Below are 143,835 nucleotides of genomic sequence, written 5' to 3'. Positions count from 1 at the left end.
TACTTCAAACCACCTCGCCGTCAACTCGCCGTCAGTGGTCCTCCAGCCAAACGTCCTCCACACAGATTCTTTTCACGCCGCAAGCTATCTAAAAATAGCTGATCTCAACCCAACAATCGTAAGACAAACAACACAAAGATTCAAGGGATCGACTTAGGTTTATGATCTTTTATTTTCCCCTTTTAAGATCTTCGTTTTAAAAGAGAATGGCATAAATCGTAATAAAACACACAACTCAGATATAGAAGTAATTTGCAAACTTTTATGTGTTATTCTAGTAAGGCAGAAATCTCAACGTGTTAGTCTAGTAATAAACCTACTTTTATGCAATATTCTAGGTAATTTCCCTTTTATATAATATAAGAAACATTAAATAATTTATTTTGAAATATTTTAAAATATTAAAACTTGATATTTTGAAGAATATCATAAACATTTAATAGATCAAAAAATTAGAAACTATAAACACTCTAAATTGATTTGTTATAACAATGTCAATAATATGTCACTATAATATGAAAGAATTTCAAGAAACGAAGTATATTAAAACAAAAAGTATAACAATATATTAAGTTACTTATAATATAATAACTCGCTTTTTAAAAACCAAATTTACAAAATTATGTCTTATAATGACAATCAAATCATGATGTATAATATACATTGTTGAAATAACTTCACATACATAAACTAATACAACATATTAAAAATTTCTTTTAAAATATAAAATATACATAATTTGTATAAAGTAAAATTTAACCATTGTTATAGCAGGTGTATTTATCTTGAATCATTAACAATAGAAAATATATAAAATATGTGTCTTTTTTCAATCCATCATATTTAGCATATGATATTATTGCATAATGTTTTATCAAAAAAAAATTTTTAAACAATCATATAAATTAAATTTTATATAAAAATTAGAATATAAATAAAATAAATTAGCATGGGTCTTTAATCTAATAAACTTTATAATATAAGTACAAAAAGCAGGACAAAAACAAAAGTTATACAAAACTTAACTTACTGTACCACTACGATGCAAATTTGGAAACTTAAGTGATTTCTCTAAATTTATAAGGCCCAATTTATAAATATGTAAGAAAAAAGAAAAAACAAGAAACAAAAATTATGTCCTTCATATGAAAATAGTTTAGTTAACCTATAAAAATAAATTATACGACAGAATAGAGATGAATAAAAGGAAATGAAAAAGACCACAGCCGGCTTAAGCGATCACACACGCGCAGCTCTTCCTTTCCTACGCGTGAGAATTGGCTCGACAGAGAGTAGAACACAAGTTAGGTTTTTTCCAATTGTTGTTTTGAGTTGACGATGGAACTTCGTATCGGGAGTAAGTTCCGGCTTGGTAAAAAAATTGGGAGTGGCTCATTCGGAGAGATTTACCTAGGTTTGTTCGTTATCTCTATAATACTACCAAAGTATTTGCTTGATTATGTCACTTTTTGATATAACTATGTCAAAATATTTGCAGGAACTGATGTGCAGACTAATGAAGATGTTGCTATTAAGTTTGTGAGTGTACTAAACTTTTGTTGAAGTACTGAATCGAATCAAAAAGGCTGCTTTTTTAATTTTTATTGTGTCTTGTGTAGGAAAGTGTCAAGACTATGCATCCACAATTGTTATATGAGTCAAGGATCTATAGACTTCTTCAGTGTGGAAGTATGAAAATTGTTTCTCATCCGTTATGTATATATGTATTTGTCGCGGTTGTTCATTTTGTGTGTGTGTGTTTTTTTATTAATGCAGCTGGAATTCCAAACATGAAATGGTGTGGCGTCGACGCGGATCACAATGTCATAGTGATGGATTTGCTTGGTGGAAGCCTTGAAGATTTGTTTAGTTATTGCAATAGGAATTTTACTTTGAAGACAGTTCTCATGCTAGCTGATCAAATGGTAACGTTTTGGATTTCATGCAATGTCACTGCTGTAAATGGTGTTTGTGATATCTAACCAACCTGTTTATATATATACCATCTTGTGCCAGATTAATCGGCTTGAGTTCATCCATTCTAAGTCGTATATTCATCGTGATATAAAGCCGGATAATTTTCTTATGGGTTTGGGACGGCTGGCTAATCAGGTCATCTTTCTTCATACACTCTTTAACGTTGAGTTTGGATCTCACAGTTTTGGTTCTGTTTCTGTAGGTCTACATCATAGACTTTGGCTTGGCTAAGAAATATAGAGATAGCTCAAGCTACCGACATGTCCCATACAGGTTCCAAGGTTTTGGATGTCACAGATTCAGCAATTGGTTTATATTTGTAAGTATATTAACGTGTGTAAATTGTTCAGGGAGAATAAAAGTCTAATTGGTACTCCAGCTTTTGCCAGCTTGAACACTCACCTAGGGATTGGTATACTCCATCGCTAATCGCAGATCAAATTCTATTTTCTTCGCGTACCACTTTTTCTTATTTCAATCTTTCTGTTCATCTGTAACATTCTACACTTGGTAGAGCAAAGCCGGAGGGATGATATAGAATCACTTGGTTATATCCTCATGTACTTCCTCAACGGAAGGTAGAGTCGTTGAGTAACCTTTCTTTATATCCTGTTATTTGTCAGCCAATCCATCTCTTATCCTATCTTCTTGTAGTCTCCCATGGCAGGGACTGAAAGCTGCGAACAAGAAACAGAAATATGACAAGATTAGCGAGAAGAAGGTTTCAACTTCCATAGAAGTAAGTTCTTCATATATGTTACACATGTATAAACTTATATGAGTCCATATACTATAACTTTGCATTAGTGTCTCTGTAGACGTTATGCAGAGGTCATCCAACAGAGTTTGCATCCTACTTCCATTACTGCCGTGCGCTTAGGTTCGAAGATAAGCCAGACTATGCATATTTGAAGAGACTATTCCGCAACCTTTTTACTCGTGAAGGTCATTCATTTTACTCTCTCTCCTTCTTCCTCTTAAGGCTACTATTAAGTTCATACATAAGCTTCTGTTGACACCAAATGATTATTTGTTTATCTCAGGTTTTCAGTTTGATTTTGTGTTCGACTGGACGGTATTAAAGTATCAGCAATCACAATGCACAAACCCTCCACCTCATGCCCATGTACACTCTTGATGCTATTAATTTTGTATTCCCCTTCATGATACATAAATGAACAATGCAAGATTCTGTGATGTTACGTTTGTTAGGAATGGTGGAATACTGAATATTTGAGATCGCGATAATCTTTCCCTTGTTTTGATCGATAAAAGTGAGCATCAAGAACAATATAGCGATTTAAGAATCAGGCTAGCCTTGTCAAATTGTAGTTTAGCATCAAGAACAATATAGCGATTTAAGAAAACTATACCAAAATCGCAACAACTAGTAAGTGGTGTCCTCTTACAGAATAAAGGAATTGTATAACAAAATGTGAACGTTACGTACACTCTTCCCACCAGTAATGTTAATTGCTAGTGAACACAAGGTAACAACACAAACTGAATTGAATTGGATACAAAAAAAAAAACAACAAATATAAAAATGAAATGGCTGGGTAAGTAACCTGGCTGGATCAATTTTAGCATGTATTGATCCCATCTTTGCAATCCGTGGTAAGGTTATAGAACGTCTCAACACGCGTCTTTCCTCTATAAAACACCTCTGTATCAACAGCTACTCTCATGTACCCATCAAACTCTACCGGTTTCCCATTGTTCAAGAGACTTGTCTCATTGTACCACTCACTCTTGTTTCCCCACAAGTAGCTATAGTCATCAAGCAAGTGAACCTTGTACTGAGACCTCAACTTGTCAAAGTAATTGTAGAACGGTTCATTGGTGGCGATGTACAAATTCCTCCACACCTGAACTATTCCTTTAAGTTTGGTTAAAATTGCATCAGGCCACGTATCTGCATCCAAATGTGGCCACAGCTTCTTGTTCTGCGCTTTCTCCCCTCTAACCACATGAACCGCATCAAAGTCCCAGTCCATTTTCCCACTAATCTCAGAGACAATGTTCATCAATCTCTTCGATTTCCACAGTGCGTGCCACGGCCTCTCCACATACTTCGACGCTTGCCCTTCACACACTCTATACCAATAGTTTTCAGGCTCAGGAGAATCAAACTGCCTCCATATAATCGTGCTCTTATCTTTACTAAGCTGCAAAGGCGACACTCTATGCGTCTTAACCTTCCTAACAGGAACTTTACGCTTATGAGACCGATTCCATTTCTTCCAGTCTCTTAAAAACTCACCATCTTCAACAATAGATGCCGTCTCTTTAAGATGCTCGAAATCAAAGTAATACCTAAAATCTTTCCCTTCCTCATCCTTCCCTTTAGAGGAATAACTCGCAGACAAACACAAACTCAAATCCATCACAAACGTCCTGTTCAAGTACATAGCTTCCCCTAACCCACACAAGAAACTCCACATATACTGATTCATCCCTTTGCAATAATCGCCACCCCGCGAGTAATACAAATACTTCCCTCTCCTGAAATTAGTCTGAGAACCAAGAGTCGCGATCGTATCATTAATCTCGGGATCACCACCAACACCGCCACCTCTAGCTCCTCGAGCCGAGCTCGGTCTAACCCTAGGCCTACGAGCATTAACACCAGAGTGCCAACCACTAGTATGAAACACTTTATAAGTACAATTCTCACCAAATCCAAACTTAAACCTCCTGAAATCTCTATATCTCCTCCAAGACTTCTCTTTCTTATTCCTAAACCTCCAAGAAACATCGCATTCGTTCGGATTCGATCCGTTAACCGGAGTTTCGTAATCTAAGAACACAATCGATTTGAAAACCTTCAGATTAAACCTCTCAACAGCGACCAAAACCCTAGGATCAGAACAATTCACAATCTTCAAATCATCATCACAATCCGTAGAGCTCCTCTCCACCGTCATGTTCCCAATCTTCTCCTCGGATTTCTCAATCGTCGCCTCCGTTACCTGCGTCGAGTTCGCCGGACCTGAAACCGGAGATGAAGCGATGTCTTCACCGGTTTTGAGCATGGAACCGTCGATTTTGAAAGTAGCGTCCTCGGTTTGAGTAAGGAGTTTGGTGAGAGCTGGAGCGGATTCGAGCCATGGATCTGGTGGTTGGTAAGTGACGGCGATTACTGTGAATATGAGAACTGTGAAGACGAAGACTGAGAAGCAAACGTTGCTGATTAGCTTGATTAGATTCTGAGCGATTGGTTCGGTGGTTAGATCTGATTCCTTCATGGGTTTCACAAGATCCAGAAGAGGAGAGCAAGATCTGATTCCAAATCGATTTTTAAGCTTTTTTTAGGAGTGATGAAAACAATTGGACTCTCTGCTGAACTTTTTAGTCTTTTTTTTTTTTTTTTTTTAAATTTATTTTAGGAATGAAAAAAATTTTAGTTGGAAGTAAAGTAAAATGGACTGAGACGTTGGAGCTAGTTTTTGATTCGAACATTTTACCTACGGGCTGTGTGTTATAAAAGATTATACAAATTTATGTAGTTTATTATGATTTTGATTTTTGATTTATTATTTGGGATTTCAAAAAACAAAAATTACTTAAGATTTTTTTAAAAAGAAAAATATATATTTTTTCTATGAATTTTCCGAATGATATTTTTTCTGTTTATTTCTTGTCAATTAAGACCTTAAAAGTTTAGAAATGTTTTCAGTGTTAAACATGTGACTTAAAATGGAGATTTACGGAATTGATAAACATGTGATGTTTTTAAATGGGATACTCGAAAAATGTCCCAAATAAATTTTTTATAGAAGAAAAATACATAATACAACTACGACATCAGGTAAAAAAGGAAGACAAACTTCCAACGACCGGAAACAAAAAGTCAGGCGGTTAAGCGGAAGTAGAGCATCAGATTTATTAGCAGTGGCGAATACAAAGCTCACAGCTTTGTGATTATGCTGTCGGATGGATTCTTTAATCAGAGTATTCGGATCCTGTCTGAGAACTATCACCAACAGCAAATCTGACCCGCCACCCAAGTCTTCCGGAATAGATCAATTCTCCGACACTCTGCCACCTCCCCTTCCTAACAAACCGACATACTCAGAACCAAGTTTTTATTCTCTGAATCTTTAAATTGGAAAGTCTTCCCGAGATAAGATAGTCTTTATATCTGGTCTTGTGGAAGCAAAACATGGTGACTAGAGAGAGGAAGAGGCTCAACAAACCTTTCAGAAGCCAAAGTCCTAATAAGCCATCTAAGAACCAGAAGAGAATCTACCGTTAACCACCAAAACCCTCACTGGAAAACCCACCTATCCGTAAATGTCTCATGCCGCTGCTGCAGCCTCCAACCACACAGTTGAGCTGTGAAAGACTTCTCTGCATCTCTAGCGGCGTTTTCAAACCAGGAGGAACTAGAACCAAAGCTTTCCGTCCGTCTGGAAAGGGCCACATCGACAACGCTTACCAGAAAAACCACACCGCTCCAGTGACAGAAAAAACAGTTTACCTCACTTCTGGTGTGGTTTGTAATCCAGACCGACGATGAAAATGTGAGAAGAAAAAAAATCGAGATCTGAAAAAAAACTTTTTCAAGAGAGAAAAAAAGTGAACAACAACGATTGTCCTTTTTTACACTTGTATTTACTTTTTATGATATAATTTGTGTAAATAAATTTAAAAATTGTATGAATTTTGAATATCAGTGTGGTGCTTTAGGAATACATTTACTAAATTATCAAAAGACTTAGAACTCTCCTCATCAAAGAATCTAAACAGAATAAAAAGGAATAAAAAGATCATTGTTGTTCATAGAAGGCTCTTGGTGTATAAGTATATGTTATACAGGAGTTTTAACTAAGTTACTCAACTTTGTTTGATAACTTTCTGGTACATTTATTGACTAATGATCTAGCAATTTCTATTATGCATCACACCTTAATTGAAGCAAGGAACCAAAGTGTTCAACACTTACGAAATCGTCATTCATAGTAATTAACTAATTATTGATCTAATCTAAGATTACAAAGTTTTTCCATTCACACACACATATCTTATATAATAAGAGAAGGTTTTTTCTAACTTTGGCTAACAATGTGACATTTGGCACTCTACTTTTGTGACACATGTCATTTTCATTAATTTTAAATTTAACATTCTATTTTTTTATTTGAATTTATTTTATTTGTATCTTATGTGGTGTATAGTTTGTTAAAAAAAGATGATTGTTGTATAGTTTGCTTTTTGAATTTTTTTTCAACATTGTTACAAAAATATATTTCTTCCTTTATTTAGTTTTAGTATCTAATATATTTCATAATGAAATCATACACCATAGAACCTAAAAAAAAAAATTGATCAACCCAACTAAAAAATATAAACAAATTGAAACCAAATAAAAATAGAAAATGGTTTCATACTTTTAAAGTAAAAACTGAAACCAAATTTATTTATGATAGACTAATTTAAAAGTATAGAAGATTTTCTAATATATATATATATATCATATTATATTCAATAATTATATTTAATCTATTAAAGACACAACTCAAAATTGTACTTAATAGTATTATATAAGTTACAGTTTGACTGTCTTTAAAGCATATGTACTAAAAACAGTGGTATCATAACATAATTGTTTTATCTCCCCCAAGAAAAAAAAACAATAGTTTCAAAATTAATTTATTGTTAATTATACTATTTATTTTAAAATTATTAGAAATAGAGACTATTTATAGAAGAAAAACATATTTATATTAAATTTGACATACTTTTATTTTCATGAATTTTATAAAAAGTTTGTTAGACTTTTTAAGATATTTTTTTGTGAAATCATTTCAATAAATTATTTTAAAATTGACTTATCATATTATAAAATTATTTGTTGTTAACTATTACTTTTATATATGAAAATAAAATTAATATATAAGACAACATAATTTATCCATCAAAGTAAGGTCTTACACTTTTTTTTCTAAGAATACTTGTCAGTTATTTTTCCAAAAAAACCAAACTATAAATTAATTAATTTATCTTAATTATTTAACGAACATACAAAATTTAATTACCTTTGTTGTAAATAATTGTCTTATTACTATAAAATGGTTTCATACATTTCAAAGTAAAAACTGAAACCAAATTAATTTATGATAGACTACTTTAAATATATAAAAGATTTTCTAATATATAAAAAACTCACATTATATTCAATAATCATATATATTGTATTAAAGACACAACTCAAATTTGTATTTAATAGTAATTTATAAGTTACAGTTTGACTGTCTTTAAAACATATGTACTAAAAAAACATAATGGTATCATAACATAATTACTTTATCACCCTATGATATAACAGAAAACAATAACTTCAAAAATTAATTTATTGTTAATTATACTATTTATATTAAAATGATTAGAAATAGAGACAATATATAGAAAATAAAAATATATATTAAATTTAACACACTTTTCTTTTCATGATTTTTTAATAAAAACTGGTTAAACTTATAGTATAAGATATTTATTTGTGATATCGTTTTAATAAATTATTTTAAAATTGACTTATCATATGTAAAACTATTTTTTAACTATTATTTTTAGATGATGACAATAAAATTAATATTTAGGACGACATAAAATTATCTATCAAAATAATTAAGTAAGATCTTATATTTTCCTTTTTAGACTACTTATTAGTTTTTTATTTTCCAAAAAAGAAAAAAATATAATTTGTCTTAACTATTTAACGAAAATCTTATATAATATGAGAAGGTTTTTTTAACTTTTGCTAAGGAGATGACACTTGGCTTACTATATTTCTGACACATGTATTTTTTTGTTTGGACCTAATTAACTATAGTTTGGACATTAACTACAGGTCCGTAAAACCAAAAAAAAAACTATCAACATTTCATTCCTCACTTCTTTAATCAGAAACCATATGCAGCCTCCAAGAATCTAAAGCCATCTTGTATCAATGTGTGGTTGGTTTCATCTCAGAACTAAACCAACATTTAATTGTATAGGTTTGAATTTTTGGGTTTAATTTATGTGTTTGAATCTTATATAATTTTTGCACACACAAGCGGAATCAAATTTAAGTAAGATGGTGGGATGATGTTATTTAAGTAAATTAGTTTATCAAAAAATTGTTTATGTAAAATTAAATTTTTGAGCTTACTTTCTGGAAAATTAAGTAATTTTGTGAGATGTTTTTAATCTAATTCTATAACTATGTTGTTCAATTCACACTTATTATTTCAAGCATCATGGTTGTAACGCCCGCGAACCAATTTGTGTATTTTTGGTGTGAGTGTCGATCGACACCCTTGGTGGCATCGATCGACACCATGTTTTTCCGGTTTGGTCGGGTTTGATTTTAATTGCGGGTTGGTTCGGTTTTGGTTCAATTAAATCCCTAATCGTGTTGTTAAGTGTCTGAGACGAGATTGAGGGTTTTGGAAAAGTTTTTTGTCGCCGTTTTGTGAGAAAGAAAGGGAGAAAAAGAGAGAAAAACGTTTCTGAGTTTTCTGGGTTTGTTCTTGGAGATTTTGGAGAGATCTGAGGCTGTAGGAGGGTTATCTGTTGCTGGAAACGAAGGGGGAGCTTCTGGAGGTGTTGTTTTCCACGTTTCTCAATCCAATCTTCCTGTTCTTGAGGTGAGTGCTTGACCATGGTTGATCTAAGCATGAGATCTCTCTTGTTTGTGTGTTTGCTTTGTTGTTTGTGTTGTTTTGTTGCTTGGGTTTGTTGCTTTTGTGATTCCCAGTGATTTCTGAGGTAATTGGGTGAGATTGGGACGGATTTGGGATGGTTTGGAATCGGGATTCGTCGTTCGTGTTCGCGCAGTTCGCGTCTGCAGGTATGGCATCAATCGACACTCAAGGAGCATCGGTCGACACCGTTTGGTGGAGCATCGGTCGACACCCTACTGGCATCGGTCGACACCTTTGGTTCAGCATCGGTCGACACTTTCTTGTGGCATCGGTCGACACTAGTCTCAACCGAGACTTGTTTTTCCTGGTTTGTTGTATTGCTTGTGTTTGTTTGCTTGCTTGACTTGAGGGTCTCATATGCTTGTGTGTATAACCCAGTAGATGGGAGGACGGCCTCACTAAGTATTTATGATAATACTTACGCATCTCAATTGTTGTTTGTGGTGTGCAGGTAAAGGAAAAGTGTGATCGTGGAATCAAAGGCGATGAGGAGGAGGATGTTCTAGAGGCTTGATTGATTGTGGTCTAGCTGATGTTAGGTTGCTAGATTAAGTCATTGGAACATTGTAGGATGTTAGCTTTTGGTTATTTCTTTGTTTGGATTATGATGTTACTGGATTATTTATGTTGGAATATTATTGGAATTGTTTTATTTGGTTATCCGCTGTTATTGATTGTTGTTAGGATGTTAGTGGGTATGGGACCACTAGTAAATGAGGTATAAAAAAAAAACGGGAAGGGTTGTTTCATTTTGGTGTCAGAGCCCTTACGGTTCTAGGTCTAGGGTTCATTGTGCTTTTGCTGTTGATGTTTAGGATTCCATGCTATGATTGATTGTGTGAGTCGGTCAATTGAGTGTGGCATGAAGTCCTAGAACATCCTCTTCGAGCCTGTGTTGTGATTCCACGGTAAGTTGTGTTTCTTGTGTAATAGAATTATTGTTTGCTTAGCCTTCTGTTCTTGGATGATACAGATGGTTAGGGGTGAGGATGCTGTTGGTCGCGGTCGTGGTCGTGGGCGTGGTCGTGGTCGGGGTCGGGGACGAGGTCAGGTTCCTGAGGCCAGTGTGAGTGTGACCCAGAGCATGGCCAGTGAGGAGGTGGCGGAGTCACAGGTTCATCCTAGTGTGTCTGGAGACCAGGCTGGTTTGGGTGACGGCAGGGCGGATGGGCCCGGTGTCGGTCACTGTGTTGCCCCGGGTGTGGGGGTTGCAGCGGGAGGTGCTCCAGGCAGGGAGGATGTCTTGATGGACTTGCTAGCTCAGGTTTTGCAGCGACTTCAAGCAGTTGTGCCGCCAGTGGTTGGTGGGCAGGATCCAATAGTGCCGCCAGTGGTTGGTGGGCAGGATCCGGTAGTGCCGCCCGTGGGTGGTGGGCAGGGTCCAGCGGTGCAGCCTGTGGTGGGTTTGCAGGCAGGTGTGCAGCCAGGGGCCGAGGTTGTGGATGCTCAGTATGTGCGGATGATGGAGCAGCTGCGGCATGTGGGAGCAGGGTATTTCTCAGGAGGTACCGATCCGAGTGTAGCGGATGAGTGGAGAGAGCGGATGGAGGATATTTTCCTTTCGCTTAGGTGTCCCGACCGGTACAGGGTGGATCTGGCAGTGTTTTACTTGTCAGGAGATGCTCGTGTGTGGTGGAGGTCGGTGACAGCACGGAGGATGCAGAGGGGTATGTCTTGGGGAGATTTTGTGGGGGAGTTTAACTCCAAGTATTTTCCTCAGGAGGCTCTTGATCGTATGGAGGCACGGTTCTTGGGTTTGACTCAGGGGGACCGTACAGTGCGGGAGCTGGATGCAGAGTTCAGTCGGCTTGTGGGGTATCCAGGCAGGGCATGGGAGCCAGAGGCGGCTCAGGTGCGGAGGTTTTTGTTGGCTCTGCGGGATGATTTGAGGACTCGGTGCACAGTGAGGAGCTATGCTACGAGAGTAGAGCTGGTTGAGGTTGCAGCTGGGATAGAGGATGACTTGAGGTCACAGGTGGTTGTGGTCAGTTCTTCGGTGCAGCCACAGCAGTCTCAGCTGCTTTCTGTTCCTAGCAAGGGCGGCAAGCCTGCGCAGGGGCAGAAGAGGAAGTTTGATGCTATGCAGAGATCGAGGCACGGGGTGCGAAATGCTTTGGGTGTGGTAGTAGGGACCACAAGGTGACTAGCTGTCCACAGAGAGGTGAGCAGCAGGGAGTGACAGAGCAGCGGGCGGTGACGGAGCCGCGGACAGATACTCGGGTGTGTTACTACTGCAGAGAGACGGGGCATATCAAGCCTCGTTGTCCCAAGTTGCAGCAGAGGGCGGTAGCAGTGTTGCAGGCTGGAGCTCAGCCAGGGGTGCAGCAGGGTGTGCAGCACGGTGTGCAGCCGGTGGGTTGGATTGAGCCGACGACTCAGGTGTACTCGACTCAGGAGCCCGGTGGCACTAGTGCAGGAGCGATCACAGGTATAACTTCTGAGATTCGAACTTAGTCAATTCAATAGTTCAGATTATATATGTTTTTGTTTGTGGTCAAGTGTTAGGTTCTCAACACATGAGGTTTGTGTAGGGACCTTGTTGGTGGGCGGGTTTAAGTCCCATGTTATGTTTGATTCTGGAGCTTCTCATAGCTTCATTACTCCGGAGTGTGCCGTGAGTGCGGGGATCAGAGGGGATTCTGGAGAGCGTTCAGGAGTTGTCAGAGTTGCTGGAGGCAAGTTCCTGAGGGTTATTGGACGAGCTGGAGGAGTTGATATTCAGATCGCAGGAGAGTCGTGGCCAGTGGATTTGCTTATCAGTCCAGTGGAGTTGTATGACGTCATTCTTGGTATGGATTGGTTGCATCGGTATAAGGTGCATTTGGATTGCTATCGGGGTAGAGTGGAGTTTGAGCGTCCAGTAGGGAAGTTGGTTTTTCAGGGTATTAGACCGACTTCGGGGAGTCTCGTGATCTCAGCCGTTCAGGCAGGGAAGATGATCGAGAAGGGCCGGGAGGCCTATCTGGTTACTATATCTATGCCAGAGTCAGTGGGGAAGTCTACGGTTAGCGGTATTCCGGTTGTGGAGGACTTTGAGGATGTGTTCCAGTCATTGCAGGGATTACCACCATCTCGGTCGGATCCTTTTACCATTGAGCTGGAACCGGGGACGATGCCGTTATCCAAGGCTCCTTACAGGATGGCTCCAGCAGAGATGGCAGAGCTGAAAAAGCAGCTGGAGGATTTGTTGGGCAAGGGTTTTATCCGTCCTAGTTGTTCACCGTGGGGAGCTCCGGTGTTGTTTGTTAAGAAGAAGGATGGGAGTTTTTGGTTGTGTATTGACTATCGGGGTTTGAACTGAGTTACTGTGAAGAACAAGTACCCTCTCCCGAGGATTGATGAGTTGTTGGATCAGTTGAGGGGTGCTACTTGGTTCTCCAAGATCGACTTGGCTTCAGGTTATCATCAAATCCCTATTCATGAGGCAGATGTGAGGAAGACAGCCTTCAGAACGAGATATGGGCACTATGAGTTTGTGGTGATGCCGTTTGGGTTGACAAACGCGCCAGCTGCGTTTATGAGATTGATGAACAACGTGTTCCAGGAGTTTCTGGACGTGTCAGTCATCATTTTCATCGACGACATCCTGGTATATTCTAAGAGTCCTGAGGAGCATGCAGTACATTTGAGAGCAGTGTTGGAGAAGCTGCGGGAGCAGAAGTTGTTTGCTAAGCTGAGTAAGTGCAGTTTCTGGCAGCGTGAGATGGGGTTCTTGGGTCATATTGTTTCAGCTGAGGGAGTTTCAGTGGATCCGGAGAAGATTCAGTCCATCAGGGAGTGGCCGAGGCCGCAGAGTGCCACTGAGATTCGGAGTTTCCTGGGGTTAGCAGGTTACTACAGGAGGTTTGTTCGGGGTTTTGCGAGTATGGCTCAGCCGATGACTAAGCTTACAGGGAAGGATGTCCCGTTTGTGTGGTCACCAGAGTGTGAGGCAAGTTTTGCAAGTCTCAAACAGATGTTGACTACAACGCCGGTGTTAGCACTGCCTGAGCAGGACGAGCCTTATGTTGTGTATACAGATGCTTCTAGAGTGGGGTTGGGTTGTGTACTTATGCAGCAGGGGAAGGTTATAGCCTATGCTTCGCGGCAGTTGCGGAAGCATGAAGCTAATTATCCTACCCATGATTTGGAGATGGCAGCAGTGATCTTTGCTCTTAAGAATTGGAGATCCTATCTGTATGGTGGGAAGGTACAGGTATTTACAGATCACAAGAGTCTGAAGTACATTTTTACTCAGCCTGAGCTGAATTTGAGGCAGAGGCGTTGGATGGAGTTAGTAGCGGATTATGATTTGGACATAGCTTACCATCCTGGTAAAGCTAATCTGGTTGCAGATGCCTTGAGTCGGAAGCGGGTGGCTTCGGCTCAGGAGCAGGATATGGAGGTGTTGGTAGGTGAGATTAGTGCATTGAGTTTGTGTGCTATCTCACAGGAACCTTTGGGTTTGGAGGCAGTTGATAGAGCAGACTTGTTGAGCAGAGTGAGGTTAACTCAGGAGAGTGATGAGGGGCTGGTGAATGCCTCTAAGGCTGCGGGTGCAGAGTATCAGGTTTCTGCTAATGGTACTATCCTTGTGCATGGTCGGATCTGTGTGCCCAAGGGTGAGGATTTGAGGCAGGAGATACTGAGGGAGGCTCATTCGAGCAAGTTCTCTATTCATCCAAGAGCGACCAAGATGTACCGTGACCTCAAGCGGTATTATCACTGGGTCGGGATGAAGAAGGACGTGGCTGACTGGGTGGCAAAGTGTGATACTTGCCAGCTGGTGAAGGCGGAGCATCAGGTTCCGGGTGGTTTGTTATAGAGTTTACCCATTCCAGAGTGGAAGTGGGATTTGATCACGATGGACTTCGTGGTAGGTTTGCCTGTGTCGAGGACGTTTGATGCTATTTGGGTCATTGTGGACCGTTTGACTAAGTCTGCGCATTTTCTGGCCATCAAGAAAACTGATGGAGTAGCGGTTTTGGCCAAGAAGTACGTGAGGGAGATAGTCAGATTGCACGGTGTGCCTGCTAGTATTGTGTCTGATAGAGATTCCAAGTTCACCTCGGTGTTCTGGAAGGCATTTCAGGCGGAGATGGGCACGAAGGTGCATATGAGTACAGCCTATCATCCTCAGACTGACGGTCAGTCAGAGAGGACGATCCAGATTTTGGAGGATTTATTGAGGATGTGTGTGCTGGATTGGGGTGGTCATTGGGCAGATCACTTGAGCTTGGTGGAGTTTGCTTATAACAACAGCTACCAGGCTAGTATTGGGATGGCTCCTTATAAGGCCCTGTATGGGAGGCCGTGTCGTACACCATTATGTTGGACTCAGGTGGGGGAGAGGAGCATATTTGGTGCAGATTTTGTTCAGGAGACCTCAGAGAAGATTCGGGTTTTGAGGCTGAACATGAAGGAGGCTCAGGATCGGCAGAAGAGCTATGCTGATAAGAGGAGAAAGGATCTTGAGTTTCAGGTTGGTGATAGAGTGTACCTCAAGATGGCCATGTTGCGGGGTCCGAATAGGTCATTGACAGAGACTAAGTTGAGTCCGAGGTACATGGGTCCGTTCAGAGTGGTTGAGCGGGTGGGACCAGAGGCATACCGGTTGGAGTTGCCTGAGGTTATGCGTGCGTTCCACAAGGTATTTCATGTGTCGATGCTGAGGAAGTGTCTTCACGAGGGTGATCAGTTGTTGGCTAAGATTCCTGAGGATCTTCAGCCTAACATGACTTTAGAGGCGAGACCAGTGAGGGTGCTCGAGAGGAGAGTCAAGGAACTTCGGAAGAAGAAGATTCCTTTGAGGAGAGTCCTGTGGGACTGTGACGGAGTAGAGGAGCAGACTTGGGAGCCCGAGGCGAGGATGAAGGCAAGGTTTAAGAAGTGGTTTGAGAAGCAGACCGTGACTTGAGCTTGTCTAGCCGGGTCCGAGTTGTGGTCCGTGGCTGGAGCGGGTACGGAGTATTCCAGCCCATCTCTCTTGATATTTGGTTGCTTAGGGGTAGTTGGTTGTGCGACTAAGTATTTTTGGTTTTTCTGATGCGGGTTGTTGGCTCCGGTTGTTGTATTTTTGGTTTTTCTGATGTAATTTCATTGAGATTGTAACGATTATGACATTTTTGAGATTAATAAGATGAGTATTTTTCTTTATGTTTGACTGTTGTTGTCATGGGAAAAGAGAAATAGCTCGGGTGTCTATTTTTAGAAAGTTTCCATAAATAGAAAGTTTCTAAAAAGGGAAAGTTTTGTGGAAATGTTAAGGTAGATCTAGCCGGGAGATACTCGTTGGCATCAGTGTTTGTTTTTGCTCAAGGCCGTGCGGGCCCAACTCACGTGATACCGATAGCTCGATGGACTTTGTGGCCAGAGAGTGGGAGTGGTATGTTGCTTCGGATGACGATCCGAGAGCGCGCTTGAGGGTGACGACCCAAGAGCGGGATATGTGAGACTCCCTGGATACCGTAGCTGTGAGCCGCGGCTCGGCAGTGAGCCGGTATGTCTCGAGGGTTGCGACCCGAGAGCGGGGGGAGTGGGCGTGTGAGACTCCCTGGATACCGTAGCTGCAGGCTGTGGCCTGGCAGTGAGCCGGTATGACTCGAAGGTTGCGACCTGAGAGCGGGGGGAGTGTGTGTGTGTGAGTGACTTCCTGGATGCCGTAGCTTAAGGCGGTTGGCCTGTTAGCGAGCCGGCATGATTCGTTGGTTGCGACCACGGACGGGGGAAGCACTGAGTTGTGAGCAAATAGTGTTTATGATGCGAGTATATTGGCTAGAGGGAGACCTCGAGGGTCAGTCGGAGGTGTGCGGGCTGTTGCGACAGTGGCACGGGAAACCTTGGCTGACGGTGTTTAGTCCGGTCTGGGGACGTGCAGGCCGTGCAGACGGTGGCACGGAGGTCCTTGGCAGATGGACGGTATTGCGGGATTCGGGGACGAATCCATATTGGTGGGGGAGAATTGTAACGCCCGCGAACCAATTTGTGTATTTTTGGTGTGGGTGTCGATCGACACCCTTGGTGGCATCGATCGACACCATGTTTTTCCGGTTTGGTCGGGTTTGATTTTAATTGCGGGTTGGTTCGGTTTTGGTTCAATTAAATCCCTAATCGTGTTGTTAAGTGTCTGAGACGAGATTGAGGGTTTTGGAAAAGTCTTTTTGTCGCCGTTTTGTGAGAAAGAAAGGGAGAAAAAGAGAGAAAAACGTTTCTGAGTTTTCTGGGCTTGTTCTTGGAGATTTTGGAGAGATCTGAGGCTGTAGGAGGGTTATCTGTTGCTGGAAACGAAGGGGGAGCTTCTGGAGGTGTTGTTTTCCACGTTTCTCAATCCAATCTTCCTGTTCTTGAGGTGAGTGCTTGACCATGGTTGATCTAAGCATGAGATCTCTCTTGTTTGTGTGTTTTCTTTGCTGTTTGTGTTGTTTTGTTGCTTGGGTTCGTTGCTTTTGTGATTCCCAGTGATTTCTGAGGTAATTGGGTGAGATTGGGACGGATTTGGGATGGTTTGGAATCGGGATTCGTCGTTCGTGTTCGTGCAGTTCGCGTCTGCAGGTATGACATCGATCGACACTCAAGGAGCATCGGTCGACACCGTTTGGTGGAGCATCGGTCGACACCCTACTGGCATCGGTCGACACCTTTTGTTCAGCATCGGTCGACACTTTCTTGTGGCATCGGTCGACACTAGTCTCAACCGAGACTTGTTTTCCTGGTTTGTTGTATTGCTTGTGTTTGTTTGCTTGCTTGACTTGAGGGTCTCATATGGTTGTGTGTATAACCCAGTAGATGGGAGGACGGCCTCACTAAGTATTTATGATAATACTTACGCATCTCAATTGTTGTTTGTGGTGTGCAGGTAAAGGAAAAGTGTGATCGTGGAATCAAAGGCGATGAGGAGGAGGATATTCTAGAGGCTTGATTGATTGTGGTCTAGCTGATGTTAGGTTGCTAGATTAAGTCATTGGAACATTGTAGGATGTTAGCTTTTGGTTATTTCTTTGTTTGGATTATGATGTTACTGGATTATTTATGTTGGAATATTATTGGAATTGTTTTATTTGGTTATCCGCTGTTATTGATTGTTGTTTGGATGTTAGTGGGTATGGGACCACTAGTAAATGAGGTATAAAAAAAAACCGGAAGGGTTGTTTCAATGGTATTTTTGAATTACATAAAATTTATAAGTTTTCATGTTATGAATTTCAGAATAAATTATGAACATAATCAGTTATGTTTTGATTTGAAATGATACCATCATTTTATGCATTGCCTTATATCTACCTACTATTTTCCTCAATTTTCATTTTTGTTTATATTACTTCTCATTTTTGACTTATTATCTTGAAACACTTGCGAATTTATGATCATTAATTTGATTTCAATTCCTTCTCTCTCTTAAAAGCTCAAACATTCTATAAAGTTTGGTTTTCTAAAAACAACTTATTACCATACAAACGCATCCTCTTTCAGACTATTGTGAAAACTACAACATTTACATTCTATTTTATCCTAGATTCAATCTCCAACAAACAACAAAACACCGGTAAAAATAGTATTGTTGTTCAGATCATCCGTTTTTGGGAAGTTCCTAACTTTAGAAGACATATTATCTTACTAAGCTTTGAGTATTTTTTCCAAAAATGTCAATTATTTTTACGTTGTTCATCTTTTGATGCAATCATTTTAAAACAATTAGAAAATAAAATAAATAATTATAGGTGTATTTGATTTTAAAAGAATTTTAATATATAATGATTCTGGGTGTCAGATTCTCATAGTAAGAGTTAGAAAGAAACCTTACTATATTATATTATCTAATAATAAAGTAAAGTCTTTTTTTGAGCAAGCTCCAAAATATTGTCATTTGATGCTGTCTTCTTTCACAAGTGTCATTTTGTTTCTTTAAATTTTTAGTATAACAAATTTATTCAATTGAATTTAAATAATAAATTTTCTCTTAACAAATAATTTGATTATTAAATAGTTTAAGGATATAAGATTATAATATATATATATATATTTGGTTGTATAGGATAATGTCAAGTAATAATTGGCTGTTTTATTTTCACACTATAATATAAATAATTCACATGATCTTGATATTACATTATTTCATTTCATTTTTAATCCATTTAAAATAAAATAAATTATATTTTAATATATAATTTCTAAATAACTAAATGAGAATTGAATATATTTTTTGTGATAAAGGGATAATTGTATATATTTTTGTTTAAAGAGAGAAGTGAATATATATTAAAATTCATGATTTGATTAGCTAAGATGCCCTTTCATAGATCTATATTTATAATATATAACTCTTGAATATATATTTTAAAATAGACAATTTTAGTTATTAATTCACAATAATGTATTTTTATAAACCGACACATTTTTTATTAACTTTTCTCTTCCATCTCATCAATCCCATATTTTGTACTAACTCTCATGTTTGTAACTTTCATAATATTTATAGTAATGTAATGAATGATTAATAATAACATTTAGAAATATTACATATATAAGAAAATATATTAATATGTAATGATTGCATATCTATAACTCTCACATAGTTTATCTGACTCCTATAACAATGAAATTTCCCTCTGTTTTAATTTAGTTATCGTTTTAGATTTTCAATGAAAATGTTTGGTGAATATTCCAGTTTTATCCGTTCTGTTTTAATGTTCTGACCAATGAAATATTTATAAAATATATTAATAAAACAGACAATTTAATAAATTTTTTTTATTTGTGTGAGAAAACCTTTAACGACAAGTAAAAAACCGGAGGAAGTATAAATTACATTAAACTAATAGATAGAAATTGATATAAAAAATAGTGTGTTTATTATCCAATTAAATAATAAATTTTCCATATGCTCTTAACTACAATTTTTCTTATAAATAAAAGATACATATTTTACTAACCCTCATATCTCAAATCTCAAATAATATTTTTATTTACTTAATATTTTCTTAACTAAAAATCTCCAAAATCATAAAAATAATATCCAATATCAAATGAAACTAAATCCGTGCGTAGCACGGAATGACTATTAATATATATATATATATATATATATATATATATATATGTGTGTATATAGTGTATCTCCTTTATTATATGCATGGTATTATTGTTATCATTTTAGTTATATTTCCCTCACACGTTGATACAAAGTACTAGTAACTTTATTCTGCTATGCCATTGTACCTTGTTTTCTCCCGAGATAGTATAAGAATTTTAGGTTTAAGAGTTTTGAATTTACTATGGTTGCTTGTCTCCGGTATTTGGCAAGCCGTGGTGACACTTGTTTGATTGGCATTTGGCGAGACCACTTGTCTCACTCAAACTTGAAATCTTTTAGTTATAAATACTGATCCAATAATCTTAGTTTTATAAATTTTAATTTTTTGGATTACCTTTAACACGACTTGTTCATGTTGTTGTTAAATTTGAAAGCTGAAAATTATATTATCCCCTCAAATGATAATAAATATTTATAATTATGTCATATATATAGTAAAATTAATTATGCAAAATAGAGTATATCTCTCAACTTTGAGTCGTTCCAAGTCTAAAGTAACTATACAATTACCTATGTAAACCTAATTTAAGCTGAATAAAATGACACCAAAAATCATATTGAGTCATTAAATAGTAACCTTTTGTTACAATTTTTTTGCCTCTGGAGTAAACAACAAATGGCACTGGATTCTAATTCTTAAGCTGACCAGAAAAAAAAATAAAAAAGAAGAAACAAACTTCTACGAAAATAGGAATATATTTTTGAAAATAATAAATTTCGTCTTTGTCTCACTCTCTCTCTCTCTCTCCAACTTTTTTGTAATTTCTTGTTTCTGCAGGAGGTAGGAACAGTGGTACAATAGGAGGAAGCAGCCGTCTCTGTAGTCTGTAGTCATTAGACGACAAATAGAGTCTGTCTCCGTACGTACAAAGAGAGCCACGCTTCCCTCTCCTCCCCATTCCCTGCACCTGACCTGACCTGACCTTTCTCTATAACAATCCCCAAATTCCCAAAATCTCTTGAGAAATTTTTCTTGTAAAACCCCAAAAATCACTTTCTTCTTCTTCTCCTTCTCCTTCTTCTTCTCTCTCTCTCTCTCTCTCTCTCTCTCTTGTTACTTTTTCGTTTTGTCCCTTCTGCTCTGTTCTTCCTTTTTCTCAGAAATCATAAAGGCTTCAACTTTTTCTTTTTTCATGTTTGAAGAGACGAAGAACAAGTTCATGGATTTTGGGTTTTTTCCTAGTGATTTGAGACAACGAGGTTCGTATTCTGATCTGGGTTTTGGTGGGTTTCCTCTACCGTCTTCTGTTTCCAATGGGTTTCACTTTTCCGGCCACCGTACAGCTCCTCCTCCGATCACAAACCCTTTTCTAAACCTCAACACTATGGCTTCAATGGCGGCGGATACTGATCTGGGTTTGTGTCAAAGCCTCCGTAAGCTTAGTATCTCCGATGAAAGGAGCAGTTTTTTAACTCCGGTGTTGAACCAATCTGGTTTTCACGGTTCCAGAAGCAGCTTCCATGGGTGTTCTAAGCTTGACCTGGGTCCTGAGGGTTTAGTACAGAGCTTTCATCATGGTGAAGCTTCTTCTATGCGTGGTTATGGTGATTTTCACAGGCTGGACCAAGATCTGATGAGAGCTCGTCGTGAAGGTTTTGTGCAGAGCTTTCATGGCGAATCTTCTATGAGTCGTCGTTATGTTGGTGTTGATGATGATCACAGACTCAGATTGCTTGGTTTACAAGAAGCTGGTAACCCTAACCCTAGCTTTAACCATCCGAGAGGGTTTACAGAGAACATGTCTCTTCGTAACAGAGATTACATGTTCGAGCATTTCAATCAACAAATCCGACGAGACGTTTCTCTGATTCCACAAAAGTCTCGACTAGATTTTCAAGAAAACGATGTGTTGGACCCATTGATGTACAGTGGAAACAGGACTGTTCCACCATTTTCAGCCATGGGAGGTTCTAGGGAGCTTGAAGGTCTGAAGAACAACACGTCTTTCGAGGAAGAATTACTGGATCTGCCACTAACCCTTGCTTCCATGGTTGATATCTACGGCTCTGTGTACTTAATGGCAAAGGATCAATTGGGTTGTCGATGCTTACAGAAGCTAATCGAAGAAAGAAGATTTCTTGATGTAATGATTATATTCGAGCAAGTGATTAATCATGTCACTGAGCTTGGAATGGATCAGTTTGGTAATTATTTCGTTCAGAAGCTTCTTCAAGTCTGTGATGAAGAACAAAGAACTCAAATCCTCATTAGGTTGACTTCAAAACCTGGACTTCTTGTCAAGATCTCCATCAACAACTATGGGTAAAGCTTCCTTACCCTTTTAACTGATGAGTAGAACACTTTGGAATATCATAGCATTGTGCATTTAATGTTTCAAAATATTGTTTTTATAATGACCTGAAAAAGTAAGAACTAGACACGTTTAGCATTTTTTTCTCAAAAGCAGAACTATTAAGGAGAGAGATGAAGTTTTTTGTTGCATATTTATGGGATTATGGATGAGATCTTTCTTTGTTCGAGAAAGAAGAAAACTAAGCTATTTTAGGAAAGAAAGAAAAAATCAGATCTTTGAGAAATTTGTCAGCTGCGTTCATAGAGAAAAAGGTGAATTGTTTTGACTGATTTAGACAAAACTTAGACCTTTGAAAAAAACATTTCAACTTCATGTGGTTAAACCTTTGACTTAACTTGATGGATCAAGTTTTTGGAAATCTTTGGTTTTGCTATATTGTGATTAAAGATGAAGGCTTTTTTGATTTGATGTTTTCAAAATGGGGCAGGACACGGGTGGTGCAGAAGCTGATTGAGACGGTGAGTACAAAGGAGCAAATCAGTCTGCTTAAGTCAGCTCTTAAACCGGGATTTCTCTCTCTGGTTAGAGAATTAAATGGAAATCATGTGATATTAAGTTGCCTGAGGTTCCTTGACCCTAATGATAAAAAGGTTTGGACATAAACTCTTCTTTATTTAACTCATCTTGTTGGAAATGTTCTTATGTCTTGGTGATATGTAAGTGATAATAATATATACTCTTGTACAGTTCATTTTAGAGGCTGCTACCAAGTTCTGCACAGAGATTGCGACTCATCGCCATGGATGCTGTGTGCTTCAACGCTGCATTTCATACTCGGTTGGGGAGCAACATGAGAAGCTTGTTGGTGAAATATCCAGAAACGCTCTTCGCCTTGCTCAAGACCCTTACGGGTAACAGTACTTATATATGTAGTTCTGCTAGAAGAATTCAATACTGTTATCATATTATGGTTAACCTACAGGTTCGTCTAAAGAACAAATGATAGGCGTTGAGTGTTCAATAAATTAACTTAAATATTATAGATATATATGTTACGTTACATAAATTGTTACTAAAATACTTAAATGGAAACGGGCTGGATATTGCTAGCTAGAACTTGCATTATTATTGTGAATGATGATCATATCTTCAACTTTGGATCTTCCTTTCATGTGTTGAAATTTGATGGCAGGAACAATGCATTATTATGGTGAATGATGCTCAAATCTTTAACTTTGGAGCTTTATAATATTGTTATGTGAAATTTGATGGCAGGAACTATGTGGTGCAATACATAATAGAGAAGAACGTTGGAGGAGTGAATGTAATGTTCCAGTTGAGGGGGAATTACGTGAGATTAGCTACACAGAAGTTTGGTAGCCATGTGGTGGAGAAATGCCTCAGGTATTATCCGGATAGCAGATCCCAGATCGTGCATGAACTCGTCTCTGTTCCAAACTTCGCACAACTTGTTCAAGACCCTTATGCGAATTACGTTATCCAGGCAGCTCTATTCAAAACCAAGGTCAGTTAACTCTTGTGATCACATTTGATGATTCGGACTCGAACAGATTAGTAACCGAACTGATTGGATTGAACAGGGCTTTGTTCGAGCGAGCTTGGTGGAGAAGTTACGAAGATGTGAAAACCTTAAGATGAGTCCATATTGCAAGAGGATATTCTCCAAGAACCTCTGGAAAAAGTGACTTTCAGATGTAACCCCTCACGCAAGAAACCAGATGTTGTTGTTGTTGTTGTTCTCATAGTAGGATTTGACTTGACTGTTTGATCTTTAATTACTAAAAGAAGAGCTCTTTTGTGGTCTCTATCTTTGAACCTTACAAGACGAAGAGCTCCTTTTGTTGTCTCTGGCGTTTGTTTGGTGTTTTAATTTCTTGATGTTGTTTGTTTTTGTAGTCTTGAAACTGTGACCAGACGAGTGATATGTTCTTTACTGGTATAATTTGTTGGTCTTCTGAGTTAAAAATCAAAATTGATTTTAATTTCAATATTTTTTCTTCTTTTAAAATAATTGCCGTTCCGGATTAGACATACATTTCTATTTATGTGAGCACTAAAGCATGAAACTTTATGGCCTAATCCATATGGTTATGAATTTATGATATACCCAAAAAGAAATCCACTAAAGTTCTCTGTCGTTACAAGCTACTACGATCCAAAACTTGTTCATCAAATAACAATACCTCTTCTCTCCTTACTATACCCGTCTGGCACTCTGAATCTTGTCTCCCTGCGTTTCCTTTTATGTCAAAACACAGAGCAACAATATTGTTCTACCTAAGGCAAGCACGTGAGGTCTGCGTGCTGATTCCCACGACTGTAGACTGGGCTGTTCAGTGGGCTTTATCTTTTGACCTTTCTATTAATAAAAATACAACTATTCATTCATACAAAACGTTTTAAGAACAGAGGTTCCATTGTTGTCAATAACATATGAAGAAGCTTAGTCGGTACAGCCAGACATGGTTTATAGCATTCTTTTTTTTTTTATAAAAAAGAAAGTACTATTTTATTTTTAGGTGATGAATGCGGCCGATGTTTATTTTTTATGGTTGTTGGTTTTAAGTGATTTTGGTTTTTAGATTTTGGCTTTTTTTTTATTTTAAACATATTTAAGTTTTAAAACAATTTTGAATGGTGAATTGTATTTCTAGTTCTTTTCTTTACAAACGAAAAAGAGAAGAAAATGATTAGTGAGTTTTTAATACTGAATCTTGAATATAGTGATTTTAGTTTTTATTAACAATTGCAAAGAAAAGCTAAAAACTGGTTTTTCTAACTTTTAGGAAATTTATTAATTCTAAAAGCTTAATGAGAAAAATGGTTTTTAGAAAACAAAATCCAAAAGCTATAGTAGAATCCACCATTATTGTAGCCCTAAAACTTTAACTCAATCACATGTGATATCTTACTGCACTTCCATAAAACCACACGGTAGCTAGTAGCTACTATGACGATCAGTCGATCAACCATCTTAATAACATTAAAAGAGAAGTACAAAACTGAATATGTCCAAAATGTTGGTTTTATTTACTTCAATTGCCACTCAATTAAGCATAATAGAGATAATTAATTGAAATTGACAAGGGTATAATTGAGTTATCGAAAATTCATTAAAAGATCCAATACTCTACTATTATAGGATCCTTAATTGTGAAAGCCAAACTATTTTTATTTTGGTTACGTCTCTATTTGTTCGGCTGACTTTATTTATCCCAACACAAAATATAATATATCTTAGATTTAATCTTATGAATTATCATATAAGTAAGATGGTCATAAGTCATAACATGTAACCGATGTAGGAAATTTTTTTTGGTTGTAGCTAGATCATATTTAATTATTTTACCTTTTAAATTCTAAATTAAACCATATTTAAAGAGTAGCTTTAAAATTAAATTACAATTATTATGACACACAAATTAAATTACAAGTATTATTGGTATATAACAAGTATTATGATTCAATCTTAAACTAAAAATATTAAAAGTGTTGAAATAAAGTAAAAATATACATAATCAAAAATTGTAAACGGATCATGTATTGTTTTTTAAACATGTCGTTTATTTTAAATCTAGATCTTATGTTTAACCGGATTTAGAACAAAATATCTGTTTATTTTTAAACTGGTCATGTAATTTGTGCTTTTTTTTGCAAAGAGCAGTAGAATTTTACATAATTAATAAATTTAATTGTTTATCACTTATCACTTGAAAATATAGTATCCTTACTTTTCAATTATAATAGTTGTCACAATTAAGAACATTAATGACATCAAATATATTAAAAACAAAACATATGATCATCTTTTATTTCTTTGTCCAAAAAAAAAATGATCATCTTTAATTTCTAAAAATATAGTATACATTGAAATAATAAATTATGTTATAAACCGAAAGTGTTATATCGCGTTGTATCACATCTTAATCAGTATCCACATTTAAACCTATCAATTTAACCAAAGTATGTTGGATTGATGCGACTATGAGTCAAAATAGTTCAATCAAAACACATACATTTTGATTTTCTACGTGTCAAAAACACATATATACTAACAGGTAGGATGATTTTCTACGGATTAACAATTTTTAAACATGTTGAAGGATGGGTCTATAGCATGATGGATTTGAACTATTAAACCAACACTAAAACTATTAACTTATTTCAAATATCATATAATTATAAACATATGTTGGAATTAATTAAGTTACAAATTATATCATGCATTGCAAAATATACCAACACATCAAAAAAAAATATATATTGTATTACTTTGACTAACATTTAAAAGTTTTAAATATAAGAAAATAATAAAATTTATTTATAATACAAAATAAAATATTCCACGGTGTACCGCGGGTTCGAACCTAGTATATATGGATTTGATTAGCCACATCTAGTCTTAAGATGTTTTATGATTGTAAAATGAAAATAGAGTATTTAATGATAATTTTTATAAAGATTGAGTAAACAATTAAAGAAAAATAAGCAAAACATACGCTAAATATAAACAAAACATAAGTGAATCGTCAACCCTCTTGTGCTGACGATTAGAAAACTTATGAGTATGTTTAGGGTTAATGGGGTACTAAATTCAATAGTGAAACTAGCAGATTTGATTATTGGGTTTGGTCTTATCTTAAACCATATCAGACGAGACCAAACTGCTTAAAGCAAAAAAACTTAACCGAATGGTTTGTGTGCATGAATCATGATTAAGTTGATTGGTATGTTTAAAATACCCACACCCTTAAACTAACAAATTCAAATTCAAACAAAGAATAAGGACATCTCTTTGTTTTGTATAATTTCACATAAAAACATACTAATCAGACTATTATAATAATTCATCTCTACCGAAAGAGAGAAGTAATCACATAAAAACTAACATTCCACAAAACAAAATATATTGACACATAATCATGGAAACACAAACTAATAACGTATTACTTATATATAAACTATATGTTTGGTAAAAGAAGTTAGAGAAGGGACAAGTTCTAAGAAAAAGCAGTGGAGATAGAGAGCATTGTTGGACGAGAATGTGGATCAGACTGTAAGCACAAAAGTGCAACTTTCAAAATCTCTAGGATCTCGTCTTTGATCTCTGCTGTCGGATCTTGTAGCCGGTGGTCGGAAATTTGTTTCAATGATAGAGTCGTGTCCGGAGGGGAAGATGACAAAGTTGAAACTAGATCTCCCGGATGCTCTCCTTTGATCACTTCTAGTGTTAGCACCCCAAAGCTATATACATCACATTTCTCGGTCACTTTCATTGCGTATGCTAGTTCTGTCACATCCAATTTCACAAACATATTAGATACTATGAATTTGTATATGCTGAATCCAAAACAGGATTTTTAAGCATAGACTCAAATCAAACCAAAAAGAGTAACCAAACAAAATCAGTTAGTATTTGAGAAAAAGAAACCAAAGTAAATTTTATTTCGTAACCAAATTTGTAAATGATTTATGTTACAAAATTTAGATGGTCTAATGTTAGATATCTAACTAATGTGTTCTTTTTGTTTTTGTAAAATTTTCATATATTAAAAAGCTGAACCAAATCAAAACTAAAACAAAAATTTCACCTCTAGAAATTTCATAAACGGATAAACCCTAAACAGACCAAACTACAAAATCTTCGTTTTTATTTGGTTATAAACTTATTCAGTTATTTGCAAATCCTAACTGTTTACTTTAATTTGCAATATTTTTGCATTTTTTCTTGGTTACACCTAAACCAAATTCAACCCATAAGCATAAGTTTCTCGAACCGAAACAAATAATTTTGGATTTTAAAATTTTTACATGGTTTAAACTTTAAACCAAATAAACCAAAAATGTCCACTCTAATAATCTAACGGGTGATTTCGACCCGACCCGAACCTACCCGGGTAAAATCCAGATCCAATTTAATTAACGGGTCAAAAAATGTACCTGGAGCAACGTAGCCGTAGGTACCAGCAACGGCGGACCAATTCGAAGAATCCGGCTTAAGAAGCTTCGCCGTACCGAAATCAGAGATCTTCGCTTCGTAATCATCACCGAGAAGTATGTTCCCACTGGTAATATCACGGTGAACAATCGCCGGAGACCGATCATGATGCATATACGACAACGCATGAGCCACACCTTTCACTACATTGATCCTCTTTCCCCAATCTAGCTTCTTCGCTTCGTCATCGCTCCCCAAAACCTTCCTCAAGCTCCCTCTCTCCATGTACTCGTAAACCAGGAAAGTGTTGCGGCGGTGCGAGCAGAATCCGAAGAGTTTCACGACGTTCCGGTGACGTATCTCGGTTAGTGCTCTGATTTCGTTTAGGAACTCTTGTTTTACCGATGGATTTGAGATGGATGAGTCTGTTTCTTCGTTTAGCTTCTTCACCGCCATGATTGCGTTTGGTAGCTTCGCTTTGTAGACTTTGCCGTGTCCCCCGGTTCCGATTAGGTGTTTTGGATCGAACTCTCCTGTTGCTTTGATGATCTCTTGGTATCTGACTTTGCCGTCGAAGCTGAAGATTGATAGTGTCTCGCCTCCTGATTCTGAATCTGTGTGTTCTTCGATTTGTTTGTTTCGTTTACGGAAACAGATGAAGACTCCGGCGCAGACGGAGAGGATGATGATTGCTCCGATGATTGGAACTAGTATGTAGATGATTAGGTTTCGATCTTTGTTTGATTTTTTCTTCTCTGTGGTTGATGAACATGGCTTCAAGGCTTTGTTATCACCACATAAGTCTCTGTTACCTTCTAATGCGTTTGGAGTTGCGTTTCGAAAGGCTGCGTTGTTTGGAATTGGACCTGAGAGGTTGTTGTTTGATACATCGATGTGTGTTAGTGCTAGCATATCTTTGAAACTTGGTGGGATTTCACCTGAGAGATTGTTGTGTGAGAGGTCGAGTCTTTCGAGGTTTTGCAAGGAGCTGAATTGTGATGAGATCTCTCCGTCGAGCTGATTGTAGCTGAGGTCAAGAGTTTGTAACTGAGAAAGCTTTGTTAAACCTTCCGGGATTGTTTGATCCAACTCGTTTCTGCTCAGGTTCATGTAATAGAGCCTTGGCAAGGAGTTGAGCGTTGCGGGGATTTCGAACCCGAATCTGTTTGAGGATAGATCAAGATACTCAAGATTGGATAAGAGTCTGATTCCTGAAGGGATTTTTCCAGATAGCTGATTCCCGTTTAGTTGGAGTTTTGATATACGGTTGATTTTGCTGATTGATTCTGGGAGCTGGCCGGTGATGCGGTTGGAAGATAGGTCGAGCTGACTTAGCTGTGTCATGTTCCAAATCTCAGGTGGGATGGCTCCAGTGATGCTGTTGTTGGAGAGGATGAATGCAACCAGCTTCTGACTTTGTTCCCACTTGGGTGAAAGTTGCCCATGAAATTTGTTGTTGCTGAGATCAATGAAGTTCAGAGTTGGGTAAACTCCGAAAGACTCAGAGAGATCTCCTGAGAAACTGTTTCCTTTGAATCTCACTCTGATCAAGCTCTTGCAATCTCTCAAGCTCTTAGGAACAGGACCTTCGAAGTGATTATCATCTAGCGTGAGATTCTCAAGCTTGCCACTTCTACAGATGGTATCAGGCAAGAAACCGGTGAAGTTGTTGGTGTCGAGTTGCAGGACGGTGAGCTCTGAAGAGTTCGCAATTCCCGGGGGGATCGGACCAGAAAGCTGGTTATCACGGAGGAATAACCATTCCAAAACGGTTAACTTGCCAAATGTATCAGGAACAGGACCAGTGAGTTGGTTCTCACTTATCTCCAAATCAATCATATTTTCCATGTCGCCTAGTTCCGGCGGAATCGAACCAGTAAGCTTGTTGAGGTAAAGATGAAGAATGGCTAGGTTTTTGAGATTTCCTAAGGTAGAAGGAATAGATCCGGTAAGCTTATTTGTGTGGAGGCTAAGGGTATCTAAAGCGGTCATATTACCAATCTCAGGAGGGATTTCACCAGAGAGCTTATTTTCAAACATGTTGAGAAGGGTTACATTCTTCAAGTTACCAAAAGTGGAAGGGATTTTACCGGTTAGGTTGTTTCTATCTAGACATAGCTCTTTAAGGTTGGGTAGGAAACCTATTTCTGGAGGAATTGAATCAGTAAGAGTATTAATAAAGAGGTAGAGGTTAACTAGTTTGGTAAGGTTTCCAAAAGAAGAAGGTATGGGTCCGGTTAAAAGATTGTCGTACAAGGCAATCTCTGTAACCTTAGTTAACCGACCGATTTCAGAAGGAATCGAACCATTTAACTTGTTCTCAACAAGATGGAGAGTATCAAGATTACTCAAATCACCAAGCTCAGGTGGGATTTCGCCAACTAACTGGTTAATGGACAAATCGAAGTAGACGAGTTTAGAGAACTTTCCCCATAGAGGAGATATAGTCCCAGAGAAACGGTTCATACTGAGATCAACATAAGTGAGGTTGGGGAGAGACGAAAAAGGAAAATCTTCGAAAGTACCTTCGATATCAGTATTCGTAAGATTCAACCGCACGATGCTACCGCGCACGCAGGCTACACCATACCAACTGGTGCAAAAACTGCTTGTGTTTGGATTGACCCAAGAAGATAGCTTTGAAGAACTTGTCTGGTTCGTGAAAGTTGACTTCCATTTCAGAAGAGCATTTGCTTCTTCAACGGTCGCGGAAGCTAAAAGAGAAGAGCTCAAAACTATGGATATAATCAAAAGAAGTTGAAGATCACAACCGCGAAGCATTCTCTATCTCTTGAATGAGATAAGTGAATTGGTAAGTTTTTTTTTTTGTTTTTGGTTCTGGGTTTGTGTTCATTGATACAACTTGCACATTACTGTTATCTTAGGTCCTTTATAAAATTGGGAATTCTGATTTCGTTGACTAGTCCGTGATAATTGACATATGGGTTGTCACTTGTTAATAGAGGACAAAGAAGTCAATAGATTGAATTCTCTCTTTAATTATTGGCCGTTTACTTTGTCAAATCTCTAAATTTATCAATTTCACCATTCACATTTATATCAAAACATATCACTGACCTATATATGTAATTGTAAGCTAATTGTTTTTCTATTTATGTAAAAAGATTAAAATATTAGTTAGTCAAATTCTTTGAATGTTGTATTTAATTAAACACTAAAATGGAAGATCGTGACATACTAACATGGTTGGTGGATTTATCCATTAAAAATAAAATATAAAGATTAGCCGCCATGTTTATTTGAATGATAGTTTTAATTATATTTTCCTTAAACTATAGTCTTGTTTAAAGAACTAAATTTATCTGTTTATCTTTTATAATGAAATCTATTAGACAAAAGTTGCAGAGTTTATTGCGTTATTTTTAACACCTTGTATATGAATCGGAACCTTAAATTGTTGAAGTGTATAAAACATGGACGCCTCTAAATATTTAACTACCATATATCCAGAAAATTTGTTTTATTTTTGTTAAACAGAGATTTTTGAAAACAACATAAAATTTAAAATTATTATGAAGAGATCTACGACAAAACTGGTTGACTTTTGAAAGTCTTGCACAAAACTAACTGGCCTCCCCAATGATATCTAATGGATCTTTCTTATTTTATTGAATGTTTTCAATTTATTTAAAATGTTTGTGTCGAACTTGTTAGTATATTGTTTTCTTAGGTCAGGTATTTTAAATTGTTATTATTAAACTAAACATAGCATTCGTTATTACATCTTGGGGTCTCTTTCACTAGTAATTATTTTGCAGAAAATAATGTGTGAAACCAAGTCGTTTTAGGTACATAAAGAAGTCAGACAAAACTAGAAATATTTTCTTCAGAGAAAATTAGAAACTGGACAAAAACATAATAGGAGACTTTAGACTTATTGATTGAGTAACGTATAGACTTTGCATGATTCTAGCTAATTAAGACTTACGTCGTTTTATCTACGGCATAGCCCGAGATCAATCACTTCAACATTGTGTAAACCGTAAACTAAAATCATCTCGACGATCAATTTGTAATGCATCATGATAATGATCAATCCTTTTGTAAAAGTAATCAAATTTTTAATGTAACTACTTTTAGTTTTTTTTTTCCAGAGATCTTTTTACCAGAATCAGGGCCGACACAAGTTATATAGCTGCCTGAAGCAAATTAATTTTTTTTTCCATAACTAAACAAAGAAAACAAAATATACTTCTAAAAATGCACTAGCTGGGTTCAAACTCGTCACTTTTGAGGGGATACTGCAGATTTTTACCGCTAGATCACACTAGTTTCCGAATATATGATGCTCATAAATCAAATTATAATTATCTGCTGCCTAAAGCCCTTGTTTTACGAGTTTTAGCTCTGGGCCGTGTCTGACTAGAATTGTAGCGGGAAAACAGCCAATTTCTCCATGAACTTAGCTACTTTATCGTATTCATACGCGAAATTTTGAGATGTGCCTGTAACTACCTGAACTTAATTAAAATTTGAATTTATTACACGAACAATGCAAATCCGGCTAAAACCATCAAATCGACAAATGGTGTTACTGTTCCGTTAACAAATGCTGACTGTAATGCCATGTTTGTAATTTTAGATGCCACGTCATTTTCAAAAAGAAAAATCCAAAACAAAGATATGGGGAATTGAACCCACAACCCGTCATATAAATTACCAAGTACATAACCACCTCTGCCAAGACACCTTAAGTTGTAAATGCAATCGAAATGATATATATAGATAATGCCTTTTGTCTTCTCCATTCTTCTTTGTTCGTCTCTGATATACAAAATTACAAATTCAGAAAGCTTTGTCTTTGTATTTCTCAATCAATTAATCTGGGGCTATAATCCTCCCAAGAAACCTGAATTAAAGAGGCAAACCGAGATTAAAGGCAACGTCTCTCTAAATTAACTGTCCATATTCGATTCAACTATTCTAGGAGATGATTCAAACTTTGGAGATGATAAAAAAAAAATGAAAGAAACAGATGAGTTTAAGCAATTAGTGTCAAAATCGATTGATGTAATCTCGTTTGAAGAAACGTTCTTCTTAATTCTTCTCTCTTTGTCTGGTTTCATTTTTGGGTCTTTTCGGTTTATGTGAGTCTGTGACTATGGGAAGTGGGACGACTAAACTTGATTGAGAATAGCTGTAAAATTGTTTTTTGCCTATATATACGACTTCGATTGTAAGTATAACAGAAGTTACCGTTGCTCTAGTGGTTATGTGCTTTGTTATTTGTACTAAAGGTTGCGGGTTCAAATCCCTTTCTTGTTAATATTTTGTTTTAGATTTTTTTTTGAAAATGACGTGGCATCTAAAATTGCAAACATGGCATTACAGTCAGCATTTGTTAACGGAACAGTAACACAGTTTGTCGATTTGTTGGTTTTAGCCGGATTTGCATTGTTCATATAGTAAATTCAAATTTTAATTAAGTTCATGTAGTTACAGACATACCTCAAAGTTTCGTGTATGAATACGATAAAGTAGTTAAGTTCAGGGGAATTGTCGTTTTCCCGTTCTGTGAGGACGAAAATAAATAAATCTTATATATATGCAAGATGGGTAATATGACTCAAGACATTGGGGTTTTAAACAAGTTCAAGAAAGCTAGCTTTAAATAATATATCATAAAGCTAGTCAAGCAAGTGGATATATATAAGAAGAAGATACAGTATATCACAAATCCAAGATTCAGCTAAATAGTCCAATCACATTGAAGACTTTATAGAAGTAAGACTTTTTATAGCAGTTTCACAAATCGAAGATCTCACTACTTACTCTATAGAAGTTAGTTCGCGTAGACAATAAATGCTTCAATATTATCCGTAACTCTTGTTAAACTGCTATAGTGCTTCAATATCATCCGTAACTCTTGTTAAACTGCTATAGACAAATCTAAGCATGAATAACATCAACTCTTCCCAGTAGATTTTCTCTACAGTCACACATTCATTTTTCAGCTGAATTTTATTTTTCCCTTTTTAATTCTTATATGCATTTACCAAAACAGTTTTGGACCTTTTTTTTATATATATATAAAGTATCTCCCGTTTTATATTTTGCAAATGTAAGATTTTTGAATAATGTTGACGGATAAATCGTAGTTGTTGGGGGTGGATCCACACCCCAAACAAAAGGCCCAGCTCAGGAAAAGTCCATAATAAACCCCCAATGGAAGGGAGGGTGTTATGGTCTTTTACATAGACGAACCGACACGACTCTCTATAAATACAGGCGTACGGCCTGCGTAAAAAAGGGGTCAGAGAAAAAGGAAGAAAAGTAATACAGTAAGTACAAGAACCTCAGCTCGTCCAAGCAGAAGTCAACGGTTTTGGAACCAAATCGCTCGGAGAATCGGCGAGATAACAGCTCGTCTATTATCCTTACCTACTTTTGTAACTCGTCTAAGTTGTGTTAAAGCCCGTCTTTTGTGTCTCGACATCAATATAATATAAGAGAACTTCGACCCTCCTTTGACCGAACTAAATATACTAATTGTGACTGACGCCATCATCAACAACTTGGCGCGCCAGGTAGGGGGAGCCAAGTCGAATTTCTCTGAAGCATTGAAGAACGGACCTACACCGACTAGACGAGATGACAATAATTGACAAGGAAAAGAGCAAGGAAGGAAGCTCGTCGGGGGGGACGACTACCCCGGCAATGGAACAAACGGACCAGGCAGTCCTCCCCACGCCAGACGCCCCAAGAAAGGTCGTGACGGTGGAAAGCCCGGAGACCTTTGTCATAGCTACAAACCTGACGACCCCGGCGACCGTAGAACCAACACAGGCCCCAACGCAACTTACTTTGCTCAGCAATCAGCCCGTCTCAAGCATAGACGAACTATTCCGCGGAATCTTAACACGCCTTGACCAGCACGAAGAGCAAACCAACAGCCGATTGGATGCACTCACCACGGCACAGTTTAACTCACAAGATGAAATCAATCATCTCAACAACGCTCGGCTCAACCCAATGAACTTCACCTCGGTAAGAACAACGCCATGGTCGTATGTGCAAACCAGCGGATTAGGACGTAATCCTGCCCAGCGCCCTATCGAGCGAAATAACGACGTGACTGATCTAACGAAGGACGCCGAGCTAAAAGAAATCAAAGAGCAAATGAAAGAAATGGCAGCGATGATTCAAAAAGCAACGAACAAGGCACCCGAAGTCGGACTCATGCTCGAAGCAACACAGCGAACTCCATTCTCTCGAAGACTCGCTACAACAACGGTCAGACGGGCAGTCAAGCCACGGCTGGGTCACTATGATCGACCCGCGAGATTTCTTGCTCACCTTTGGCGTAGCCCTCGGCCCTTTACAGTTCAGCCCGGTGGAATACGACGCTGGAGCTTGTCAAGTTTTCGCCGAGCATCTAACAGGAACCGCATTGAGCTGGTTCTCGAGACTCCCACCCGGATCAATCGATAGTATCAGGGAGCTGATAACTGAACTTTTGAAGCAGTTTTCTGTTTTGATCGAGGATAAGAATTCCCATGCCGACTTATATACCCTAACTGAGCACAAGGGTGAATCGCTTCGGTCCTTTATAGGGCGATTCAAGGAAATCTACGTCAACATTTCAATTCCGGACGCTGCCGCAATTGTCGCACTTCAAAATGCGCTCTGGTATGAATCTCGGTTCAAGGAAGAGCTGTCTTTAACGCATGTCGAGACCGTAGCCGAGGCATTACTCCGAGCTGCGAAACACATTGGGCTCGAGGAAGAGAAAGCTATCAATGCTAAGAAGCATTCTTCGGAGGCAAGTGCGATAACCAAACAGCCTGTAGCCGCAACTCCGAAAGTTGATTACGTCGAGCCTCGACAACACTTCATCAAAAACCAAGATCGAACTCGCCGAACCTTTGCGATCGGCGAAAACAAGTATATCCGGAAAGAGGGAGGTGAAAATAGTGCAACCCCGTATTGCGACTACCATCAGAGTACCACCCACACAACTGACGAATGTCATTACCTCCAGAAAGTCTTGATGGAGCGATACAAGAAAGAGGCGATAGTCGTCGAGCCCGACAGAAGCAAGACAGCCCGACCTGGACGAAGCGACGCCAAGCGTGCCGAAAATATCGCTCGAAAATTCGTCAAGGATTCAAAGGTACTAGCCGACCAAAGCGAAGACGAGATGGAAATTCAAAACCTACTCGCCGAACGACGCGAAGACAGCGGTCACGAAAAACGACCGCATACAGACCGCAAGCCCGACCAACGTCCTCCGACGATAAGACGAATCAACATGATAATGGGCGGGCTAGCCGGATGCAACGATTCGGTCAGAGCGATCAGAGATTATACTAAGAAAGCTGAAATGACGAAATCTTGGCCGTCAAGGTTCGAGGCTGAAGGCATGCCAATCACTTTCGACGAAAAAGATCTAGAAGGTTTGGATTTACCGCATAACGACCCATTGGTCGTCGAGCTCTTGATCGGCGAAAGCGAGGTGACGAGAATATTGATCAACACTGGAAGCTCGGTCAACATCATCTTCAGAGACGTGTTGGCCAAAATGGAAGTCGGCGAACGGGACATTATGCTGGAATGTCACTCTTTAACGGGCTTCGACGGGGATCATCTTATGTCCGTCGGCACCATCACCTTACCAATCTTCGTTGGGGGGATAGCCAGATACTTCCGGTTTGCGGTTATCGACAAGCCGACAATCTACAACGTCATCCTTGGAATCCCATGGCTCCACAAGATGAAAGCCGTCCCGTCAACATATCATCAGTGCGTTAAGTTCCCAACTTCGAAAGGAATATACACACTGCGTGGCAATCAGCAAACCACACGGGCCCGCTTCCTGATCGAGCATAAGCTTCGCACCGGAAAGAAATTATAGCAATCAAAGTAGCGGGTCAGCGACGATAGCGCGTCACCAACAGACGGAAGGCCGACTGCCGTCCAACAGGGCGTTGCCGCGGTCGAGGAGGTGAACTTAGACAAAAACGACAAGAAACAATGCGTGAATATCGATACAGAGATAACAGCCGCCATGCGAAACGAGTTGATACTTTTCCTCAAAACCAATATCTCGACGTTTGCATGGAGCGTGACTGATATGAAGGGGATCGATCCAAGTGTCACAACCCATGAACTCAATGCCGACCCAACGCATAAGCCGATCAAGCAAAAACGGTGTAAGTTAGGTCCCGAACGATCACAAGCAGTGAACGACGAAGTTGACAAACTCCTTGGCGCCGGGTCAATTGTAGAAGTGAAATATCCCGAGTGGTTAGCTAACCCGGTGGTCGTCAAAAAGAAGAATGGAAAGTGGCGAGTTTGCATCGATTTTACCGATCTTAACAAAGCCTGTCCAAAAGATAGTTTCCCATTGCCAAGAATTGATCAACTCGTCGAGGCAACCGCCGGCAACGAACTATTAACTTTTATGGACGCCTTTTCTGGTTACAACCAGATTCTAATGCACAAGGACGACCAGGAAAAAACGTCATTCATCACGGATAGAGGGACCTACTGTTATAAAGTTATGCCCTTTGGCCTGAAAAACGCAGGAGCGACGTACCAACGGCTAGTCAACAAAATGTTCGCCGAGCAACTCGGCCGGACTATGGAGGTTTATATCGACGACATGCTCGTCAAATCTCAACATGCAAAGGATCATATCACTCATCTCCGACAATGTTTCGACACCCTAAACAAGTATGGGATGAAGCTGAACCCAGCCAAATGCACCTTTGCAGTTAAGTCCGGCGAATTCCTTGGGTACCTGGTAACCAGACGAGGCATCGAGGCGAACCCAAAGCAAATTAAGGCAATCATCGATTTGCCACTACCAAAGAATGCCAGAGAAGTTCAACGACTAACCGGACGGATCGCCGCCCTAAATTGTTTTATATCCAGATTCACCGACAAGTGTCTACCATTTTACCAGCTTCTCAAAACCAAGGGCAAGTTCGAGTGGACCGAAGCCTGTCACAGCGCGTTCAACGAGCTAAAGAACTATTTATCGACCCCACCGATCTTAGCGAAGCCGGAGCTCGGCGAAATCTTATTTCTTTATATTGCGGTCTCAGAGTCGGCCGTCAGTGGTGTACTCGTTAAAGACGATCGAGGAGAGCAACGACCCATCTTTTACATAAGCAAATCACTCGATGACGCGGAAACTCGCTACCCAACAGTCGAGAAGGTTGCCCTGGCAGTCGTCACATCCGCAAGAAAGCTCCGACCATATTTCTAGTCGCATACTGTCGCTGTCCTGTCCAACCAACCTTTACGGTCAATACTGCACAGCCCGAATCAATCGGGTCGACTAACGAAATGGGCAATCGAACTTAGCGAGTACGACATCGAGTATCGAACTCGCCCGGCTGCAAAATCCCAAGTACTCGCCGACTTTCTGATCGAGCTACCATTTGGGGAAGCCGAACCAACACCCACTGACCCGTCAGATGACCGGTGGACCCTGCATGTGGATGGAGCATCCTCCCATCTTGGGTCAGGAATAGGGATTCGACTAACTTCGCCGACCGGAGAAATTTTGGAGCAATCTTTCCGTCTCCGATTCCAAGCAACCAACAACGTCGCCGAATATGAAGCACTCATCGCCGGGCTTAAACTCGCCAACGAAATGCATATCAAGCGGATACGAGCTTTTTGCGACTTTCAGCTCGTCGCCAACCAGTTCAGTGGCGAATACGACACCAAAAGTGAACCCATGGCCGCCTACCTTAATGTCGTTAAGATTTTGTCAAAACGCTTTGACGAATTCGAGCTCATCAAAATCTCCAGAGGAGACAACGCTCCGGCCGATTCTTTGGCAGCACTCGCGTCGACATCGGATCCCGATCTTCGACGAATCATCCCGGTAGAAAGCATCGATGCGCCGAGCATAGGTGAAACACATGCCGAGACTTGCCTCGCACTCCACCAGCCCAACGAAATCAGGACCACTTATCGAACGATGAGGTCATGCCGAGGATGCGAACCTGCATCTGACAGCGACGAGACAGATTGGCGAGTCGAGATCCGAGCATACCTAGCCGACGACGACGTGCCAGCAGACAAATGGGCTAAACGGAGATTAAAGGCCAAAGCCGCCCGCTACACCTTGATGAAGGATCATTTGCTTCGATGGACGACATCAGGAGATTAAAGGCCAAAGCCGCTCGTCCTCACTGATTATTTCACCAAATGGGTCGAGGCCGAGTCTTATGCGAATATCAAGGCCAGGGACGTCCAACTCTTTGTCTGGAAATATATAATCTGTCGCCACGGTCTCCCGTATGAAATAGTCACTGACAACGGATCGCAGTTCATTTTCCTGCAATTCGAAATTTTTTGCGCAAGGTGGCGAATAAAACTAAGCAAGTCAACGCCGAGGTATCCACAAGGAAACGGCCAGGCTGAAGCTACCAACAAAACCATACTCGATGGCCTAAAGAAAAGGCTAGACGCCAAAAAAGGTGCCTGTTCCGACGAGCTAGACGGAGTACTTTGGTCCTACCAAACAACACCAAGGACCTCCACCAACCAAACCCCATTCTCCTTAGCCTACGGGATGGAAGCAATGGCACCCGCTGAAGTCGGCAGTTCCAGCCTCCAGCGAACAATGCTCGTCCACAACACCGCGCTCAACAGTCAGATGCAAATGGATAGACTCGACGAGTTGGAAGAAGAACGAGACAAAGCACTCCTACGAATCCAGAACTATCAGCTCGCCGCGGCCAAATACTACAACAAGAAAGTCCACAATCGGCATTTCGACGAAGGTGATCTCGTCCTCCGTAAGGTCTTCGAAAATACTGCTGAGCCAGATGCCGGAAAAATGGGGGCTAATTGGGAAGGTCCATTTATAGTGTCTAAGGTCGTCCATCCCGGCGTGTACGAACTCTTAACAATGGGCGGAAAACCAGTGCCGAGATCTTGGAATTCAATGCACCTCAAGCGCTACTACTACTAAAAATCACCAAGCGAGCCCGGCTATGTCCAGCTCGTCTTTTCTATAGTTTGAATACACATGTAAATGTGAACTACGATCGGCTTGATCCCTCCTGATCGGAGGGTAGTAGGCAGTCCCACTCTACGGGACACAGCCGCCAATAATATAAATTTTTTTTTTTTTCCTCACAAGAGTGAGTTGTCGTTTGCAAGTTATTTTAGTCGTTACCATTGGCCCGGTAATGACCCGACGTTCCGACGTATTACTTTAAGCCGAGTCGCAACTCGCACAAAAGGGTAAGCCGACTATTAACGGTCGCCCCTGGTTATATCAAGCCGAGTCGCAACTCGCACAAAATGATAAGCCGACTATTAACGGTCGCCCCCGGTTATATCAAGCCGAGCCTAGCTCGCATAAAAGAGATAAGCCGACCATCAAAAGTCGCACTTTAAAAAAAAAAAAAAGAGAAAAGAAAAGTAAAGAGTAGAACTCTCAAGATTAGCATAGAATTTGACTTATTAAAAAAAAAAAGAGATACAACAGTCTGATGCGGGTGCCGACCCCATTACGGCACAAACAAAAAACAATAAAGGATAACAAGTCAATCAACTCCAAGGTCGGCACTGGAAGGCTCAATGAACTCTAACCCGCCAATTATGGTTTGCCAATGACGGCACGATTCCTTCATGTCTTTCAGCAGATCCATCAGGACAGCCGCACCTCGTCCAATCATATCCTCGAGGTACGCACGGATCCCTTCGACGCGATTACTCTCACTAAAGTAGTGACTTGTGCTCTCCAGTTGCAAAATGTAACGATGAAGCACGTCGATACGAGCTCGGCAGGCCTCGATTTCCTCCCGATCTTCAAACGGCCTTCGACCCAGGGAATCAAGGTCACCCTGCTCAAGTGTAGGGATCACCACTTCTGCAAAAAGATTCTTGCGCCGGGTACGTTCGTCCAGCAGCCGATCCAAGCGCCACTTTGGAACGAAATATCCTTCGTCAATCAGCGTTTCGAGACATTCCACTGTCCCGTCCACGCTACAGAAATCATAATAGCGTTCGAATGAACGACGGGTGGAGATGATGTAAGCTCTTAGCCGCTGGATGCGAGCATTATAGTAGCCGAGTTCCGATTGTATCACCTCGTCGGACCTAACGCCGAGTCGTTCCCGCGCCCTACGCAACCACGCCACTCTAGTCGTCACTGGCATCAGAATAATTTCCTCCTCCCTACAAAGACAAAGGAAACTCACCAAGACTAAACTGAAGTAAAAAGCAAAGACTATTTATAGAACGAAAAGCGCAAGTCCCAACAAACAAAGGCATTCAATGACCAGTAAGCAACGTTTCGAAAAATAAGGCATTAAATAGAGTAGGAATAAATGCCCCAAGGGCAGGAATAAAGTTTTTTAAGGGAGCCGACCCCTAAACACGGCGCATAAAAGTACGTGGGAGCCAACCCCAAAAATACGGCAAACAAAAGATAGTACGAGGGAGCCGACCCCTTGACACGACGACAACAGAGGAATCACGAAACTAAGCCAACAACCGGCGACTCATGCCCGGGAGTTGACGGACGTGGAAGTCCTTCGGCAGGACGATCCGTAACTTGCTCCTCGACTCCATCAGAAGGGTGGTCGTCGGCTCGCACCTCAGCTCCATCAGAAGGACGATCGTCAACCTTCTCCCGCTCGTCCAGTTCTTCACCCCCAATCTCCCCACTCTCCGACCCATCACTCCCACCCTCGTCATTACAGACCTCGGTATTCCCGCTGATTGGGGAAGCGATCCAAGTCGGAATTGGGGGAAGAGGCCCGGCAAAGATCTGAGACATGTCGAAGTCAGCTTCGGTAATATCCGGCAGATCGACCTCTTCAACCTCGCTCTTCAGTTGGCTCATCACAGCCGTAACTTGGTCCTTAATCCCCTCATCGAGCAAAGAAATCTGACCCTCGGCAACGAGCGTTTCGAGCATCTGGACGTTCCCAACAGCTTGGTTATACTCAAGAAACTTCTCCCGCGACGCTTCAACCGCTTCGGCGTAGCTTTTGTGCTTCGATAAGAGCCTTTGCACGCGACCAGCCACCTCGTGTAAAGCGTTGATTCGCTCGTGGTGCCCATACTCGTCACGTCGATCACTAAGCCTCCTCGTCTCCGAGTTAAGGGTGAGCTTCAGACTGTTATAGGCAACTTCAGACTCCTCAAGCTTCGTCATAAGGGAGTCTCGTTCTGTGATCAACCCGCTCCGGTGATGTTCGAGTTTGGCCACAAGGTCGCTAAGTCTCTGGTTGGACCGCACCGCCTCCCTCAGTTGCGCCTCGAGGCGCTCGATCCTCTCACTCGACGCCCCAGAACGCTCCCCTTCCAAGTTCCGAACACGACGCTCGTAGCGAGAAGCCATACGACTGATACGCGCAATAAACTATCAAAATGAAAGGAAATGACAATCATAAGAAAAACGAGTAAAGGAAGATTAAAAGCAAGTTGGTTTAACCGAAAAACCTCAAAGGACGCTTGAGCAACGTCGGTAACCGCGTCGGCCTCTTTCATCTTCTCAACTGCAGGAAGACGACCTTCACCAAAGTGGATCTTCCGAAATAACTCGGCACAAGATCGCGAGTCATCCGGAAATGGACGAGCCCCAGAGGAATGCGTAAAATTCCAGCTGAAGTCGACTGACTTAGACTTCTTCGATGGGGCAGACTGCTCTTGTTCAGGACCATCCTTCCTTTTCTGCGAATCTTTCACCACCTCGGCGATGCGACCAGGAGTCCCGACCACCTTCTTCCTTGGAAGTGTCTCCTCTAGACCAATGTGACGATTCGGGGGAAGGGATCTTGGACGCATCCTCGAAGGGTCGTCCACAAGTTGACGAGAGGAAGGAGAAACCCTTTTTGACGAGCCGAAGCTTGGAGGATTGGCACCCGGACGAGCATCATGACGGGGAGCGGAACGAGGCAACGGCTCCGGAGCTCGGCGATAACGAGCAGACGCGTTGGGAACACTCAAGTTCATCTTACCCATCGTCCCGGCTACAACACAAAGCAACGAAATTAATTGGAGAACTCAAGGAGCAGCAAAAAAAAAAAAACGGGTTCAACTACGCTAGGATGTACCTGTCTTTCTTCGAGGATCAGATGTCTTCCTTGAACGACCCTTTTTCGACTCGGTACCTGGCCAAACGTAAGGGCAGAAAACTTTGATCGCGTCTATCTTGGCTTGAAACGAAGAAGGGTGTGGGAGCAAACACCTTGGAACAACAACTAAAAAAAAAAAAAAAAGGGGGAAAGGTTAAGCACAACCAGAGAATAGTGCGAATAAAATATACTAGGCAAGAAGGGTCGGCTACCGGGTGAAGGGTTCCACCCAGAAAACCAAGGAATCGATGGATCCTCCAAAACCCCCTCACCGACTTCAAGAAAGAAGTACGAGCCCTTCCAGTTATATGTTTTGCCCTTGGCACCCTCGACGAGCATCGTCTTCCTTCCCGACGCTACATAGTAAATTCCAGGAGTTTTGTCTCGGCTCGACGGGTTCAGACACGTCAACTCTTCCAAATGGTCACAAGTGAGTTTAACCCCCGCAGCTTCGGCCATAATCGAAAGACCAACAGCGTTTCGAAAGGTCGCCGGGGCAAATTGAGAAATGGCCGCCTCACGACGAGCAAAATATGTCATCAGGAAAGACGGTAAAGGGAAGGTAAGCCCGCACTCGGTGAAGTACTTCTCCAAAAGGCAAATAAAGCCGGAAGGAGCATCCCAGGGACGCTGAAATGGTTATGGTATCAGAATTCTCGGTTCGGTGTTTAATTTCCGAATGCGAACTGCATCAGACGCCGCTCCCGGTTTCAACGTGGACGGAGGAAAATGAGAGAAAAGGTTCTCGGTTGGCAAAGGAACGTTGTCCAACTCGGGAAAGGATGGGTCATTGATCAATGGCTCGTCTATCAGGGAAGGAATCCTGCAAGGCAGACCCGACGAGCTTGGAACCGCCGACCCTGGGACGAGACGACGTCTCAACTCTTCAAATCGAGCCATGTCTGAACCCGCCGAAGACGAATCAGAGGGACTCCGAGAACGGCCCTCCCGACGAACGGACCTGTTAGAGCCATCAGATTCGGAAGTCGTCGCTCGTCGAAGGTGGCTCTCGACGGATGGATCGGACGATTGAGATCGAGGGGAGTTCATAGTAAAAGTACGACGCAGTAAAAGCAAAATAACGACGAGATAAGAAGAAGGGAGAATACCTGAACGATGAGCACCGAAAAATGCGAGAAGAAGATAATGAGAGAAATGGAGAAGTGATATTTATAGGAGAAGGACGAAGGATCTGGAAGGGTCATCATTACGACACGCGCCCAATAATGATATGATTTCCGGATCTCACGCGCGTCGATCACCGCACACAACGATTCGACCTCAAAAGTCGGGAACTGTTCCTTCACGCGCGACTTTTCGCTCCTTCACGGTTGTTCTTCGCCTAAAGACTACGAACTAAAGGGCTGGGGGGGACTACTGTTGGGGGTGGATCCACACCCCAAACAAAAGGCCCAGCTCAGGAAAAGCCCATAATAAACCCCCAATGGAAGGGAGGGTGTTATGGTCTTTTACATAGACGAACCGACACGACTTTCTATAAATACAGGCGTACGGCCTGCGTAAAAAAGGGGTCAGAGAAAAAGGAAGAAAAGTAATACAGTAAGTACAAGAACCTCAGCTCGTCCAAGCAGAAGTCAACGGTTTTGGAACCAAATCGCTCGGAGAATCGGCGAGATAACAGCTCGTCTATTATCCTTACCTACTTTTGTAACTCGTCTAAGTTGTGTTAAAGCCCGTCTTTTGTGTCTCAACATCAATATAATATAAGAGAACTTCGACCCTCATTTGACCGAACTAAATATACTAATTGTGACTGATTCCATCATCAACAGTAGTTGTATGTAGGGTTTGGTTTTTTGTGTGTTGAAGATAATGATCCATTTGAATTTTCTGCTTTTGTATGTATAGTTTGTGTTTGAAACAAATAATAATTTTAAAATATAATATCAAAACTTATATAGAAAAGATCCCAAAAAAGTGTCATGAGCAATTTAGCTAGAGGAGAGGAGTATTAATAAGATAGGTATGAATCTCGTATATACGAGATAAGGTCTAGCGAATATTGATGTATACCCAAAGGAATAATACAAGTCAACGAAACACAATTCTATTCTTTAACTTGACATAATATCAGAGTTGAGTTTCTAAAAAAAAAAAAACCTAGACTAGTAGATCTTTTTCTTTGTCTCCTCATTTCTTCTTCGTTTGTTTCTAAGTTCAAAGAAAGATGAGTGCATTTGACGAAAACTCAAATAAACAAGTTACAGTTGCAACTAAAGCCACCAAGGAAATAGCGGCCAGTTCGACTATCTTCATCCCTCTGATAATCCCAGATTAGTGATCTCAGAGTTACAATTAAACGGAGAGAACTATTTAGACTAGGCAACCGGGCTGGAAAACGTCCTACGGCCAAAGCGTAAGAGGTCTTTTATTGACGGCAGCTCACCAACTCCACCTATCACATTTGAAGACTACAATTAATGGAGAACAGTGAACATCATGATAGTGGGATGGATTCAGTCTTCGATCTCACCAAAGATCCATTCTACAGAGATGTTTACACCTGAAGCATACAGTTGTGGGTTGACCTAAAGAAGAGGTTTGCGGTTGGAAACTCTATCTGTGTGTATCAATTAAAGGCATAGCTCATCTCGTGTAGGCAAGAAAGTCTCTCTATTTTGGATTATTATGGAAAGCTTTCTTCCAAGTGGGAAGCACTCAACAATTACAAACCGATTCATGATGCGAGTATACCATGAACCGGAGGAGATTGTGCAAAGGAGGGTGTCCACAAGAACCATAATTCCTAACCGGCAGTACGCCTCTTAACCAGAACATTGCCTCGGTTCGGTTGGTTACATTTCTATTTCAGTTATTTCGATTTCAGTATTGTTAATAAGGGTGGCTAAGTCACCACTTTTCCCATTTCGTTCTTGCACTTTTCCACTTCCGTGTATTAAGGGATCGGATGATCTCCACTTTGTATTTTGGAATTCTATTTAAGAAATGAAAAAGACAAAAAGAGGTAGTCTTAACTACCCAAAGAAATATCGACCTTGTTTGTTCTTGTAACAAATTCTCTTGCTTTGAAGAGGGACCAACAATTGGTATCAGAGCACTTTTTATTTTCTTTTTTCACAAACACAATTGCTCTCAGACGATCCAAACGTAAAGGGAAGCTTACCGCGTCTCCGGAGTTCTCCGTCGAGCCGATGGCAACCCACAAGGAGCGGTTGGAGGAGTTGGAGACAAGCCACGGCATGATGCAGGATGAGATGCAGAAAATGACGGGGGCCGTGGTTGACCTGAAAGGAGATTTGGAGGACCGACATCGTCAGATGGAGGAATCCTTCAGGCAACTGATGGATGCAGTAGGGAAACGTGTGGGTGGTGTATCATCATCTTCACACCAGAGTCGTGGTGCAGAGAGACGACAACAAAAAATGATGGAGAATCGAGGAGAGTGTGACAATCCGTTTGCTTGCGACACAACCAACCTCAACGGCACATTGTAACGACAGGTGAAACTGGATTTTCCACGATTCCATGGCGGCGATCCAACAGAATGGCTGTGTAAGGCAAAACAGTACTTTGACTAACACGAAATACCACCAGAACAGTTTGTTCGTTTCACAAGCTTCCACCTCGACGGTGTGGCCAATGGCTGGTGGCAGGCCACAGCCAGGGCATTTCGCAATGATCGTGTTCTCAACACTTGGAAAGTGTTCGAGGGTGAGTTGTGGGCAAGATTCGTACCGAATGGCAGAGAAAACTTCCACGAAGCACTGAGATTTGCCAAATGGGATCGCTTAACGCATACCAAGAGGAGTTCGAAGAATTACAAAATCGGGGTTATGGCTGGTCTCAGGAGGCGTTGGTCGGAGCTTTCTTGAATGGTCTACATCTTTCCATCGCCACCGGAATCCAAATGTTCCAACCCAAATCACTCCGCGAGGTAATCAATTACGCCATTGATGGATGGCCAATTGCAACGCCAGAGGAAGGAGAACCGGAAACCGCCATTCAATACCAGACCCTTCACTTCATCGGCTCCGACAGTAACTGAGAGCCGCAGCTGTGACTCGACTGCTCAGGCATCAAAGAAATTGTCGTGGGAGGAGTTGCACAAGAAGAGGAGTCTCGGCTTGTGCTTTAGCTGTGACGAGAGGTACACGCCGGGGCACAAATGTTAGAAGTTGCAGCTCTTACTAATGGAGAGAGATGAAGGGGGTGACGACGACGATTTGGTAGTGGCGGACGGGGATGGGGAGCCAGAGATTACACTCAATGCTCTCACTGGCTGGGACTCACCAAAAACACTTCGGGTCCAGGCAACCATCAACCGCCGACACGTGGTTACCCTAATTGATAGTGGATCTACACATAATTTTCTCAGCGAAAAGGAAGCCAATCGTCTGAACCTCAAACTCACGCAAGTCAAGCCATTTCACGTACGCGTTGCTGATAGCAACCCACTCCGGTGTACCGGGAAGTATCAGCAGGTGGCCGTGGATCTCGGCGGTGTCACGTTTCACATCGACCTCTATAGTTTTCCTATAACCGGTCTGGATTGCGTATTGGGTATCCAATGGTTGGAGCTGCTGGGCCCAACTACGTGTGATTGGAAAGCCCAATGGCTTAAGTTTTCTTGGGCTGGTGACGAGCACACACTACATGGGCTTAACCAAGGCGAGATTAAGCAGGCCCGACAAGTCGAAGTTTTTAATGAGGCCCGAAAGGGACAACTCTTGTTCGCTCTTCATGTTGCCGACCAGAACGACGCCGTTCGTGCCATACCAGAGGATCTGCAACCTTTGGTCGACGAGTTCAGCGATGTGTTCAAGGTACCATATGAGCTTCCTCCCTACCGACAGATTGAGCACCATATCGCACTGAAGGAAGGTTCAGACCCCATCAATGTCCATACTATTTTAAATATAAAAATTTAATATTTTATTTGAATACTTGTTTTGTTATTTTATTTATGTATATTATCTTAAAATTATTAAAAATTATTAATATTTTTAGACAAATTAAATTACTATAAACATATTTAATTTTATTAATTAGTTATATTATATAATATATAACATATTTTCAATAATTTAAAAAACATATTATGAATAATAAAATTATAAATACCAATATAGTTAGTTTCATAATATTAATATTTTTTCTTACTCTTATAATTTGTTTAATCATACTAATATTGTTATTGTATCAACTAATATTAATTTGAAATAATAGAAATAACAATTTAAAACTATGCAAATTGGAACTTGTTAAATAGCTAATTTTATTTTATGATTTATAAAAAAATTAAAAATTAAAAATAACAAAAAATAAACTGTTTAATTAAGATTTTATGTTTTAGTAGATTTATTTTATTATAATAAATTATATCAACTTAGGAATTGACATGTGTCACATGATAAGAGGATCACATTAGTTTCTCAAGGTTATACCTTGAGAATCAATTCTCCCTTGTTTTTATTAAAAAATTATTATTCTTTTCTTTTTTATTTATTTTTATTACGAGAAACTCTCTCAGAAACCCCCAATGCACTTAATGCCAAAATTGAGTCAGTTTATTACAACGACGTGGTTAAAGATGATAGATGAAGAGAAGCAATGGCTAAAGAGATAAAAGCCTTAGAAGACAATGAAATTTGGAGTTTAGAAACATTGCCAGCAGGAAAGAAAGCTCTTGGCAATAATCAGATTTACAAGCTAAAATATGATGCTGACGGGTCGCTGGAGCGGTACAAAGGAAGACTTGTAGTTCTTGGGAATCATCAAGTCGAGGGTGAGGATTTCATTGATACTTTTGCACCAGTTGCAAAAATAACGACGGTGCGTGCGCTATTAGAAGTGGCCGTAACAAAGGAATGGACAGTTCATCAAATGGACGTTCAAAACACATCTTTACACGGCCAAACATCTGATCCAGAAAAGGTTTGCAAGTTGAAAAAGTCACTATATGGTCTCAAACAAACACCACAATGTTGGTTTTCAAAGTTGTCATCATCTTTTATTAGTTATGGGTTAAAACAGTTATATTCCGATTACTCACTTTTCACATACATAAGAGGAGAAATAAGTATCCGTGTTCTTGTTTATGGTGATGACTTGGTCGTGTGTGGGAGTTACCGATATTGCTTAAGAAGTTCAAAGATTACTTGAGCAAATGTTTTATTATGAAGAATTTGGGTTCACTTAAATATTTTCTTTTGATTGAGGTGGCTAGAGGACCAGACGGGTTCTTACTTTCCTAAAGAAAATATTCTCTTGATATTATAGCTGAAGTAAGACTGCTTGGGGGTCATACAGTATCATTGACAGTGGAACAGAATCACACGTTACTTGGTAATAACGGACCACCATGTGATGATCCTGCAATGTATAGACATATGGTTGGTCTGTTAGTATATCTACGCATTACACGACCAGAGCTTTGTTATCCCATTTATTTTTTATCTCAGTTTATGCATGACCCGAGACAAGCTCATTGGAAGACGCCAATTTGCGTGACTCAATATCTCAAAGGAAGTCTAGGACAAGGCATTGTTCTTTAAGCGAATGTACAGACTATAGTTACAGCGTATTGTAATGCTGACCTTTCCGGTTTTCCGAAGACTCGACGGTCCCTCAGCGCTTATGGTGTCATGCTTGGAGAATCATCTATCTCATGGAAAGTCATGAAACAGAAAACAGTCTCATTGTCTTCCCCAGAAGCAGAGTATCGAGCAATGGTAGAGGCAGTAAAGGAACTTAAGTGGATTACTATGTTGCTTGGTGATCTTGGGATTCCGCCTATTGCTCATATGCCTCTCTATTGTGACAGTAAATCTACATTGTATATTGTGTCAAATCTAGTGTTTCATGAACGGACCAAACATATTGAACGAGATCGTCACTTTTTAGGGACGGAATCACGGATGGCCTCGTTGCAGCTTCGTATGTTTCTACGCCTGATCATGTTGCGAATTTGTTAACCAAAGCATTGAGTAGTTGATATGATCATGAGACCATCCCAGAAGATCCTTGAGTCTTGTTCAACACGAACAAAGTTGAAGATCATTTCTTCCATCCAAACGACTATTTAGGATACATTCTTACCTCATGTGGAGCATATCTCGAAGTGGATTCAGTCTAATTAGAGTTCGGATGAAGGAGTTATTCAATTTACAAATCAGGTAAACTCATGGCTACGCGACTTCAACCTACAAGCATTCAAAGGAGGATTCCAACCAAGTCAGAAGGATTGAAACTATGAACCAAACTGTTATGAAATCTTGATCCATTCTAAAACCATGGAGAATTGGAATCACATTAAGATTAATTCATATGTAAAAGATATGGATATTTCAATTCAGTGGATCTGTCCTACTCCCAGTTTCGCGTCTGAGCCAAAGTTCGTGTTACACAGACCAATTTAGCAACAATTTAGACACGAAATCAGTTGGAGGATATCAATGTGTCTCTTATGTTTCCAACAATCCCAAGAACACAAGATTTGGCCAACAAACCACAAAGTTACGCATCATTTGCCAAAGAAGGTAAATCTAGTTCTACACTTGAAGAGTTTTAGGTCCAATTGGTTTAGGAGCTTCCAGAATCATGTATGGCAACCAGGATTTGTTTCTACTAAGCCCAAGATGAAGAAATGATACAGTCCATGTTGTTTCTCATCAGCAAATTGGATCAAGGATTCAAAGAGATAAAAGATCAATGATGTACTTAATGGGCTAATTCAAGAGCTTATGGCCAAAGAGAGCATGGGAAAATCTGTTGGGGATGATACCTTTCAATTCCAGCCCACTTTGAGCCTAATTCAAGTTCAAGAAAGCCCAAAATAATCACTTTATTTTGTGGTCAAAGAGGAGTGATAAAATTAGAGTGATTCTCTTCACCTTGGGAAGGGAAACACTAAGAATTGGGTCTTCATTCAACCATCTATCTTAATTGTCTTTTTAGTTTCAAGAATGGTTAATACTTGGCTTTGTTACCAAGTTTTCTTTTCCTATATAAACTCATATAAGAGCAATAAAATAATCAACCAACTTTTTATAAAACCTTTTCTTTTTGAGAGTGATTCTCTTCTGTTCTTTGTGAACAAAACCGATTGCTTGGTGTGATTCCAACAATCAAAACCGACTGCTTCGTGTGATTCTAACAGTCAACAAAACCGATCTCCTTGGTGCGAGGCTGAGAGATCCGATCTTTTTGGTGCGAGGCTGAAAGATCAAACCGGTATATCAAGAGTTTTTCCGCAACTCTTGTGCGACCATTCATTCTACCATCCTTATTCTTGAGGCTTCGTCGTCTTTAGATTCAAGGTTTCTGTATCTACCAACTCGAAAGTGCCTATTCCTTGGGAAAATCATATCAGTAGTTCTATTTTTTAATATTTTTTTCTAAGTAAGGAGTGTCAAATTTACACTTACCAACTTGAGAGGGAGTGTTGCATAGTATATACGAGATAAGGTTTAGTGAATATTGATGTATATCTACTTATGTGTATTGTATATAAGGGCAAGTCACCCAAATGAATAATAATACAAGTCAATTAAACACAATTCTATTCTTAAGTTGATAGTTATGCATCACAAATCATGAAATGATGCAAGAATGTAGAGTTGAAGAACATCCGGTTTTAAGATATATCAAGGCAATAAGGGGATCATTAGATGCAAGAGAACACCACTTAGTTAAGCTCATTAAGTTTGGGCCATTTTTTTTGGTTTTAAAGGTGTAAAAATTACATCATCTATTGGTTTTATCAAATCATTTTTTATAAGAAAATTTAGATTTCATAGATACTGAGATTTACAACGCAGTGTGTCTAATTGGCGATGATAGAGCTCCGGGTCCAGACGGATTAACTGCAAGATTTTACAAAGAATGATGGGACATAGTAAGGACCAGATGTGGTTCGTGAAGTTAAATATTTCTTCTAAACATCTCTGATGCGACCATGTATTAATCATACAAACATATGTATGATTCCAAAGATTGAAAATCCAAATACACTTGCGGATTTCAGACAAATAGCCCTATGCAATGTTTTATACAAGATCATTTCAAAATTTCTTGTGGCACGACTCAAACTCCATCTGGATGCAATAGTCTCTGATTCCCAAGCAGCCTTTATTCCGGGAAGAATGATAACTGACAACATAATGGTGGCTCATGAACTGATGCATGCTCTAAAGGTCAGAAAGAGAGTGTCCAAAACCTACATGGCTATTAAAACTGATGTAAGCAAAGCTTATAACAGAGTGGAGTGAAATATCCTGGAGATGACTCTAAAGCTATTTGGCTTTTGTGATAAGTGGATAAGTTGGATAATGGCTACGGTTCGAACAGTACATTACTCTGTCTTGATTAATGACTCTCCTTTTGGGTCGATCCAACCAGAAAGAGGAATATGGCAAGGAGACCCACTCTCTCCTTACCTCTTCATATTATGTGCAGATATATTGAGTCACCTAATCAAAACAAGGGCTGCATCTGGTGACATTCGCGGAATTCGTGTAGGCAATGGCGTTCCTGCGATCACACATTTACAATTTGCAGATGACTCTCTGTTTTTTTGTCAAGCAAATTTCAGGAACTGCAAAGCATTAAAGAAAGCTTTTGATGTATATGAGTACTACTCTGGTCAGAAAATCAACACATCTAAGTTAGTGATTACTTTTGGTTCAAAATTTTATGGATCCACTCAAAACAGACTAAAAGGAGTTCTGCAAATTCCAAATTATGGAGGTAATGGAAAGTACTTTGGTCTACCAGAACAATTTGGGAGAAAGAAAAAAGAGATGTTTGAATATATCATTGACAGGGTCAAAAAAAGAACTTCTAATTGGACTGCTAAGTTGCTTTCTCCTGCTGGAAAAGAAATTCTTTTGAAAATAGTAGCTGTTTCAATGCTTGTGTTTTCCATGTCTTGCTTTAAACTTCCTCAAGGCGTTATTGATGATATTGAGACTCTGCTAATGAGGTTCTGGTGGGATAAAACTTCTCAACATAAAAGCATCCCATGGGTTGCTTGGAGAAGACTACAGTATTCAAAACGAGAAGGAGGCTTAGGCTTCCGTGATCTAGCAAAATTTAATGATGCTCTTTTATCTAAACAAGCATGGAGGATAATAAGAAATCCAAATTCATTTCTGGCAAGATTGTTAAAGGCAAGATACTTCAAAGACTCTTCCATTTTAGATGCAAAATCTTAAAAATACCAATCCTATGGTTGGTCATCCATACTTGCGGGGATTGATTTGATAAAAAAAGGATCTTATTGGGAGCTAGGAGATGGAGCTGACATTCGAATCGGGAGAGATAACTTATATAGCGATTGATCCTCCAAGACCAATCCAAGTCATATAAGAAGTAGCAGACCACCCAATCAAAGATTACATATATGCAGCAGGTAATAACCGTTTTTGGAACAGCGAACTACTCAATGCTCACGTCTCAGCAGAAGATAATAACAGACTCCAGCAACTGTTTATCCCATCAAAAGTGTGTGAAGATAAGCTTTTTTGGAACTATCACTCATCCGGTGAATACACTGTTAAATCAGGATATTGGTTTGCTACACACGAACAAGAGTACAGACAAGAGTTACCTCCAATTCAACATGGTTCAGTCACAATCAAAAACAGGATATTGAAACTGCCTATTCTTCCGAACGTAAAACATTTCCTATGGCGAGTACTATCCCAAGCTGATGAGACAAAGACTAGACTAAACACTCGGGACATGAACCTAGATCCAACATGTTCACGATGTGAACTACATGATGAAACAATTAATCATATCCTCTTTGAAGGCCCGTTTGCTCAATTTGTATGGCGGTTGGCTAATTTATCAATTATGTCAACCATGCAATCCCAATCCAATATGGAAAACATCCTCACGGACTTCCTGGGCCTTCAGCTGCATAGTACATTATCGACTTATCAAACTTTGATTCCTTTCTGGTTAATGTGGAAAATTTGGAAATCACTATCGACTGACGAAACATGCATGTTTTTGAGAATTACAATGATAGTCTGACGACAATATATATGCAGACAAGGGCTGAAGTTCAAGACTGGATAAGAGCGACAATTAGACAAGGAGAACACTCTACCATACATGATCTTGCATTACACACAACCCGTTGGTGTCCTCCACAATCTCCATTTATAAAATGTAATTTTGATGCTAGATTTAATGAGGTGGATTAACTAGTAACATGAGGATGGATTATACGAGATCATACAGGGGAAAGCTTAGCATGGGGAGCAAGCAAATTATGATCAGTAAGATCTCCTTTAGAAGCGGAAACAAAGGCATTATTAGGAGCAATACAACAAGTATGGAGAAGAGGCTTTACTTCAATCATCTTTGAAGGAGATTGTGCAATTCTTATTAACAACATCAATGGTCGATCGACAAATGTAGCTATTCGGAGTATTTGCATGGACATAGCATTTTGGGCAACAAAGTTCAAGGATACAAGATTTGAATGTGTACGACGCTCTTGTAATCAATCAGCTCATGTACTAGCAAGATATGGATGTACTCATGCAGTTTTTTATTCTAGTTCTGTGAACAAACCTCTTTGGTTAATCCCAACCTTATATCATCCTAACATTGATTAATCTCTTAATATAATACCTTTTGATGGAAAAAAAAAATTTAAATGGTAATTTTAAATACTCATCATTTGGAACATGTTCAGCATATGTTTACTTCCATTAAATTTTAGGGTTTGTTAGTTTTTTAGTACGTTTTAAAAACTTAATTAGAATTGTAGTCACTTTACTATTTACAATTGGAAAAACACTTTGTTTTGCACTGTTACACTAATAGAATGAGTTGTGTAATAGAGTTTTGGGTGTGTTGTGTAAATTACCAGAGAGGGTTTTTGTGTTTCTCTCTCCCATCTATCTCTCGTTTCTCTTTCCATTGGATCTTTGCATCTTCCTTCTCTCTCACCCTCTATCTCTTTTTTTCTCTTATTTGATCTCTCTCCTCTTATTTGATCTCTCTCTGCGCTTTTGCAGCTCTCTGATTCTCTCTCTCTCTATCTCTCTCTCTCGCCATATCTCTCACTCTATCTCGCCATATCTTTCTCTCTCTCTCGACAGTAGTCCCAAACAGATTCGGAGCTCCACCGTCTCACCCATTTAGGCGCTGAGGAAGCGCTAGATGAAGGTGGTGGTCTAATGGTCTGTCACGATTTGGCTATAAACGGCAAAGAAAATCGAGAAATTGAAACCACTAAAACCTTGTTTTGGTTATTGTTATGAATCCATTGGTTAACGGTAGATTTATGTTATTTTGTTAAATTACACAAAAAAATGATAGAAAAGTGGAAGCAAAAGGGAAAATCTGAATTTAGAAAACGCAGATCGTGGTGGCTGTTAGGTTTGGGGAAGAAGATGACTTAAGGAGTTAATTACTATTTTACCCCTCCGTTTAGTTAATTAAAAAAAAAGAATACATTGGCAGAATCGGACCCTAGACAATTTAAAGTTAAACAGGTCCATCTGACCATTGGGCTAAAGTAACTTTACGTCATAATTCGTTAAAAATAGTATATATCGTAATTAATGAAAAAAGTAGGTAATATTGTTTGAACCCAAGTGGATAGAGAGTAAACCAAACTGTATTTACCATTGAGCTATAATACTTTTCATGAAATCTTAACGATTATGACTTTATATAACTTATTTACTGAAAATATGAATTTATCTTTTAACGCTTAGTTCCCGATTTAATGTAATGAGAAATAAGATGTATAATCATAATTAAGATAATTTGCAACAAAATTTAATTAACTATTTTATTTTCTGTCTAGTAATTTTTGTGTACGGTTTAAATCATCCAACATATTATATAGATTCAAACCATCCAACAATATTTGTGTACGGTTTAAACCATCCAGCATATTAGATAGATTCAACCGTCCAACAATATTTGTGTACGGTTTAAATATCTAACATGTTGGATAGATTCACACCTTCCAACAATATTTGTGTACGGTTTAAATATCCAGCATGTTGGATAGATTCACACCATCCAGCAATATTCTTGTACGGTTTAAACCATCCAGTATGTTGGATAGATTCACACCTACCAGCAATATTTGTGTACGGTTTAAATCTTCCAGCATATTGGATATATTCAAGCCTTCCACTAATATTGTGTACGGTTTAAACCATCCAGCAATTTGGATATACTTTTTCCCATCCAACAATATTTGTGTATGGTTTAAACAATCCAGCATATTGGAAAGACTCAAACCGTCCAACAATATTTATGTACGGTTTAAGATCATCAAGCTACATATTAGTAAATAATAAATTTCTGTAACGGCAGATTTTAATCATACAAATTTTTGGTTGGACGAATATGTTTATAATGAATTCTTTCTTTCAAGTTCAATAAATTCATGATTTTCTTATCCGTTACTAGGTTATATAAGATCATAATCGTTATAAATAGATAAAATCTATAGTAGTACAATGGTTAATGAGGTTGGTTTTAATACATGCACCTGTGGTTCAAACTACATTCAGCTCCCTTTTGAAAAATACTTAGGTTCATCCCTAGGGGTGAACCTCTCCATTCACCCCCTCTTCTCTTAGCCAATCAGAATCTTCCATCTAATATTTTATTTCAAAAATAAATTAAAATTAAATTAAAAAGCAAACCAAATTAAGGAAACAAATTATGTATACTTTTAATTAAGGAAAATTAAATATTGGCTTGGTTTAGATTTTTAAACTTAGAATAAAATTATGTCGGTTTGGGTTTACAAATGAAGTGGTTAGGGTTTAGATTTTTAAACTTAGAATAAAATTATGTCGGTTTGGGTTTACAAATGAAGTGGTTAGGGTTTAGATTTTACAATTAGAACGAAATTATATGTCGGTTTGGGTTCACAAATGAGATAGTTAGGGTTTAGATTTTACAAGTAGAACAAAATAATATGTCGGTTTGGGTTCACAAATGAGATGTTAGGGTTTAGATTTCACAATTAGAACGAAATTATATGTCGGTTTGGGTTCACAAATAAGATGGTTAGGGTTTAGATTTTATTAGTAGAACGAAATTATATACGGTTTGGATTCACAAATGAGATGGTTAGGGTTTAGATTTTATATATGTCCGTTTGGGTTTATTAAAGTACGGTTTAAGTTTTTTAATTTTATAATAATGTATACAGATTTTATTGCCTTATTTTATTAGGGGGTGAATGGAGAGGTTCATCCCTAGAGGTGAACCCAAGTATTATTCCTCTCTTTTTACCCCTTTTAATACCTTTTAATTAAAGAGGGATAAAATCGTAATTAAGCTATTGGTTTCTTCTTCTCCATCAAAAACCCTAGCGTCGTTTCTCTGAAGTTTTTCTGTTATTTTTATTTTTTATTTTCTTGCTTACAGTTTTGTTAAGTTCTCACAAAAAACCATAGATCTATCACTAACAAAGAGATTTATGAACATAAATCGAAGTTTTAAGTGATTTATCTGTCGGACCAATTTTTCCACAGCCGACGGTCATATCGCGGCGGCTCATCTTCCTTCACCGCCTGTTCAGCGCCTAGCCAGGCGAACACTCTGATTTTTACAAAACTGAATCAAATTTAGGAGAATAAGATAGAGAGATTTTAGAAATTAGTAAAGTTTGATTATAGATTGAAATGAGATTCATGAGAGATGGCAGTGAGAGTTATTCTCTGTGAATTTGAAGAGTCACCAAATCTAAAAAAAAACTTTATGGCAATGGAATCGAAGAAGGTAGAGAATTCTTTTTTTCTTTTTAGAAAAAAGACAATGGCACGATATGGTAAATATCCAATTCTTTGATGGCATATGGGTCAGGACAAAAGTAGCTACAATCTCCAATTATAAATAATGAACGTACTAGTTTTTTAATTATGTTTTGAAAAGGTACTAAACAGGCGTGCCACGTAGCTAAAGCTCGTAAATCAATAAGCAGCAGATAATTATAATTTGATTTAGAGGCATCATATATTCGGAAACTAGTGTGGTCTAGCGGTAAAAGTCTGCAGTATCCAGAGCCGTGACAACGATAATAAAGGCCGGAGGCACAACAGATGAATTGTAAAAATCAACTTAAAATTTAATTGTGTATGCTATATGCATGTTTTCTCAAAAGTGGATAAAAAATAGAATTTAGGATGCCCGTGAATATCATTTTAGCAAGTATACAACATCTAAAACAATTCAATGAACAATAAAATGAAAAGTCCATATTACTTAACCTCATTTTTAATTTCAAAGCTTAAGTTTAGTTTGTGTGAGTAGTTTTATTTAAGAGTAAATTAGAATTGTACTTGATTATATATGTAAAATCACGTTTACATACATAGTATGGGCTAAACTTACAATAGTATTATTTTAAAATTGGCACTTTAATGTTTCTAGGAAAAGAGAGGCCGTAGGCGAATGTTTAAAAACTTATAACTAACGCACGGCTCTGGCAGTATCCCCTTAAGAGTGACGAGTTTGAACCCAGCTAGTGCATTTCTAGAAGTATATTTTGTTTTCTTTGTTTGGTTATGGAAAAAAAATTTCTTTTGCTTCAGGCAGCTATATATCTTGCGCCGGGCCTGGTACTAAATTTTCTATTATCTCTAAATTTTAAAACAACCGGTGTATGTGTTTTGCGTTAGAGACATTACATGGCATTACAAAAAAATAGTCTGAACGTAGGTATTACAAAAAAATTCAGAAAAACTAAATAAATAATCTTGTTATCCAAATGACCATGACTAAACTTTTTAATTTCTAATCAATAATTGACCATCGTTGTCGATCCATATAAATATAATACACCAACTCTAGTCGTCAGTCACAAACTTTAATTATAGGTTTTATAATATAGCAGTCAAAGAGTTTGACTAAATCATATTTTGTCATTTTACACAAATAGAAAAGAATGGCTTTGATAAGATGTAAAATGCCATGCATCACCGGTTGTATGTGTTTTCAGACTATTTTTTTGTAATACCTACGATCCATGCAGCACTCCATCGATCCGACTATTTTTATTATGGGCTTAGGGCCAGGCTGGGCCTATAAATTTTCTTCTGCAAATTTTAATTGAAAGCCTTTTTAGCGAAAAAAAACAAAAAAAAAATATTGCAACGATTACTTAAAAGGTTTAATTTCATTTTCGTTGCTTACTCAATATTTTTAATAGGATTCGGGCAGTATAAGAATAATTAGGTTCGGATCCGTACGTATGTACAGGGTTATTTTTACATAATTTTTTAAAAACTTCGAAATTTTTTATGTAAACCTCTATTCAGACCTGCATAAATTATATATATAAGAAAAAATTAAGATATAATTTAGATACGTGATATTATGTGTATATTATTCTAAATGTAATCCAAACATTTCCAACTGTTTGTTTAAAGGTGTCAAATCAAATTTGGATTCGGTTTTAGTGTCATTTATTTCAGTATTTAACCTAGATGTATATATTTTGGAATGAGATACTCGTCTTGTTCTGTCTACATCTCGCTAAATATATTTTAATTGAATTTAACTGAAACCATCTTGCTAAATATATGGGACCACTAAATGTTGTTACTACTGGATACTCGTCTTGTTCTGAATATGAGATACTCGTCTTGTTTTGAATTTAACCATAACCAATAGTTAATAAACCGTAATCGTACCCGTGTTCATGCCTACTTGTTCATACCCATCCCGTTGCATATCATAGAATTTCCAGAAGACCTAAATATAATTGCCAAGCGATTAAACCCGTCTAATATTGCTGATTCACACGAGATTCCACGTGCCCCATGCTACTTGGGTCAGAGCATAAGCTAGTGATGCTTTCGGCTACTGGACTATCGCCATCATTTGCAACGTTTCATTTTTTTTTGACCTGAAAAAATTCATTCCTCGTAATTCACATGAGTAGTATGTCCGCATAAGTTCTGCTTGAATTCTTGTTCCCAAATTCTCGTCCCGTAATTTGCTATACATGAATATATAATATATCATGGTTTTTAGATGTTTTTAGCCATGATATAAGTCTTATTTATAGAGTCTTTTTGATATTTTTAGAGTCTTTTGAGTGTGTATATGATTTAACATAGATGAAAGCATAATGGAGCTAAATAGGAAGATTTGGAGCTTAATAAAGCATTGAGGCTGAGCAGTGAAGTTGGGAGACGTGTTGAGAAGGATGCATCGATCGACACAACATCAGCATCGATCGATGCAGAGTCTACAGGCCAAATTGGAAGTTTTCCCACAAGTTCTGAAGATTTACAAAGCTGCCCCAAAGTTTTCCATATTTGCATCATTAGTCCCTGGACGTGTTTAGGAATATAAATAGGATTTTTATGGTCATTGTTAAGACCTAAGCTTTATTTTTGGGTTTTGTGCAAAAAAACCCTTCAATTAATATTTTTTTGCAAGAAAACCCTTCATTTCAAATAAATACAAGTCAATACCATAATCTCAAAAGTCAGACGCAATATAGCCATTCTCTATATTGATGACGTGGCAGTTAAAAATCATGTTGTTTTCAGGACAAAAAAATGGCAAGACATTCTAATATTTGTTTTTGTTTTTCTAATAAACAATTTTTTTTAAAGTCAATTGTTTGTCTTCTTCCTTCGTTTGTTCGGAGGATAATCAATTGGTTATTTTCCCCAGTTTCTCCGATGAATCATATGAAACTTAAAAAAGAACACAATACACAAACCCAATTTGACTAAACCTAAAAATCACAAACACTTGGATTGATGCTGAAAAACTTAGAGAACTAGAATAAATTACAGAAGAAGATAAGAAGCTTGAGTTACACACCATTGGCACTAACGTAGCAGAAACCGCCATGGGAGAAGCTTGCTCGATCTCTTCTCCTCCACGAGACTCTCAATCTCCCTCATAATTCCGGTGATACAGAAGACGACGATGGAGACAGAGAAACCAGCATTCGACAAAACTTAAAACTCATACAAGAAATCAAAAACCCGATCGAGATCCGAGAAGAAGAACACGAGTAATTCGAAAACCCCCTTGCTCTACTTCGTTCCAACACAAGAATAGATCTTAGACACTTATCGATTAGCCACAGTCAGATCTAGGTATGGATTTGTACCCAACACCATTGCTCTCTCACATCATCTTCTCATTCCTGCCGCGGGAATCAAAATAGCATGAGCAACGAGTGTCTCTGTTCTTCAATCTCCGTTCACCGTCGATGAATTCTCCTGCTGCGATTCACCAGCCACAGCAGCGGTCGTAGTAAAGGAAGAGCCTTCGATGATGACGGTATCAAAATCTTTCTCGGAATTTTAGGCGCCGCTGTTCTCAGATGATGACATGTTCGATTTCTGGATCTCGGTGGTTCCAGACGATGCCTCGGCGGCAGAGATTTGTTCGGAGATGAGTTGTTGGGGGAAGAGAAGACAAACAATTGTTTTTTTTAATTGTTTATTAGAAAAACAAATATTAGAATGTCTTGCCATTTTTTTGTCTTGAAAACAACATGATTTTTAAATTGCCACGTCATCAATATAGAGAAGGGTTGTATTGCGGGTGACTTTTGAGATTGTGGTATTGACCTGCATTTATTTGAAGTGAAGGGTTTTCTTGCAAAAATATATTATTTGGAGGGTTTTTTTGCACAAAACCCTTTATTTTTCCCTGCAACTTTTGAGAGCAGAACCTGAGAGAATTTTAGAGAGCTTTTGGAGAGAAGAATCAAGACTCCTTCAGAGAAGATTCAGAACTCCATTTCTTCTCCCTTTAATCTCTTAATGCTATCTATTTTATTCATGATCTGTGTTCTTACAATTATGTCTGAGTAGATCTGCTTGTTAGGTTTAGAGTTTCTCATTAGGGATTTCAAGGATTATTAGATTTGTTAATTTAGGATTCATTATCTTTCTTGTTCTTCACCATAGGCTGTTTTTAATGCTAGATCTTTGATTAGTCATCTGGATTTATATCTTAGGATTATTGATTGATATGAGAATATAATTGATTTTCCTGATAAAAACCTTGGGTGAGCAAAATTACTTTTTACAAAGAGATTTGAATTAGTGATTTTGTGAACTTATCTAAACCTGATTTTATTGATGATTTTTAACCTAGAATTTTACAAAGAGATTTGAATTTTCTGGTTTTAAATTTAGATAATATTTGCAGTGAGAACTGATTTATTTTATAATTGTGTTTAGAGTTCAAGAACGGTGCTTAATTATTGAATCCTACTTGTTTAATTAATTGATCTGATTTTCCATGATTTCCTGAGAATTTCCCTAGGCCTAGCGTTTAATCCTTCTGATTTTTACAACTCTTTTATTTTCTGTTTTGCATTGCTATTTAAATTACAATTTCTGTTTAGCATAATTAAAAGATTATTAAATCTATTGTGTGAATCTAGAGTTCTTGTGGATTCGATCCCTAAGTACTACAATTGATCTCTTAATTTGAGAGAGTAGCTATAGGGTAAATTTGAGCATATCAAATTTTGGCGCCGTTGCCGAGGACTCTTTTGATTCACCATTAGATTAAAATCTTTGATTTTGTCTAAATTTTTCTTTTTCTGTTTTACTCACACGCTTTTGTTTCTTTTCTCTTGTGTGTTTTAGGTACATGCCTAAGCCTAGCACGAGGAAAAATCCTACTGGTCCAGTTGTTAAGCTTACACACCAAGAGTTAGGACAACTAGAGCGTGATAACATGAAAGCAGCCAAATCAGCAAAGATGGTCAACCCAATCATATTGAGATCAGATGCGGCTGGAGTTTTGAGGGATCAAGAAGGTCATGTGCGCAACAAACTAGGCCAAAAACTTGATGCTGAAGGACACGTTATTCAGGAAGATCTCGTCGTCGGCATCGATCGACGCAGCCAAGAAGGCATCGATCGATGCAACCTTGGCATCGATCGACGCAATGTCGGAGCTGGTGCGAATGGAGCCAATTTGGACCTTCAGCCTGGACGAGATAACAATGGAGAGCTTGTCAAGACTCTTGCGGACTTCAACAGACCAGACTTATTCTATGAGAACCGCTCCACAATTGTCCCTCCTCCATTCCCAAGGAATGATTTTGAGCTGAAGCCTGCCTACTTTGCTCTTGTTGGACAAAGGCCATTCCAAAACCTGCCACATGAGAAGCCTCTATACCACATTGAACACTTTCAGGACATAGTCACAAGCATCAAGGCTAATGGAGTCACATAGGACTATCTCTACTGCAAGCTTTTCCCCTACTCTCTTGCTGGGGAATCTTCTCATTGGGTAAGGCAGCTGAAACCAGGATCTCTGACGACCTGGCATGACATCAAGGTGGCATTCTTGAACTACTTCTATGATGATGCCATGTCTGATGAGCTGAGGATTAAGCTCTCCACCTTTAGACAAGGACCAGCTGAATCTTACAAAGATGCTTGGGTAAGATTCAAAGCATACCAGAGGGACTGTCCACAACATGGTTTCTCAGAGGTGCAGTTGATTAGTATCTTCTACAGTGGTATTGATTGGAGGTATCAGATGGCTTTGGATGCTGCTAGTGATGGGAACTTCAAGACAAGGTACCCAGATGATGCTGAAAAGTTGACAGAAAGGCTAGCATCAAGCAACAGTACCAAGAATGCAAACTTAGAGCGGAAAAGAGCACATGAAGGCAATGGTTCAAATCAGTTTGCTGCGGTGAATGCTAAGTTGGATACAGTGCACAATCTTCTTGTGGGAAAGAAGTCTGTCCATTTTGCTGAAGATGTTGAGACTTTTGAGCCAAAGACAGAGATTTGCAAAGAAGGTGTCAACTATGTGTATGGAGCTGGGTATCAAAATCAGAGATTTGGTCAAAAGAATTCCTTCACAAGAAATCCAAACAACAACTTCACTAGGAACTATGGTTCTTCTTCTTACCAACCCCTCCCTCCACCCAATTCAGAGAGCAAGATGGAATCAATGATTGGACAGATTTTGGAAGGTCAACAGAAGTTAACAATAGATTTCAATGGGAAGATTGATTCTGTATACACTGAGCTGACTGGGAAGTTTGATGCATTAAATACTCATGTCAAGAAGCTGGAGAATCAAGTGATTCAGACTGCTGGGTCTGTTAAAAGACAAGAGGAACTTCTTTCTAGAAGAACTGAGAACCCCAACCATGCTTGTAATGCGATTTTAGTGAAGGAAGGAGATGAAGATACGTTAGTGGACCCAGCATCGATCGATGCCATCACAATGCATCGATTGATGCAGTCAGCATTCGTCGAGGCAACCTCAATCAAGAACAAAAGCATTAATCGATGCTCCATCAGTATCGATCGACAACCCCCATAGACAGCTACGGTTTCTGTTCCAGTTCCACCATCCAATTCACAACAAGCCTACAAGCCTAAGGTTCCTTTCCCTAAGCCTAGGAGGTCTAAGCAGGAGATTGAAGAAGCTAGTTGCAAAGCTATGATGGATAAGGTGATGATAGAAATGCCTTTGATTGATGCAGTCAAGTTTTCTCCTGGTATTAAGAGATATGTGAAGAGGATGGTAACTAATGGTTTGAGTCCTAAGGAAGGAGCTTTGCTTACCAAGGATGTCAGCTCAATTTTGTTGAACCAGCCTGCTCAAAGGAAGAAAGAGAGGAAAGAGAAGGTGGTTGTCTCTGAGAAAGTGAGTGCAGTGATTCAGAGTAGGATTGCAGAGAAGTTACCAGATCCTGGAAGTTTTGTGTTAGATTGCTCTATCTCCATAGGAAGGTTTTCTCACTCACTTTGTGATCTTGGTTCTAGTATTAACTTGATGCCCCATTCTGTTGCTGTGAGACTTGGAATGACAGATTTCGAGCCAACTAAGATCTCTCTTATCTTAGCAGATCAATCCCGCAGAATTCCTAAAGGTGTCTTAGAGGATATTCCAATTCAGATTGGGGATTGCATGATTCCCACTGACTTTGTGGTGTTGAAGTATGACAAAGAGCCAAGTGATCCTCTCATCTTAGGACGATCTTTCTTGGCTACAGCTGGTGCTACATAGATGTGAAGAAGGGACACATATCTCTGAATGTGGATGATTTGGTCATGAACTTTGAGATGGACAAGCTAAGAAGAGCTCCCACTATTGATGGTCAGATATTTTCTGTGGGAATTGCTTCTGATGATGATCCACTCATAGAGCCTCATGAAGCCATTACTGCTGGGTATGTCAAAGAATTGGAGACTGTTGAGAAAGTGAGTAAGCAAGCTGTTAAGCTTGAGGATTGGAGTGGAGATCATCTAATCATTACTAGAGACCATGATGAGGTTCTGATCCATGACAAGTCGCTGGTAGATGATGTTTTTGTAATGGAAACACGGATTACTGAGGAAAGCTGCAGAAACGTTGAAGAAACACGAGTTGCAGGCCAAACATCGATTGATGCAGCTGTTGCATCGATCGACACACCTTCCAGAATCGACTCGGACTTGTCCAAAACCAAAGATTCTCGAGTTGATTCCTTAGCTGCAAGTCCTAGACCAGTTGTAAGGCTGAAATCTCACCATTCCACAGTCCAGAACCCACAGGTAAGGCCAAGGTATGCATCTCCTTCTCCCAAACCTTCTCCATTCATCAATAAGAATTTGAAAGGTACAAAAACTGTTGTGCAGTTAACCAAGCCACGAGATTATCGTAGAGCGCTTGTTTCTTCTGTTGATGATTTTGCAGGACATAAAAGAAAGCCACCCATACCTAAGTCCCGCCCTAGTTCTGTTCCTCACATCTTTGGCAGACCTCATGCACCTAGAGCTTACACACCCCCTTGGATGAAGAGGACATACTCTCAGAAGCATTCATTGCCATGTTCCGATCCACCGGATGCCTGAGATCTGACACAGTCAAGCTAATGACTGAAAACAAGCGCTTAGTGGGAGGCAACCCACTAGTAGGTTTTTCTTTTTCCTTTTTCTTTTGATTTTTATTTATTTTTATTTTATTCGTCAATCTCATACTTGATAACACTGGGGACAGTGTTGTTTAAGTCTGGGGGAGGCAGTTACTAACTACGTTTTTGTTTTTGAGCGTCAGTCCAGAAAAAAAAAAAAAACTGTTTTATTGAGTCAAAATTTTGTTGGGAACTATGATTTTTCTTTTTGTAGTGTACTGCCTTGGTTGATTAATGCTGCAGATTGAATCCATGAATCCGACTAATGAAAAATCCAATGGCTGACCAGTGAACCAGAGACATCCGAATTTCCAACAGAATCCATAAAAGCTTGAGGTAATTTCTGTACTTTTCTTTTTACCTCATCAAGGAGATTGATGTTCATAGAGCTTGACTCCTTGTTCATACCTGACAAGTAAGGCTACAAAAGAAAATGGTACTCCTCTCCCTTATTTCAAGTTTTTTTTTTAAAAAAAACCTGAGAGCTTTGTTAAGAAAAAAAAGAAAAAAAGAGAGAATAAAAGATGAGATGATTTTGATCAGTTTAGAGAGGTAGATAAATTACCTGTGACCTCATTATTCTATTCTTGAGTCAAATGGTCATACAAAGTTTGGAAGCGAGGGGTAGGTAAATTATCGATGACCCCATTATTCGCCTACAACTTTGAGAAAAAAAAAAAAGAAAACAAAAAAAAGCTCAAAGGAAGAATAAATAGAATAAGTCTGGGAGAGAGAAAGAGTACCACATGTGGTAAAAGATATGTCTTGCTTGTAATGGTATTATACGGGAATGAGTCTAGAAGGTTCTTGATATTAATCAAATTGATGAGACCCACCGATGAAGGCTTAATGGAGGAAGTAGTGGAATTTGGTTTGAATTTGGGAGGCTATGAAAGTCAATGGAGAAGTACATGGTGGTTCGATTTGGATTTATCAGCTAAGCATGTGGATTAAGGTTTGGATGATAATGGCATTACTTTAAAAAGAAAATGAGTTCCTGCGTTTTCAAACCTCTTTCACATGGCTAAGTTTATGTTTTGCTTGAGGGCAAGCAAAGGCTAAGTCTGGGGGAGTTGATATATCATGGTTTTTAGGTGTTTTTAGCCATGATATAAGTCTTATTTATAGAGTATTTTTGGTATTTTTAGAGTCTTTTGAGTCTTTACAGGATTTAGCATGGGTGGGAGCATAATAGAGCTAAATAGGAAGATTTAGAGCTTAATCAAGCATTGAGGCTGAGCAGTGAAGTTGGGAGACGTGTTGAGAAAGATGCATCGATCGACACAACATCAGCATCGATCGATGCAGAGTCTACAAGCCAAATTGGAAGTTTTCCCACAAGTTTTGAAGATTTACAAAGCTGCCCCAAAGTTTTTCATATTTGCATCATTAGTCCCTGGACGTGTTTAGGAATATATATAAGATTTTTATGGTCATTGTTAAGACCTCAGCTTTATTTTTCCCTGCAACTTTTGAGAGCAGAACCCTGAGAGATTTTTAGAGAGCTTTTGGAGAGAAGAATCAAGACTCCTTTAGAGAAGATTCATAACTCCTTTTCTTCTCTCGTTAATCTCTTAATGCTATCTATTTTATTCATGATTTGTGTTCTTACAATTATGTCTGAGTAGATCTGCTTGTTAGGTTTAGGGTTTCTCATTAGGGATTTCATGGATTATTAAATCTGTTAATTTAGGATTCATTATCTTTCTTGTTCTTCACCATAGGTTGTTTTTAATGCTAGATCTTTGATTAGTCATCTGGATTTAGATCTTAGGATTATTGATTGATATGAGAATAAATTTGAGAATATAACCTTTGGTGAGCAAAATTACTTTTTGCAAAGAGATTTGAATTAGTGATTTTGTGAACTTATCTAAACCTGATTTTATTGATGATTTTTAACCTAGAATTTTACAAAGATATTTGGATTTTCTGGTTTTAAATTTAGATAATATTTGCAGTGAGAACTGATTTATTTTATAATTGTGTTTAGAGTTCAAGAATGATGCTTAATTATTGAATCCTGCTTGTTTAATTAATTGATCTGATTTTCCATGATTTCCTGAGAATTTCCCTAGGCCTAGCGTTTAATCCTTCTGAATTTTACAACTCTTTTATTTTCTGTTTTGCATTGCTATTTAAATTACAATTTCTGTTTAGCATAATTTAAAGATTATTAAATCTATTGTCTGAATCTAGAGTTCTTTTGGATCGATCCCTAAGTACTACAATTGATCTCTTAAGTTGAGAGAGTAGATCTAGGATAATATACCCACACAAAATTCTCATAACCTGATTATTATGGAACTAATTTGAACTATTTCCTAAAATATAATAAATCTGTTGTTTAATCTTCTTCTTAATATGTAAATTGTGTCATTTTGGCAACATGGATATTTGATATGATTTTTTTTGTTTAACCCTTAAGTGTATTCTCCAATTAATATAGTATAGACTTCCTTCAATTATTGAATGAAATATTTCTTAGTTATACTAATGACAATTTAATGTAAATCCCCTATATATTTAATGATCTTCAATTCTTTCACCATTAGAGCTTTAGAAAATTATTAGAAATGTAACATTGAATGATATATATTTTTTTACATCTCATAATATAGTTATATTATTATATTACAATACATAATAAAATTAATTTAATATTGAAAATATGTAGAGGATAATATTTATCAATTTTTGAATAATATTTACCAATTTATAGGAGAAATATATTGTGTATATTGAAAAAATAAATATTGTGTATATAAATAAACTAAATATCAGTGGCAGTTGACAAAAAATATATATAACAGTGTCAGTTTTATGTAATTTTATGGAATACTAAGAGTGAATAATAAATTGCCTACGGAACTCTATGGCGATGACACGTCAGCTTTTTCTCCATAATGTTTCTCTTTTAATATATAGGGGATCTATCAAAAGAGAAAAATATCTAGACATATTCTCAAATGATTGGCGGTACCTATCACATAGTATTAAAAGAATTTTATATTATGTATTTTATTGTTCTGTTAATTTTTTTTTGGTGTGTTTTTATTTACTTAAGTTGAATTGTCCGGTTATGTTAATCTTGATAAGCAAGTTGTGAAAATAAGGATTTTTATTATACAGTTATATAGACCACATTACCTCTCTAATGTATCCTAAGAAGTTATTTAAAAGAAGAAGATACTAGAGAACAAGTTTTATTGTGTTGTAAAAACAAACATGATGAATTTTCTGGACCCCTAGTTCTTAAACGGCTGTTTGGTAGGTCTTATTTTGGTTTACGTCTTCTGTAAATTATATCGTTGTTGTACCCGAACACAAGATGAACCTAATTAGTGTGTAATCTTTATCAACTATTATTTTGTTTATTTTTAATGAACTATTTTATAATTATAATCAGTAGTTATTGTTATTTCACTTTTTCTTTCTCTATAATAGATTCAATGAAAGTGTAACTCTATTTTATATTATTATAGTGTAATGATATGTTAATCATCTTGTTGAAATCTTCGTTTCAGTATCAATTTGCCATATAAAGTCGTATCTATCAAGTATATGAGTGTGTCATGTGTGTGTACGCCTAAACCATGTCGAGATCTAAATTAGTCCGTAAACAAACTACTTAAGCAATCTCCAAAACTCTTTTTTTTTTTTTTTTTGGCTTTCGTCAACTAACGAACTGTATATAAGATACCAAATAAGATATTGTATTGTTCTGATATGTCTAAACTAATTTTGACACAGATCGCAGTATGTCAAATATCAATTTTTACAACGTGTTACAAAATATTTTATTTAATAAGATAGTTTATCTATTCTCAAAAAAGAAAAGAAAATATAGTTTATCTAAACTGTATTGATAATTTGATATTTCTTTCAGCTTATAAGGGCCAATTCATATTAATTTTGTTCGATGAAACACATTCAAACACATTTAAACACATATTAATTCATACCTATCCAGCCACACTTTATTGCATATTACAAGCTTACACGATGAAACACATGAAGCATAAAACAAACCAAAAACTCCAAAATACGGTTCAGATTCATTTAGACATTTTTGCCGCTAGCTCTCTAACAAACTTAGCAGCTACCATTGCCGTCATGTCGTCTGCGGTATCGCGCTGCGGGTTGTACTCAACAACATCTGCCCCGACCAAATCTCCCTGAAGGTTGTGTAAAATGTTAAGGACGTCTCGGAAAGAAAGGCCTCCTGGTTCGTAATGGGATACTCCGTGTGCAAATCCCGGATCAAGACAGTCAACATCAATCGAGATATACACGCCCTTCACTCCTTCCCCTAGTTTCTGTACAAACCACATTCAATTTATAACTTAATAATATGTACAAAAAACTCTATAAGGAGTGTATATAATTAAAGACCGAACCAAATTCCTAAAATTAAAGCTGAACCAAACTTTATTTCGAAACCGAACCAAACTGAACTCTAATTTACAACCACAACAACTTTATTATGTCTTATCTAAACTTAGAAATAAATTGATAGATAGATACCAGATTTTCCAACATTTGGCGATCTTTTGAGAAGGTTCGCATCTCATACTGTTCTACTCCAAACCGCTTGCCTTGTTCTCGTCCTTCCTTGTTTATCGATCTGATCCCAACCTACAATAACAGTTTGGGTTCTCCTTAGGATTATGTTTTTTTTATAGATTGCCCACGTATAGACAAAAAAATGATATTAGACACCAACCTGTAAAAGTCTCCGGGCATAGCCACCTTCCATGATACGAGCAAAAGAAGATGCATGAGAGTAATAATTGCCTTCGAAACGGTCATATATATCTGGATGCGCATCAAGATGAAGAATGTCCACAGGTCCTCCAAGCTTCTCGGAAACGGCTCTCACAACAGGATAAGATATAGAATGGTCTCCACCTATGACCAGCGGGCGCAATGGTTCCTGACACAATAATAAACAAAGTCTCAGTTACTTCATTTGCCTTAAACAACACTAAAGGACTTCTCCAAAGATGGCATAAGATTAGATCTAATGGTCAAAAAGCTTACCTCTTCCATCACCAGCTTCACAGATTGGCTTACTACATTCATCAGTCTTTCATCATCAACACCCATTTCTCTAATCTCTTGTACTGGAATATCCCCAACATCATTTAGAATCCGTGGATCCTTTAGCTCCATCCCTATAAACAGAGTATTGAGTAATTATCTGTATATAAAATACCATATAGACTATTGTGGCTATAAAAAACATGTGAGTGTGCAACATTTAAAATACAAGTTGGTAACTATACATAGAAACTCATGTTACCTTCTTCAGTGGTGGAGTTTGTGCTACCACACCAAATAGCCTCCCTTACATGAGGAGGAGCCAAGGCTGGGCCTTCAAGGAAAGAAGAGTTGTGACCAAGTGGTACTCCAAGAAGAGCTGTTGTAGCTTTCGCTCCTCCAATGAGTCGCACTAACTCTCCCTACACAATATATACAATACTCTATTTATTTCGTACAACCTAAAGAAAATTAATGATGAATTATAAACGATAACCTATAAGTGTATCCAAAAACAGAAAAGAAAGAAGAAACATTATATACTTTGAGTTTTGCTCTTTCACGGATGAGAGTTAAAGAAGCATCAATGACACGATTCTGCCCTGTTTCAACCAAAGAAGTAGGTAAGGACGGCAAGGTCGTGAACGGCGCAGAAACGAGTCTCTTGACATAGGGGTTTCCTCTCTGCCCAATCTTCCACATATTTGAAATTGTTAAGTCCAGTGGCCGTAATAGTAAGGGAACAAGTGATGATAGCTTTGCGATACCAGTGAGGAGTCATTCCGATTTTATGTCCTTATATACTAAAAGAAAATGAGAACATACATGTTTATTATCACATGTTGAAAATGTTTATGAATTATATGTATACTAGATAATGGCCCGCGCTGGTAGCGCGGAGAAAATTTTATTTTATTTTGTTATTTGTTAATATTATATTTATGTTATATCATTTATTTACATTTTATATAATATAGTACTATATGGTGAGTTTTGATTCATATTAACCTACTAATAGGTAGGCCTGAAACTACTACCAATACCCGTATTCGACCCGTTTTTCGGTTTGTATCCGTCCCGAAAAAAGGTACCCGCAACTTTAGAGTCGAGTGAAAGATATAATAATTATATTATCCGTGAATAATGATCGAGTACCGGATATTAATTTAATTTTTGAGCGTCCCGTTACCCGTCTCATTACCCGTTTTATCACCCGACTCATAAATTTACGTTAATATTTTGTAGAATAATGTTACCAGTGTGACGAAATATCTATGTAAATTTGGATTTGTTTGTTACAAAATAATAGTAGAAAATTTATTAATTCTATACATTTTATAAAATCATATATTTAATTACTTAAGGTCATACTCTGATTTTGACCCGTAGTTGGTACTACTATTTTGGTTTGGTGCAATATCAAATTCGTTAATTATACATTCGGTAAAGCTAAAAAACTCAACAAAATATGTATTGACTCGTGATTTGGTATTACAAATTGATGTGATCGTGTTTAGAGATCTTAATATACCAAATTTACAAATTGAAGTTATTGGTATAACATGTTATATATTAATTTTATAGGTGAAAATTACAATTAGGTTATGTATATTATCAACATTATACACTTAGTATTGTTTATATAGTGAATATTGTGTATAAACAATTAAGTTTTAGCCAATTAAATAGTTTGTTATTATTTCCAAAGATTTATGAAACAATAAATAGAGTTTTATTATTTTGTAAACAAATCTAAACTTTTCTTTTGTTAGTTATTAGAATAATTAAAATATTATAGCATTTTCATAGTATGTCACATCAGAACTGATTAAATTTTTAACAATATAGCTTAAATAAGTATATAGATATATTTCAAAAATATAAACAATGTTGTATCCTAATTTTAATATATATTTGTTATTATTAAATGATTTCGATATGTAAGTGTTTAATCTTAGTCTTATAAATAAATTTAAGTTTTATAATTTTCTAAATAGTTTGTTGTTGTTTCCTAAGATTTCTGAAACAATAAATAGAATCTGTTTAGTTATTTTATTACATAATTTTGAAATAATTTTATTATTATTTTAATAAATAATTTCGAATTTTTTTAATTAATGATATCTTGTAATCTAATAAATTAATAATTACTATTTTTTTGGATAATCATTTTCGGGTTACAACAAATTAATATTAAGATTCTGTTATTATATTTTGTATTAAAATACAGTGGCATTTTGTGTAATATTTTATATGAAATAGGGTTATTTGTTTAAAGGGTTGCTTAAATAAGTATATAGATACATTTATTTAAAATATTTGTGATATTCAAACCTTATCTATCCAAAATAAAATTTTCTATAAATAATAAAATATTTGCTGGTTAGATATATCTTTTACATGATGGTGAAGATATATCGCATTGTTCAAAACTGAAATAATGTTTTGTATTGGGGAATGATTGGCATATAGGACCACCGGCCGGGTATGGTTACCGGATACGTTGTGCGCTTGTTGTGATTGGATTATAAGTCTTGTTGTGTTGCGTGAAGAGCTTAGTGGCATGTGAACTTGCTTGAGCAGAGGACAAATTGGTGTTCGAACAACGTGATTGATTGATTTAAGTTTGTTACAATTTTGCTATTTATCATTTTTGTAAATTACTGACCAATAAATGGAGACAACAACAACTCGATTCTTGTTATAAGAACGAAAGGCCATAAAAAAATCTAGGAATTTTCCAAATTAGCGATGATGCTAAAAACACACATAATAAACGAGTGTCGAATTGTAGCTGGTCCCAAATAGTTATGTTTAATCGATTTGGAAAATGACAGAAAGTAATACGTGTCAATGGGTTGCTGTGCAGAGGTCAAAACAACAAAAACGTGCCCACTTTTCTACTCACTTCTCTAAATAAAATCAAAAACAATAACGTAGCACTCTTTTCTTCTTTTAGATATCGGTGTACGCTCATAAATTGATCAAGAAAATGGATTTTAAAGACTAACTAGATAATGATCCGCGCTGGTAACGCGGAGAATTTTTTTTTTTTTTTATTTGTTAATAATATGTTTATGTTGTATTATTCAGTTACATACTATATAATATAGTACTAAATAGTGAGTATTCATATTAAACTACTAATAAGTAGTCCTGAAAACTACTACCAATACTCGTATTCGACCCGTTTTTCGGTTTGTATCCTCAGCTTTAGGGTCGAGTGAAAGGTATGATAATAAAATGTATAATAATTTTATTATCCGTGAATAATGATCGAGTATTGGATATTAATTTAATTTTTAAGCGTTCCGTTACCCGTATTATTACCCGTTTTATTACCCGACTCATAAATACAAGTTAATATTTTGTAGAATAATGTTACCAGCGTGAGGAAATATTTATGTAAATTTAGATTTGTTTGTTACAAAATAATAGTAGAAAAATTATTAATTCTATACATTTTATAAAATCATATATTTTATTTTGCTGAAGGTCATACTCTACTATTTTGGTTTGGTGCAATACCAAATCCGTTAATTATACATTTGGTAAAGCTAAAAAAACCCAACAAAATATGTATTGACCCGTGATTTGGTATTACAAACTAATATGATCGTGTTAAGAGATCTTAATATACCAAATTTACAAATTGAAGTTATTGGTATAACATGTTATATATTAAATTTATAGGTAAAAGTTACAATTATGTTATGAATATTATCAACATTATACACTTAGTAGTGTTTATATAGTTAATATTGTGTATAAACAATTAATTTTCAGCCAGTTAAATAGTTTGTTATTATTTCCTAAGATTTATGAAATAATAAGTAGAGTTTTATTATTTTGTAAACAAATCTAAACTTTTCTTTTGTTTATTAGAATAATTAAAATATAATAGCATTTTCGTAATATGTCACATCAGAACTAGTTAAATTTTTAACAACATAGCTTAAATAAGTATATAGATATATTTTAAAAATAGAAACAATATTGTATCTTAATTTTAATATATATTTGTTATTATTAAATGATTTAGATATGTAAATATTTAATGTTAGTTTTATAAATAAATTTAAGTTTTATATTTTTTCTAAATAGTTTGTTATTGTTTCCTAAAATTTCTAAAACAATAAATAGAATATGTTTAATTATTTTATTACATAATTTCGAGATTATTTTATTATTATTTTATTAAATAATTCTGAAATTATTTTATTAATGATTTCTTGTAATCTAATAAATTAATAATTGCTATTTTTTAGGTAATTATTTTCTGGTTACAACAAATTAATATTAAGATTTTGTTATTATATTTTTGTATTGAAAATACAGTGGCATTTTATGTAATATCTTACATAAAGTAGGGTTATTTGTTTATAGGGTTGCTTAAATAATATAATAGAGATTCGGTGATAACCAATTTATTAACCTAGTTGTGTTTTGACAATGATATAAAATGTTTTTTTTTTTGCATATGTGGTATTGTGGACCTTGATCGGTTAAACTACTAGCATTGGTCATGGGGGTTCGAAATTTAACATGATTTCTCTCGGCTCCAGGAAATTAGTCTTTGGGCCTAAGAAGTCTTTAGGATCACTCTTGAGTTATCAAAAAAAAAAAAAAAACTACTAGCGATCAACTTAGAAAGATGGGGTTTCAGGTACCGTCCAATTATTTACTCATATATATATATATATATTTTCATGTTCTTATATGGGTTGAAAATTTAATTAAGATATTATTGTAAAAATTTGATTATATATTTGGTTTAATATATATTTTACATTGTTTTTAATTTTATTTTTTAATTTTTTAATTTAATTCTTCATGTTTTCTTTGTTTTATTATCTTTATATAAATATATATATATATTTTAAAAAATTAAAATACATATGTATACTAAAATTTTGAAGGCTATAAAACATTTAATTTATCGATACCAAAATTCATATATCCTTGACATAGACACCAATTTGGAATCTCTTCGAGTAACAAAAAAAAAACAATAGTCAACACAATAAAGAGCATAGGCAAAGAATAATAAGACAAGGTGTAGAATAAATTTGTTTAAGGGAAGAAACAAAGTCACTTAACAAATTACTTTTAAAAACTGGATCAAAACTGGAATTAAAGAAGAATTGAGAACTCTTAAAGAAGAAGTTTGGTTTTCTCTCAAAAATAATGTAGAACTAGGACTTTTGTATTGATTGCTGGATACTCTACATGGAGGGGAAATCTCCTTATTTATATGATTCCCTAAATTACAAGATAAGTCTATTTTTCTTAAATCTTAGATTGAATATAAGTTAAATTTTCCCTTTTGATAATCAGATTGGACTCGGAGGTGGTCTTGGATGTCGGTCGGTATACTTTGGCGGGCTTCCGCTTATATGTCCATTTAGCTGGCCCAAAAGGAAGATCCCCCAATTTAACTGATCTTCAGAATTATTCGGTTTACTTTCGGTTTAGGTCGGTATGACATTGGTACTAAACCCCACACCAACACAAGGTAACAGAAAAATGTATATTCAATTGTACAAGTACGCCTGTTAGGCATGTACAAAAGAGCGAGTTTGCTTCTCTAAGACCGGTATCAAAATATCTATTTATTGACATTATTGTCTTATCTAGGGCAAACAAAAGGGTTTGTTCTCTACATTATCAATGGAAGATTTTTTTTTTTTTTTTTTTTTATGAATGTACAATCAACACGGATTTCAAAAATGTCATGGGATGCTCACTTAAACTTTTATCGTGCATGATAAATGGGTACTGATATATCATGGTTTTTAGGTGTTTTTAGCCATGATATAAATCTTATTTATATAGTATTTTTGGTGTTTTTAGAGTCTTTTTGAGTCTTTATAAGATTTAGCATGGATGTGAGCATAATGGAGCTAAATAGGAGGATTTGGAGCACATTCAAGCATTGAGGCTAAACTGTGAAGTAGGGAGACAAGTTCTGAGACTTGCATCGGTTGATGCAAGTGATGGTGTCGATCGATGCATCATCCAGCAAAAGAATCGGAAGTTTTCCCACATGTTTTGAAGATTTACAAAGTTGCCCCAAAGTTTTCCATATTTGCATCATTAGTCCCTGGACGTTTTTAGGAATATAGAAAGGATTTTTGGGTCATTGTTTTAGACCTAAGCTTTATTTTTCCCTGCAACTTTTGAGAGCAAAACCCTGAGAGATTTTTAGAGAGCTTTTGGAGAGAAGAATCAAGACTCCTTCAGAGAAGATTCAGAACTCCTTTACTTCTTCTTTAATCTCTTTCTTAATGCAATTTATTCAGAAGATGTTTTGTGTTTCATTGATTATGTCTGAGTAGATCTGCTTGTTAGGTTTAGGGTTTCTCATTAGGGATTTCATGGATTGTTAGATCTGTTAATTTAGGATTCATTATCTTTCTTGTTCTTAACCATAGGTTGTTCCTAATGCTAGATCTTTGATTAGTCATCTGGATTTAGATCTTAGGATAATTGATTGATATGAGAATATAATTGATTTTCCTGACAAAAACCTTTGGTGAGCAAAATTACTTCTTGCAAAGAGATTTGATTTAATAACTTTGTGAACTTATCTAAACTTGATTTTATTGCTGGTTTTTTTTAACTTGAATTTTGCAAAAAGATTTAGATTTTTGGGTTTTAAAACTTAGATAATATTTGCAGTGAGAACTGATTTAATTTACAATTGTGTTTAGACTTCAAGAACGGTGCTTAATTATTGAATCCTGCTTCTTAATTAATTGATCTGATTTTCCATGATTTCCTGAGAATTTCTCTAAGCCTAGCGTTTATTCCTATTGATTTACAACTCTTTTATTTTCTGTTTTTGCATTGCTATTTAAATTACAATTTTGGTTTAGCATAATGAAAAGATTATTAAATCTATTGTGTGAATCTAGAGTTCTTGTGGATTTGATCCCTAAATACTACATTGACATCTTAATTTGAGAGAATAGATCTAGGGTAAATTTGAGCATATCAAATTTTGGCGCCGTTGCCGGGGACTCTTTTGATTCACATAGGATTTTGTCTATATTTTTATTTTTCTATTTTACTCACACGCTTTTATTTCTTTTCTGTTGTGTGTTTCAGGTACATGCCTAAGCCTAGCACCAGGAAAAATCCTACTGGTCCAGTTGTGAAGCTTACAAACCAAGAGTTAGGACAACTAGAGTGTGAGAACACAAAAGCAGCCAAATCAACAAAGATGGTCAACCCAATCATATTGAGACCAGATGCGGCTGGAGTATTGAGGGATCAAGAGGGTTATGTGCGCAACGAACAAGGCCAAAAACTTGATGCTGATGGAAGAGTCATTCAGGAAGAACTCGTCGTCATTGATGAGAATGCAGATGGCATCGATCGACGCAATGTCGGCATCGATCGACGCAACCAAGAAGGCATCGATCGAAGCAACCTTGGCATCGATCGAAGCAACCTTGGCATCGATCGACGCAATGTCAGAGCTGGTGCGAATGGAGCCAATTTGGACCTTCAGCCTAGATGGGACAACAATGGAGAGCTTGTCAAGACTCTTGCGGACTTCAACAGGCCAGACTTATTCTATGAGAACCGTTCCGCAATTGTTCCTCCTCCATTCCCAAGGAATGATTTTGAGCTGAAGCCTACCTACTTCTCTCTTGTTGGCCAAAGACCATTCCAGAACTTGCCACATGAGAAGCCTCTAGACCACATTGAGCACTTTGAGGACATAGTTACAAGCATCAAGGCTAATGGAGTCACTGAGGACTATCTCTACTGCAAGCTTTTCCCCTATTCTCTTGTTGGGGAAGCTTCTCATTGGCTAAGGCAACTCAAGCCAGGATCTCTGATAACCTGACATGACATCAAGGTGGCATTCTTGAACTACTTCTATGATGATGCCATGTCTGATGAGCTGAGGATTAAGCTCTCCACCTTTAGACAAGGACCTGCTGAATCTTACAAAGCTGCTTGGATAAGGTTCAAAGCATACCAGAGGGATTGTCCACATCATGGTTTCTCAGAGGTGCAGTTGATCAGTATCTTTTTTAGTGGTATTGATTGGAGGTATCAGATGGCTTTGGATGCTGCTAGTGATGGGAACTTCAAGACAAGGTACCCAGATGACGCTGAAAAGTTGATAGAAAGGCTAGCATCAAGCAACAACACCAAGAATGCGGACTTAGAGCGGAAAAGAGCACATGAGGGTTATGATTCAAATCAGCTAGCTTCAGTTAATGCCAAACTGGATTCAGTGCACAATCTTCTTGTGGGAAAGAAGTCTGTCCATTTTGCGGAAGATGTTGAGATTTTTGAGCTAAAGCCAGAGAATACAGAAGATGTCAACTATGTGTATGGAGCTGGGTATCAGGGTCAGAAGTTTGGAAATCAGGTGAGTAACAGAAGCAGCAACAAAACAACGGTTTTACAAGAACATATCGGAATTCTTCTTATCAGTCTCCACCACCACAGACTTCTGAGAGTCGAATGGAGGCTATGCTTGAGCAGATTCTTCAGGGTCAAGAGCAGTTGACAATGACATTCAATGGGAAGATTGACAATGTCTACACTGAGCTGAATGGGAAGATCGATGCATTAAACATTCATGTCAAGAAGCTAGAGAATCAAGTTATTTAGACTGCTGGGTCTGTTAAACGACAAGAAGGTTTTCCCCCTGGAAGAACTGAGTCGAACCCCAAACATGTTTGTAATGCAACAATTTTAGTGAATGAAGAAGACAACCATCCGGCAGCTGATGTTGCATCGACCGATACACAGGAGCATCGATCGATGCAAACTCATTCAAGTGTCGATCGACACAACATTAACATCGATCAACACACCCCACAAACAGCTCCGGTTTCTCTCCGAGTTCCACCATCTGATTCAGAGCAAGCCTAAGGTTCCTTTTCCTAAGCCTAGGAGGTCCAAGCAGGAGATTGAAGAAGCTAGATGCAAGGCTATGATGGATAAGGTGATGATAGAGATGCCTTTGATTGATGCTGTCACGTTTTCTCCTGGGATTAAGCGATATGTGAAGAGGATGGTCACTAATGGTTTGAGCCCTGAGGAAGGAGCATTGCTAACCAAGGATGTCAATGCAATTCTGTTGAACCAGCCTGCACAGAGGAAGAAGGTGAGGAAGCAGAAAGTGGCTGTCTCTGAGAAAGTGAGTGCAATGATTCATAGTAGGATTACAGAGAAGTTACCAGATCCAGGAAGTTTTGTGTAGGATTGCTCTATCTCCACAGGAAGGTTTCGTCACTCTCTTTGCGATCTTGGCTCTAGTATCAATTTAATGCCACATTTTGTTGCTGTGAGACTTGGCATGACAGATTTCAAGCCAACTAAGATCTCTCTTATCTTAGCTGATCGATCCAGACGGATTCCTGAAGGTGTCTTAGAAGATGTTCCGATTAAGATTGGAGATTGCATGATTCCCACTGACTTTGTGGTGCTGAAATATGACAAAGAGCCTAGTGATCCTCTCATCTTAGGACGCTCATTCTTGGCTACAGCTGGTGCCAACATTGATGTTAAGAAGGGACACATAGCCTTGAATGTGGATGATTTGGTTATGAACTTTGAGATGGACAAGCTAAGGAGAGCCCCCACTATTGATGGTCAGACATTTTCTGTGGAGATTTTTTCTATGATGATATGATCAGAAAGCTCCATGAAGACATCACTGCTGGGTTTGTTAAGGAGTTTGAGACAGTTGAGAAGAGTGATGAGATAAGCCGCAAAGAAGACGCTGAAACACGAGTTACAGGCTCAACATCGATCGATGCAGCTATTGCATCGATCAACACACCTTCCAAAATCGGCTCGGACTTGTCCAAAACCGAAGATTCTCGAGTTGATTCGTTGGCTGCAAGTCCTAGACCAGTTATAAAGCTGAAATCTCACCATTCCACAGTCCAGAACCCAGAGGTAAGGCAAGGGTATGCATCTTCTTCACCTAAATCTTCTCCATTCATCAATAAGAATTTCAAAGGTACAAAAACTGTTGTGCAGTTAACCAAGCCACGAGATTATCGTAGAGCGCTTGTTTCTTCTATTGATGATTTTGCAGGACACCCACCCGTCCCTAAATCCCGCCCTGGTCCTGTTCCTCATATCCTTCGAAAACCTCATGCACCTAAAGCTTATACACCACCTTGGATGATGAGATATTCCTCTCAGAAGCATTCAATGCCACGTTCTGATCCACTGGATGCCTGAGATCCGACACAGTCAAGCTAATGACTGAAAACAAGCGCTTAGTGGGAGGCAACCCACTCTTAGGTTTTTCTTTTCCACTTTGAGTCATTTTTATTATTGCTTTGAGTCAGTTTGAATTAATATTGAATTGTGAACTTCTATCTATCATGTTGCGTTTAGTCTTGTGTTTGAGTGCTTTTTAGCAGAGCTAACATCCTGGAAGGAGAGAAACACAACTTAATCGCCGCTAACTCATGAGTAATGTTCAAACTCTCTGCATCTGCAGAGTGCATCGACCGACACACCATCAGCATTGGTCGACACAGAACATCCGGACTGGTAACACATTTTTGTTCACAATTTCAATACTTATTCGTTTTTGTTTATTTTTCTTCCCCAATCTCTTACTTGATAACACTGGGGACAGTGTTGTTTAAGTCTGGGGGAGGCAGTTACTAACTACGTTTTTGTTTTTGAGAGTCAGTCGAAAAAAAAAATTGTTTTATTGAGTAAAAAATTTTGTTGGGAACTATGATTTTTCTTTTTAGTGTACTGCCTTGGTAGATTAATGCTGCAGATTGAGTTCAAATCCGACTAATGAAAAATCCAAAGGCTGACCAGAGAACCAGAGACACCAAATTTCCAACAGAATCCACAAAAGTCTGAGGTAATTTGTGTACTTTACTTTTTATACTCATCAAGGAGATTGATGTTCATAGAGCTTGACTCCTTGTTCATACATGACAAGTAAGATTTCAGTAAAGAAAAAAATTGGTACTCCTCTCCCTTATTTAAGTTTAAAAGATTTTTCCTGAGAGCTTTGTCTTAAAAAAAAAAAAAAAGAAAAAAAAAAAAGATGAGATGATTTTGATCAGTTTAGAGGGATAGGTGAATTACCTGTGACCCCATTATTCTACTCTTGAGTCAAATGATCACACAAAGCTTGGAAGCGAAGGGTAGGTAAATTACTAATGACCCTGGTATTCGCTTACACCCTTGATTAAAAAAAATACTAATAAAAAAAAACCAAAGCTCAAAGGAAAATTAAATAGAATAAGTCTGGGGGAGAGAAAGAGTACCACATTAGTTAAAAAAAATGTACTGCTTGTTATGGTATTGTACGGGAATGAGTCTAGAAGGTTCTTGACATTGATCAAATTGATGAGTCCCATCGATGAAGGCTTAATGGAGGATGTTGTGGAATTTGGGATGAAACAAATGCCAATGGAGAAGTACATGGTGGTTCGTTTTGGATTAGTCTGCTAAGCATATGGATTATGGTTTGGATTATCATGGCATTACTTTAAAAAGAAAAGGAGTTTCCGCGTTTTCAAACCTTTTCCACAGATGAAGTTCTTGATTTGCTTGAGGATAAGCAAAAGCTAAGTCTGGGGGAATTGATATATCATGGTTTTTAGGTATTTTTAGCCATGATATAAGTCTTATTTATAGTCTTTTTGAGTCTTTATAAGATTTAGCATGGATGGGAGCATAATGGAGCTAAATAGGAGGATTTGGAGCACATTCAAGCATTGAGGCTAAGCAGTGAAGTAGGGAGACAAGTTCTGAGACTTGCATCGGTTGATGCAAGTGTTGGTGTCGATCGATGCATCATCCAACAGAAGAATCAGAAGTTTTCCCACAAGTTTTGAAGATTTACAAAGTTGCCCCAAAGTTTTCCATATTTGCATCATTAGTCCCTGGACGTTTTTAGGAATATAAATAGGATTTTTGGGTCATTGCTTTAGACCTAAGCTTTATTTTTCCCTGCAAATTTTGAGAGCAAAACCCTGAGAGATTTTTAGAGAGCTTTTGGAGAGAAGAATCAAGACTCCTTCAGAGAAGATTCAGAACTCCTTTACTTCTTCTTTAATCTCTTTCTTAATGCAATTTATTCAGAAGATGTTTTGTGTTTCATTGATTATGTTTGGGTAGATCTGCTTGTTAGGTTTAGGGTTTCTCATTAGGGATTTCATGGATTGTTAGATTTGTTAATTTAGGATTCATTATCTTTCTTGTTCTTCATCATAGGTTGTTCCTAATGCTAGATCTTTGATTAGTCATCTGGATTTAGATCTTAGGATAATTGATTGATATGAGAATATCATTCATTTTCCTGACAAAAACCTTTGGTGGGCAAAATTACTTTTTGCAAAGAGATTTGATTTTGTAATTTTGTGAACTTATCTAAACTTGATTTTATTGCTGGTTTTTTTAACTTGAATTTTGCGAAAAGATTTGAATTTTTGGGTTTTAAAACTTAGATATATTTGCAGTGAGAACTGATTTATTTTACAATTGTGTTTAGAGTTCAAGAACGATGCTTAATTATTGAATCCTGCTTCTTAATTAATTGATCTGATTTTCCATGATTTCCTGAGAATTTCTCTAAGCCTAGCGTTTATTCCTATTGATTTACAACTCTATTATTTTCTGTTTTTGCATTGCTATTTAAATTACAATTTTGGTTTAGCATAATGAAAAGATTATTAAATCTATTGTGTGAATCTAGAGTTCTTGTGGATTCGATCCCTAAATACTACATTGACCTCTTAATTTGAGAGAGTAGCTCTAGGGTAAATTTGAGCATATCAGGTACGGTCCCATTTATGTAAATCATGAATAGGCATACATATATTACCTATAAGGCCTACTTGAAATCGCTAAATTTTTTCATGTAAAAAAAACTTTGAACACGAGCTATTTATATTTTTTGGAAACATTTCTCTGTCCGATTAGCTTTCTCTATATATAGGCTAGCAGGTTCCCTATATATTCAAAGATATTCAACTAATTGTATATATGATAAAAAAAAAATAGAATTTGTAATATATTTGTGAGTTTGTGTAAAAAAAATCAAAATAATTAGAGAATTTGTGTACATTTAATCAAAGACATATCATGTATATAAGGGAAACCCATTGTTGGGATATGAATCCTCCTATTATTAGTTTTGAAGTACATTTGGAAAAGTAACATTTTATTTGTCAGATTTATATAAATAAACCCTTTCCATTTGAAGAAATATAAAAACTTGAAGTTATTATTTGTAATATCCAAAATATATACTTAAAAGAAATCTAAAATAAATTAGTATCCAAAATTTAAATATTCTAGATAGTTTTAACTTGCTAAAAAATTTAAATTTTTGCGGATCATGCATGTTTTGGATCGGGTTAGAAATTACAAAATATCATTATATATGTTTTTACGGTTTAGTCTACTATAATAAACAAAATATTTTAGTCTAATATCAAATGAATTAGCGAGAGGTGTTACATGCATGATCTACAACACAATCCATCTAAAATTATAGAATTTATATATTAATCAAAATATATTAAAATATACACAAAAATACAACATATAATTTTTCTTAATAATTATTAAATAAAATTGTCCTCGCATCTTTCATTTTTATTTTTCGTCCAAAATCTTTGGAAACTCTGATTATGACTTGAGAGATTCTCAAAAATAGTACTAAATTAAGTTTTTGTTCCAAATGTAGCACACACTATCTTATTTTCCAATTTTAGCACCAACTTATTATAATAAAAAATATTAATAAAATTAAACAAAAGAAAAACAAAAAAATTGTCGAAATTGTGAGAATTGGAGACTCCGTGTTCCACCGACGAGAGATAACACAGTGAGAGAGAATGGGAGAAATGTGAATAGGTATTCTATCGGAGAACCCAATCGGATCTCCATTGGAGGTGAATCCTCAAGTTGAAGTAAGTGGAACCAGTAATCGTGTTTGCGACATCACAGAGGAGCCAAATCAAGGACCGGAGAGATCTTCTAGCTTTAGTTCAGAAAAACAAGCTAGCCAAAGCTTCGCAACTCCTACTCTCTATCTCCAATTTGAATTTGGATTGTCTTCATCTCTTGTTGTTACCTATTGTTGATGACTGTATTTAGATTTTCATTCATTGCTGTAGGAGAATTATTTTACAATTTAAGCTTAGTCGCAACGACTTTAGAAAACGGTAGTGATGATTTGGATTCAGGAAAATGATTTTTGGTTTATTTCGTGGTTGATCGAGCTGCTCTATAGCTTTTCGTTATCTAATTTGTTATGTAAGGTCATATCCTTCAGTTGACCAATAGAATAACTGGTTAAATTTGTGGAGGAAGCTTAGATTTTCAATATGGTGCTCTTTGTTTTTAACAATGAGGTTATTGACATGTTGATGAAACTGATATTGTAATGGGGATAAACTTGTCTTTGATATTTGCAGGACGAGCAATCCATGAATAGTGATGCAGAATTGTCTAAACATTTACGAGAGCTAGGTTCTTGTCTTCTGTGAATGAACCCTCATCAGATGTGACTGACAAAGACATTAATGATTTTGTAAGTTAACAACACATGTCATTCTGAGTGCAAACACTATTGTTTTCCTTTGTAATTTTAATGTGACCAATGGTGTGGTTAAAAAATACTTAGGAGTCTTGGTTGGGTGGATCATATGTTGCTGGCTCTGCTGTACTATTATCTGGATTGTTGAGTATCTCCCTTGCTAGGGGTGCTAATGTGGAGTTCAATTTAGAAAAGGTAAATATTCTTAATTCCATAAAATTGTAGCATTTGACATTGGAGAGGTTCCTACATTGCCAATAGATATTGTGATATCCATATATAGAAGACATATATCATTTTTTAGGTTTTTAGTTTTTCTGTTCCTGGTTTTCTCACTGTCTTAGTTTTGAAATAAGTAAATGTATCTTCCTTAAATCTCTGAAAAACTTATGACATTTCTTTTGGCCCGTAATGGTTGTTGGTTGTGCACTCTTCCCTGGCTACTCATGCCTAGCTATTTTAGGAATAATAGAGAATTTGAAGGTAAATCATGATAAGATTTCAGGGAATTGGAATTTTTTTGAGTTAGTTGTATGTTTGTTTATTCTATCTTTCTATTTGTTGTAAAAAAGTATAACAAGACTATTAAGGACCTCGTAGTGGGTTTATATCTTTAGCTGTCTTCTCAATGATCTTTTTACATTTTTACATGATTAAAGCATCAATAAACGTGACAGGTTGTAGAATTTGCTGCTACTGTAAGTTTATTAACATTGAAATATTCAACCATCTTGTTTTTGTACGTGTCTTTTGTGTTTACTGCAAAGCTTGTCAGTGTCTAATATCAATTATTCTCTCTGTGGAAATTACAGTCTTTAGAACAAGAGCATTGACAAGGTATGGCTAAGAAAGGGACCGGAGAGATTTACGAGCTCTGGTTCAAAAAAGACAAGCTAACCAAAGCTTCGCAACTCCCAATCTCTATATCGTGTACCTTTGATCTGCACATGTTTCTGTTTTGACACATGGATTCATGACTTTTAAAATAAAATATTCATGAAGTACTATTTGTAATTCATGATGGTTTTCATGAAATATTTTTTAAAAAAACTCAGGAGAACCTTCATGAAAAGGTTTAAAATGATAGAAAACATAAAAAACGGGCTGTTAAAACTGTTAATTGGAATTGTGCTATTATTCTAGTCATTCTTTATGATTTGCTTTGAGCTTCAACCTTTGACATGTGATCATCTTACTTTTGTTGCCTTGAAATTCCAGTAATGGGTTCATTGAGATTTGCATAAAGTTGGAACATTTATCTGTCATAGAATCCCTAAAACATCTCACTTTCACTCTATTTCGCTTGAACTAAAACTCTTGACAACAAGAATTGCTATGGTTTTCTTATTGTGTTTGATCACTATTGTACTATCTTTTTAGGAGTAAAAGAGTCTATAAAATTCATGCGTTTGTCAATAAATCGAGGCCATATCCTATGCATGTGTCATGAAACATTATGTTCGGTCTATAGATGATCAAAAAAATTGTCACTATGTGTCGATCAAATTGAGAATAATTTAATTCAGGAAGGATTCCACGAAAACCAGAAAAGATTTCTTGAACTTTAGGATAACCTTCATAAAATGTTTTGGCACTAAGAGAGTGTAACAAATAAGTCAAACTGGTTAACAATAAACATTAATATAGGTAAAACAAGGCTAGATGCAAACAAAATTATTCAGGAATGATTGAATGATGTTTAGGAAGGATCATTTAACATTCAGGTTGACTTTCATAAAAAAAAAAATCTCTATTTTAAGTTGTGGTGTTTCACTGTTAACTCCACTTTTACCTCATCAGTAACTTCAATTAAAGGACGTTTGTTATGACAATTATTCTCCACAATCGCTCGTTCCTCTAAAACCACTACAAGTTATAAATCTTGGAAGAGCTAAGCAGTAGAAGCCTAGAAGGTGATTATCACTCAAATCCCACTTTTCTCTTACCATTTTTTCAGAATCTAAATCTAGTTTAAGTCTTGTTACTAGCTTAAGAATCTTAGTTGACTGATATGGAATTTTAATACTGACATCATTATTTTTGAGAAACAAAGCAAGTTTCGTTGATAAGTAAACTATACTAAACAAGATGATCCAATTCTACATCAAGACTCTAGCTACATGTCGTATTCGTTAACTCCACCTCGTTTTACTGAGTTAATCGGTTGCTTCTCTATCCTTCTACCGTTTACTTGAGACCCATGGTTGAAGTTTCAAAAGCTGAATCTTCTAGTCTTCTAGTTTCTCTTCCTGTACCACCAAAAACGTTTTACAGAGGTGAGAGAGAGAATGATCAGTTTTACATAGGTATGTTTTATAAGCTTAACCATGCTCTCATAGTTCCTAGAAGTACGACTTGGTTCTATTTCAATGGAACATACCTGGAATGAAGGATGTTAGAAATTAGGATCTATGAACTCTATAACTTCTTTTTGTACTCGACGTGGTTATTCTCACTCCCATTTCATAAAAAAATTCAACAACGCCTCATATTTGCTATTGAATCTCACCTTCATTGATTCTAATCCAGATCTGATAAGCTCCCCATCCATCACTTGATATGATCAACAGTGGCTCAAAATTGTGAAACGACCGACCCTTTTTTTTTTCTTTTTAATAATAAATACAACATATAATTAAGCATCCCATACTACTTAATTGAACCACCCAAACCACCATTTCCTCATTAAACCAATAACAACCAATATGCACAGCGGAAACATACCAATAATACAGAAACGATACATCATCAATACAATAACATTCCTATCCAATCTATCCAGCAACCTAACACAACTCTAACCAAGGTTCCAACATAAATAATATAACCAACACCACACAAACGAGACCCTAGATCATCCTCCTCCTCATCGCCATGATTCCACGCTACACAATTTGCCTTTACCTGCACCACAAACACAAATTGAGATGCATGAGTATTTGATAAACACTCAGTGAGGCAATCCTCCCATCTACTGGGCTATACACACAAGCAATAAGATCTCTACATGCCACAAACAACAATCAATAAAACAAACCAGGCAATATACATAGCATGCAACATCCATCGTAACTGAACAAGGGGTGTCGACCGACACTAGATGGTGTCGATCGACACTGACTATCTGGTGTCGACCGACACCAAACTGGTGTCGACCGACACCCTGCCCGACACTCCCGAAAACCCTAGTTTGTGTCGACCGACACCTCCACATGGCATCGATCGACACTCGCCAAAGTCTCGAGCCGTCCTCGCGTTGGTGTCGACCGACACCCCAACTGGTGTCGACCGACACCGATGCCGAGCAGCGATTTCCCTCGATCAGAAACTCCAAATCTCGCCTCCAATCTTCTCCAATCCGCTCCTTGCACTCCCAGAAGCCAAACCCAGCCACAACAGCGACGAAAATACCATAGGGAACTCAAAGAAACAACCACATAAGCACCAAATCACATAGAATCTAGAGATCTTAGCTTAGATAAGCCATGGTCATGCACTCACCTCTTTCAAGAAGATTCTGACCAACAAGGACGAATTCCCTCACTCCTAGCAAGCTTCTAACACCTTCCCAGCCTTAGATCTCCCAAGAACAGCAAGGAATCTCTCAATCTCTTCCCAAAAGCTCAAGAACACTTTTCTCTCTTTCTTTTTCTCTAAAAGCGGCCAAATCACCCCCAAAACACGACCCTAGGTCGTTTCCCCTCTTTTACACTCGATTTAGGGATTCCCTAAACCAACCACGCAAACCGGACAGTTAAAATTGAACCGACCAAACCGGCCATAACTGGTGTCGATCGATGCCTCACTAGAAGGTGTCGATCGACACCCTTACCAAAATACCAAAAATTGGTTTGCGGGTGTTACAATTCTCCCCCACTAACAGAAGATTCGTCCTCGAATCTGAAAACACCGCCACTCATCCGCAAACTCACCAAAACACCATCGCAACGGTTCGTACCATCCACCCATTTGGTCTGCCACCACAAGGACACCACTGGTCCAAACCACCCTGAACCCACTGGTCATCACCACTCTGGTCCCCCCGACCAGCATACACCTGACCCTCCCGGTCAACACATAGAAAACCTCGAGACTGAACCCCCATCAATCCCGGGATCCGCTTCCGATCTCAACCGTAACCCTGAGATTGAACCCCCATCAGTCTCATAAATCCACATCCGGTTACCATTCTTATTTCCACGCCCTTGACACTTTTGCCACCAACTCATCTGCTCTTAGGTCGCAACCTTCAAGCCATACCGATCACACTCTCAGACCCCCCGTCTTTGAGCCATACCGTCTCACCCTCGGGTCGTCACCCTTAAGCTCACGGTACCAGGAGAACCCCCATCTCCTCAGGAGAACCCCCATCTCCTCTGCCACCCTCAGGACCACAGTCCCTCGAGCTATCGGTATCTAGGGGACCCCCGTCCCCTCAGGAGAACCCCCATCTCCTCATGAGTTGTTCAGGACCCCCCGTCCCTCTAGCAAACGGTCATAACGTCTATAAGCATTTCCCAACCTGGACCACCCCCGTGATCCACGTAGAACATCTCAATGTCCTACCAACCCCATATCCTCTCTAAGAATATCACCACAGCCATGGCCACCCCCAGGTCTCACTACTAACATCTGAACTCCTCTGTGTTTATAAACACCCTCCCCACTAAAAACAAGTTCTAACTATTCATAGAACTTTATGTTTTTAGAAACTTTCTATGCATTGCAACTTTCCATTTATAGAATTCCCGAGCGATTTTCTTTTCCACAAGATCCACAAATTCCAAAAACCAAATAACTGCATTTTATTAAAACCTCAAGTGCAATAAACGTTTACAACTCCAAACGAAAATACGTAGCTGAAATAAAGAAAAGAACAGAAGCCAAACTAATCTCCGAGTTGAGCACCCGGTCCTCCCTTCGGTTGTGCCGCACCCCCCATCATCTGTCTCAACTTAGGACAGAAAGGCCTGATGTGCCCCTCCTCTCCACAATGGTAACACGATCGACGATATTCTTGTGAATCACCTTTCTTGGGACAGTCTGCCAACCTGTGGTTCTTGCTCCCACATCCGAAGCACCCTCGCCCACCTTGCTGCATACCTGACGTGTCTTCCCGCTTCCTCTTATGCCTTTGCTCCGACTTGTTGCCCTTGTTTGGATTGTTCTGCTCCGAAGTCTCCTCTGTCTGAACCGCTGGACTGACCACCCCTGACTGTGCCCGGATATCCTGCTCAATCTCTGCTGCAGTCTCAACCAGTTCTGCACGCGTAGCATAACTACGTCCCCTACAATGTACCCTTAAGTCATCACGAAGAGCCCTCATAAACCTCCTGATCTGGGCCTCCTCAGGCTCCATAGCCCGACCCCCATAACAAAGAAGTCGACTGAACTCCAAGTCCAGCTCCCGCACTGACCGTGTCCCCTGTGACAACTGAAGGAACTGCACCTCCAACCGATCCAATGCCTCTCTAGGAAAATACTTGCGGTTGAACTCCAAGACGAAGTCAGCCCAAGTCATCTCCCTCTGCACTCTCCTAGCAGCCACCGATCTCCACCACACCTCAGCATCACCACTCAAATGGTGGACCCCTATGTCCACCCAAAACTCCTCAGGACATCTCAGAGTATGGAAGTTACGTTCCACACTCGTCCTCCACGCATCCGCAACAGTAGGGTCTGTACCACCCGAAAACCTCTCAGTATAAAGTTTATGCATCTCCTTCAGCATAGACAAATAACGAGCATGAGCTCTCACATCCGCAGCCACTAGCTGCTGCTCCTCCACCACCACTGGTAGCACTACCTGAGCCTGAGCCGGGCCCAAACCTGGTACCCGCTCCAACAGCTGTGTCAACAAGCCCGCCAGGTCCACACCTCCCACAGGAGCCCCACCTGCTGGGATTCCCACACCCGGAACCCTAGCACCACCGGCCACTCGAGCACCGACACCGCCCGCACCGACCCCCTCAGCGCCTACGGTCCTATCAGTACCACCATCGGCCACACTCATGGACCCCTCCTGGAAATCCTGCGACTCGCCGACACCCTCAGCTGTCACACTCTGCTCAACAGACTCACTCACTGCTGGGACTCTGCTCCTACCACGACCACGACCACGACCACGACCGCGACCCCCACCACGTCCGCGTCCACGACCAGCAACAGCTCCACCCTTAACCATCTGCACTACCCAGAACAGAAAGCTAGGTACACAAATCAAAACCGCACACAAACACACATCTTACCGTGGAATCTCATTGAAGGCTCGAAGAGGATGATACTAGGACTCCATACCATATGCAAATTGACTAACTACTCATAATCAATTCCATCACACAACATCATGCATCAAGCAAAAAGAAAATAGTTCACCCAATTAAATTCCTAACCGCTCTAACCATCCACTTAACCATCCTAGAACCGTAAAGGCTCTGATACCAAAATGAAATGACCGACCCTTTTTTTTTTTCTTTTTAATAATAAATACAACATATAATTAAGCATCCCATACTACTTAATTGAACCACCCAAACTACCATTTCCTCATTAAACCAATAACAACCAATATGCACAGCGGAAACATACCAATAATACAGAAACGATACATCATCAATACAATAACATTCCTATCCAATCTATCCAGCAACCTAACACAACTCTAACCAAGGTTCCAACATAAATAATATAACCAACACCACACAAACGAGACCCTAGATCATCCTCCTCCTCATCGCCATGATTCCACGCTACACAATTTGCCTTTACCTGCACCACAAACACAAATTGAGATGCATGAGTATTTGATAAACACTCAGTGAGGCAATCCTCCCATCTACTGGGCTATACACACAAGCAATAAGATCTCTACATGCCACAAACAACAATCAATAAAACAAACCAGGCAATATACATAGCATGCAACATCCATCGTAACTGCACAAGGGGTGTCGACCGACACCAGATGGTGTCGATCGACACTGACTATCTGGTGTCGACCGACACCAAACTGGTGTCGACCGACACCCTGCCCGACACTCCCGAAAACCCTAGTTTGTGTCGTCGACACCTCCACATGGCATCGATCGACACTCGCCAAAGTCCCGAGCCGTCCTCGCGTTGGTGTCGACCGACACCCCAACTGGTGTCGACCGACACCGTTGCCGAGCAGCGATTTCCCTCGATCAGAAACTCCAAATCTCGCCTCCAATCTTCTCCAATCCGCTCCTTGCACTCCCAGAAGCCAAACCCAGCCACAACAGCGACGAAAATACCATAGGGAACTCAAAGAAACAACCACATAAGCACCAAATCACATAGAATCTAGAGATCTTAGCTTAGATAAGCCATGGTCATGCACTCACCTCTTTCAAGAAGATTCTGACCAACAAGGACGAATTCCCTCACTCCTAGCAAGCTTCTAACACCTTCCCAGCCTTAGATCTCCCAAGAACAGCAAGGAATCTCTCAATCTCTTCCCAAAAGCTCAAGAACACTTTTCTCTCTTTCTTTTTCTCTAAAAGCGGCCAAATCACCCCCAAAACACGACCCTAGGTCGTTTCCCCTCTTTTACACTCGATTTAGGGATTCCCTAAACCAACCACGCAAACCGGACAGTTAAAATTGAACCGACCAAACCGGCCATAACTGGTGTTGATCGATGCCTCACTAGAAGGTGTCGATCGACACCCTTACCAAAATACCAAAAATTGGTTTGCGGGTGTTACAAATTGTTATCTCCGTCTTCAAAATCATCATGATCTATCGATCCAGAATGCTCACCATACACCATTTGATTACAGAGGAGATCGAGAGAGAATGAGCTTATCAAATTCATTATCGTTGTGAAAACCCTAGCTCCAAACACATGCTCTTCCCTCAAAAACAGAGCTTTTGGATTCGTCGGAGATTTTGTCAATTTAACACAAGCCTAAGCATCTTTGAGAAGAAGAAGAAGAGATTGGAATTAAAGATCTGAGATTGAAAGCTTCACATCAATCAAAATTGTAAGATTCTTGTGATTATAATTTGTTCTTCTTTCTATCATAAATTTAATAATTAATTTTAGAGAAATATTATTAATATACTCTAGTTTTCGAAGTTTTGAGCGCGTGTGCTAATTGTGTCCTTAAAACTTAAAATGATGCTAGTATAGGGTATTTCTCTTATGACTTTGGTATTTTTGAAAGGTATGAATATATTTAGTCATATATAAAAAGTAAGAGGTTATTCTTTGAAATTCGTGAGTATCACCTGCCCAATCGGCATCAGAGAAGGCTTGGAGAGTGATATTATTTTTGGCCGAGAAGAAGATCCCATGAATGGTTTTGCCGGCGAGGTAACGCAAGATTCTTTTGGCAGCTTACCAGTGTTCCTGGGTAGGTCGATGCATGAACTGAGACAAGCGGTTCACCGCAAAACTGATATCAAGTCGAGTGAAGCTAAGATATTGCAACCTGCCAACGAGTTGGCGATACTCCTTTCCATCAGAAAGAGGAGTGCCGGATTGAAGAGTAAGTTTGGGAGAGGACGCCATGGGCGTAGCAACAGGTTTGACATTAAGCATATTGTGACGATGAAGGATGTCAAGGATGTACTTGCGTTGCGAGAGATGGAGACCTTTATCTGTGCGATGAGCTTCGATGCCCAAGAAGTAGTTAAGGTCCTGTGGATCCTTAACGGAGAAGCGGTCAGCAAGGAGCTTAAGGATGTGACGAATGCTGGATTGATCATTGCCTGTAACAAGTATATCATCAACGTACACTAGGAGATAGATATAAATGGTTCCACTATGCAGGATAAACAGATAAGTATCAGCGAGAGAGTTGATGAATCTGACATTGAGGAGATACGTTTTTAATTCAGTGTACCAGGCACGGGGAGCCTGTTTCAAACCATATATGGCCTTAACCATATATGGCCTTGCGGAGACGACATACATACGACGGGTGATCAGAGTCAACAAACCCCGGTGGTTGCTCCATGTACACCTCCTCCTTTAGTGTTCCTTGAAGGAACATATTGTTAACATCCAATTGAAGAATCGGCCAAGAGCGACTTACCGCGACATCGAGAACCAAGCATAGGGTGGTTGCTTTGATCAGCGGACTAAAAGTCTTGGTGTAGTCATGACCATATTCCTGATTGTAGCCTTTGGCTACAAGTCTCGCTTTACACCTGCCAAGAGTGCCGTTTGGTAAAAATTTGGTTTTGTAAACCCACTTACATCCAACAATGTTATGATTCAGTGGCTGAGGAACAAGATCCATTGTCTGATTGTGCACAAAAGCATCAATCTCGACCGACATTGCATCTCGCCAGACCTTCTCCTTGATAGCTATGAGAACTGAAATGTTAACCTTAGTCCCAGAGTGAATTCTGAGCGGAGGTATTACCACCGTTCTAGTTCCGAACTGAAGCAAAGATTAATTGAAACTTGCGAAGTGGGTTTTGTATTCTTATTGCCAAACGTTAAAATTCTTTCCGATCCCCTTTACATTCCTCCCCCTCTTACTTTTATACTATTGAATTACAATTAATTCCCTATCAATTTAGTCCATAAATCCCGTCTTCTAATTAATGACTTCAAGGGAACCTTTGACCGCTGTCCCTAGCTCTGAAGTGGATTCTTTTCCCATTTAACTTCTCTTCCTTAGTCTAGGAAGCAATGGGCCGTCCTGGGTGCATCCTTGGCCCTTAACATCTTGTTGGGCCTCGGCCCAAGCCCGTATCTTGAGGTGACAGATTGCGGTACCAACAATAGCCTGGTTCACGGTTAAAGGTTCGGTCGGGATGTTTGTAGATAAGGCAGCAGAGATATTTATTTTCTGTTTAGGTTTAACAATATTGTTCTTGCGGCGGGTTTGCATAGACTGATTTTGCAAATGGAGGTGGAGGAGCATTGGGAGGTTGAGAGGAGGAAATGGAAAAGGAGGTATCGGAGGTTGAAGGGGAAGGTTGTGGCGAAGGTGGATGAAAAGATGGGTTTGGTGAAGGGGATGATAATGGGCTTTGATTATTATGGGCCGGAGAATCGGTTGGGTTTAATATATGGGAATTTGGGCTTGGTGTAACTGGGCTTGTGGATCGAGAAGGAGAAAGAGAGGAAGCATCTGATCACGATTTAGGGAAGAATCACTTACCGGTGTTGCTGAATGAGTCTCCGGCGACACAGTCTGGTGAGAAGCTGAGCGCGGGTGTCCATGCGACGGAGGCAACGGCGAGGCGAGTGGCGACAGCAGAAGAGGCGGTGGTGTGGAAGGAAGAATTGTAACTGACGGATAGAAAGAAGGTGAGGATGATGGAGTAGATTCTGATGGCATAGGACGAAGAGTGGAAAAAGGAAATGTTGTTTTGTCAAACTTGACATGTCGGGATACGTAGACACGACCTATGTTCGGTTGATGACAGAGGTATGCACTTTGAGTGAGGGAGTATCCCAAGAAGACACATAGAGTCGATTGTTGCTCAAGCTTGTGAGCCGCATAAGGACGCAACCAGGGGAAGCAGAGATAACCAAAGATTCGAAGTTTAAAGTAGTTGGGCTGAGTGCCAAAGAGCTTCAGGAAGGAAGACTCCATGGCAATGACTGGTGTTGGTAAACGATTGATGAGATAGGTAGCGGTTGCAAAGGCATACGTCCAATATGTGGTAGGAAGACCTCCTTTTGTGAGAAGAGACAAGCCAGTTTCAACAATGTATTCTTTCGGAGACACCATTATTCTCCGGCGTGTGAGGCGGTGAAGTGAAGTGTGATATACCAGCGGTGGAGAGAAAGGACTTAAGAGCAATGAATTTTCCTCCATTGTCCGAGAACAAGGTGCCAATGTGAGTGCCAAATTTGTTTTCCACAAGGGCTTTGAAGGCAACAAATATGTCATGAACATGAGATTTAGCTTTGAGAGGACATAGCCAAGTGTAATGAGAGTAGTGATCAACTAGGACCAAGTAGTATTTGTAGTTGTCAACAGATAGTACCGGTGTTATCCAGATATCTGTAAAAAGTATATTCAAGAGGATGGGTGGAGGTAATGGACGTTTGTGAAATGGGAGCTTATGGCTATTATTAATAGAACAATCAGAACAAAACAAAGATTGAGAAGAGGATTGAGAATAAGGAAGAGAGTATTTTGAAAGTAGAGTCTTAAGGATAGTAGAATTAGGGTGGCCTAAGCAATGATGCCAGTTCAATAAGGTTGGTGTTGATGATGATGAAGCAAAGAAGGCAGATACAGTTGACACCGGCCACTCATAAACCTCGTCTTTAGGTCGGCCTTAGAGTAGCGGGATACCCGAGCTCAAATCCTTCACCTGAAAGGCAGCATGAGCAAATTCAATAGACACCTTGTTATCATTGCACAATCGATAAACATATATTAGGTTTTTGTGAATATTAGGAACACAGAGGACATGATTTAGAGTGAGGTTACGAGAAGAAGAGGGTAGAGATAGTGAAGCAGTATGAGTAATGGAGAGACCAGAGCCATCACCAATGAAAACAGAGTCATCACCGTGATATGGTCGAGGCGAGGTGAGGTTGTGGAGATCACTGGTCATGTGATGAGTAACTCCACTATCCAAAAGCCACGGGTTTGCAGAAGACGAAGCATTGAGAGCTAGATTAGCATGCAGCTGCCATGGACGGACGGGTGTTGGGAGCAGACCACCGTGTGGAGAGGCGGGAGACTGGTAGAGTTGGGAACAACATTTTGCACTGTGACCAAAAACACCACACAACTGATACTTGCCTTGATAGCCGTGAGTGTCTTGGCACAGAGAGTTGTAGGTATTGTTGTTCCTGTTGTTCCACTGTTGTTGAGGACGCTGGGTGTGTCGCTGTTGATGTGGACGAGAGCGAGACAGGAGTAGAAAAAGACACCACAAGTGCATTGATAAACTATGATACACTATTCAATAGCTCAATATTCTCTTATCATTAACATCGTCATCTTTTTCTCTCTAACTCGAGGGGATATTTTATTTTCTCTAACATCGATTTAAGAATTAAAGAAATTTAAAACATTCAAGACGTTGTCTCTTTCTTATATATAACATGGAATCCTGATAAGCATTGTTGTCTCTCTCAAATATTTGTGAAATTTTTTTTAGAACATAATTATTTGATTCACAAAGATACAGTAAAAGTATGCATTTTCTTTTAGTCATCGATTATATCATCATTAGACATAGTTGATAGAATTATATTCAAAGATATCCAACTACTTGTAGATATGATCAAAAATTAGAATTTGTAATTTATTCGTGAGTTTGTGTAAAAAAAATAAAGATCAAAAGAATTAGAGAATTTGCGTACATTGAAGACATATCATGTATAAAAAAGCTTCCCATAACAGAAACCCTTTTGTGGATATGCATTACCTGTTTATTACACTAAACCCACATTTAAATATGGCATCTCTCTATTGTTTTGTTTTTCCGTCCAAAATCTTTGGAAACTCTTATGTGACTTTGGTATTTTTGAAAAGTATGGATATATTTAGTCATATATAACCCACTAAGTAAGAGGTTATGGTTAGAAAGCCTTTTCTAATGTTAAAACAAAAAAATGGATAGAAGCCTACGTAACCCACAAGAGTCAAGAAGGTTAGTTTATATACAATCATCATGAGTCATGCAATGCTACTTTCATAAACAGCATGTCTCAAGCTAGTTATAGTGTTCAAATTTAGAGTCTAGACTTATACAGGATCAACAATGTTCGGACGAGCTAACTGACCTCTTAAAGCATAAAGTTGACATTTTAGATTGCAGAATCATAATAATAAAGTAAAAACAGAAAAAATAAACAAAAGTTCTCATAACAGAAATAGTTGAAGGAAAGTTTTACAACTTATTATCAAACGAAAGTTCTCATAACAGAAATAGTTGAAGGAAAGTTCTACAACTTATTATTAAACGAAAGTTCACATAACATAAATATAAAAGTTCCAAACAAATAAATAAGACAACGATAGAGAAACACTACTCACTTGCCTCATCCACAGTCTACGATGCATTTGCACTTGCATCTGCATCAGTCGCAGCTACAGTTTGCGCTGCATCGACCGCAGCAACAGTTTCCGCTGCATCGATCTCAGGTACACCTTCCGCTGCATTGGTCTCAGCTACAGTTTCCGCTGCATGGGTCTCAGCTACAGTTTCCGCTGCACAAGAATTCATTGAAGCTTTGGGGTGTAACTTGGCTCTCTTATTCATGCGTTTTCGTGTTCTAGGAGCAGCTTGAGGAGTGGGGTAAAGCACTCCTTTGAACACTTCTGAGCCCTTCTTCACGGTTACCAGGTAACCGCTTTCAAACTTCCCATCGATGATCCCAGTAAGCTTGGCGCCAGATTTCAGTTCTTGAGGATCTGAATGAAATTCATAACGCAAATCTCAACACTCCAAAATAAGATAAAGTAAGAGAACCTAAAAAACATATTGAACTATATATGGATACAAATTCAACATGCAATGATGCAAACATATCCAAAAACATTGAATATTTTAAGTACCCATGCCACGCTTTGCAGATCTTCGGACAGGGCGCTTCAGTGCTTTCTCTGCAATAAAAGGACGAATATGTGTATATTAATCTTGGAGATCAATTAGATATAAGAAAACATATATATGATTGGTATTTTTTCAGACCAATTCCCTTAAATGTAGAACGCGGAGCTCGGAAGTAATACACATGCTCAAACTCAAGGAGCGTTCTTTCATAATTAGCCCTTAAAACAGATGTTGCATTTGTTACAACTGTCTTAAAGTTGAATAAGCCAATCACTTCTTTGCATCGGCGATCCTTGATCACCTAGAATCAAATATGATATAATTATTAAACATATAATTATATATATATATATATATATATTTAATGCATGAAACAAAGATAGCTTCCAAACTTCATGTTCAATGGACAATGGCATCCACGAATTACTTGTTACCTTTTGAAGACCACCACGATATGTGACCTCGATGAACAGCCGATGCAGATCGAGACTGTTTCCATCCATAACAGGGATCCTTTACAAAAGGCAAAAAAAATCATAAATAGTCCATGAAATGAAATCTTATTTAAGATAATAGATCAACTGAAGCACAAACAATGAAAATATCAAAAGAGGATAAAAGCAATATCCAGTTCCAAACACTTTACTTTTAAAACATTTTGGCACTAACGGGTAACCCAAAAAAAAACAAAATATATATATCCGTAACCTATTCATGGTTTAGCATTTCAAATTTTTTTAAAAGCAAATAAAAAAAAATGATTTTGGACTAACAGATTTAAGAACAAAATAGATTCAATTCAATAAGCCACACACACTTCCGTGCCTTAACGATTCTCAAACCTAATGATATTTGGATTCTCCTCCCCAAATAAATTTCATGAAGACCTTAAATTTCTTACAACACGAGTAATTGACCAAGAAAAAAAGCAATAAGAGTTAATTTTTTTCAGAAATAAGTTTTGGGCCAAGGCCCATGTATAGTTTGTCTTAACAGGACTATCGTTTTCTAGATTTTTCTATAGAAAAAATTACCATTCTACAAGTGTTTTTTGAACATAGGGAATCACGTCTTCCTATTCTTTTTGAAGGACCATGCCTTCGCCACTCGACCACACAAGGGATTGCAAAAAAATTGCTTGAATCTCTAATAAAATCATCAAGCTAATGTAGACTAGGCTTTTTTTACATCCACAACTATAATGCGTAAACCAATTGTTTCATCAAGAAAATGCATAATGAAAACAAAAAAAGTTATATAAGGAAAATAAAACTCAGTTAAATGTTGCCCAGAAGATTCGAGAAAATCTCGAAGCGTATCCCAAAAAAGTTGAGGATTTTGGACAAGATCCTCATACATAGATGTACGAGAGGAATCACATTTGTCTAAAGCAGAAAAGCCATTAGCGGAAACCACTTCAATTTGTGATTTACCTGTCGCCATCAGTTCTTTTCGGGTGTTTTCTGTCGAAAGATAAAAAAAGTGTTCAACCTTTAGAGATAAAATGAACTTTAAAGCATGATATTTTATTAACCTTTTTCTTATCTGAAAGTAGGGGATATACAATTTTCTTTCTCTCTCCACCACATAAAAATACATTACATATTTCTTTCCTTTTCTACATAGTCCACACGTTAATTAATTTTAATTAACAACTTGTAGCATAATATTAAATTAATTTTAATTTTTTGGTAAATGTTTTAAATGTAATAAGAGAATAAGATTTAAGAGTATTAAAATTTTAAGTAAAGTGCATATTTTTTGCTTTAGTATTTAAATAATAGAAATTGGCCATCATAATCTTTGGTTATATTGTATCTTATTTGTGGAAAAAGCAATTGCAATGAAGAGTTTGTAACTGAAATTGTTTTTTAACTAAATAAATCAATTATTATTATTTAAAATTGTAAAATACTTTTTGGTCAAACCTTTTTCATTGTAAAAATAATCAAAAAGTTTTAAATTTAGATATGTTACCAACAAAGAGGTTTTGTTCTAATGTCCTATATCTAAAAGACATTTCTTTTATTGTTGAAAACACAATTGCATTTTTTTTATAATAGTGTATTTGCGTCGTTGCTATAGATCCATCTTTACAAAATGGGTGTTATGACAAAAAAAAAATTAAATTTGTTTAGTGGATCAAAAATATAACGAAATCATATGTTATAGAATCAAAAGTCATGTATTTCTGAATAAACTGTTAGTAACTAATTAGTAATTTTCCAAAGGAAAGAAAAAGGTCAATTTGACCGAGACTTACAATCATGAAAAATTTCCAAGACATTTACAGTATTTTACTATCGAACATACTTCAGTTCATCCTTAATTAGGGGTGAATTTTTTTTTTTTTGTCACTTTTCTTGTTTTAGCCAATTTTCTTGTTTTAGTCAATCAAATTATCTCATGTCAAATTAAATTAAAAAAAAATACATATTTAAAATTATTAACAAAAATATAATTTAATTAAACCCAAACTGACTTATAATCTCGTTTAATTATAAAATCTAAATCTTAATTCTCTTTTATAAATTCAAATCGACATATAATTTTATTTAATTATAAAATCTAAACTCTAATTTTATTTTATAAATTCAAACTGTAAAATCTAAACCCTAACTCTTGTTTATAAACTCAACTGATATATAGTCTTGCTAAGTTATAAATTTTTAATCCTAATTCTCTTTTATAATCCTAAAATGACATATTATTCGTTTAATTATAAAATATAAATCTTATTTAGAAACTCATATCGACATATAGCTTTGTAAAATCAAAGCTCAATAATATTTTATTAATTATCATAAAAGTATAGATAGTATTAAATTTTTATTTTTTTTTCCCATTTATAAAGTGGTATATTCGACTGATAAAAAAAAGAGGGATGAAAATAATTTTTTCTTTACTGTTTTTTCTTTTGGCGGCAAAAAAAAAAAGAAGAAGATCTTAATGCTTGTTACAAAAACAGATAATTACACAAAAAGTTTAGCGGCGGCGATGGTTTTTGCGATTAGGTTTTGAGTTCCATGCCTTTCTTCTGACAAGGTTTTGATTTTGTTTCAGGGGTGTGGGTTTGGTTAGCGTGGTGGGTTGAGAAAGGAGATGGTTCCTTTTCTGGTTGGTTGGAGGTTTAATTCTTTTGGGTGAGAGAGATCTACTCTCAATGGGATGTCCTGGATCTGTTTCAGATTTGTTGGGATTTTTGTTTACCTTTGGGAGCTTTTGCTTTGGTGTGGTGTTGGTTCAATGCGATTGATCAAAGTTGGGAGTATAGGATCCGACTGATTCTAATCCTTCCTAATCAATGGTGGTCGGCTATTTTGGCGATCTTCGATTTGGGAGATCTTCACAGTTGGCTCAGAGTTAATTCACTATCTAGATTTAGTATGTCTTCGTGTGAGGTTGGGGAGTGTATATTTCCTCTTTCTCTCTTTTGTCTGTTTTATATCCAATCGCTAGGAAAGGTTAATTCTTACTTACGAACCATTTTTTCCTGTGGTCTTTGCAGTGCTTCTCTCTCTGTTTTGGCGTTTCAGTTTGTTTTACTTTCGATGGCACAACTGGCAATGAACAAACGCAAGAAGGTCTTGGTCCGGACATAAACGGTGAAGATCTCCGAATCAACTTTGGCTCAGAGGATTCAGAAATTCTCCCTCACGCTCATTGGTAGATTGATGAACCCATCTATTCAGCGAATGGATTCTCTGGTGGCTAATATGCCAAAGATTTGGAAGTTAGAGAAGAAGGTGGTGGGAGATAACTTAGGGCAGGGGACTTTTCAGTTCAATTTTCAGTCTGAAGAGGATCTACAAGGCGTGCTTCAGAATGTTCTTTATCATTTTGATGGGTGGATGATTTCTCTGGTACGATGGGAACCAATAATCTCTAGTAGCTATCCTTCTGCAATCAATTTTTGGGTTAAAATCTCTGGAATCCCTATGCATTTGTGGGAAGAAGGAACGTTGAAAGCAATTGGGAAACAGATAGGTCTGATTCGAGAGATCGATGAAGAGAGTGGGAGTCTATATGTCACTGTCAATGGTTTCAATCCCTTGATGTTTTGAAATGGCGGTTCCCTTTGATACATGTGATGAGGTTGTCGTGACTTTAGATTATGAGAAGCTGACCGGTTTTTGCGAGCATTGCTCTAGATTAACTCATGCGTCTGAGCTTTGTCCAGAGATGAGACAAGATTCTGGTCCTAGGGGTTTTGAGGATCAGTCTAATAAAAGGGGTAGTATGCGTCAACAGGTCCTCCAGGGTAATGAGGGAGGCTGGGAAAAGCCTAAGAAGTCTATTGCAAAAAGAGCATTGGATTTATCTGTGGAGGAGAGGATGGTCAACTCACAGCCTTCGATGGGAATGAGAGGCAATGGGAGAACTACTTCTCGTAATTAAGAGAAGTCCCAAGGATCTGTTTAGGGGAACAAAAGAGGTGGATATGCAGGGAATTGGGCTGACCGTGGCGAGGGTTTTGGAGTTGCAAATGTTAGGGTTACATGAGAGATTTCAAGGACTCAAGCTCACAGTTTTCAAGTTGGCAGAAAGGGTGCTGGTCCGGTGTGGCCACAGCCTCTTTATCAGGCTAGAGCTACCCAGCCGGCTAAGCAACCAAGTCACATGACCAAGGAGGTGAGGTTGGCCACTGCTCCGAATGAGGCTTCGATGGAGGATGTTCCGGAGGTTCAAGAGAAAGGCTTGGCTTCAAATCTCATGTTTAACGAGGAAACTGATGATCTTTTGGAGGATGGTGAGTTTCAGGATGATGTGTCACACACTTTAGTGGATGGTGTTGAAGCGGATGTGGAGGAAAATTTGTCTTCGGGGACTGACTCTGCCAAACAAGGTATTTTGCAAGGTTCTCACCCTTTATTATCTGAATTAGGAAAGGTTGATGAAAATTTTAAGAAGGTTGCTTTGGGTAGTTGTAAAAACAGAAACTCAAAAGCTGTTGGGAGGAACAGTTCTAGGGGTTCTTATAATTATATGAGGAATGTATTACCTATGGCTTCTCTTGGGAAAATATTATTGGCTAAGGCGCTCTCTCTTAAATCTGTAGGTGATGGCAGCAAACAGAAAATGGGTGGGAAGGCGGAGCACAAGGCAAAGATGAAGCCATTCTCAGGTGGAGAGAATCGGATGTCGAAGAAAGGGACAATGGCGTTCCCGAAACCACCGGCTCAAACGTGAAAATTCTAAGTTGGAACTGTCAGGGCATTGGGGCTGACCTGACAGAGGAATATTTGAGTGATTTGTGGAAGAAGCATATGCCAGATATTTTATTTTTATCAGAAACAAAAAAAATGTTATTCTTATTTACAAAATTTCAGAATAAGTTTGGTTATAATAATTTGTATACTGTTGATCCCCGCGGTTCTAGTGGTGGTTTAACTTTATTTTTCATGGATGAAATAAAACTTTCAATTCTATATGATAGCGATCGTATTATTGATGCACAAACGTTCTTTGGTCAACATTTGTTTTTTTTTTTGTCTTTTGTTTACGGGGACCTTTCCCTCAATTTCGCGTTGATCCTCTCTTATTTCTTCCCTAAAGGCGACTTTGCAGGAGGCAAAGATGGATGACTCGATTTCTCAAGAAGAAATCCGGGGTATCGAGAACAAAGTAAAAGAGGCATATTGGAATGAGGAATTGTATTGGCAACAAAAAAGTAGAAAATTTTGATTACTGGTTGGAGATAAAAATACAAAAATTTTCCATGCTTCTACCAAGCAGCGGCGGGTGAGGAATAGGATTATTGGTCTATTTGGTCCAAATAATGTTTGGGATGAATCGTTCTCGGGAATGGAGAATATTGCCTTCAAATACTTTGAGGATCTTTTAAAATAATCAGATGTAAGTGGCATCTCAGAGATCATTCAGGAGATTTCCCCACTTATTACGGAGAACATGAACAGAAATCTGACTAGAAATCTGATATAGTTTAGTATTTAGAGTGTATGATTTAATTAGATGGTACACCAAACTTGGATGGTAAACTAAACCCAAATGATATACTAAACCCAGATGATAAACCAAATCTAGATAGTATACTAGATCCAGATGGTACACCATATTCATATAGTACACCAGATTCAGACGGTACACCAGACCCAAATGGTACACCATACCCAAATGGTACACTAGACTCATATGGTACACCAGAGGCACATGATACACTAGACCTATATGGTACACCAAACTTATATGGTACACTAGACCCAGATGGTACACCGTACACCATAGTCACACCGTACACTAGAACCAGATGGTACACCATACATAGATGGTATGCTAGACTCAGATGGCACATCCGACTCATATGGTACACTAGATGCATATAGTACACCAAACCTAGATTGTACACTAAAACCAGATGGTACATTAATTTCTAATTGTAAACTAAACCCAGATTGTACACTTAACCCAGATAGTACACCAAACCTAAATGGTACATCAAAATAGCATTATTTGACACATTACTATATTTTAAAAAAAAATTTGAAATATTTTTTTATGTTTGGTTCTCTATTTTACACTTAATCTATAATATTGAGGGGGTAGGGTTTTAGTATTTAGAGTTTAGGGTTTAATTTTAAAACTAAAATTTTAAAATTAGACCATGTTTTTAGAATTTTAGAGTGCTAAATTTGAAAATAAAAGTTATTTGGTGTTATTTGAGAGAATTTTCTTAATTTTAGTGGAACATAAAACATTAATTTTTGATCCAATACCTCAAAATCGGTTCCCACACACTCGAAATTTTCATTGGAAGATATATATGATATATTTGATTTTTTTTTTTGTCATATTCTATCTCTCATTTCTTCTAAAACTGGGACAACAAATAAAACTTATCTTTATATAACACATAGTCATGGGTATATTGGTCTTTTTATTTTATTTTGTCTTATACTCTCTCACAAACTCTCTATCTCATAAAAGCTAAAAAGTGCCTCTTCTTCAAATTTCTAACAAAAACTGCCTATTTTTCTAATTACTTTTCAAAAAAGTCACTAATACACTAATTGACACTTTTTGTAATTACGTTTTTTCCTGTAACATAAAACAAGGGTACCCGAAATATCATAGTAATAAAAAAAAGTTTTGTTAGTTATGATAATATTACCTAAAATGTATATCATCTGAGTAAATCTTCCAAAAAAAACATATAACCAAGAAAAGTTTCTCAATACGGTATTTATCGAATGTATATATTTTAAATTAAAAAATCGTAAGAAATAATTAATCACAAAACAAAAAATTAATTACTTTTTTTTTCACTCGTACGATAATTATACAATAATTATTTTCCTATTCCTAAAAGAATATGCTATTGTGCTCTCATCTATATGGGTATATATATATAAAGCTATATCCCCCAACAATCTAATCTTCAACAGTCGTCATCAACTAAACAAACCTAGTGTGTTTTCAGATATAATTGCTTGTTGGTAAACACTTCATGTCCTTATATTCAATTTCTAAACACACTACTAATACATATATTTCTTTGCCAATGTTATTTTGATCTTTCAATGTTGTTAGACCTTATTGAACTAGAATCGTTTATTTTTTCGTGACACCAACTTCTATATATATTGTAACAATTATTTTCACTTCTCTGGTTTTCAGAGTGAAGATATCAGAAAAATTGAGATGGCGGCTAACGAGGAAGAAGGAAGCATCTTGAAAGCTCTTGACAGTGCAAAGACTCAACTGTACCACTGCAAGGCGGTTGTAGTCTCCGGTATGGGTTTTTTCACAGACTCATACGATCTCTTCGTGATATCTCTCATCACGAAGCTACTTGGCCGGATCTACTATCAAGTTCCTGGCTCCTCCTCTCCTGGAAGCCTCCCTGACGGAATCTCTGCCGCCGTGAGCGGTGTGGCCTTTGCTGGAACGTTTCTTGGACAGATTTTCTTCGGGTGCCTTGGTGACAAGCTTGGACGTAAGGGAGTCTATGGTTTGACACTCTTAATCATGACCATATGCTCCATTGGTTCTGGTCTTTCCCTTGGTCATGACCCCAAAACCGTCATGGTAACTCTCTGCTTCTTCCGCTTCTGGCTCGGGTTTGGCATTGGTGGTGACTATCCACTCTCGGCTACGATCATGTCCGAATATGCTAACAAACGTACTCGTGGTGCGTTCATAGCAGCGGTTTTTGCTATGCAAGGAGTTGGGATCCTTGCCGCAGGAAGTGTTTCTTTACTTGTCTCGTATATTTTCGAGAGTACGTTCCCATCTCGGGCCTATGTATTGGACGGTGCGGCCTCAACCGTCCCACAGGCGGATTACGTATGGAGGATCATCCTCATGTTGGGCGCCTTACCAGCTCTCTTGACATACTATTGGCGTATGAAGATGCCTGAAACTGCTCGTTACACCGCTCTAGTTGCCAAGAACGCTGACCAAGCGGCTTCGGATATGTCTAGAGTTCTTAACGTAGATGTTGAAGCCTCTTCAGCGAAACATGATCAAGCTAGGGTTTCCACTGACGAGTTTGGCTTGTTCTCTAAGAAATTCCTTCACCGTCACGGACTTCACCTATTCGGAACAGCCACCACATGGTTCCTCCTCGACATTGCTTTCTACAGCCAAAACTTGTTCCAGAAGGATATCTTCACAACCATCGGATGGTTACCTCCGGCTAAAACCATGAACGCACTCCAAGAGCTCTTCATGATTGCCAGGGCTCAAACCCTAATCGCTCTTTTCAGCACGGTTCCGGGTTACATTGCCACTGTTGCTTTGATCGACAGAATCGGACGATACTGGATTCAGATCATTGGATTCACTATGATGACTGTGTTCATGTTGGTTTTAGCCATACCGTACCACCATTGGACTTTACCAGCTAACCGAATTGGTTTTGTGGTTTTCTACTCTCTCACTTTTTTCTTCTCCAATTTCGGACCTAACGCAACTACGTTCATTGTCCCGGCTGAGATTTTTCCGACGAGGCTTAGGTCTACTTGTCACGGTATCTCGGCGGCGTCAGGTAAAGCCGGTGCGATGGTTGGTGCATTCGGGTTTGCTGCTTTGGTTAAAGCTGTAGGTATGAGCACGACGCTATACATCATGGCAGGAATCAATTTTGTTGGCTTGGCGATCACGGTACTTGTAATTCCGGAGTCTAAGGGGATGTCACTGGAGGAGCTTTCCGGAGAAACTGAACCGGAGAAGATCGAGAAGAAGATTGTTGTTTAGATTTTTTATTTTTGGTTTTATTTTTTTTTCCATTTTTTTTTTAGAGTTTTGCTAGGATTTTGTGGTGTTTTGTCAGATATTTAGATCCTAATTAAAAGATTATATTATACTGGTTCTTGCTGAGTTTCCCACTATATATATATACTTGGTTCAGACCCGCACGTACATGCGGGGTTATGTTTATAAACAAAATTAATTTTGTATATATAATCAAACTTATACTAATTGAAATTTTTGTTTGATATTTGGTTTGGTTTATTAATGTTTGAAAATTTAAAATAATAATGATTTCACCAGTATCTTAAAATTTGGAACAACATAACGGTTGGACCGGTAACAAACTAAATCAAATAAATGATTGGTTAGATTCTATTAAATTTGTGAACTATCAAATTGGATATATAACCGCTAACAGCGATGAAAACCCGTTTGAAACATATGCAAATATTTAGGATGGCCGTAACTCTCTTTTTGTTTTGTCAAGTTCCATTACATCCTACACGCGTTCTCAAATTTTTGTTGCATAACAGAAAGCATTCCCAATATGGGATATTCCGGATATGGGAAAAATTTGTATTTCCGATTGAAAACGGGAGGAGATCAGACGAAAACATAAATTCTAGAACTCCCGTATGAAATATATATAAATATAATTCATAGTATATTTGTATATCATATTTTTTAATAAAAATATTACAAAATTAATTGACTTTTTTATTATTACTATTTTATATATGTTTCACCTATATTAAATTATGTTTTTTTAAATACTTTTAACTGTTATAGAGCATATTTTATGTATTTTTTATTTTTGTTTTATTTTGAACTTATGCTAGTTCAATTGAAAATAGTAAAATTTATTTGAAAAAATAAAATGTATTTTAATCTTTAATAGAATATGTCAAGAATAAAAATTATTTATTTTGTATGTGTAAACATATTTATATAGTATAACGTCATTAACCCAAAATTTTGTCATTTTGGTTTGTGAATATTTGGGTGTTTGAGTGTTAATCAGTACTTTAAGATTTGGATTAGAAATTTTTATACTATGAATTATACTATGAGTCATCGTTACCTTGAATATTTCATTAGAGATTCAAGGTAACCATGACTTAAAAGTCTATAAAAATTTAAAAAGTATTGAGATTAACACTCAAACACTCAAATTTCAAAGAAAATTTTAATAGACTTTTAAAAGATAACATGACTTAAAAACAAATTTCAAGGTGCTCATGTTATAAAATTTTACTGCCATGTGTGGTTTTTTGTTTTCTTTTCCAAATATATACCAAATTATAGTGCCATTTTAATAAAGACTGTTAACATCATATATTTGGAAAAATAAAAAATAATAAAATTTAATACATAAAGCGGATTACAATATAGTCATGGAAGATTAATTGTACTTATACAGTTTATGTATACGTACCCCTTAATGTATTTGCTGGTTTCAAAAGTTAATTAATGTTAATGCAAAGCTCAAATACATACTCTAATAAGAATTTCCTACAGAGGTTTCTTAAATAAATCTATATAAAAACTGATGAAAACAAACACTAATATAGTATTTTGTGACTTACCGGGTTCATATAAAAAATGTGGACTTCTTTTAAGCAATCAAATGTAATTTTCTTGTTTTCCAGATGCTATGTCAATTGGATGAACACCCGTTCATACCACAATCTTCCCTTCTGTACAATCTCTAGGTAGAAAAATGTGTGCTTTCAAAAAATATATTGATTTATATATGCTTATATACACGACAGAAAATTATAAATTTAACAAATCATAAGAATCATAAATCATAAACTGGACATAGAACATAGTATTGGCAAACTAAAAAAAGAATATAGTAGATGCTAGTAATGTATATTATACAAACTCAATACAGAGACACTTTTTTTTTTTTTTTTTGCAGAAACAAATGGATAAAAAATAGTGCTAGAGTGGTGTATAACTGTATATGATATGTGAATGTTAGGTCGATTTCTCTATTTATAAGCTGGAAAGAGTAAACCTTTTTACTTTTTACGTTTAAAACTAAAAAATCTATATAAAATTTTCTAAAAACTTATTTAGTTTTCAGTTAATGCATATACAATATGTTTGAGTCTATATGGATGATTAGATTTGGATTTTGAATTAATTGTCTAGATTTTCCTATTATACCGATGAGAGTAATATATAAGGTTAGTTTTAAAAATAATCACTAAATTTTAGAAATTTGGTAAATAATTACTGATTTTATTTCAAGATTTCTTAAAATAAATAATCTATTTAAATTTAAGTTAAGTTATTTTCATAAATGCTATTCGAAATTAATTAGATTCATTTGTTATGTAAATCTTATTAAATAATAAGTTACATTTTTGGTATGTTATTAATTAGATTCATTTTTGTTATGTAAATCTTATTAACTCATCGGATCGTGACACGTGTCAATTTTAACGATCAGAAATCACATATCAAAGTTAGTAACTGAAACGACCGACCCTTTTTTGGTTTTTTAAAAAAAAAAAATAATAAATATAATATAATAAACTATAGCTAGTGGTCCCATATCCACTAGCCACCTAACCTCAAACACATTCAACAGCGGAATAACATAATCAATATCCAATAAATAACCAATAATAACCAATAACAAACCAATATTTTAGCAAAGACAATATCCAAATACCAAACAACAAGAAACAAGGAACCAGCAACCTAGCAATGTTTCTAATAACCCAACTCTAGCAACCTAGCAATGCCAGACAACACCCAATCGAGTCCCTAGAACATCCTCCTCTTCATTGCCTTGATTCCACGATCACACTTTGCCTTTACCTGCACCACAAACACAAATTGAGATGCATGAGTATTTGATAAACACTCAGTGAGGCAATCCTCCCATCTACTGGGCTATACACACAAGCAACAATAATTCCAAAGTTCCAAAACAAGCAACAAACAAACACACAAACCAGGAAATCAAACATCGTCTCGCTGGAAGGGAGGTGTCGACCGACACCAGCCTAGTGTCGACCGACACCAGCCTAGTGTCGACCGACACTGGCTAAATGGTGTCGACCGACACTACCCCACAGTGTCGATCGATGCCTGACTTGCTGGTGTCGACCGACACCAAGTGGTGTCGATCGACACTCCCTCTGCAACTGCGATCCGCGCGAAGTCGAGAGTCGAATCTCGCTCCCAATCTCCTCCAAATCGCCCAATACTCAAAACCCAAGCCTTATACCTCCGTAGGAACCTGTATCAACCAATTCCCAGCAAGAAAAACACACAAACAAGAACCAACAAGCAAGAACAAGGGAATCAAAGGCTTAGATCAGCCATGGTCATGCACTCACCTCTTTCAAGAAGATTCTGACCAACAAGAACGAATTCCCTCACTCCTAGCAAGCTTCTAACACCTGTCCAGCCTTAGATCTCCCAAGAACAGCAAGGAATCTCTCAATCTCTTCCCAAAAGCTCAAGAACACTCTCTCTTTGTGTTTTCTCTCAAAAACGGCGAATAACCCAAAACAACACGACCCTAGGTCGTTTTCTTCCTCTAAAACTCGATTAGGGATTCCCTAAACCAACCACGCAAACCGGTCAATTAAAATTGAACCGACCAAACCGGCCACAATTGGTGTCGATCGATGCCTCACTAGAAGGTGTCGATCGACACCCTTACCAAAATACCAAAAATTGGTTTGCGGGTGTTACAATTCTCCCCCACCAATCTAGATTCGTCCTCAAATCTCGAACAACCATCAGCCAAGGACTCCCGTGCAACCGTCTCCACAGCCCGCACTCCTTCGACCGATCTACAGAAGGTCACCTCTAGGCGATAGACTCACGCTCCAGGCGTCATTTGCTCTTGACTTTTTGGACTTTCCTTTACTCATAGGCCTAAACCTTGAGTTTTTATTGGCTCCTCATCAGACCTAAGTCTGCATGCCAAATGTTGGCTCCTCATCAGGCCGAAGCCCGCATGCCATAATATATAAGGAAAAGTCCAAACTCGTCTCTCGGGTTGCCACCCTACAGCGCGCCCCCGGATCGTCATCCGAAGTCGATATACCAACCATACTCCCGAGCCACAAAGTCTCTGAATATAGCAGTACTAGGAGAACCTAAGTCCCCAAGAGTTGCGAGCAAACGATTCTGAACACGTCTGAGTCCTATCCCTATCCAGGTTTCCTTCCCGTGGCTCGCGTAAAAACATCTCAATGCCCTACCAACCACATATTCCCTCACCGGAATACCTCATGACCACAAGAGGATCATATACACGCCACAAGGGCCGTCACAAAGGCCAAACAAAATGTCCTAAAAAGGACCGCCACCAAGGCCAAACAAATGTCCTAAAGAGGACCGCCACCAAGGCCAAACAAATGTCCTAAAGAGGACCGCCACCAAGGCACTCTGGCTAAAAAGCCCGCCACAAAGGCCATCTATCCCGAAGGACCGTCACAAAGACCATATGTCCCGAAGGACCGTCACAAAGACACTCTGGCTAAACATCCCGCCACAAAGGCCATCTGTCCCGAAGGACCGTCACAAAGACACTCTGGCTAAACAGCCCGCCACAAAGGCCAAACAAATGTCCTAAAAAGGACCGCCACCAAGGCCACACAAATGTCCTAAAGAGGACCGTCACAAAGACACTCTGGCTAAAAAGCCCGTCACAAAGACCACACATTGTCTAGAAAGACCGCCGCACACGGTACACTGACTCAAAAGTCCGCCACTAAGGCCACACACAAGCCCCCTTTAAGGCTCTCCACCGCTAAAATGGACAAATTCTAACTCCCATAAAACTTTCCATATTTAGCACTTTCCATTTTTGGAAACATTCCACTTTTGGAAACTTCTCCTTCAAAAAACTTTCCTTCACAACCCCGCCTCACGGAAACTTTGTACCCCAACACCACCTCATCTTGTTACTGAGTCGCACAACCAACCACCCCAAGCGACCGAGTAACAAGAGAGATGGGCTGGAATACTCCATTCCCGCTCCAGCCACGGATTACAGATGGGACCAGGCTAAACAAGCTCAAGTCGCGGCTTGCTTCTCATACCAATTCTTGAACCTTGCCTTCATCTTTGCCTCAGGCTCCCAAGTCTGCTCCTCAACACCATCACAGTCCCACAGGACTCTCATCAAAGGAATCTTCTTCTTCCGAAGTTCCTTGATCCTCCTCTCGAGAACCCTCACTGGTCTCGCCTCCAAAGTCATGTTAGGCTGAAGATCCTCAGGAATCTTAGCCAACACCTGCTCACCCTCACGGAGACACTTCCGCAACATAGACACATGGAAAACCTTATGGAATGCACGCATAACCTCAGGTAACTCCAATGTATATGCCACTGGTCCAACCCGCTCAATCACTCTGAATGGACCCATATACCTCAGACTCAACTTAGTCTCTGACAATGACCTGTTCGGACCTTGCAACATGGCCATCTTGAGGTACACTCTGTCTCCTACCTAAAACTCAAGATCTCTCCTCCTCCTATCTGCATAACTCCTCTGCCTATCCTGAGCCTCCTTCATGTTCAGCTTGAGAACCCGAATCTTCTCTGAGGTCTCCTGAACAAAACTAGCACCAAACATGCTCCTCTCCCCCACCTGAGTCCAGCATAATGGTGTACGACATGGCCTCCCATACAAAGCCTCATAAGGAGCCATCTTAATACTCGCCTGATAACTGTTGTTGTAAGCAAACTTTACCAGGTTAAGGTGATCTGCCCAATGGCCACCCCAATCCAACACACACATCCTCAGCAAATCCTCCAGTGTCTGGATCGTTCTCTCAGACTGTCCATCTGTCTGGGGATGATAAGCTGTACTCATATGCACCTTAGTGCCCATCTCCGCCTGAAATGCCTTCCAGAACACCGAAGTGAACTTAGAATCCCTATCAGACACAATGCTCGCTGGCACCCCATGCAATCTGACTATCTCTCTCACATACTTCTTGGCCAAGACCGCTGCTCCATCAGTCTTCTTAATGGCCAGAAAATGTGGTGACTTAGTCAACCGGTCCACAATGACCCAAATAGCATCAAAAGTCCGTGACACTGGCAATCCTACCACAAAATCCATGGTGATCATATCCCACTTCCACTCAGGAATGGGTAAACTCTTCAGTAACCCGCCAGGAACCTGATGCTCAGCCTTCACTAGCTGACACACATCACACCTCGAAACCCAACTAGCCACATCCTTCTTCATCCCGACCAAATGATAGTACCTCTTGAGGTCACGGTACATCTTAGTCGCTCCTGGATGAATGGATAACTTGCTCGCATGAGCCTCTCTCAAAATCTCCTGTCTCAACTCCTCATCCTTGGGCACACAAACCCGACCGTGCACCAAGATAGTACCATTATCCGAGACCTGATACTCTGAATCCACATCCTTAGAGGCATTCACCAGCCCCAAATCCTTCTCCTGAGCCAACCGCACTCTACTCAGAAGATCTGCTCTATCTACTGCTTCCAAACCCAACGGTTCCTGTGAAACAACACACAAGCTCAAAGCACTGATCTCCCCTACCAGAGACTCCATCTCCTGCTCCTGAGCCGAAGCTACCCTCTTCCGACTCAGAGCATCTGCAACCGTGTTAGCCTTACCAGGATGATAGGCTATCTCCAAATCATAATCTGCCACAAGCTCCATCCACCACCTCTGTCTCAAATTCAGCTCATGCTGAGTGAATATATACTTCAGGCTCTTATGATCTGTAAACACCTGTACCTTTGCACCATAAAGATAAGATCTCCAAATCTTCAGGGCAAAAACTACACCACCCATCTCCAAATCATGAGTAGGATAGTTGCCTTCATGCACCCGCAACTGCCGCGAAGCATAAGCAATCACCTTCCCATGCTGCATCAGAACACAACCCAACCCAACTCTAGATGCATCTGTATAAACCACATAGGGTTCTCCCTGCTCAGGCAAAGCCAACACTGGCGCAGTAGTCAACATCTCCTTCAGGCTTGCAAAGCCTTCCTCACACTCTTCTGACCAGACAAAAGGAACATCCTTCCCTGTCAACTTAGTCATAGGACGTGCTCTGCTAGCAAACCTCTGCACAAATCTCCTGTAGTACCCTGCCAATCCAAGGAAACTCCTGATCTCTGTGGCATTCTGCGGTCTAGGCCAATCTCTGATAGCCTGAATCTTCTCTGGATCTACAGAAACCCCCTCTACAGAAACAATGTGACCCAGAAAGCCCATCTCACGCTGCCAAAAACTACACTTGCTCAACTTGGCAAACAACTTCTGCTCCCGCAGCTTCTCCATAACTGCCCTCAAATGCACTGCATGCTCCTCAGGACTCTTAGAATAGACCAGGATATCGTCGATGAAAATGATGACAGATACATCCAGAAACTCCTGAAACACACTGTTCATCAATCTCATAAACGCTGCTGGTGTGTTAGTCAACCCGAAAGGCATTACCACAAACTCATAGTGCCCATACCTTGTCCTGAAAGCAGTCTTCCTCACATCTGCCTCATCTATCGGTATCTGATGATAACCCGATGCCAGATCCACCTTGGAGAACCAAGTAGCACCCCTCAACTGATCCAACAACTCGTCAATCCTCGGGAGAGGGTACTTGTTCTTCACAGTGACCCGGTTCAAACCCCTGTAATCAATACACAACCGGAAAATCCCATCCTTTTTCTTGACAAACAACACCGGCGCTCCCCACGGTGACACACTTGGACGGATGAATCCCTTACTCAACAAATCCTCTAGCTGCTTCTTCAGCTCTGCCATCTCTGCTGGAGCCATTCTGTAAGGAGCCTTGGATAACGGTGTCGTCCCCAGTTCTAGTTCAATGGTAAAAGGATCCGACCGAGATGGTGGTAATCCCTGCAAAGACTGAAACACATCCTCAAACTCCTCCACTACCGGAATACCGCTAACCGTAGACTTCCCCACTGACTCTGGCATAGATATAGTAACCAAATAAGCCTCACGGCCCTTCTCGATCATCTTCCCAGCCTGAATGGCTGAGATCACGAGACTCCCTGAAGTCGGTCTAATACCCTGAAAAACCAACTTCCCTCCTGGACGCTCAAACTCCACTCTACCCCGATAGCAATCCAAATGCACCCTATGCCGATGCATCCAATCCATCCCGAGAATAACATCATACAGCTCCACTGGACTGATAAGCAAATCCGCTGGCCACGAATCTCCTGCGATCTGAATATCAATTCCTCTAGCTCGTCCAATAACTCTCAGGAACTTGCCCCCCGCAACTCTAACAACTCCGGTACGCTCTCCAGGATCCCCGCCGATCCCCGCACACTTTGCACACTCTGGAGTAATGAAGCTATGCGAAGCTCCAGAATCAAACATAACGTGGGACTTAAACCCGCCCACCAACAAGGTCCCTACACAAACCTCATGTGTTGAGAACCTAACACTTTATCACATGAAACATATACACTCTGAACCTACTAAAATTCACAAAGTTAAAGTACCAGAAAATATACCTGTGATCACCCCGGTACTGGTTCCACCAGTCTCAGCTGTCGTGTAAACTCGTGGCGCCTGCTCAATCCGTGCCACCTGCTGACCCCCAGGCTGCACCTGCTGCAACGCTGCCACTGCTCCCGGCTGCAACTTGGGACAGAAAGGCCTGATGTGCCCTGTCTCCCTACAGTGATAACATACCCGAGGTCCTGCCGTCGGAACACTCCTCTTGGGACAACTAGCAACCCTGTGATCCCTGCTCCCACAACCGAAGCAACCCGCACCACTCGGCTTCTTCGTAGCCTCCCACTTCCTCTTGGTCCCCTGAGCATGCCTACCGCCCCTGCTAGAACCACCCTGCTGCTGAGCCTTACTAGGCTGAACTGCTGGAGCTACCGCCACTGACTGGGCCCGAATATCGTCCTCAATCTCTGCTGCAGTCTCAACCAGCTCTGCACGCGTAGCATAACTCCTCCCTCTACAGTGAACTCTCAAGTCATCACGTAGAGCCCTCAAGAACCTCCTGATCTGAGCCTCCTCAGGCTCCATAGCCCGACCTCCATAACAAAGAAGTCGACTGAACTCCAAGTCCAGCTCCCGCACTGACCGTGTCCCCTGAGACAACTGAAGGAACTGCACCTCCAAACGATCCAATGCCTCTCTAGGAAAATACTTGCGGTTGAACTCCAAAACGAAGTCAGCCCAAGTCATCTCCCGCTGCACCCTCCTAGCAGCCACAGATCTCCACTACAACTCAGCATCACCACTCAAAAAGTAGACCCCTATGTCCACCCAAAACTCCTCAGGACATCTCAGAGTATGGAAGTTACGTTCCACTCTCGTCCTCCACGCATCCGCAGCAGTAGGATCTACACCTCCCGAAAACTGCTCAGTACGCAACCGACCCATCTCTGTCAACATGCTGAGATAACGAGCATGGACCCCCCGCATCCGCAGCCACTGGCTGCCGCTCCTCCGCCACCACTGGTGGCACTACCTGAGCCCGAGCCGGTACCACTGGTGGTAATCGCACCAACACCTGTGCTAGCAAAGCCGCAACGTCAACACCAGGGACTCCACCCGCTGGGACCCCCACACCCAGGACCCTAGCATCACTGGCCACTGGAGCATCAACACCGCCCCCTCCTGCCACACTCACGGAATCCCCCGGAACACCCTGCGACTCGCCAACACCCTCCGCTGTCACACTCTGGTCCTCGGTCTCACTAACCACTGGGGCTCTGCCCCTACCACGACCACGTCCGCGGCCACGTCCGCGTCCACGACCTCGACCAGCCACAGCATCTTCTCTAACCATCTGCACTACCATGAATAGAAGGCTAAGCAAACAATTCCTATTATAACACAGAAACATAAACTCACCGTGGAATCACACACTCGGCTCGAAGAGGATGTTCTAGGACTCCATGCCACACACAATTGACTAACTCACATAATCAATCAAGCATGCAAATCCCAAACATCTACAACAGAAACCTAGTGAACCCAAACCTAGTATGAAACGACCGACCTTTTTTTTTTTTCTTAAAAAAATAATAAATATAATATAATAAACTATAGCTAGTGGTCCCATACCCACTAGCCACCTAACCTCAAACACATTCAACAGCGGAATAACATAATCAATATCCAATAAATAACCAATAATAACCAATAACAAACCAATATTTTAGCAAAGACAATATCCCAATACCAAACAACAAGAAACAAGGAACCAGCAACCTAGCAATGTTTCTAATAACCCAACTCTAGCAACCTAGCAATGCCAGACAACATCCAATCGAGTCCCTAGAACATTCTCCTCTTCATTGCCTTGATTCCACGATCACACTTTGCCTTTACCTGCACCACAAACACAAATTGAGATGCATGAGTATTTGATAAACACACAGTGAGGCAATCCTCCCATCTACTGGGCTATACACACAAGCAACAATGATTCCAAAGTTCCAAAACAAGCAACAAACAAACACACAAACCAGGAAATCAAACATCGTCTCGCTGGAAGGGAGGTGTCGACCGACACCAGCCTAGTGTCGACCGACACTAGCTAAATGGTGTCGACCGACACTACCCCACAGTGTCGATCGATGCCTGACTTGCTGGTGTCGACCGACACCAAGTGGTGTCGATCGACACTCCCTCTGCAACTGCGATCCGCGCGAAGTCGAGAGTCGAATCTCGCTCCCAATCTCCTCCAAATCGCCCAATACTCAAAACCCAAGCCTTATACCTCCGTAGGAACCTGTATCAACCAATTCCCAGCAAGAAAAACACACAAACAAGCAACAACAAATAAGAACAAGGGAATCACAGGCTTAGATCAGCCATGGTCATGCACTCACCTCTTTCAAGAAGATTCTGACCAACAAGAACGAATTCCCTCACTCCTAGCAAGCTTCTAACACCTTCCCAGCCTTAGATCTCCCAAGAACAGCAAGGAATCTCTCAATCTCTTCCCAAAAGCTCAAGAACACTCTCTCTTTGTGTTTTCTCTCAAAAACGGCGAATAACCCAAAACAACACGACCCTAGGTCGTTTTCTTCCTCTAAAACTCAATTTTAGGGATTCCCTAAACCAACCACGCAAACCGGACAATTAAAATTGAACCGACCAAACCGGCCACAATTGGTGTCGATCGATGCCTCACTAGAAGGTGTCGATCGACACCCTTACCAAAATACCAAAAATTGGTTTGCGGGTGTTACAGTAACTCATCATATCGTGACATGTGTCAATTTTAACGATCAAAACAAAATAATTTCTATGATCATAAGATTATCTATTTGCTTCTATAAAGGGATTTTGACATTTGTCAAGTTACTAATCTGAGATCTTGACATGTGTAAAAGTTAATATTTAATAAAGAATTTAAGATTACGACAAAAACAAATACAATTGTTTTAAACAATATTAATAATATAAAAATATAATTATCAAAAAATTAGAAAAATTAAGCAGTTTTTTAAATATATATAATTCATAAAATTCGAAATTATAATTTTCTTTTACTTATTAATTATACAAAAAATAGTAAAGGGATTAAGGAAAATATACAGAAAATTATTAATTCTAAAAAATGTAAATATTGACTTCTATATAAACATAGATCGTCTCATATTATTCATCTAACAAAATAATTTATTCAAAAAAATTGCTTTCAACTTTGTTCTATTGGTGAAGCTTTTTTAATGTGAAGGCAAATTTTTCTTATTTTTTAAAACCAAAATATACTCATACTTTCTACTTTTTCAGTTTAGAATATGTAAGATTAATATGTTTACCCAAAAAAATATGGAAGATTAATATATGCATCTTCATTTTCTAATACTGTAATTTAAAATTTTATTGTAGTAGTTTTAGATTGTTTTATTTAATTTTTATATTCATCTTTGAATTATTTGAGGTTCATATATTACCGTGCTTATAATTTTCTATATTTTCTTAATTATGTCAAATTAATTTTCTTCTAATTTCTCAACCTTGATTAGTTGGTCATAGACCTTTTTGTTATGCAAACACAATTGTTACCATTCGTTCAATCTTAAAAAGAGATAAAAAGGAGAAGGTAGTCAACCTAATGGTTGGATAAAATAGGCTAATCAAATACAAGCCTACAACAAACATATATAGATTGAAAAAACATAAATCGTTGTTGACAGATTTATAGGAGCTTGGAGACAGAGGCTACATCATGGTGTGTCAAAGAAACTTCCATGATTACATTGGAAAATTTAACATTAGTTACTATCAAAAGATTTTGTGACGTTAAATAAGAGTCTTTAGATTCATTGCTTGCTGGAGCAAACCACTTTGAGATAGCTAAAATACTCGAACATGTTCTCTCCACACAGAAGGAGTGCAGAGCCAAAGTTCTCTCTATGGTGGAGGAGGTTGGACGCAAGGTTATCTCTCCAAGAGACGAAGGCGGAGCGAAAGTTCTCTCCATGGTAGAGGAGGTTGGACGTAGGGTTCTCTCCATTGTTAGTCATACACTATTGTAATGTAATTTATTTTTTATTCAAAAATTTTTTTGAACCAACAATTTTAGTGATTAAAGAAACTTTGCAAAAGTGAAAGTAAAGAGACATATAATAGTTGGCTTAATTTTTTCATATAGATATTTTTTAAGTGGTGGTAAATAATATATTTGTAACATACAATATACCTAGGTGTAAAAAATACACTTTTAATGGTAACGTACATAAAAAATTTGTATATAGATAATCAGTGTATTATAGTAAAAAGAAAATTTATAAATAAAATATAATATATTTTAATATATTTTTATTAAATTTAATTATATTTACAAACTTTAAACCCACCTATCGGGCGGGTTTTTATCTAGATATATATATTTATCTTTCTATATTGTGTTTTCATTAAAAAAAAAAATCGTTAGAACCTTATATCCAATGTAAAACAAGAAAGCAAATCAAAAACACTAAGGGTCTGAATGGTAACGGTGGATTTGGTAGTGCGGAACTAACGATTTGATAGTGCGGTACGGTTCAACTGCGGTACGTGCGGGACACATGTATTTACGGGACAAGTGCGGTTTTTCCAAAATAAGCGGTACAAAATAATGTTTGATTGGTGAAATATAATTTGCGGTACGTATTTCATTTTGATTTATTAATAAGTAGTATAATTATCTATTTTAATTTGTTTTCTATTAATAAATAATTTTTTTTTTTTTTTTGTAAAAATAGTGATATATTACATTTTCTGTGTTTATAAGAAATTAATATTAAAATAAAATTTTCTTATAATAATACTACGTATACTAACTAGATTTATCTATTTACAAACAAATATTTACCCTATTATTATAATAAATTTTGAATTACGAAAATATAGATTAATTAAACTATTAATAGTTTAATACATGAGAAAATAGTTTAGACTTTTTATGATTTATTTGTATATGTGATTTTTGAAAGATAAGTGTAGTCTATACCTACCAAATATAAGTGAATTAAAAATAAATAAAAATGGAAATTTTAATTTAACCTAAGTTCTTGCTTTTCTTTTAAATCTTTTTTTGTTCATAAAGCTCATTATTTTATAATTTATAAACAAATATGAAATAATTTTTATCATTAAAAAGACACATTTAAGAAGTAAATTATCAATGAGAATTATTATTTATTAACAACTTCAAAAACATTTTGTTGATTATTAACTATTTTTATTAGTTATAAATTAAACAGAAAATAATAAAGTAGCATATACATTTATCCAGTGCGTAATTGGAAACAAAACCGCTGTATAATTGCTAATGACATAAATAGGTGCGGTCCATGGGTTAATAACCTTCCTTCAAAAACGCAAACATACTTTTCTCACTTTTTACAAAAACGCCAATGACAACTTTGTTTTGTTGAATGGTGTATAAAAGTGTTTTTTAGAAAACGCATTTTGAAATCCGCAAATGTAATGTTACCATTCAAGGCATAAGAACCCACCTTAGCTAATCTAGAATTCATATTTTTCTTCTTTAAATTAATTAGAAGTTTTCCAAAAAAAAAAAAAATACAAATCAACAAATTAAAATTTAACATCTAAACGTTAACCCATTGGTTCCAACAAAGTGTCAATCTCTAGAGTCTCAAGTTCCATCCAGAGACTTATGGATTCCGTTTACAAGACAAATAGTTTCAAGGACATTCATTGATATGATCGTGGCAAGCACGGAGCCAGAGGCTGCAGAGAAACCGGAGATGGTGGGAAGGATCACTCGTTCAAGAGCTAAGGAGATGGCCAAGGAAGCTCACTCACTCATAGTTGACGGGTCATTCAACCTACCGAGGATCCAAGTCTTCAACATATCCACCTTGAAGACTTCACCCGGTAATGACAACTAGATAACTTCGGTGTGAAGTTTGTACTCTTTTTCCCATAGCTGAGTTTTGTCCCAATGGATTTTCTCAGTATGGTTTTTAATGAGGCAAATGGATCACTACGTCGAGTTATCTAGAAGTCATTACCAATGGGGAATAATGTACTTCTGTACTAATACAAGTGACTTATGTACTACTACAGGTCACCTAGACGTTTCGCTGTTTTCTTATTTCCTTTAAACGTCTTGTTGTTTTATTTTGAACTTCCCGCTGTTTGGAGTGTCGAGCCCTAGGGTTAATTATAAAACCCCAAAGCTAAGCCTATTTGTTCTTTAGCGAAGAAGTATGTTGAACAAGTATTGTTAAACTTTTTCTCTCAACTCGAATTCTTGAATGCGTTCTTGATTTCTGGGTTTCTATACACTTTGTGATTCAGAAACTCTTCACTTTTGTTTCAATCCATACAATCACCTAAACCTCTATCTCCATAGAATCACTGTTCTATCACTCGATCATCACTACCTCCATCGTATTTGTCACTTCCACACCATCACCATCGGATCTCATCACCAGTCACTAGTCTATAGCCTTTCATCGGAGTTCTATCCTAGGGAGATCGTATTATGTGGTATCAGAGCCAACTCTGTGCCAAAGGCTAAGCGATTCTAAACCCTAATCTCTTGTGTTTTTGCTTAATTTCGTTTGTGTTAATTTGATTTAATTCGTTTGTTAGTTTAGGGTTTGTTTTGTTCATCATTGGTGCTTAGATCGAGTTTTGAGAGTCTAGGATTTAGTTTTTGTGTTGTATTCGAAATTTGATTACCTTAGGGTTTATTTCTGTCGAAGTTTGTTAGTTTATAGGGTTGGGTGTCGATCGATTCTCTTGTGGTGACGCTCGACACTAGGTCTGCAGTCGTGTGTTTCTTGTCCAGATTACGAGTCTTAGAGTTTATTTTGTTTCTTTCACTCATGGAACGTTTTACTTCGAGTTTTTCTTCTTTATTTTGCAGGTACAATGGAGCTTTCCCCAGAAGCTATGGAAGCTTTGAACCAAGCCATGGCTAAGCAAATAACAGAAGCAAACAAGACAATGTCTACTCAGTTTCAGCAACAGATGGAGCAGCTCAGTATTAAGTTTGAGAAGCAGATCAAAGATATAGCTCAAGCAACTAGCTCTTCAGATCAGAGTTCTTCAGAACCGCCTAGTCCTAATGAGGCTCTCCGTTTAGCTAAAGGAAAGGCACACGTGGGAGTCTCTTCCAAACATACACGGATCAGAACAGCTAAGTCACCTACTGGGGGAAGAGAGACTTGTTTCAATCAGAGAAGAAACACTCAAGGCACAGAAAGAGAGCATCGCAGAACTGGTAGAGGCCCTACACGCCCACGACGAGCTGAACAAGTAGCTGGGCATCGAATATACATTGAGTCAGATAGAGGTTATTCTGAAGAAGAAGAAGTTTCAGATCATAGTCAAGAAACAATGAGGAGAAACAGAAACAGAGATCATGGTAAGGATTATGATCCTTTGAGGCAGCAGCTGAAGCACCTCAAGATTCAATATCGTTCTTTTCATGGAACCAATGATCCAGAGAGACTTATCTAGACTGGGAAAGGAAGATGGAATCTAATTTTCAGGTTCAAGGTACTTATGAGTGGAACAAGGTGAAGATAGCCATATCCGAATTCAATGGCTATGCTTTGTTGTGGTGGGAGCAGCTGGGACTTACTAGACATCGACAGAGAGAACCTGCTATCACTACATGGGAACAGCTAGTCACGCAGATGAGAAAGAAGTTTGTGCTTACACACTACCAGAGAGAGATTCTCAACAAGCTTAGGCGTCTCATTCAAGGTACTAAGTCTGTTAGAGACTACTATCAAGAGCTAGAAACGCTTATGATCAGGGCTGATTTAAGAGAAAGTGAAGACATAGTTATGTCGAGGTTCCTTGGAGGATTGAACAGAGAGATTCAAGACAAGGTAGAGTTGCAGAACTATGAAGATGTGCAAGAAATGGTACATAAGGCAGAGTTGATTGAGTCGCAGATCAAGAGAAAGGGAGTGAGGTCTACGTTTACGCCTAACTTGTCCAAGCCGAGAGAGTTCAGTAAACCCTCCTTCACCAAGGACAGCAAACCCGTGACAGCCACAGTCAAAGAGGAAGTTAAGATCGATTACAAGTCCAAGAGTAGCACCTCTACAAGTCATATCAGGTGTTTCAAATGCCAAGGAATGGGGCATTATTCCAGAGACTGTCCTAACAAGAAGATGTTTCTTCTTCAAGAAGGAGGAGAGATTGTGCCAGCAGATAGTTCAGAGAGTGCACCAGAGTCTAAATTCGGTGAAGAAGGTGAACCAGCAGTCATGGGAGAGATGTTGGTAGCACGCAGAGCTTTAAGTGTTCAGATTCATCCAGATGATAGAGGACAGCGTGAGAACCTATTTCACACCAGGTGTATGGTTCAAGACAAGGTCTGCACCTTGATCGTTGATGGTGGAAGCTGTACTAATGCAGCTAGTGAAGAGATGGTACAGAAGCTTAACCTCAAGAGCACTTCACATCCAAGACCTTACCAGCTGCAGTGGTTGAACAACAAGGGAGCTTTGACAGTTTCGCAGCAAGTGATGGGGAAACTAGCAATTGAGAAGTATGAGGATGAGCTGCTATGTGATGTGATTCCAATAAAATCCAGTCATATTCTGTTGGGAAGACCATGGCAGTTCGACAGAAGAGTATTTCATGATGGCTACACCAACAAGCAATCGTTTGAGTTCAAGGGACGTAAGGTTACTCTTCTACCACTTACACCCAGCGAAATCTACCAGGACCAGCTTCACATGAACCGCAAAGATACAGAGAAAGTGTCACACAGCTTGTACATCAACCACAGCGAGTTCAACAAGCTATTTGATCTAGAGATGACCACATTCATGTTTGTGTATAAGGAGACACTCACCAGTACTAAGTCAGCAGAAGAGCTTCCACGCGAGATGATAGAGATTATAGAGGAATACAAGGATGTATTTCCAGAAGAGATACCTCCAGGTTTGCTGCCAATACGTGGGATAGAGCATCAGATCGATTTGGTACCAGGTTCAGCACTACCGAACAGACCCGCTTACAGAACTAATCCAGTAGAGACCAAAGAGCTTCAGAAGCAAGTAGAAGAGCTGATGAGCAAGGGACATATCCGAGAGAGTCTCAGTCCATGTGCAGTACCAGTTTTGCTTGTACCAAAGAAAGATGGTTCATGGAGGTTGTGTGTTGATTGTAGAGCTATTAATAACATTACAGTGAAGTACAGACATCCGATTCCGAGATTAGATGACATGCTGGACGAGTTATGTGGTTCAACAGTATTCTCAAAGATAGATTTGAAGAGTGGGTATCATCAGATCAGAATGAAGGAAGGAGATGAATGGAAAACAGCTTTCAAGACCAAGCAAGGGCTCTACGAATGGCTAGTCATGCCGTTTGGTCTCACCAATGCTCCTAGCACCTTCATGCGTTTAATGAATCATGCTCTCAGACCTTTCATAGGCATCTTCGTGGCTGTGTACTTCGGCGACATACTCATCTATAGAAAAGGTCTAGAAGAACACTTAGAACACATCCGCCAAGTTCTAAATGTTCTTCGTTCTCAATCCCTCTTTGCTAATTTTTCTAAATGTTCATTCTGTACTACTGAGGTTGTTTTTCTAGGCTTTGTTGTTAGTGCAGAAGGAGTTAGAGTGGACGATGAGAAGGTCAAGGCTATTAAGGAGTGGCCAATACCCAAAAACGTGGCAGAAGTCAGGAGCTTTCATGGACTAGCAGGGTTCTACAGGCGATTTGTCCAAGACTTCAGTACTATTGCAGCGCCACTTACAGAAGTTGTCAAGAAGGATGTAGGATTCAGATGGGAGGAAGCACAAGAGAAGGCGTTTTCAACCTTAAAAAGAGAAGCTTATCACTGCCCCTATTCTTTTACTTCCTGACTTTATGAAAACTTTTGAGATTGAATGTGATGCCTCCGGAGTGGGTATAGGTGCTGTTTTGATGCAGGATAGGAAGCCAATAGCTTACTTCAGTGAGAAGCTAGGAGGATCGACGTTGAACTATCCTACATATGACAAGGAGCTGTACGCCTTGGTTCGGGTTCTTCAAACGTGGCAGCATTACCTGTGGCCCAAGGAGTTCGTTATTCACACTGATCATGAGTCCTTGAAGCATCTCAAAGGACAACAGAAGCTCAACAAGAGACATGCCAGATGGATGGAGTTCATTGAGACTTTTCCCTACACGGTTAAGTACAAGAAAGGTAAGGATAATGTAGTGGCAGATGCATTATCCAGGAGGTACACTCTCATTTCTACTTTGTCCTCTAAGCTAGTAGGTTTTGATGAGATAGTAGAGCTTTATGAGACTGACATAGATTTTGCTGAGAGCTATGGCAAATGCCATAAGTTTGCTTTTGAAAACTATTATAGGCAGGATGGATATTTGTTCTTTAAGGATCGATTGTGCATACCCAGAGGATCCATGAGAGAGCTGCTGATTAGAAAAGCTCACGGAGGTGGACTAGCTGGACATTTCGGAGTGTCAAAGACTCTACTTGGACTGCAAGAACACTTCTATTGGCCTCAATTGAAGAAATACGTTGAGAAGATTTGTTCTAGGTGCCATATCTGCAAAATGGCGAAGGGTAAGGTACAGCCCCACGGCTTGTACACTCCTCTCCCTATCCCTTCTCAACCTTGGACTCATATTTCTATGGATTTTGTTCTTGGCTTACCTCAAACCAAAAATGGTAGAGATTCGATTTTTGTTGTGGTTAGGTTTAGCAAGATGGCTCACTTCATTGCAAGTCACAAGACGGACGATGCTGTTATTGTAGCTAACTTGTTTTTCAGGGAAGTAGTACGTCTACATGGAATGCCTCAAGTAATCGTCTCAGACCGAGATACAAAGTTTCTAGGACACTTCTGGAGGACGTTATGGGCTAAGCTAGGAACCAAGCTATCATTCTCAACCACATGTCACCCGCAAACAGATGGGCAAACCGAATTGGTGAACAGGACGCTATCTACACTCCTAAGAACCTTAGTGAGAAGCAATCTCAAGTCATGGGAAGAATGTCTACCACATGTTGAGTTTGCATATAATCACGCTAAGCATTCTGCTACTCTATTCTCTCCTTTTGAAATTGTTTATGGCTTTAATCCACAATCACCTCTAGACTTGATTCCTTTACCTTTAAGTGTGAAGTGTAGCTTTGATGGCAAAGTAAAGGCTGAACAGGTGAGGAGGATACATGCTAAAGCTAAGGAGAACAAAGAGAAAAGGACCAAGCAATACGAGAAGCATGCGAACAAGGGCAGAAAGGAGCTCGTTTTCGAAGAGGGAGACTTAGTGTGGATTCACTTACGCAAGGATAGGTTCCCAGAAGAGAGGAAAAGCAAGCTTCTACCACGAGCTGAGGGTCCATTTGAAGTCATCAAGAGGATCAATGACAACGCATACCAGATTGATCTTCAAGGTAAGTATACCATATCATCAACATTCAATGTTTCTGACTTGCTCCCTTACTATGCAGATTCCGATTTAAGGACAAATCCTTTTGAAGAGGGGGAGGATGATATGATCGTGGCAAGCACGGAGCCAGAGGCTGCAGAGAAATCGGAGATGGTGGGAAGGATCACTCGTTCAAGAGCTAAGGAGATGGCCAAGGAAGCTCACTCACTCATAGTTGACGGGTCATTCAACCTACCGAGGATCCAAGTCTTCAACATATCCACCTTGAAGACTTCACCCGGTAATGATAACTAGATAACTTAGGTGTGAAGTTTGTACTCTTTTTCCCATATCTGAGTTATGTCCCAATGGGTTTTCTTAGTATGGTTTTTAATGAGGCAAATGGATCACTATGTCAAGTTATCTAGAAGTCATTACCAATGGGGAATAATGTACTTCTGTACTAATACAAGTGACTTATGTACTACTACAGGTCACCTAGACGTTTTGCTGTTTTCTTATTTCCTTTAAACGTCTTGTTGTTTTATTTTGAACTTCCTGCTGTTTGGAGTGTCGAGCCCTAGGGTTAATTATAAAACCCCAAAGCTAAGCCTATTTGTTCTTTAGCGAAGAAGTATGTTGAACAAGTATTGTTAAACTTTTTCTCTCAACTCGAATTCTTGAATGCGTTCTTGATTTCTGGGTTTCTATACACTTTGTGATTCAGAAACTCTTCACTTTTGTTTCAATCCATACAATCACCTAAACCTCTATCTCCATCGAATCACTGTTCTATCACTCGATCATCACTACCTCCATCATATTTGTCACTTCCGCACCATCACCATCGGATCTCATCACCAGTCACTAGTCTATAGCCTTTCATCGGAGTTCTATCCTAGGGAGATCGTATTATGTGGTATCAGAGCAAACTCTGTGCCAAAGGCTAAGCGATTTTAAACCCTAATCTCTTGTGTTTTTGCTTAATTTCGTTTGTGTTAATTTGATTTAATTCGTTTGTTAGTTGAGGGTTTTTTTTGTTGATCATTGGTGTTTAGATCAAGTTTTGAGAGTCTAGGATTTAGTTTTTGTGTTGTATTCGAAATTTGATTACCTTAGGGTTTATTTCTGTCGAAGTTTGTTAGTTTATAGGGTTGGGTGTCAATTGATTGTCTTGTGGTGACGCTCGACACTAGTTCTGCAGTCGTGTGTTTCTTGTCCAGATTACGAGTCTTAGAGTTTATTTTGTTTCTTTCACTCAAGGAACGTTTTACTTCGAGTTTTTCTTCTTTATTTTGCAGGTACAATGGAGCTTTCCCCAGAAGCTATGGAAGCTTTGAACCAAGCCATGGCTAAGCAAATAACAGAAGCAAACAAGACAATGTCTACTCAGTTTCAGCAATAGATGGAGCAGCTTAGTAATAAGTTTGAGAAGTAGATCAAAGATACAGCTCAAGCAACTAGCTCTTCAGATCAGAGTTCTTCAGAACTGCCTAGTCCTAATGAGGCTCTCCGTTTAGCTAAAGGAAAAGCACACGTGGGAGTCTCTTCCAAACATACACGGATCAGAACAGCTAAGTCACCTACTGGGGGAAGAGAGACTTGTTTCAATCAGAGAAGAAACACTCAGGGCACAGAAAGAGAGCATCGCAGAACTGGTAGAGACCCTACACGCCCACGACGAGCTTCTGTATCATTCAAGTTATGTGACATCAACGCTAATGCTGGAAATATACAAAGGTAATCAAAATAACATTTTGTCTAGAAGATAGTTCATAGGGAGATTTTCAAAAATAGCACCAAAATAAGTTTTTTTTTTTCCAAACTTAGCACAACATCTCTAAAATTTCAAAAATAGCACCAATGAATCTTTCAAAATTAAATCCTAAATTCAAAATACTAAAACCTACCCCTCAAAACTATACCCTAAATGTGAAATTGGGAACCCAAACCTAAAAAAAAAATTCTAAAAATTAATTTTAAATATTTTAATGTGTTAAATAGTGTTATTTTTGGAAATTTATAGAATGTGTGCTATAGTTGTCCATAAAACTTGTTTTAGTGCTATTTTAAGGTATTTCTCTAGTTGTTTATACGGTTAATTATAACCTTAACGTACATATTAAACCAGCTTTTACATCAGAAAGCTTATGTCTAAAACATGTAATTTATATAATTAACTTGCTATACGCTTGACTATACTACAGCAGCCAAAAAATAATGTCAACTAAAAGAAAAATGTTGAAGTTGAGTGTGTTGTTATATAAGTGGAAGTGTCGAATTTTACAAAAGGTCATATGATATAACAAAGGGAAGCAACTCAGATCAAGTTCTATGATGCGCGAAGCGAAGCTTCTAACTTATCTTGCTAGTAGGCGATTCATCATCCGTAACTATGTTTGAACTTTGTTTCCTGAATTGAAACGAATCAAAGTTACTCTTAATATTGACCAATGACTTTTTGGTTGCTGGGATGGCAGTTTCCTCCACCTAGTCGAAGGGAGAGTTTGTTGGGTTTTCCTCCTAGTGTGGAAACCAATTGGGTTTGGTTAACAAAACCTAGATTTGGGCCATTATATTAGTCCATGAGATTAATGTTGAGCTTTGGGTTATGAGACACTATATAAACAGTCTTAACCTAATTATTGGCATAAGGAAGAATAGAGAGAAGAGAATTGATTTTTGGATCTAGAGGAGGAGAGAAAAATAGAACTGTTAGGGTTTGGTGTTTTGCATGTTTGGACATTCAAACGAGCTCCAATTTGGCTGATTTTTGAAGGGTAGCTTTGTGATTCCGTGGTTTACATATTTGACGGTGGAGATCTTGTTTCAAAGAACGAGCTCCGATTTGGCTGATTTTTGGAGGGTAGCTTTGTGACTTAGTTTTCTACATATTTGACGGTGGAGATCTTGTTTCAACGGTTGGTTTGTGAGAAATCTGAGTTTTAGCGTGGTTGGTCGTGTCTGGAATTTTCAGATCTTTCTGCAGTATCTATCTTGAGTGTTTGTAAGATCTAACGGTGAGATTTTCTCGGTTTGAGCTGAAATTTTGCAAAGTTGTTCCTGACTTGTTTATCTAAGATTTATACGGTGGAGATCTGAATAGGTTGCTGGAATCTTAGTGAATCTAGGGTCGTTTGGAACTGCATAATTTTAGGCTTTTGTGTTCTCTCTCTTATGTTGTTTTCTTATTGTCGGTGATTGCTACTTGTAACCTTAGTCTCTAGGTAGGATGTGGTTGTACCTAAATACATTGGTGATAGTGGAATTTTGAGTGGACTATGGTCTCTGTGGTTTTTACTCCTCACATTGGGGAGGTTTTCCACATATAATTATGTGTCTCGTTTATTTTATGTTTTGAAGGTTTTGCTACCAAGATTATTATATTTTCCTCACAGGTTCACATAAGTTAGGGTGAAACTTTATTCTGCTGCGCAATTGTGCGTTATTTCCTCAACAAAGTGGTATCAGAACAATGTTTAATAACTTTGGTTATTGGTTGCTTTTGTGAACGATGGAAAATATGGGTAGAATGATAAGCTTGAATGGTTCTAATTATCATCTATGGAAAGGCAAGATGGAAGATTTGCTTTTCGTGAAGGAATTTCATGTTCCTGTCTTTGAGGAGAAGAAACCTGAAGATAAGACTGATGATTAGTGGAAATTGCAGCATCGCCAAGTGTGTGGTTTGATAAGGCAATGGGTAGATGATAATGTGTTGAATCATATTGAAAATGAGACTAATGCTCGTTCTTTGTGGTTGAAGCTGGAGCAACTATTTGCTCGAAAGACCGGGAATAATAAGATGTACATGGTCAAGAAGTTGATTGAGTTGAGGTATCAGGAGGGAACTCTGATGACTGATCACTTAAATGTGTTTCAGGGGCTGTTTAATACACTTTTTGATATGGGAGTCAAGTTTGATGATGAGATTCTCGGGTTGTGGCTTCTTGGTACATTACCAGATTCTTGGGAGGTGTTTAGGATATCTCTTACTAACTCCACGTCTAATGGTGTTATTTCGATGGATGTAGTGAAGAACAGTGTCTTGAAATAGGAAACTAGAAGATAGTCTAATGCTAGTTCCTCGAGTTCAAATGTGTTGGTTACTGAGTCAAGGGGGAGGAGTACATTTGGAGAGCCCAAGAATGATAAGATCAGGAGCAGAAGCAAATCTAATAAATTTGCGAATATGGAGTGTCATACTGTCACAAGAAAGGACACTTGAAGAAAGATTGCTGGAAGTTGAAAAGAGATAACAAACAGCAAGGGAAGCAAGAAGAAGTAGAACGAGTGACAATCCCTGACGATCAATTTCTCATTCTTCTTGAGAATGATGTCATTAATGTATGCCAAGACACCAGTTGGCTGGTTGATAATGGAGCTACTACTCATGCTACATCCCAACGGGATTTGTATTCTACCTATACTTCGGGTAGTTATGGTTCTGTGAAGATGGGGAATGATGGTTTGGCTCAGGTTGTTGGCATTGGTGATATTTGCTTGGAGACTAATCTTGGGACTAGACTTGTGCTTAGGGATGTTAAGCATGTCCCAGATCTTTAGATGAATTTGATATCTACGGGAAGACTTCATAATGAAGGTTTCTACAGTTTACATGGTGGTGGTAAATGGAAGCTTTCATGTGGTTCTATGGTTGTGGTTCAAGGTGAGAAGCTTTCATCTTTCTATTTGATGCAGGCTAAGGTTTCCAAAGACAGTGTTAATGCTTTGGACGATGATGCCATGGAGTTGTGGCATAAGAGACTCGGTCTGAGAGACAGCTTTCACCCACTTATTAAGCAGGCTAAGGTTCCTTCTTTGTTGAGAATCCACCTATTGTTAGAAGATTTGAGAGAGGTATTATACCGTCGACTAGGTATAATCCTGGTGAGTATGTGTTACTTATTGATGGGGGAGAACCTGAAAGCTATATTAAATCTTTGGAGGATGAACACAAGGATAAATGGCATGATGCCATGGGTGACGAGATGGATTCTTTTGAAGAGAACCATACTCTTTAGTTGGTAAAGTTGCCTTAGGGTAAAAAGGCATTGCTTAATAAGTGGGTGTATAAGATTAAGCATGATGAGACCAGTTTGTCACCTCGATACAAGGCTAGGTTGGTTGTGAAAGGATATGACTAAAAGAAAGGAGTTGATTTTGATGAAATATTTTCTCCTGTTGTGAGATGTCATCCATTCGGGTTGTACTTGGATTGGCAGCAAGTCTTGATCTAGAGGTTGAGCAAATGGATGTAAAAACTGCTTTTCTTCATGGTGATTTGGAGGAAGAGATTTACATGGTACAACCGGAAGGCTTTGTGAAAAAGGGTGAAGAGGATTTAGTTTGCCGTTTGAAGAAAAGCCTTTATGGATTGAAGTAGGCCCCGAGGCAGTGGTACATGAAGTTCAAGTCTGTTATGGGGGAGTTGTGCTATAAGGAGACTACTTCTGATCATTGTGTGTTTGTGCAGAGGTTTGGTGATGATGATTTTATCATCTTGGTTTTGTATGTTGATGACATGTTGATTGTGGGAAAGAACTTGAGCATAATTGAGGAGCTGAAAAGCAGCTTAGCAAGTCCTTTGCCATGAAAAATTTGGGTCCAGTAAAACAGATTCTTGGTATGAGATTTGATAGAGACAAAGGTGAGAAGCTGATTCACTTGTCTCAAGAGAAGTACATTGAGAAAGTACTTAAAAGGTTTCACATGGATAAGTCTAAGGCTGTTAGTACTCTTCTTCCCACAGGCTTTAGATTGAGCAAACAACATAGCCCAAAAACAAAGTTGGAGAAAGAAGATATGGTAAGGGTTCCATATGCTTCTGCAGTTGGTAGTTTGATGTATGCCATGGTCTGTACAAGACCAGATGTAGCTCACGCTATTGGTGTTGTTAGCCGTTTTCTCTTCCTTAGCTGAATTAAACCCACCACATATTTTTTTGCATTTATTCAATATACGTATAAGTGTATTTAAAATTTTTTTAATCCATTGAAATATATAGAATTGTATTTCATAATATATATATATATATATATATATATATATATATATATATATATATCTTATTATATAAAGTTGGATTTTAAAAGTTAGCCATTAACAAGATTTTCACATGTGTCAAGTTATCAATCTCAGATTTTGACATATGTTAAAGTTAATATTTATTAGGAGGAATTTGATTACAACAAAAATAAAATATTTTTTTCAGAAAATATTAATAATATAAAGGGATAATTATCAAAAATTACAGAATTTATAAAAAAATACAAAGTTTTTTTAAAAAAATATAAGGAGATTATATATATATATATATATATATTTCATAAAATTTGAAATTATAATATTATTTACTTATTTTTAATTTTAAGTTATTAAATCTACAAAAAATATAGAAAAAGGGATTCAAGAAAATATAGAGTTAATTATTAATTCTAAATTTTGTAAATACTCACTTTTATATAAAAATAGATCGTCTCATATTTAAATAATTTATTGAAAAACACGGTATTCAACTTTTTTAATTGAGAAATCTTTTTTAATGGGAAGGTAAATTTTTCTTATTTTTTTTAAACCAGATTTTTCTCCTACTTTCTTCTTTTTCAGTCGGGAATAGGTAAGATTTATATGTTGACCCAAAAAAAATTAAAATATGCGTTTTCTTTTCCTAAAACTATATTTTAAATTTTATTGTTGTAATTTTAGATTGTTTAATTTAATTTATATTTCCATCTTTGAATTATTTGGGATTCATATATTACCATGCTTATAGTTTTCTATTGTTTCTTTAATTATACCAAATTATTTTTCTTTTAATTTCTCAACCTTGATTGGTTGGTCATAAACCCTTTTTTTTTGCAAACATAATTGTTACCATTATTCATTCAATCCCAAAGGAAGATAACGAGTAGAAGCTCACCAACCTAATGGATGGATAAAATAGACTAATCAAACACAAGCTTACAACAAACATAGATAGATATATTAGAAAAACATAAATCCATAGGAGCTCAAAGACTCGGACACCCTGGTTTGTGGAAAGGTTTGAAAGAATTGATTTGGCCACATATATCACCAAAATGCACTTATTTTTTGGTCAAAAGTCCTGAGAGAACTTCATGATGGGTGATCTTCCTGTAAGTGATTGTCGGAACTGTGCGAGTGAGGACAAAACACAGGAAAAAATTATTTGTTAATTTGTAGGGTCGGTAAACAAGTTTTTAAAGCCTCCCAGACATAACAAACCGGCCATCGAATATGGGTAGATCCACGGGCCGAGAATAGATGTAGAGCCCACTTAGGAAGGTGGGCCCATGGACTGAAAGTGGACATGGTCTCTTTGTAACATCCGTGAACCAAAATGTGAGTTTTGGGGAGGAGTGTCGGTCGACACCAATAATTTATGGTTTGACCAGATTGACTTAATTGTCGATTTGAGACTGTTTGGTTTGAGGAAACCCATAGAACCGGGTTACTTAAGTGGAAATCGACGAAAAAGGGTTTTGGCAAGTTTTGTTTGTCGCCGTTCCATAGTTCTGAGAGAGAAAAGAGAGAAAAGAGTGTTCTTGAGGTTTTGGTGATTTTTGGGAAGAAGAATGGCTATTCTTGGGATATCTGAGGCTAGGAGGGTGATAGAAGCTTGCTAGGAGTGTGGGATTCGTCGTTGTTGGTCAGAAAATTCCTGAAAAAGAGGTGAGTGCATGACCATGGATGATCTAAGCCTGAGATTTCCTTTGTCTTGGTTGTTTGGTGTTGTTTGTGGTGTGATATGCTCAAATTAAATCCTAGAGCTACTCTCTCAAATTAAGAGATCACTGCAGTACTTAGGGGTCGAATTCCACAAGGACTCAAGATAACACAATAAATTATAGAGTTTTTCAATTATGCTAAACATATTAAATTGAATTAAAATAAACAATGCAAAATATTAAATAAAAGCTGTTGTAAATTAAGAAAATCAAAAAGCTAGGCCTAGGAATTTCTCAGGAAATTATGAAATATTAAATCAAGAAATAAATAGGATTCAAGCAATTAAGAACAGATCTGGAATTCTAAACACTTTTGGAAATTAAATCAGTTCTCACTGCAAATAATATCTAAATTTAAAACCAGAAAATCCAAATCTCTTTGTAAAATTCTAGGTTAAAAATCAGCAATAAAATAAGGTTTAGATTGTTCACAAAATTATTAAATCAAATCTCTTTGCAAGAAATAAGTTTGCTCATCAAAAGGTTTTATCAGGAAAATCAATTATATTCTCATATCAATTTATTTTCCTAGGTTATTAATTCTAGATGGCCAATCAAGGATTAATATGAAGAACAACCTAAGATGAAGATCTAGATAGATAAAAAATCCTAAATAAACAGATCTAATAATTATAAAAACCCTATAAAAAACCATAAACCTAACAAGCAAACTACTCAGACATGTTTAATGAAGAACAAATCATAATTCTGAATAACATGCAATTGAAATTAAAAGAGTAAGGAAGGAGTTTATGAATTCTTCTCTCAAAGCAGTTCAGATCTCTCTCCCAAAAGCTCTCAAAATCTCACAGGGTTGCAGAAAAATAAAACTCTCTAGAAAAAGACTTAGGGGTTTCAAAAATCTAAAAACACTATTTATATGTCCTAAAACACGTCAGAGGCTAATCTTGCAAATATGGAAAACTTTAGGGCAGATTTGTAAAACTTCCAAATTTGGCTTCTCTTGTAGACAAACAAGGGTGTCGATCGATGCTAAGGCAGTGTCGATCGACACCAACTTCTCTTCCTTGATGAATTGCTCCAAAATCTCTCTAATTGCTCCATTTTGCTCCTTTCATGCCAAAATTCTAGAAAACCTGTAAAGACTCAAAACATCCTAGAAACAAATCAAAATACTCTAAAAGACTCTTTATATCATGGTTAAAAACCACAAAAACCATGATATATCAATTCCCCCAGACTTAGCCTTTGCTTGCCCTCAAGCAAAACTTAAGGTTAGACATGTGAAAGAGGTTTGAAAACAGGGAACTCACTCAACTGCATGATGATTCTTATTCGCACTCTTCATGTACCTGACTCAAGAACTTACTACTTATACTTAACCATGATAAGCATCAACATTCCTTACTCAAATCCCACAATCCTCTGGAATCTCTGAAATCTCCATTGTCATCTCATTACATAAATTAAAGCAAGTATAGGTGAGTTCTTACCTTGGTGTATTCATTAGTGGCATATGGATTCTCTTCAGGCCAAGACATTCTTCTTACATCTCTTTTCCTCTCCCTTTTCTCACTTCCAATTTTTTTTTCTTTTCTCTCTTTTCTTAATCAAAGGTGTAAGCGAATACCGGGGTCATCGGTAATTTACCTACCCTTCGCTTCCAAGCTTTGTGTGATCATTTGACTCAAGAGTAGAATAATGAGTTCACAAGTAATTTACCTACCTCTCTAAACTGATCAAATTCATCTCATCTTTTATTCTCTTTTTTTTTTCTAAAGCACTGAAGGGAAGAGAGAGGGGAGACATACTTTGATAAATTGCACTGTCTTGTATGGCCCGAAGAAGAAGTCTGTCTAGTCCACTGATTTCCAACCCCAAAGTAAGCGATTAAGTCCGGTTGAAATCCTGATAAAGGTTGAGACAACGTTAGATCAATCAGATATCCATTGAATAAGGGCTTTCAGGATTGTTGATAAGGCTCATAGTCTTTCTAAGCTTCAGTTCTGAGATCAAGCATAAACAAATAATCATTAGAGTGTTAGCCAAATAAGAGAAATCATTAGTCAAGATCATAATTCCCAAAGACAAAAAGAAAAATTTTGAAAAATTTGACTCAAACTTTATGGTTTTGACTGTCACAACTGAAACTCAAAAACAAAAACATAGTTAGTAGACAACCTTCTCAAGACTTAAACAACACTGTCCCCAGTGTTATCAAGTAAGAGGAAAGCAAAAAGAAACAAAAATATGTTGAAAATTGTAATGAAAAGATGAACATTGTAACACCCGCAAACCTTTTCTTGGTATTTTGGTGAGGGCGTCGATCGACACTTCCTTGTGGGGGCATCGATCGACACCAGCTGTAGCCGGTTTGGTCGGTTCGTTTTTAATTGTCCGGTTTGCGTGGTTGGTTTAGGGAATCCCTAAATCGAGTGTAAAAGAGGGGAAACGACTCAAGGTCGTGTTTTTGGTCTGTAGTCGCTGTTTTTGAGAGAAAAACAAAAGAGAGAGTGTTCTTGAGCTTTTGAGAGAGATTGGTGAGATTCCTTGCTGTTCTTGGGAGATCTAAGGCTGGGAAGGAGCCAGAAGCTTGCTAGGAGTGAGGATTTCGTCTCCTTTGGTCTAAATCTTCCTGGGAAAGAGGTGAGTGCTTGACCATGGTTGATCTAAGCATGAGATCTCTTGTATTTGAGTGATTTGTTTGTTGTTATTGTTGTTTGCTTGCTTGGGTGGGTTGTTCTTGAGTTTCCCACAGATTTGCGTATCATTTGGGCGAGTTGCGGGACGAAATCGGAGTGAGTAGTTTCGGATTCCATGTTTTCGCGTCGTGCAGTTCGTGGTTGCAGAAGGAGCATCGATCGACACCTTGTGGCATCGGTCGACACCTTCTCGTGAGGCATCGATCGGCGCCATATCGTGGCATCGATCGGCACCAGGTCAAGGAGCATCGATCGGCACCGATGTAGCATCGGTCGACACTAGCTTAAATCCGTGACTCGTTTTTCCTGGTTTGATGTATTGTTATGTGTTTGCTTGTTGATTGAATATGAGGTTCTCAAATGCTTGTGTATATAACCCAGTAGATGGGAGGATTGCCTCACTAAGTATTTATGATAATACTTACGCATCTCAATTGTTGTTTGTGGTGTGCAGGTAAAGGCAAAGTATGATCGTGGAATCAAAGGCAATGAAGAGGAGGATGTTCTAGGGACTCGATTGGTTGTTGTCTGGCATTTCTAGGTTGCTAGAGTTGAGTCATTAGAAACATTGCTAGGTTGCTGGTTCCTTGTTTCTTGTTGTTTGGTATTTGATTATTGTTGATGTTATGGTTATTGGTTATTATTGGAGTATTATTGGATATTTAATTGGTGTTGTTATTTCCGCTTATGATTGTAATTGTGGTTAGGTGGCTAGTGGGTATGGCACCACTAGTTGTAGTTTTATTTATTATATTATTATATTATTTATTATTTTAAGAAAAAAAAAGGGGTCGGTCGTTTTATTTTGGTATCAGAGCCCTTACGGTTCTAGGTTTGGGTTCACTAGGTTTCTGTTGTAGATGTTTGGGGATTTGCATGCTTTGATTGATTAAGTGAGTTAGTCAATTGTGTGTGGCATGGAGTCCTAGAACATCCTCTTCGAGCCGAGTGTGTGATTCCACGGTGAGTTTATGTTTCTGTGTTATAATAGAAATTGTTTGCTTAGCCTTCTGTTCATGGTAGTGCAGATGGTTAGAGAGGATGTTGTGGCTGGTCAAGGTCATGGTCGCGAACGTGGTCGTGGTAGGGGCAGAGCCCCAGTGGTTAGTGAGACCGAGGACCAGAGTGTGACAGCTGAGGGTGTTGGCGAGTCGCAGGGTGTTCCAGGGGATTCCGTGAGTGTGGCAGGAGGGGGCGTTGTTGATGCTCCAGTGGCCGGTGATGCTAGGGTCCCGGGTGTGGGGGTCCCAGCGGGTGGAGTCCCTGGTGTTGACGTTGCGGCTTTGCTAGAACAGGTGTTAGAGCGGTTACCACCAGTGGTACCGGCTCAGGCTCAGGTAGTGCCACCAGTGGTGGCGGAGGAGCGGCAGCCAGTGGCTGCGGATGCGGGGGTCCATGCTCGTTATCTCAGCATGTTGACAGAGATGGGTCGGTTGCGTACTGAGTAGTTTTCGGGAGGTGTAGATCCTACTGCTGCGGATGCGTGGAGGACGAGAGTGGAACGTAACTTCCATACTCTGAGATGTCCTGAGGAGTTCTGGGTGGACATAGGGGTCTACTTTTTGAATGGTGATGCTGAGTTGTGGTGGAGGTCTGTGGCTGCTAGGAGGGCGCAGCGGGAGATGACTTGGGCTGACTTCGTTTTGGAGTTCAACCGCAAGTATTTTCCTAGAGAGGCATTGGATCGTTTGGAGGTGCAGTTCCTTCAGTTGTCCCAGGGGACACGGTCAGTGCGAGAGCTGGACTTGGAGTTCAGTCGACTTCTGTGTTATGGGGGTCGGGCTATGGAGCCTGAGGAGGCTCAGGTCAGGAGGTTTATGAGGGCTCTACGTGATGATTTGAGAGTTCATTGTAGAGGGAGGTATTATGCTACGCGTGCAGAGCTGGTTGAGACAGCAGCATAGATTGAGGAGGATATCCGGGCACAGTCAGTGTCGGTTACTCCAGCAGTTCAGCCTGGTAGGGCTCAGCAGCAGGGTGGTTCGAGCAGGGGCGGTAGGCCTGCACAGGGAACCAAGAGGAAGTGGGAGGCTACGCAGAGGCCGAGTGGTGCGAGTTGCTTCGGTTGTGGGAGCTAGGATCACAAGGTTGCTAGTTGTCCCAAGAGGAGTGCTCTGACGGTACGGCTTGTGTGTGCTATCATTGTAGGGAGACAGGGCACATCAGGCCTTTTTGTCCCAAGTTGCAGCCGGCAGCAGTGGCAGCGTTGCAGCAGGTGCAGCCTGGAGGTCAGCAGGTGGCACGGATTGAGCAGGCGCCACGGGCTTACACGACAGTGGAGACTGGTGGAACCAGTGTCGGGGCGATCAAAGGTATAATTTCTGGTACTTAAATTTTGTGAATTTTTAGTAGGTTCAGATTTTATGTTTTTCCAGTGATAAAGTGTTAGGTTCTCAACACATGAGGTTTGTGTAGGGACCTTGTTGGTGGGCGGGTTTAAGTCCCACGTTATGTTTGATTCTGGAGCTTCTCACAGCTTCATTACTCCGGAGTGTGCAGAGAGTGCGGGGATCAGTGGGGATCCTGGAGAGCGTACAGGAGGTGTTAGAGTTGCGGGAGGCAAGTTCATTGAGAGATATTGGACGGGTTAGAGGAATTGATATTCAGATCGCAGGAGAGTCATGGCCAGCGGATTTGCTTATCAGTCTAGTGGAGCTGTATGATGTTATTCTCGGGATGGATTGGATGCATCGGCATATGGTGCATTTGGATTGCTATCGGGGTAGAGTGGAGTTTGAGCGTCCAGAAGGGAAGTTGGTTTTTCAGGGTATTAGACCAACTTCAGGGAGTCTCGTTATCTCAGCCATTCAGGCTGGGAAGATGATCGAGAAGGGTCGTGAGGCTTATTTGGTTACTATATCTATGCCAGAGTCAGTGGAAAAGTCTACGGTTAGCGGTATTCCGGTAGTGGAGGAGTTTGAGGATGTGTTCCAGTCTTTGCAGGGATTACCACCATCTCGGTCGGATCCTTTTACCATTGAACTGGAACCGGGGACGACACCGTTATCCAAGGCTCCTTACAGAATGGCTCCAGCGGAGATGGCAGAGCTGAAGAAGCAGCTAGAAGATCTGTTGAGTAAGGGATTCATCCGTCCTAGTGTATCACCGTGGGGAGCGCCGGTGTTGTTTGTGAAGAAGAAGGATGGAAGTTTCAGGTTGTGTATTGATTATCGGGGTTTGAACCGGGTCACAGTGAAGAACAAGTATCCTCTTCCTAGGATCGATGAGTTGTTGGATCAGTTGACGGGTGCTACTTGGTTCTCTAAGGTGGATCTGGCGTCGGGTTATTATCAGATACCGATAGATGAGGCAGATGTGAGGAAGACTGCTTTCAGGACGAGGTATGGGCACTATGAGTTTGTGGTGATGCCTTTCAGGTTGACTAACGCACTAGCAGACTTAATGAGATTGATGAACAGTATGTTTCAGGAGTTTCTGGATGTATCTGTCATCATTTTCATCGACGATATCCTGGTTTATTCTAAGAGTCCTGAGGAGCATGCAGTGCATTTGAGGGCAGTTATGGAGAAGCTGCGGGAGCAGAAGTTGTTTGCCAAGTTGAGCAAGTGTAGTTTTTGGCAGCGTGAGATGTGCTTTCTGGGTCACATTGTTTCTGCAGAGAGGGTTTCTGTAGATCCAGAGAAGATTCAGGCTATCAGAGATTGGCCTAGACCACTGAATGCCACAGAGATCAGAAGTTTCCTTGGATTGGCTGGTTACTACAGGAGATTTGTGCAGGGGTTTGCAAGCAGAACACGTCCTATGACTAAGTTGACAGGGAAGGATGTTCCTTTTGTCTGGTCTGAAGAGTGTGAGGAAGGCTTTGCAAGCCTGAAGGAGATGTTGACTACTGCGCCAGTGTTGGCTTTACCTGAGCAGGGAGAACCCTATGTGGTTTATACGGATGCATCTAGAGTTGGTTTGGGGTGTGTTCTGATGCAGCATGGGAAGGTGATTGCCTATGCATCGCGGCAGTTGCGGGTGCATGAAGGCAACTATCCTACTCATGATTTGGAGATGGGTGCTGTAGTTTTTGCCCTGAAGATTTGGAGATCTTATCTTTATGGTGCGAAGGTACAGGTATTTACAGATCATAAGAGTCTGAAGTATATATTCACTCAGCCTGAGTTGAATTTGAGACAGAGGCGATGGATGGAGGTTGTGGCAGATTATGATTTGGAGATAGCCTATCATCCTGGTAAGGCTAACACGGTTGCAGATGCTCTGAGTCGGAAGAGGGTAGCTTCGGCTCAGGAGCATGAGATGGAGTCTCTGGTAGGGGAGATCAGTGCTTTGAGTTTGTGTGCTGTTTCACAGGAACCATTGGGTTTGGAAGCAGTAGATAGAGCAGATCTTCTGATTAGGGTGCGGTTGGTTCAGGAGAAGGATTTGGGGCTGGTGAATGCCTCTAAGGATGTGGATTCCGAGTATCAGGTCTCAGATAATGGTACTATCTTGGTGCACGGTCGGGTTTGTGTGCCCAAGGATGAGGAGTTGAGACAGAAGATTCTGAGAGAGGCTCATGCGAGCAAGTTGTCCATTCATCCAGGAGCGACTAAGATGTACCGTGATCTCAAGAGGTACTATCATTGGGTCGGGATGAAGAAGGATGTAGTGGGTTGGGTTTCGAGGTGTGATGTGTGTCAGCTAGTGAAGGCTGAGCATCAGGTTCCTGGCGGGTTACTGAAGAGTTTACCCATTCCTGGGTGGAAGTGGGATATGATCACCATGGATTTCGTGGTAGGATTGCCAGTGTCACGGACTTTTGATGCTATTTGGGTCATTGTGGACCGGTTGACTAAGTCAGCGCATTTTCTGGCCATTAAGAAGACTGATGGAGCAGCGGTCTTGGCTAAGAAGTATGTGAGGGAGATAGTCAGATTGCATGGGGTGCCAGCGAGCATTGTGTCTGATAGGGATTCTAAGTTCACTTCGGTGTTCTGGAAGGCATTTCAGGCAGAGATGGGCACTAAGGTGCATATGAGTACAGCTTATCATCCCCAGACTGATGGACAGTCAGAGAGGACGATCCAGACGCTGGAGGATTTGCTGAGGATGTGTGTGTTGGATTGGGGTGGCCATTGGGCAGATCACCTGAACCTGGTAGAGTTTGCTTACAACAACAGTTATCAGGCGAGTATTAAGATGGCTCCTTATGAGGCTTTGTATGGGAGGCCATGTCGTACACCATTATGCTGGACTCAGGTGGGAGAGAGGAGCATGTTTGGTGCTAGTTTTGTTCAGGAGACCTCAGAGAAGATTCGGGTTCTCAAGCTGAACATGAAGGAGACTCAGGATAGACAGAGGAGT

General features: G+C 38.6%; 11 protein-coding genes, 1 long non-coding RNA gene, 2 other non-coding genes and 1 pseudogene across 17 annotated transcripts; 9 read left to right on the top strand and 6 right to left on the bottom strand.

Moving 5' to 3' along the window:
* Nucleotides 1–1,232: 1,232 nt before the first annotated feature.
* On the top strand, nucleotides 1,233–3,216 carry LOC104749600 (casein kinase 1-like protein 5). Its single transcript, XM_010471269.2, has 11 exons — nucleotides 1,233–1,414; nucleotides 1,499–1,539; nucleotides 1,620–1,689; nucleotides 1,777–1,925; nucleotides 2,017–2,112; nucleotides 2,180–2,250; nucleotides 2,328–2,389; nucleotides 2,492–2,555; nucleotides 2,632–2,716; nucleotides 2,796–2,922; nucleotides 3,021–3,216. Exons 1-11 carry the CDS (start codon nucleotides 1,339–1,341, stop codon nucleotides 3,113–3,115), a joined length of 936 nt encoding a protein of 311 aa, XP_010469571.1. The 5' UTR covers nucleotides 1,233–1,338; the 3' UTR covers nucleotides 3,116–3,216.
* Nucleotides 3,217–3,382: 166 nt separating this feature from the next.
* Nucleotides 3,383–5,440, bottom strand: LOC104720030 (uncharacterized). The gene has a single exon (XM_010438006.2). The coding sequence runs from the start codon at nucleotides 5,223–5,225 to the stop codon at nucleotides 3,561–3,563; it is 1,665 nt and encodes a 554-aa protein (XP_010436308.1). The 5' UTR covers nucleotides 5,226–5,440; the 3' UTR covers nucleotides 3,383–3,560.
* Nucleotides 5,441–20,462: 15,022 nt separating this feature from the next.
* On the top strand, nucleotides 20,463–24,001 carry LOC104720022 (pumilio homolog 11-like). Its single transcript, XM_010437999.2, has 5 exons — nucleotides 20,463–22,000; nucleotides 22,480–22,642; nucleotides 22,740–22,903; nucleotides 23,268–23,517; nucleotides 23,594–24,001. The coding sequence occupies exons 1-5, from the start codon at nucleotides 20,871–20,873 to the stop codon at nucleotides 23,696–23,698; spliced, it is 1,812 nt and encodes a 603-aa protein (XP_010436301.2). The 5' UTR covers nucleotides 20,463–20,870; the 3' UTR covers nucleotides 23,699–24,001.
* Nucleotides 24,002–26,850: 2,849 nt separating this feature from the next.
* Nucleotides 26,851–31,077, bottom strand: LOC104720007 (MDIS1-interacting receptor like kinase 2). The gene is made up of 2 exons (XM_087482661.1): nucleotides 27,954–31,077; nucleotides 26,851–27,303 (listed from the first exon to the last, which is right to left on the bottom strand). The coding sequence occupies exons 1-2, from the start codon at nucleotides 30,730–30,732 to the stop codon at nucleotides 27,014–27,016; spliced, it is 3,069 nt and encodes a 1,022-aa protein (XP_087338787.1). The 5' UTR covers nucleotides 30,733–31,077; the 3' UTR covers nucleotides 26,851–27,013.
* An 8,428-nt stretch (nucleotides 31,078–39,505) lies between these two features.
* Nucleotides 39,506–39,907, top strand: LOC147948532 (uncharacterized). Its single transcript, XM_087467429.1, has one exon. It carries the CDS (start codon nucleotides 39,506–39,508, stop codon nucleotides 39,905–39,907), a length of 402 nt encoding a protein of 133 aa, XP_087323555.1.
* Nucleotides 39,908–47,200: 7,293 nt separating this feature from the next.
* LOC147948531 (uncharacterized) lies at nucleotides 47,201–47,938 on the top strand. Its single transcript, XM_087467425.1, has one exon. The coding sequence runs from the start codon at nucleotides 47,201–47,203 to the stop codon at nucleotides 47,936–47,938; it is 738 nt and encodes a 245-aa protein (XP_087323551.1).
* Nucleotides 47,939–63,380: 15,442 nt separating this feature from the next.
* Nucleotides 63,381–63,487, bottom strand: LOC147948530 (small nucleolar RNA R71). Its single transcript, XR_015586236.1, has one exon. It is a non-coding gene; the product is annotated as a small nucleolar RNA R71 (small nucleolar RNA).
* Nucleotides 63,488–69,798: 6,311 nt separating this feature from the next.
* LOC104719999 (arginase 2, chloroplastic/mitochondrial) lies at nucleotides 69,799–71,831 on the bottom strand. The gene is made up of 6 exons (XM_010437977.2): nucleotides 71,506–71,831; nucleotides 71,225–71,384; nucleotides 70,963–71,096; nucleotides 70,646–70,855; nucleotides 70,447–70,557; nucleotides 69,799–70,238 (listed from the first exon to the last, which is right to left on the bottom strand). Exons 1-6 carry the CDS (start codon nucleotides 71,662–71,664, stop codon nucleotides 69,978–69,980), a joined length of 1,035 nt encoding a protein of 344 aa, XP_010436279.2. The 5' UTR covers nucleotides 71,665–71,831; the 3' UTR covers nucleotides 69,799–69,977.
* A 7,043-nt stretch (nucleotides 71,832–78,874) lies between these two features.
* LOC147948529 (small nucleolar RNA R71) lies at nucleotides 78,875–78,981 on the bottom strand. The gene has a single exon (XR_015586250.1). It is a non-coding gene; the product is annotated as a small nucleolar RNA R71 (small nucleolar RNA).
* A 5,588-nt stretch (nucleotides 78,982–84,569) lies between these two features.
* On the top strand, nucleotides 84,570–86,701 carry LOC104719992 (uncharacterized). Its single transcript, XR_756726.3, has 3 exons — nucleotides 84,570–85,522; nucleotides 85,616–85,723; nucleotides 86,341–86,701. It is a non-coding gene; the product is annotated as an uncharacterized LOC104719992 (long non-coding RNA).
* Nucleotides 86,702–98,343: 11,642 nt separating this feature from the next.
* On the bottom strand, nucleotides 98,344–100,532 carry LOC104749580 (putative high mobility group B protein 11). Of its 2 annotated transcripts, none has more exons than XM_010471235.3 (5): nucleotides 100,311–100,532; nucleotides 99,472–99,550; nucleotides 99,176–99,338; nucleotides 99,040–99,087; nucleotides 98,344–98,895 (listed from the first exon to the last, which is right to left on the bottom strand). In XM_010471235.3, the coding sequence occupies exons 1-5, from the start codon at nucleotides 100,478–100,480 to the stop codon at nucleotides 98,534–98,536; spliced, it is 822 nt and encodes a 273-aa protein (XP_010469537.1). In that variant the 5' UTR covers nucleotides 100,481–100,532; the 3' UTR covers nucleotides 98,344–98,533. The 2 variants fall into 2 exon arrangements, with proteins under 2 accessions (XP_010469537.1, XP_087333113.1); XM_087476987.1 differs by lacking the exon at nucleotides 100,311–100,532 and adding an exon at nucleotides 99,811–99,943.
* A 1,409-nt stretch (nucleotides 100,533–101,941) lies between these two features.
* Nucleotides 101,942–104,468, top strand: LOC104719982 (uncharacterized). 2 transcript variants are annotated; one of them, XM_010437962.3, is made up of 3 exons: nucleotides 101,942–102,438; nucleotides 102,546–103,883; nucleotides 104,097–104,468. In XM_010437962.3, the coding sequence occupies exons 2-3, from the start codon at nucleotides 103,658–103,660 to the stop codon at nucleotides 104,225–104,227; spliced, it is 357 nt and encodes a 118-aa protein (XP_010436264.1). In that variant the 5' UTR covers nucleotides 101,942–102,438; nucleotides 102,546–103,657; the 3' UTR covers nucleotides 104,228–104,468. The 2 variants fall into 2 exon arrangements, with proteins under 2 accessions (XP_010436264.1, XP_087338775.1); XM_087482649.1 differs by having other exon boundaries at nucleotides 101,980–102,421.
* LOC147948528 (uncharacterized) lies at nucleotides 102,733–103,101 on the top strand. The gene has a single exon (XM_087467420.1). The coding sequence runs from the start codon at nucleotides 102,733–102,735 to the stop codon at nucleotides 103,099–103,101; it is 369 nt and encodes a 122-aa protein (XP_087323546.1).
* A 2,228-nt stretch (nucleotides 104,469–106,696) lies between the features above and the next one.
* Nucleotides 106,697–108,253, top strand: LOC104749571 (putative inorganic phosphate transporter 1-6). 2 transcript variants are annotated; one of them, XM_087476980.1, is made up of 4 exons: nucleotides 107,368–107,576; nucleotides 107,660–107,774; nucleotides 107,871–108,088; nucleotides 108,185–108,253. In XM_087476980.1, the coding sequence occupies exons 1-4, from the start codon at nucleotides 107,493–107,495 to the stop codon at nucleotides 108,251–108,253; spliced, it is 486 nt and encodes a 161-aa protein (XP_087333106.1). In that variant the 5' UTR covers nucleotides 107,368–107,492. The 2 variants fall into 2 exon arrangements, with proteins under 2 accessions (XP_010469529.1, XP_087333106.1); XM_010471227.2 differs by having other exon boundaries at nucleotides 106,697–108,253.
* Nucleotides 108,254–125,143: 16,890 nt separating this feature from the next.
* Nucleotides 125,144–134,033, top strand: LOC147948527 (uncharacterized; annotated as a pseudogene).
* The last annotated feature ends 9,802 nt before the right edge of the window (nucleotides 134,034–143,835 follow it).

Source organism: Camelina sativa, chromosome 2 (genome assembly GCF_030686135.1).
Source record: "Camelina sativa cultivar CO46 ecotype springtype chromosome 2, ASM3068613v1".
In the NCBI taxonomy this organism is placed as follows: domain Eukaryota; kingdom Viridiplantae; phylum Streptophyta; class Magnoliopsida; order Brassicales; family Brassicaceae; genus Camelina; species Camelina sativa.
This window is presented reverse-complemented; position numbering and strand designations above follow the sequence as displayed.

Bases quoted from the DNA above. Each gene is read 5' to 3' on its own strand.
- LOC104749600 (XM_010471269.2), top strand. From the start codon at position 1,339: ATGGAACTTCGTATCGGGAGTAAGTTCCGGCTTGGTAAAAAAATTGGG. The intron at 1,690-1,776 runs GTATGAAAATTG...TTATTAATGCAG, and splicing joins TAGACTTCTTCAGTGTGGAA to CTGGAATTCCAAACATGAAA. The intron at 2,923-3,020 runs GTCATTCATTTT...TGTTTATCTCAG, and splicing joins CAACCTTTTTACTCGTGAAG to GTTTTCAGTTTGATTTTGTG.
- LOC104720030 (XM_010438006.2), bottom strand. From the start codon at position 5,225: ATGAAGGAATCAGATCTAACCACCGAACCAATCGCTCAGAATCTAATC.
- LOC104720022 (XM_010437999.2), top strand. From the start codon at position 20,871: ATGTTTGAAGAGACGAAGAACAAGTTCATGGATTTTGGGTTTTTTCCT. The intron at 22,001-22,479 runs GTAAAGCTTCCT...AAAATGGGGCAG, and splicing joins ATCTCCATCAACAACTATGG to GACACGGGTGGTGCAGAAGC. The intron at 23,518-23,593 runs GTCAGTTAACTC...TGGATTGAACAG, and splicing joins CAGCTCTATTCAAAACCAAG to GGCTTTGTTCGAGCGAGCTT.
- LOC104720007 (XM_087482661.1), bottom strand. From the start codon at position 30,732: ATGCTTCGCGGTTGTGATCTTCAACTTCTTTTGATTATATCCATAGTT. The intron at 27,304-27,953 runs GTACATTTTTTG...TGGATGTGACAG, and splicing joins CTACGGCTACGTTGCTCCAG to AACTAGCATACGCAATGAAA.
- LOC147948532 (XM_087467429.1), top strand. From the start codon at position 39,506: ATGGAAGCAATGGCACCCGCTGAAGTCGGCAGTTCCAGCCTCCAGCGA.
- LOC147948531 (XM_087467425.1), top strand. From the start codon at position 47,201: ATGGAGAGAGATGAAGGGGGTGACGACGACGATTTGGTAGTGGCGGAC.
- LOC104719999 (XM_010437977.2), bottom strand. From the start codon at position 71,664: ATGTGGAAGATTGGGCAGAGAGGAAACCCCTATGTCAAGAGACTCGTT. The intron at 71,385-71,505 runs GTATATAATGTT...TATATTGTGTAG, and splicing joins GTGAAAGAGCAAAACTCAAA to GGAGAGTTAGTGCGACTCAT. The intron at 71,097-71,224 runs GTAACATGAGTT...CTCTGTTTATAG, and splicing joins AAACTCCACCACTGAAGAAG to GGATGGAGCTAAAGGATCCA.
- LOC104749580 (XM_010471235.3), bottom strand. From the start codon at position 100,480: ATGGCGACAGGTAAATCACAAATTGAAGTGGTTTCCGCTAATGGCTTT. The intron at 99,551-100,310 runs GTTTTATTTTCC...CCTTTTGTAAAG, and splicing joins TCTGGGCAACATTTAACTGA to GATCCCTGTTATGGATGGAA. The intron at 98,896-99,039 runs GTACTTAAAATA...AATTTCATTCAG, and splicing joins ATCTGCAAAGCGTGGCATGG to ATCCTCAAGAACTGAAATCT.
- LOC147948528 (XM_087467420.1), top strand. From the start codon at position 102,733: ATGGATTCTCTGGTGGCTAATATGCCAAAGATTTGGAAGTTAGAGAAG.
- LOC104719982 (XM_010437962.3), top strand. From the start codon at position 103,658: ATGACCAAGGAGGTGAGGTTGGCCACTGCTCCGAATGAGGCTTCGATG. The intron at 103,884-104,096 runs GTATTTTGCAAG...TTAAATCTGTAG, and splicing joins GACTGACTCTGCCAAACAAG to GTGATGGCAGCAAACAGAAA.
- LOC104749571 (XM_010471227.2), top strand. From the start codon at position 106,697: ATGGCGGCTAACGAGGAAGAAGGAAGCATCTTGAAAGCTCTTGACAGT.